This window comes from Gymnodraco acuticeps, unplaced genomic scaffold (genome assembly GCF_902827175.1).
Source record: "Gymnodraco acuticeps unplaced genomic scaffold, fGymAcu1.1, whole genome shotgun sequence".
Lineage (NCBI taxonomy): Eukaryota > Metazoa > Chordata > Actinopteri > Perciformes > Bathydraconidae > Gymnodraco > Gymnodraco acuticeps.
The window spans coordinates 151,616-282,228 of record NW_022989916.1 but is presented as its reverse complement, the minus strand read 5'-3'; the positions used below and the strand labels follow the sequence as shown (position 1 = coordinate 282,228).

Here is a 130,613-nt window from a genome sequence, read left to right as displayed (position 1 = left end):
AGCGTCTTTGAGCACCTGTAAAAACGCAAACAAATTAAATCTATTATTATTATTATTATTATTTATTAACAGTGATTGACAGCTGATAGGAATAATATGATTGTTAATAGTATCATATTCATCAGACAACACGATGAGACAGTTAATAATGTACTTATTGCAGCAGTGCATATATTTGGTACCCCTGCTGGTCTAAGAGTGAAACAAACTCATTCAGTTATTGTTCAGTTACAATTCATTAAATTACGTCTGCCACCTTATATGTAAGGCTTTACTGATGTGCCACAATAATGTCACCTAATGTTATTGAGTTAAAATATTAATATTGTGGCTTTCCAAGTTAACATTGATTGTAGGGGTGTAACGGTTCACAAACATTTCGGTTCGGTACGTACCTCGGTTTTTAGGTCACGGTTCGGTTCAGTACGTTTTCGGTACAGCAGAAAAAATTATCACAAAACATTAAAACATTTTTTTAAATTATTATTAAACTGTGAATAATGTATTCAAATAAATACAAAATATAGTAAAATAAACATTAAGGTGCAGCATTTCGATGAACTGAAATAATCTGTGTTTGTACTGTACTGTACCTAAGCAGCCAGTTTGACATAATGACTTGCTTCTCATTGTATTTTCATGTTTTTTTAAAGAAAGATTAACTTGTCCACATTGTTTGCTGAAAGGGCAGATCTGCTGGCACTAACAATGTCTCCTGCTGTGGAGAACACCCTCTCTAGGGACAGAGGTAGCAGATACAGCCAGGTAGCGCTTTGCTAACATGGCAACATAAGGATACTTGGCTTTTGTAATAGCTTTGGCTCGGTCTGAACTTTCTGCGAGTGGTGGAGGCTTACATGCTAGCGGGAGTTGGGTTTGCACTTCAGTCTTTTTTCTTTTGGTACCGGTGATATTCACGTTCGGTTGATGCCTTTTCAAATGAGTGTGCAAGTTTGATGAATTGCCAGCCGCGTAAACAATGTTAGTTGAACAATGCAGACTAACAGCTTTGGTTCGGTCCACCTGTCTTTGTCCGTCATCCTTGTACGTAACTGCGAAACCAAATGTTCCTAAACCGGGAGACTTCAATGATGCTGGAGGATTTTCAGCTCAACTTTATCTGCGTTCGCTATTTCCTCAAATTACTGACTACATTTGAACACATCCCTGTGACCAGCTCTCATAGTATTACATTACATTACATTGCATTTAGCTGACGCTTTTATCCAAAGCGACTTACAATAAGTGCGTTCGACCAACAAAATACAACTTGAAGAAAACAGAATCATATAAGTACATCAGGTTTCATAGAGCAAAAACATTTCAAGTGCTACTCAACTGGCTTTAGAAAAGCCAGTCCTTTATTAGTATAAAAGTTATTAGTATGCTTCTCGTCCAATGAAATGACTTGGTCGCTCTATGATATATACCTGAGATTACTTCCAGAAAATTGTTCATGTTCTCAATTTTTTTACGTTTAACGCATATTCGTTCGGTACACACGTGTACCGAACCGAAGGGCCCGTACCGAATAATTTCAGTACTGTTACACCCTAATTGATTGATATGATTGCGATTTAAATCAGCATATACTTCTGCCAGGGGATGCCACCCCTCAAAATCTCCTGCCACCCTCTTGCCACCCCATGAATATTTGTCTAGATCCGCCCCTGGGCAGTTTCTCTTTCCTTTTAAAAGTCTCTGAAAGTGTCGGTTGTTTCAGTGCCGTTACCTGAGTGGCCGCTGTGTACCCGTCGTGTTGTTGTTGGTGTTTGTTTCTCAGGTAGCGTATTAGATTGGTCGTGTTGAACGTAGCTCTGTTCTTTCCACCACGTGGAACCTCCGCCTTGCAAACATTGCATCTGGCTGTTACACTGCCTTCGCTTTCAATTTTATAATACTTCCAACTCCTGACATTTTCCTCTGTCCCGACTCCCAAGTCACCAGCTGAACGTAGCCTCTCGTTAGCTTACTGCTACTATTAGACACTGCGCCCACTCTGTTGCCAGATTTGAGAGAAATAAGCAACCAGGTCTATGAAAACAAGCCCAAAGAAAGCAACACAAACATGATGTTGTGTAATTTTTAAACCAAAACTAAGTCCTCAGGATTACTTTAAGACGTGAACATGGTCATTTTGTTTTGTTAACATTAAATAAAATAATAAAAATATTTTATACAAAAAAATAAAAATAAATTCCCAATCCCAGATTTTTTTCTCCCGATTCCGATCTTTTGAAAATCACGTGATCGGCTCCGATCCCCGATCACGTGATCGGATCGGGACATCTCTAACAGCAGGTAAAGATGTGCCTTTTTACCATAGACTGTATATATAAAGGCTTTTTACGCACCGCCTTCGCTGTGTTTACCTTCATCAGAAACAGGGGAGTGACTGCAGGCCTGCTACGTGTTAACCACACATACCTCTACACACATCGACTGCCCGATTAGGGAGAGTGGGGTAATTTGTGCCAAGGGGCAAGTATTGCCACCCCTGTTATCTAGAAAACCATAGAAGAAGTTGGTCATGTGACCACATATTTTTGAAGAGGCATCCATTTCAATCATCCTGCAAAGAAGGGAGACACATGGCTTGAGAGGTAAGCACATTTAAGTTAAAAAAACAATTTTTTGCCCTCCAAAGTAACATTTCTATGATCAAGGTTTTTTGATTGCTGTGTTTGAACAATTTAGACAACTTTGAAAACAGTTCACACATGTTTTAGTGCTTTAGTAAGCTACACCATGAGTCTATACAGTTAGCATGATGCTAGCTCAGCTGGGGGATGCATTTTTTCAAAATGGTGGGCTTGGGGTGATTTGTGCCAAAGGGCCTGGGTTAAGTTGTGCCAGTGGCACAACTTACCTCAACTTATGATTATTTACTATATATTACTTTATTTTATTTTATTGTTATTGTACATTGTATTCTTACATTTGATCACTAAAACTATGTGACATTCTTAATTTTAGACCAAAATCCATCATGCCACGCAAATACAAAAGGAAGACAGACAGGGTTTCAACTCCTCTTGAGGAGTTGGAAAGAGCAGTGAAAGAGGTGCAACAGGGGAAGACCATACGTCAGGTTGGAAAGGAGATGAAGATCTGCAGGATGACCATAAAAAGATATATGGATAATGTTGTGGAATATTTTCCAAGGCCCATAACTTTGACCCAGTGTATCAGTTCAAACTGTCCTGACTGAGCACAGGCACCTGTAACCTTGGCTGCTGTGCTCTCAGTGTTTTGTCTCCCTGTTCCTGCCTGTTGCGTCAGCTGATAGAGGTGTTATCATTCTATCTTGTTATGCAGCATGTTGATGATGCTCTCTGAACTAGCTAAATACATGGGTCTGGGGTAGAGTTCTTCAGAATTTACGTGGCAACTCTACCGTGAAGTCAGAACCTCTGACTCTTGGACTTGTGATGTGAATCCTCCGGCCGTTAACTCCAAATAAACCACCAGTGTTTGACATCAAAGCTACTGCTCCTACCGTGTCTCCTTCCTGAGTCGGTGACTCCCATTGCATAGCTACACAGAAGTTTCCTCTACAGATAAGAAAAAAATAGGAGAAGTAACAAAAGCCAGGCTATGAAGAACAGCAGTCGCCAAACGAGTCTTCAATGAGAACATGGAGAAAGAGCTGGCTGACCATATTAAGACACTAGCAGCAATGTTTTCATGGCATAGAACTGGCTTTTGAGTTCGCACAAAGAAATAGCATTGACATGCCTGCCAGCTGGACCAGAGACGAAAAAGCAGGTTAGATCAAGTATAGGCTATTGGATAGTTATTTGGAGCGGATAGCTTCAACTTATCTGAATGTAAACTGCAATGTGCGGATACATTTTTAACCTTTTTCTAGGACCTGATTGGTTCAACGCCTTTAAAGCACGCTACCATTTGGCATGCCGCGTTCCTGAAGCAACCTCTCTTGGAAGAGCTACTGCCTTTAATAAGCACAACGTGGGGGAGTTCTTTGATAACCTCTCTAAAGTGATGGACAGGTAACTTAATAATCATCTGGCTTTGACATGCTGATATGAACACATGAACACTCCGAGCCCCCCCTCTCTCTCTCTCTCTCTCTCTCTCTCTCTCTCTCTCTCTCTCTCTCTCTCTCACTCACTCACTCACTCACTCACTCCTCACTCACTCACTCACTCACTCACTCACTCACTCACTCACTCACTCACTCACTCACTCACTCACCCACACCCTGACTAGGTAGCCTGGCGAGAGGGCACAGCATCTCTAGAGGGTCTTCTGTCCTCGGCAGCAGAGTTGACATTTACACACACAACCACATCCAAGTATGTTAAAACTGCTTTAAACGTCTCTGATCATCAGCACTACCTTTTATTTCATTTCAGGTACAGCTTCCCTCCACACATGATGTACAACATGGATGAAACTGGTGTGACGACAGTGCAGATACCCAAGAAGGTTGTCACAGAGAAAGGGAAGAAACAAGTGGGTTCAGTAACATCTGCTGAAAGAGGAGAGCTCGTCACTGTGGCCTGTGCAGTAAACGCCACTGGAAATGCAGTCCCACCCATGTTCATTTTCCCGCGTGTCCGTTTCAAGGACAGCCTCCTCAATGGATCACCAGCAGGTTCCATTGGTCATTGTACAAAGTCTGGATGGATGAATGAAGACGCCTTCCTCATCTTCCTGAAGCACTTCATCCGCCACACCAACTGCTCCACCGATCACCCAGTCCTGCTCATTCTGGACAACCATGAGTCTCACATCTCACTCAAGCAGCCTGTCCTCCTACAAAAAACGACCATATAGGTCGATTGTTCAGCAGCTAAATACGACCCGGAGTCATGTTTTAAAGTGTAGCACCTCTAGTGGTCGTGTAAGAAACAACATGCTCCTGTCGATTGCAAACGCTCCGGAGGGTCGTTTATTCACAAATTACCCTCTGGAAAATCCTAAATTGTGGAATAGTTTGGCCATTAAAATGCTTTTTTATTAGATTTCTAGCGAGAAGTGTATATTGTACTTTTATAATCTACGTCCAGTGGATGTGTAGGATCTACAGTTTGATAGATATACGAAGATAATTTGAGGTCTCGCCAGGAGAACGTGTACTGTATATGGGGCAGCTTCCATGTAAAGTTAGCATGGGTGAAAACAGTATTTCCGGTCTCGAAGTTTTCATAATAAAACCGGAAGTATTCCCCACACTGTCAAATGATCTCCATTACTCATCCACTTAAAAACATCAGTTTATCCTTGTTAATTACACAATATTGATTGGTTTAAATTGTGTACAATGCTTTTGTGTTTTTAACCTTCGATTCGGAGAAACAAATAGTTTTTTCGGAGTTTAGACACTACAGAGTTTCCGAAGACACTACACTACCCAGAATCCCCAGCTATCGTTTGGGACTACAACATCTGCCTTGCTTTACAAACCCCGTGATTAGCCCTCAAGCTCTGTGATTGGATGTTGGAGTGGCAGTGCGACAAGGTTACGCCGAATGTCAAACAGCTCTTTGAAATGGAATGGAACCACGCCAGACTATCCAAAACTGGACTTGGACGGGTCCAGCCCAGCCCTCCCCCACAGAATTACACATGCTGGCTATTGTGTGTTTCGCAATATGTTCTATGGCACGTCTCTACTGGGAATTGTAGTTTTATAAGACGTTTTCGAATTTCCCACAATTAGAAGTTGCCAGTATTAAACTGTATACATCCCTGGAGGTTTAGGGGATACGAAACACATTGGTGTTATCAAATTTAAAACATATAATTAATACATGGGTGAAAATTGCTTGTGCCCATAATGGGCAGCATTAATATACCCACATGACAGCTAAGGTCAGAAGAGCTTTATTTAACAGCTGGTCTTATGTCTGTGACCCCTCCTGTTGATAAGCCTGAAACATGCACTTGTCAAGGTTCAGATGCACATTTAGCAAATATGGCAGTAGCCATCGATCATCTTAAGATAAGATACTTTATTGATCCCAATTTGGGAAATGTTTGTGTTACAGCAGCATGTACTACTTTGTTCTACTCCACTACAATTCAGAGGTCAACCTGGTATTTTTACTCTACTACATTTATTTGTGTTACTTTGCAGATTCTGATTAATGATGTGAAATATAAACAACCCTTAAATCAGACTTTCGTTACACCTGAGTAAAATTCAGCCTTATCAGTTTGTCTGTTTTGCACATCCTCCTGTTAATATCTTTGGACGTCCTGCACTAAACTGTTTTATTGTAGAGATCACTACAGTATCTTCTTGATATTTTATATTCTATATTTCTATCATTGACCCCTATTTTGTATGTAGGCTACTCTTAATATTTAAATGTTTTCATAAAAATTAAACTTATTCAACAACTAAATTCAATAACGTGCTTTAACCACTAGGAGGTACGGTTTAGACCAGTGGTCTAGTTAATAAAACATAATAATATCAAACATAATATGACTATTCACTTTATTGTGAAATTAAAACAGAACGGTAAAGGAAAATACAGTTTCAGTCTCTCGATGTGAAGCTTATGCATTGTACCATGAACTATAGACCTGTAACAGTCAACTGCATGAGGAGTTGGAAAGGTAGTTCAGAAAATCAGTAATATCTTTAAAAACTACAAAAAAATCCCTTTCTATCAGCTGTGCACCGTTATGGTGTAAATACAGACTATCTACTTATTGGATCAAATATAAAAGTCAGCCGAATTAGTGTTGATACTGCAAGGAGACATATTGTGTGAAAAGAAATGGAAGATGTTGTTTAATTGTTGATATTGTATGGTCCACGTCACGTATTCAGTTTTGGCGGCATCTCTTCCAGTTTGTCAAAAGGTCTTCTGATCAGGACTCTATAAATACATATCTACGGCAGATATGTAATATTTAATGCAGCCGAACCGTGTATTACAATGCCGTTATGTGATGACTTTCAAAGAGAAAAGCAAGAACACTCGGAATAAAGTATTATTATTATTTTTTTAAATGTTTTTCGATTTCATATCACATAAACACCATATCCCGACGTGCATTGCGGCGTGATTTTAGCCTATCAAAACCTCTGAAAAAAGAAATGTGTCTCTCAGAATCGAAAGAGAAAACCCTATGGGAAAAACACAAAAGCATTGTACACAATTTAAACCAATTAATGTCGTATAATTAACTAGGATAAACTGATGTTTTTTAGTGGATGAGTACTGCAGATATCACTGTTAAATCATTTGATCATTGGTTTTATTATGAAAACGTCGAGACCGGAAATACTGTTTTCAACCCGTAACTTTACATGGAAGCTTGCCGCATATACACGTTCTCCTGACGAAACCTCAAATCATCTTCGTAATATCTATCAAACTATAGATCCTACATAACGACTGGACGTGGATTCTAAAAGTACAATATATACTTCTCGCTAGAAATCTAATCATAAAGCGTTTTAATGGCCAAACTATCCTACAATTTAGGATTTTACAGAGAGGGTTATTTGTGAATAAACGACCATCTGTAACGTTTGCATTCAACGGGAGCACTAGAGGCCGACAACTTTAAAACGTAATTATAGGTCGTATTAAGCGCTTGAACAAACGACATATTTGGTCGTAATAAGGGCTTAAACAATCGACCCATTTGGTCGTATGAGTTGGAGGACTTGTTGCACTCAAGTCAGTGACAATTGCTAAAGAGAATGGGGTCATTATGCTCACCCTGCCACCTCACACCTCACACTGCTTGCAACCATTAGACAAAACTGTCTATGGACCACTCAAAACCTACTATAACCGAGCGATGGATGGGTGGATGCGATCACATCCTGGGCGAACCGTATCGATCTATGAGGTCTCGGAAGTTGTGAAGCAAGCGTTCCTCTCTGCAATGTCACCAACAAACATAACCTCAGGTTTCAGAGCAACAGGCATATACCCTTTCAACAGGGACATCTTCCCGGAAGAAGACTATGCACCATCAATGGTGACAGACAGGGCAAATCCAGAAGATGAACCCAGTGCCACTGCTGACCTGCCTGGAGAAGAGCCCTCCACCAGTGCAGCTGCACACCTGCCTGGACCATCTCATGAGCCAATACATGTCACAGGTATTTAAAAAAAAAAGTCTAGTAGGCCAATAGTGGCGGTGCGCATAGTGGCATGGCTCAGGCTTACCCTCCACCTGACCACGTAATCTTGTTGTTCCCTGTGTTCAATGACAATAAAGTTCCTTTCCTTTCCTTTCCTTGAAGCAGATCCAGACCCAGGAGAGCCACCTGCCACTCTGACAAATCCCGAGCACTTATCAAGTGACAAATCTGGTTCTTCTGCTCACTTGGGTTATGTGTCTCCAGAAGTCATTCTTCCCTTGCCAAAAGACACAGAAAGAAAAAAAAAAAATTGTAAGAAAGAAAGTGAAAACTAGAATCGTGACCGACACACCTGAGAAGATGGAGTTGGAGAAGGCTCACAAAGAAAAAGAAGATAAAAAGGCTGAAAAGAAAAAAAATGAAAGAGAGAAGAAAAGGGCTCTGAAAGCTGCAAATCAAACCAAAACCAAGAAGAAAACAGCTGTGTACAGTAGCTCAGAAGAAAGCTCCACCACCAATGATGAGGCAGAAGATGGCCTGGAGAAGACACACAGCAGAGAAAAGGAACGGGCTGAAAAGAAGAAAAGGAGTGGAAATAAGAAGGGGGCTCTGAAAGGGTCAAAACCAACCAAGCCCAAAAAGAAAGTGCTCTTAGCTGAGAAGAGAGTGACTTTCCGATTCCACTTAGCGATGCCACTCATTATGAGAGTTCAGATGTCCAGAGTGATGATGATGATGGTGACAAGGATCTGTCTGCTGGTGACTTTGTCATTGTGAAGTTTGCAGGTAAAAAATCCAAATCCTTTAACTATGTTGGACTGGTGGAGAATGTTGAAGGTGACGAGATCAGTGCAAAGTTTCTGAAGCAAAGTTGTAAGAGGTCTGTTGATGGAAAGCTCATCTTCACATTTAGAGAGAATGATGAAGGAGTCATCCCTAGAGGTGATGTGCTCAAGAAACTACCCACACCACAAAAACTTTGTGGTACAGCCAAAAGGGAGTATAAGTTCACATTCCCCTGCAGCATTGACAAGTGGGATGTTCAGTAGTAGGCCGAATCTGTGAAGAGATTCAGATGCAGATGATTTGCAGATGATTAGGTGCTCATTTTGGAATTTTAATTTTGTTCTGAGTATGTGTTCATGTGGCGCTAGGCCTTGTTTAAGCAAATTGGCCACACCACAAAACTTGGTGGTACAGCCAGAAGGGAACAGAAGTTCATATTTCCCTGCAGCATTGGACAAGTAGGATGTTAGGTGTTCATAGGCCTTGTTATAGAAAAGTGGCCTTTGATGTTGTTAAAACTTTAAATAAACATTAAATAAATAATTTTGTATTGAATTTGTCTTGCTTTTATATAGCATTATTGTTTGTGAGATTAAAATGATCTGTTTTACTTCAATTATCAATGGCACAATTTACCCCAGTGTATTGTCTCTAATGGCACAACTTACCCCGCACCGGGGGCAAGTTGTGCCACAAAACCACTTTTTTTTCTAAAGCTATATTTCTCAAACAGTTTATTTAAGATCCGAAGTGATTGTTCCCAGGGATGCACAACATCCTAAACTATATGTACATATTTTAGTTGGAGGCATTACTGTAATCCCCTTGCTTTAAAGGCACTTTAAGTAAAAATTGGCACTACTTACCCCACTCTCCCTACTCCCCCTTTTATTAGTTTTATGAAGGAGATGTCCAGTCACCAAGGCGCATGATGTGTGTGTGTATGTGCTCTGCTCAGCTCTGTATGTTCGGTGTGTTTGTGTCTGTCCGACACCGGCATTTGTTTTCAAATGACCATGAACAGTAATTTACACACATCTGGCTAACTCCATAGGTATATGCGGGTGTTCCCAAAAGAAGTTAGTTTAATCTTAATCTCGATGTAGAGCTAAATGCTGTCAGAGTGCACCGGAACGAACGTCACTATCATAATATCTTCTGAAAACAAATGCCAGTGTCACACACAGACACTGGGGCCGTTTCTCAATCTCGAGGATACTGGCTTCCAAGCCAATATTTCAAGGATGCTACGTCATCGAGTGCCCGCCGAAGGACTGTTCCAATCTCCAGCATACTTGGAATTCCACCGAGGCCGCGTCCTTGGTTTGGGGGAAATTTCGAGGCTGCACATGGGTAGACTTCGCATTCTTAAAATCCCCACAATGCTTTGCGCACGGACCAATTTCAAAAACCCTTGCGGAGAATGGCTGAACCGACGCAGCACACATTTAAATGTAAGTATAGTGGCGTAGAACATGTAAATATGTTACTTTGTTACATTTGTTATCACCAACAATGTGTTCCGTGAAAGTAAAGCAAGTTCATAATTAGATAGACATCATGAGTTATTTATTTTCGGTACAGTTTGTTGAAACCGTTAGAGAGAGTGGCACACTTGTTAGCCTGTTCCATTCTTCTTCGTTTTCCGAAGCCGTGGCTTGGAAGTATACTTGCTTCGTTTCTGAAGGAAGTGACTTGGAAGTACGCGACTACCAAGCCAGCATCCTCGCGATTGAGAAACACACACATACACACACACACACACCCTGGCGACCGGACATCTCCTTCATAATGCGCCTTCTCCTCGTTTTCCCAGCATACACTGGATTCAACCTGATCTCACCAGAATGCGTGACTCCACCACGACTCCTTAACACCGCATTGCGTGGTGGAGTCACGCATTCTGCTACATTTACGTGTCGGCACCACGCAAAAAACCCCAATGTAAAGTTTTCTTAGTTATGTTCTCTTTTATATGTGTGTGTTATGTGTTATGTGTAACGTTGCTGCCTTCTTGGCCAGGTCAGCATTAAAAATGAGATTGTATCTCAATGCTTTTATCTGGTTAAATAAAGGTTAAATACAAATAAAAAAAGATTCCAATAACTTGTATATAGACTCTTATTGCACTATTCACTATTTTTTTTCTGTGTATCTGTTTTATTGTGTTGCACTGTTGGAGGAGCCTGCGACCTAAGGGGGGGGGATAGGACACGTTCGATTCCTGTTTTGAATAGTGTGCCGTCGATGGGTTTCATTCCATTTCAAGGTGCTTTTTGACGCTCCGTGTAAACTCCAACATCCAATCACAGAGCTTGAGGACTGATCACGGGGTTTGTCAAGCTAAGCACATGGTGTAGTCCCAAAAAATAGCTGAGGATTCTGGGTAGTGTAGTGTCTTCTGCCATCCAAAAAAAAATTCGTTTCTCCGAATCGAAGGGGGAAAATACAAAAGCATTGTACACAATTTAAACCAATCAATGTTGTGAAATTAACAAGGATAATTTGGTGTTTTTGAGTTGATGAGTATAGATATCACTGTAAAATCAATCGACAGTAAGGAGAATACTTACTTCCGGGTGTAAAATTCTCCGTTATCCAATGGGAATGGACGCTCGTAATAAAGGGGACATGATCATTATCTTTTAAATAACGTTAACTAAAGGGAACAATATATTTGACACAGCTGAAGCTCTGGCCTTCCTTAAAAACTAACTAATTTAATAAAAATCAAAGTTGTATTACACACAATGCACTGTTTTTTGAGAACAAAAATTCGTAACTAATGTAATTTTTACATTCTGACCAAAAATAAAAATGATTATGAATACAAATAAAATAAAATAAGCCTCCCGTGAGTTACTACAAGCTATAGTAGATTTTAAAAACGTTTTATAGAATAAAAGCTCACTGCGGGACGTTGTAGAAATGCGTGTGTGCACCACGACAAAAGAGCCTCATTCACTTTACATGAGGCGCATTCACACCGCAGTACTTCTCCCACAAAGGTTCATGAGAACTCTTTTGTCGCGTTCACACCAAAAAGAGCCGGTACTACAATTAGTTCATGAGAACCTTTTTACCCCCTTTTCCGTCCCTGCTAGAGAGCAGGGACTTTCGTGGGAGAAAAATGTTCCTATGTCTGATTGGCTGGGCGGATTGCAAACCACGCCCCGTAAAACTCCCAAAAAGTTTTGTGAAGCCGCCATTTTATTATCCTCGCATTAGCATTATTAGCATTAGCCCAGCGCAGAAACGCAGAGAGACTAACTTATGGCAACACAAAATAAAACATGGGAGCGGTGGAGATGAGGAGGTGTCGGCGTTCTGGCGATTTATTCGGAAGGCTTCAGTAGAAGCTGCTGGGAGTCCCAGCAGCTTCTACTGAAGCCAGTCCACAACTCCGGGGACTTCCGGCCGGGGACTTTGGGCGGCAGCATACGCCGTGAAGTGGTTTGCGGCCTGCCAGTAAACCCAAAGCAGAAGAAGAAGTAGTGACGTCAGCGGCTTCATTTGCCTAATCCTCCCCCAGGGACTTATTCCGGTGTGAACGCGATCTGTACTTAGTTCATGAGAACTAAAGAGTTCTCATGAACTAAGTTCTCATGAACCTTTGTGGGAAAAATACTGCGGTGTGAATGCGCCTATTGGGGTTTTTTGCGTGGTGCCGACACGTAAATGTAGCAGAATGCATGGTTGCATTCCAATAGTCCATTTAGCTTAGGAACCTTCCTAACGGAGTGAAATGACCCGGAAGTACGTCACTGGCAGCCATGATAAGTGCCGTTCCAATTCTCCAAATGAAAGGAAAGGAGGTTTCAAACTTCCTTTATAACCTCCTTTAGCTTAGGAACCACTGGACCTCCCTAACCGAAAGGAGAGGAGAAAATGCTGCCCCACAATGCATTGCAGCCGCAGCATTTGCCGTCACTCAACAGTCGGCCGTTCACGGAAACAACCGATTATGAGCGAGAAATGATATCATGAAAGTTACGATGCTTATTAAGCATTTTAAAACGTATGTGGTAAGTGCTTTTTTCTGAACGTTCATCAGTATTATAATCCAAAAGAGAAATATGAAAGTTAGTTTTTACTGAAATGATCAAATAAAGTCAACATTTCACAGTCTTTACTGAGCTGTGTGGGGTTTGTTCAACTTTTAAAAGATGTTTGAATGGTGATATACACAGTGATAGATGTTAAGGACTAACGTTTATAATGAATACATTTGTATTGATTTTAAGATATTTTCATAGTTCATACAATCATACGTATTGGGATCATTTGTATTAATGTGGACCGGAGGGAGAGGGTGACGAGCATAAGTTTCACTTTCCTTTTTTATTTCAATTCCAACTTTGGTCATGAAGAATATGTTTCTCTGTTGTCCACGTTCATAAAGCATAACACAACAGCATCAGAGCACGGTGCAGAGTCTCTCGATGAGTTTACAGTAGTCCCTCGTTCTTATTAAACATCCATGTTGTAATCCGCTGTATAGAAAACTGTAGTTTCCATAGTTTCCCCACAGCAGCAGACGCACATTCATGACGTCCGCTGGCGCATCATAAACACGTCGGATAGTGAAAGTGCATTCGGATTCTCTACAGTACCGCAGTCTCTTCTCCTAAGTCCTTTTGAATTCTCCTATCCACTATCCCTTAACCCCGTGACGTTTCACTCAGAGGTCAAGGAATAGGAGATAGGGTTATAATTTAGGAGCTGATTTTTGGATTATCGGAACGCAACCCATGACTCTACCACGCAATGCGGTGTTAAGGAGTCGTGGTGGAGTCACGCATTCTGGTGAGATCAGGTTGACTGGATTATCCGTAAATCATACAAACAAAACCAAAACGTTGATTTATCTGTTTTCCCATTTTGGTTTAAAAACTGAATAATAATTTATTATAATAATTTTTTTGGTTTTCCGTTTTCCCGAAAAACCAAAAAACGACACCGGTTCTTTTTTAAACGTTGTTAACGTTTTGGATGCATATTGTTCTAGTATTTGTTCAGGCTGTTACATACAATTAGTCTCTGTTGCTGCTGGTGGTGAGTAAATATTAAAATCAGTTAAAATTGACAACCGGTCCACGATTTTTTTTTTTATGGATCTGCCGGTCCTTGGCACAATAAAGGTTGGGAACCCCTGATCTAGGGTTGCATTCCAATAGTCCATTTAGCTTAGGAACCTTCCTAACCAAGTGAAATGACCCGGAAGTACGTCAGTGGCAGCCATGTTAAGTGCCGTTCCAATTCTCCAAATGAAAGGAAAGGAGCTTTCAAACTTCCTTTATAACCTCCTTTAGCTTAGGAACCACTGGACCTCCCTTGACGAAAGGAGAGGAGAAAAGGCTGCCCCACAATGCATTGCAGCCGCAGCATTTGCCGTCACTCAACAGTCGGCCGTTCACGGAAACAACCGATTATGACCGAGAAATGATATCATGAACGTGCTTATCAAGCATTTTAAAAAGTATGTGGTAAGTTGCCAAAGTGCTTTGTTCTGAACGTTCATCAGTATTATAATCAAAAAGAGAAATATGAACGTTAGTTTTTACTGAAATTATCAAATAAAGTCAACATCTCACAGTCTTTACTGAGCTGTGGGGTTTGTTCAACTTTTAAAAGATGTTTGAATGGTGATATACACAGTGATAGATGTTAAGGACTAACGTTTATAATAAATACATTGTATTGATTTTAAGATATTTTCATAGTTCATACAATCATTCGTATTGGGATCATTTGTGTTAATGTGGAACGGAGGGAGAGGGTGATGAGCATAAGTTTTACTTTCCTTTTTTATTTCAATTCCAACTTTGGTCATGAAGAATATGTTTCTCTGTTGTCCACGTTCATAAAGCTTAAAGATCAAATGCAAAGCTTCCAAATATGCTACATTTTTATAGAAATGTTGTTTTTAAGACTGCCTGTATTTTTTATTTTATTTAAATCGAGATAATACACCCAAAAAAAAAGCTTTTTATTGATCCAAAACTCGACCCAAAGCCGTCTGAATTTCTGACATGTAATTCCCAGCAGCGTGACGTAATAGTGGCCAAACAGTCTCTGGACCAAATATCCCAATAGAGTCTGGCTGCAGACCGCAGCAAGGAGGCAGATCGTATAGGGGCGGATCGTATAGGGGCGTTTCCTAAAGGGTTATGAACCCCGCCCCCACGTATTTCTTAAAAGGTATATGACGCTCTCCGTTTCTCATTTATTTTAATGCTTTGAATGAATCATAAACGAACTTTGAAAAATAATAATTATAATTAATTTGCATAAAGAATGAAGAGTATACAACCCACAGAGAAGACAAATTCATAAATTGTAGGCATATCATTTTTCACTGTTTGTGCAGTGGTAGTAATTATTATTCAAATCAATCAACTACGTTTTATGGAAGATATTGCTGTATATCATTTAACAACATGAGTAGAGGTTTCTGTACACCTAAAATACTGAAGTTTAAGTTACTGTCCTGATGTGTATCATTCATTTGTTCATGTTGTGTCTGGTGGTAAGATTAATAAAATAAAATAAATATATATACAGTACATACAAAGAGGAAAGTCTTTATTAAACAAACATTTTATTCTTGGAAGGTGCCTCCAGCATCATAGAAACAGTCAATGCTGCAGAATCCTGCCAGCTCATCTTTTCTGATGATGCCATAACTAATGTTACATAATTATAGAAGACACATCCGAAGTGTTATTTTTACATATTGATTAGCAGCCGACATTTACTGAAAGGATGCGTCCGTCTCTGGTCTGGTTCATTACAACTAGTAGTTACAAACTGTTACAGTTACAACCTTAATCAGTACCGCACATCTTATTACTCAATTCAACCAACCAAGCTAGCCATGTTGTCTATCCGAATCCATACCATATTATTTGATTAAGTTACAGTATGTAGGGCAGGCCTACTTATATTTCCAAGATAATACAACAGTACACTAGCATCATGGTTAGCATCACAGCATATACGATAACCTTAGGTCAATTAGATGATCAGCTTTGGTAACACAAATCAGTATTGTTACCGAGCCTGATAATCTATTGACCTATCTAAGCTTAACGTTATTACAACAGTAGAGTAGGCCTGGTTGCAAACGGGACTATAGGACAACGTGTTTATAGCATCATGCTAAGTTAGCATCTAATACCACAAACATTTTTACCACATACAACTATTATTTACTTTATTAACGCTTAACGAGGTTGGACAGTCGATGTTGTACTTTGATAACGAGACAATTGTGTGTTAAGAAAAATGACATTACAATAAATATAAACATGCATCTCTGGAAAATACTATTACCGCTGTTTCAACTTGTTGTTCGGCCATCGTGAAAGAACGAATGACTTATTCTGCGAGGATTTATAAAAGCAGCTGGAATCCCTTAAGTTGCATTACTGCCACCTACAGTATGTATTTCTGCTGAGTGTCATTATTCTATTGGATAAAAAAAAGTTAGGAAACGCCCCTATACGATCCGCCCCTATACGATCCGCCTCCTTGCTGCGGTCTACAGCCAGACCCATCTCAAATATCCCGACTCGGCAGTCTCGGTCACATGTTTTTCGAAAAGAAAACTGAATTAACATGGGTTATTGTTGTGCTTTTTGTTGTACGAACGGTGCGGGATCTGGGAGAGTTTTACATGCATTTCCCAAAGACCAAATCATCCGCAAAAAATTGATTTTTTTAGTGAATCGTGTTGGATGGCCAGGGTCGGCGTCATGGGGGGTCATTCGCGGGCCATGCCCCCCCAAATGAGTCACTGTGCCCCCCCAACGCAGGGTGGGCAAGCCTAGCCACTTTGCCGTTTAAAAAAAAAAATCATATAAGTGAAAACGTTTCCACTAAAGGTTTTTTGTGTGAAATACGTCAGAAATAAAGAATACAAATATAAAACACGGCCTGAGCTGTGCTCACTGCTGCTCTCTGATTGGTGTGTTGCTTGACCAATGACCCCCGATCTTTGTTTTGTTATCATTACGTGGCTGTGTGTTTAGATGAAAGCCCGGTGGCGATCTGTTCATCTGTTACACTGATTAGTGATTATACAGTAAAGCCATCGAAAATAATATGATATACAGTACAGTACAAGTAGCCTACTTCTGGGTCTCTGTGTTTCATTCAAGCTCGGCTCTGTGTGTGTGTGGCACGAGCGCATTTTGTGAGTGCGCGAGCGGTAACGTGGAATGTTGATGTTAGCATCTGGTTAGCTAGCTATGCTAACGGATATAAAGAGCTGTTTCTAAACCAAGGTGTTAGGACAGTCCTCTCCTGTCAGACTGAGAGGATCGTATAACCTCAGCTCAGTGAGGTAAGGATTCTCTCAGTGTTTAGATAGTTCACTTTGGTGTAAGTTATCTCTGGGTCTCAAACGGTTTGGTCACCATTTATGTAAACAAGTATTTGCGAGGAATACCTTTATACGATCATTATAGTCATTAAAGAATAAGAGAATAAATAAAAAACGGGAATGAAATACTATAGGACAGTAACACAAGAATACAGTTGAAAAGTGGAGTGATTAGTAAAATATCCATAAAGAAAAAGTAAATCTGTGTACAGTTCTGTTTCATATGGATGCTGAGAGATGTAGGCTATCCATAGATCTCTTCATGTTGCTCTCAAAGTGCACCAGATTGATGCATTGAACTTCAATATTTTTAAAATAATCTTCCCGGGGGAGCATGCCCCCGGACCCTCCTAGAGAAGGTTAGGTCCACACCCACCTAAAACATGTTCACATGGATAGGATACTAAATACATTTGCACCCTTTTTATATGGTGGCCTATGTCCTTATATGTTTCTGTTTTGGTGGTCGTGCCACAACCGTGCATGTATGCACAAGTCATAGGTGCGCTATAAAATAGCACTACACCCTGCAATGTGTGTGAAAGACAATAGACTTTACAGCATGTTTTTTGAAGTTGCGTTGGTGTTTGTGTGTTGGTTGTTGACGGCAGTGTGTGCCCCCCCCTTTGTAAATGATTGCCCCCCCATTCGATTTGTTCTAGAGCCGACCCTGTGGATGGCAACTGACAAAATGGAGCAAGTTGTGTTCTGACCACTGTATGTGATGCATACGACGTTGATCCTGCTATCATGAAGTCTGTTGGTGGAGAAGCATTAATAGCACGTCGGAGGCTGAAACCCGGAGCCGTCCCCTCCATATTTCAGCACAATAAACCACTGAAAGAACGAAAGAGCCGGGCGATGCAGAAACGCCAAAGAATTGAGGTAAACAACTTTTGATTAGATTTCAAAGCGCACGGAGCACAGCAGATAACGCAGATAACGGAATTGCAGTTTTATTGCTTATAGAGGTGGGCACCGTTAGATTCTGTGTCTTTACTATCATAAACAATGTGTTGGATGTGGAGCTAGGATAAGTAATAAGGGAGCTAGGAGTGATTTCGGTGCAGTAATAGGTTAGCATTTTTCGCTCGGGGCTAATTCAGAGTCTCACTGTTAGCATTGTGTTTGGTTGTGATGGTTCCCAAATTACCCAGTGGTGACTTTATTTTTCTAAACCTCTCTAAAAAGGTCCAATTTCACTTGTTTTGCATCAATCTTGATACAGGGTACTTATTATATGTTATAGTTTGGATTCCTAAAGCTTTTAGTCTATAGTCTACTCAGAATCAGACATGATAACGAAACTAAGTTGTACTATCGTCGGAAGCAGCTGTGAGCGATAAGCCAAGGTTTGTTTGTTTGGCCACTGTGACGTCACGCGACGCCATCTTGCGGAGGAGCGGCTGAGAAAATAAATCGTCGGACTTGGTGTTGGGGGTTGAACAAAATAAATATTGCGCATTGCCAGACGCATATTATCTCCGATTTTAATACTGCAATATCTTAGATAGTGTTGTAGCTATATGATTTCGATTTTACTGGCATTTGATCTTTAAAGCAACAGCATCAGAGCACGGTGCAGAGTCTCAAGATGAGTTTACAGTAGTCCCTCGTTCTTATTAAACATCCATGTTGTAGTCCGCTATAGAAAACTGTAGTTTCCATAGTTTCCGGCCACAGCAGCAGACGCACAATCATGACGTCCGCTGACGCATCATAAACATGTCGGATAGTGAAAGTGCATTCGGATTCTCTAAAGTACCGCAGTCTCTTCTCCTAAGTCCTTTTGAATTCTCCTATCCACTATCCCTTAATCCCGTGATGGTTCACTCAGAGGTCAAGGAATAGGAGATAGGGTTAGAATTTAGGAGCTGATTTTTGGATTATCGGAACGCAACCCAGGGCTTTACAGAGTATAGATGAGAGTAACAAATGCGTCACTTCCGGGCAAAAATAACGGCTCCGCCCACTTTTTGGGGAAAACAACGCTGTCAGTTGAACGGCGGTCAATACAAATTCTGAAGTTTTGAGCTAACCAATCAGAGCAGACTGGGCTCTGGTTTCAGACATAGGGTGAAAAGAGGTGCTGCAGCACAGGCAGTATGAGAAAAATAAAGAGCTTTTTGAACATTAAAGCATTGAGACATGTCACAGGGGCCTAATAGGGGCCCTTTAAAGAATATGGTATGGTATACATTTTGTTGGTTTTATCAGGTCACAGTAAGTTACTCCTTTTCTGTTCCTGTTTGCTATTTCAGTAGTTAATTTCCAGTTTTTTTCCTCATGTGTCCAGATCTCAGCTAACATGGTAAGTACATGGTTATTATTAAATGACGATGCACAGAACAATGAATATAATCCCAAGTTATATTTATCTAGTTTTCAGATCCTTCACCAAAATATGCATAAACTATGTAGTACTCTTATCTTACTGTTGGAAGCTGAATAGAGGGTAGTAAAAACCCAATTTATTGTAGAAAACAACAACACAGGTTATATATACATCTCCCACCTGTCGAGTGCGGCTGTACTGAGGTGTTTATCCTCTGGAGACGTCGCAAAGAGACGGAGCGGCTCCACCTGTTGCTGTCTGCGTTCTGCGATCTACGATCTACGATCTACGATCTACGGACGCCTGCTCGTCGCGAAGGGACGGAGTGTCAAGGAGAGACTCTGAGGCATGAACTCAATTGCACGACTCAGATAGTGTTCTCAAAAAATAAAGACTTTACTGGAATTTAGCACAGTAATCAAAACAAGGAAAACAAATATACTCTTTCGAGGAAAACTAGCAAGTGATCAATGAGGTAGATCCGTGGGAAGTCCGTGAGGTAATCAGGAACGTGGGTCATAGTAAGACAACGAACTGACAATGAACAGGAGGAAGCTACCACAATATATACACAGGTAAAGGGGACACAGGTGGAAACAATCAGGGCGGGGAAAACAATCAAGGACGCAGGAGACAGAAGGGGGCGGGGAGCGTGGAGGCCTGAAATGAGAGGGATGATTAATTAAGGGAATAAACATAAAGCACAGGGCAAAGGGACATGACAAAACTAACATAAAGAATACACTTTAACTATTAGTTTCCTAGACATGACAGTACCCCCCCTTCTAGGGACGGCTCCTGACGGCCCAGGCTCCTCTGAGTTGAGGCGGTCAAAATCCTCAATGAGGCTTTTATCTATGACGAAGCGGGAAGGAATCCATATCCGCTCCTCAGGACCATAACCCTTCCAGTCAACCAGTAGCTATCGCCCTCTACCCCTTTTCCGACTAGCCAATATCTTCTTGACGGTGTAAACCGGACCTCCATCAATCATCCGGGGGGGCGGGGGGGGTTTGGCGGTGGGAACCATAGCGCTCTCCTTCAAGGGTTTTAGTTTCCCTACATGGAAGGTGGGATGTACCTTCATGGACCTGGGAAGCCGTAGTCTCACTGAAACCGGGTTGATGACCTTGGTGACGGGAAAAGGACCCACAAACCGGGGAGCCAATTTACGGGAGAGTACGTGGAGGGGAAGGTCTCGTGTAGAAAGCCAGACTTTTTGGCCTGGCTGGTATACAGGAGCTGGTTGGCGTTTTCGGTCTGCTGCTCTTTTCACCAGTTGTGAATTCCTGCAGAGGATCTTCCTAGCCGCAGCCCACACTCGCCGACAACGCCTGACCAGCGCGTGGGCAGACGGGACCGTGACCTCCCTCTCCGTGGCTGGGAACAGTGGCGGCTGGTAGCCATAAACACAGTGAAATGGGGACAGGCCCGTGGCAGAAGTAGGGAGGATGTTGTGCGCATACTCAACCCAGGTGAGGTGCTCGCTCCAGGAGGATGGATTCTGGGACACCAAGCAGCGCAAACAGGTCTCCAGTTCTTGATTTAGGCGCTCTGTCTGGCCGTTAGACTCCGGATGGTATCCTGACGAGAGACTGACCGTGGCACCGATGAGGCGGCAGAACTCCTTCCAGAAGCGTGACACAAACTGGGGGCCCCGGTCGGAGACAATATCCTTTGGGAAACTATGAAGCCGAAACACATTATGCTTCATGACCTCAGCCGTTTCCTTCGCTGAGGGCATCTTGGGCAAAGCAATGAAATGTGTCATTTTAGAAAAACGGTCCACTACCGTAAGAACTATGGTTTTACCTCTAGAGAGGGGCAGGCCAGTGACGAAGTCCATGGAGATCTCTGACCAGGGTCTGTTGGGAATAGGGAGTGGTTGTAATAGTCCTATTCGCGCCCTGGAAGAGGTCTTGTTTCGAGCTCAGACAGGGCACGCCTCCACATACTCCTTCACCTCCTTCTCCATGGATGTCCACCAGAAACGTTGTTTTATGATGAACATAGTTCTCTTGACTCCAGGGTGACAGGTGAGCAGCGAAGTGTGAGCCCAGTGGATCACCTGTGGTCGCTCGGCCTCCTGAACGAAAAGCCGGTTATGGCGGGCAACCCCTTGGTGCAGGAGCTCCAGCATTGGCTCGTATTACCTCCTTCTCTACTGACCAAGTCAGCGCTCCTACCACCCGGTTTAATGGGATGATGGGTTCCGGCTCCTTGACTGCAGGCACAGGGTCAAACAGACGGGACAGAGCGTCAGGCTTGACATTCTGAGACCCCGGCCTGAAGGAAAGAACAAAGTCAAAACGGTTGAAAAACAAGGTCCACCTAGCCTGGCGGGAGTTCAGTCTTTTGGCCTTTCTTATATATTCCAAGTTTTTGTGATCGGTCCAAACCACGAAAGGATGCTCGGCTCCCTCCAACCAATGCCTCCACTCTTCCAGTGCCAGCTTCACGGCCAGCAACTCACGGTTTCCCACGTCGTAATTTCTCTCTGCTGGGGAGAGCTTCCTGGACAGGAAAGCGCAGGGGTGAAGTTTGTTGTCCTTCTGTAGTCGTTGGGAGAGGACCGCTCCCACCCCTTCGTTGGAGGCATCCACCTCTACCACAAACTGACGAGTGGTGTCCGGCAAGGTGAGTATGGGAGCAGAGGTGAACATTCCTTTAAGCCGAGAAAAAGCCTCCTCAGCCTGAGGACACCACAAAAAAGGCACTTGAGGGGACGTGAGGACATGAAGAGGGGCTGCAATAGCACTGAACCTCCGCACAAAACGTCTGTAAAAATTTGCAAAGCCTAAAAACTGCTGCACTTTCTTACGAGAGTCAGGGGTAGGCCAACAAGCTACTGCGCTAACCTTCTCTGGGTCCATCCTAACCTGACCTGGCGAAATGATGAAGCCCAAGAAAGTGACTGTCTCTGCATGGAATTCGCATTTTTCTGCTTTGACAAACAACCTATTCTTGAGCAGCTCTTGTAGAACCTGGCGGACATGTTGTTTATGGGTGTCAAGGTCAGGGGAGTAGATCAGAATGTCGTCCAGATATACAAAAACGAAACGGTTCAGAAACTCCCTCAACACGTCGTTGATCATAGCCTGGAACACAGCAGGAGCGTTTGATAATCCAAATGGCATTACACGGTATTCATAGTGGCCTGAAGGGGTGTTGAAACCCGTCTTCCATTCATCACCCTCCCTGATCCTGACTAAATGATAAGCATTACGCAGGTCTAACTTGGTGAAAACCTTGGCTCCCTGAAGCTGCTCGAAGGCTGACGAGATGAGAGGAAGGGGGTACCGGTTTTTAACCGTAATGTCATTGAGATGCGAGTAGTCAATACAGGGCCTAAGAGACCCATCCTTTTTCCCAAAAAAAAAAATCCCGCTCCTGCTGGTGATGAGGAAGGGCGAATAAGGCCTGTTTTGAGGGAGGCATCAATATAGTCCTTCATGGCCTCTTTCTCAGGTCCTGAAATAGCATATAGTCGACCCTTAGGAATTGTAGACCCAGCAATCAGGTCGATAGCACAGTCATAGGGTCGGTGAGGCGGAAGAGTCAGAGCCTTGGATTTACTGAATACTTCACTTAAATCGTGGTAGCAGGAAGGGACTGAAAGAACATCAGGAAAATATATTTCTGGGATAGTTCCCTGCCTAACCCTCCCAGTGTTACCTCTTCTGTCAATCTCCGCTACCTGCTTAACACAGTGATCTCTGCAATTCTTTCCCCACCCCTCCACCCTCCCAGATTGCCAATCAATGTGAGGGTTATGAAGTTTCAACCAGGGAAACCTCAAAATGAGTGGATGTTGGGCTGAATTAAACAAGTGAAATGACATTGTCTCGTGATGGTTATCATCACATCTTATTTCTAAAGGCTCTGTTTGGTGAGTCACTTTAAACAACAGCCGCCCATCGAGAGCACTCGCTTCAAGAGGCTGGGGTAGAGGTTTAGTTTTTATGTCCAATTTTTTAACTAAACCCCAATCCATCAGACTTTCGTCTGCCCCTGAGTCAATGAGTGCACCATGAGTAACCACATTGTCTCTGATTTTTACTTGGATGCGGGTCAGGGTGCGAGGAGGAAAGTCAGAAGAAGAGATCCGGCTCACCAAAGTACTCCTCTTTATTGGTGAGCCTCCTCTTTTACCGGAGAAGCCGCTTGTGGATGTCCGCGCTGCCCGCAGTAGAAGCACAGACCCTCCTTTAATCGACGCTGACGTTCTGCCATCGAAAGCTTGGCGCGGCCCAACTGCATTGGCTCCTCCACGGAGCCAGGGGGCGCTGTTGTCCGGAACGCCGGTGAGGGGTGACGGGGCCTCCAAGAAGAAGTAGTATCCAGCGGCGAGCGTCTCCTCTGGGGAGGCGGATCAACCGCATCCTTGGATTTATTCCTTCTCCTCTCCGTCAAATGATTGTCTATCCGTATTGCCATGGATATGACAGAGTCCAAGTCAGCGGGCAGATCGAGAGGCGCCAGCTGGTCTTGTAGGGAATCCGAGAGACCGCTGACGAAAGCGTCAAACAATGCAGCGGAGTTCCAGCCGCTATCGGCTGCCATAGTCCGGAACTCGATGGCGTAGTCAGCCACACTCCGCTGATGTTGTTTCAGCTTAATCAGAGCCCGAGCTGCTTCCCTGCCCGGCGTGGTTTGATTGAAGATCTTTCTCATAGTGTCTATGAAGTTTTCCAGAGACCCGCAGATGGGGGAGCCTCTGGACCACTCTGCCGTAGCCCACGCTGCTGCTCGGCCGGAGAGATGGGAGATCATGAAAGCCACTTTGGAATTGTCCGTGGGAAAAGCAGCCGGTTGGTGGTGATAGTGTAACTCACACTGCACAATGAACGTCCGGCAGCCCTCCAAGTCTCCGGAATATTTTTCGGGTGGAGCCAGACGCATGGAAGTACTGTGCGGCTCAGTAGGCCGGTTGGGAACGGAACCGGTCGCCGCCGGAACCGGGGGAGTCGTGGGAGGAGAAGCAGCCTGCAGGTGAGTGAGCACACGCTGGACCTCAGCTGCCAGCAGATTCACCTGGGTTGTCACCGATGATTGTAGTTCCCCGTGGCTGTTGGATAGGTGCTGCACTCCGTGCTGTATGGCGACCATCTGCTCTTCTTGTTGCCCAAGACGTTGGCCCTGAAAGCGGATGGCGTTCTTTAGCTGGTCTGAGTCGGCTGAGTTCATTTTAATGGTCAGTTCGTACTGTCAAGGAGAGACTCTGAGGCATGAACTCAATTGCACGACTCAGATAGTGTTCTCAAAAAATAAAGACTTTACTGGAATTTAGCACAGTAATCAAAACAAGGAAAACAAATATACTCTTTCGAGGAAAACTAGCAAGTGATCAATGAGGTAGATCCGTGGGAAGTCCGTGAGGTAATCAGGAACGTGGGTCATAGTAAGACAACGAACTGACAATGAACAGGAGGAAGCTACCACAATATATACACAGGTAAAGGGGACACAGGTGGAAACAATCAGGGCGGGGAAAACAATCAAGGACGCAGGAGACAGAAGGGGGCGGGGAGCGTGGAGGCCTGAAATGAGAGGGATGATTAATTAAGGGAATAAACATAAAGCACAGGGCAAAGGGACATGACAAAACTAACATAAAGAATACACTTTCACTATTAGTTTCCTAGACATGACACGGAGCGGCTCCACCTGTTTGCTGCCTGCGATCTGCGATCTACGGAGGTCTGCTCCCACCTGTAGAGTATGGCTGCACTGGAGTGGTTTTTACCCCGGAGTCGTCGCGGAGAGACGGAGTGGATCCACGCTTCGGGCTTGGCCTGCTTCCACCGGGCGTGTGTTGCTGTACGGAGGAGGTTTTTACCACGGCTGGGGCCTGCTTTCCACCTGTCCTGGTTCTGCTGTTGCAGAGGCCTGCTTTCACCCCGGGGATACCACGCTGCTGCTTTCGTCTGTCCTTTGCTGCTGTGCTGATTTTGCTCCAGGAACATCGCGGATTCTGTGTGCTGGTCTGGGAAAATGGCCCATATCGGGATTCTGCTGTGCCTGTTAACTATTTTGGACTATGAGAAGATCTCTAGTCATTCTGAGGAGTCTTCTGGATTCAGGTCTGTTCTGCCACCCGCAGTGGGCATCCCCTGCAAAGGTTCGGATGTGTTACACAAACAATTACCGGTTGCCTTGTCACAGTCAATCTGCTCGACAAAATATGTTTGTCTTTTATGTTTTCCTGCGATGATGGTTCTTCAGGACTGCTTCTTAAGCTCAAATCACACTCTCGCAGACTTTTCCGGTGATTCTAAAGTAGATGACAATGTATGTGTGTCGTTTAAGAGGAAAAGATGCCTGGTTTTTTTGTTGTTATTACTGTCAGGAAATGTACAACCTAACCCTGGTCCGCCCAGTAGTAGTAGTCAGATCGCTACTCCTGCTGATTTTAAAGCTAGGTCTGGGTTGGGTTTCATCCACTTGAATGTGCGCAGTCTGTTAGGTAAACTAGATTTTGTCCGTATCTGGGCGAGCTCGACTGACGCTGACGTCATTGTTTTATCAGAAACATGGCTAAATAAATCTATTTTGGCCTCTGACATTGCCTTAAATGGTTATAATGTGTATCGTACCGACCGGCCTAATAAAGGTGGTGGCGTTGCCATTTATGTTAAGAATAAGTTCAGTGTAACCACATTAGTTTCCAAATCTATCAGTAAGCAATTTGAATTTTTAGCCTTAAATATAGAAGTGGCAAAGGGTCAACAGGTCATGGTCGTGGGCTGTTACAGACCCCCCTCAGCTGTCAAATACTCCTTGTCTTCGCTAGCAAATCTTTTATCGCAACTAGACTACAAGGAAATAGTGCTACTTGGAGATTTTAACTGGGACTGGTTAACTACAGTGTCAGAGGATTTTAAAAACCTTTGTATCTCTTTAAATGTTACACAGATTGTTGACAGTCCTACTCACCCTAATATTAAGTCTCCAAATAAATCCTCCCTAATTGATCTCATTTTAACTAATGTTCCCTATAAATACTCAGCTGTGGGAGTATTTGCGAATTATCTGAGTGACCACTGTGTTGTAGCCACAATTAGGGACACAAAAGTCCAAAAGGTTAAACCTCGTATTATCATCAAGAGAGACATAAAACATTTTGTGGAGCAGGGTTTTGTACATGTTCTGTTTGGGTTTGATTGGGGAAAAATCGATTTGTGTGCTGATGTTGAAACTGCCTGGTCTTATTTTTATCTTGGTTTTATGGAAATTATAGATAGACAGGCACCCCTGCGTACATTTAGAGTGAAAGGACGAGACAATCCTTGGTTTTCTGCTGAATTATCTAGTCTCCTACATGAGAGAAACAAGGCCTGGGCAAAGGCTAGGAAATCAGGCTCAGAGGTAGAATGGCTGCGTTTTAGGCAGCTAAGAAATAGCTTCACTTCACATAGTCAAAAGTGCTAAATCTAAGTATTATCTGTCAGTTACCACAAAGAACCTGAACAACCCTAGACAATTCTGGAAAGCCATAAAATCGATATCCACCGGTGATATCCGTAATGAGCTACCTCCGTGCCTTACCACAGCATCTGGCTCTATATCGGACAGGGCTACCATGTTAAATTGTTTTAATGAGCATTTTGTGTCCTGTGGCTCTCTGTTTCATTCTGTTTCTAATTCTGCTTCTGTGAACACCACAGTCGGTGACTCAGAACAATGTGGTCTGGAAAACCCTTTCAGTTTTACTCCTTTTACTGTTGATGTTGTTCGTGAAGTCTTAACCAAGCTAGATCCTAAAAAGCCGGCTGGTCCGGACAACGTAGAACCTTTCTTTTTAAAGATAGCTGCAGATTTTATTGCTCCACCTCTTACTACTCTTTTTAACCTCTCTCTCAGCACGAACAAAATCCCAAAAGTATGGAAGTCAGCTTATGTCCTGCCTTTGCTAAAAGGAGGGGAGGCCACCTTATTAAACAATTATAGACCCATCTCTAAATTGTCAGTTCTGGCTAAGGTTTTTGAACGCCTAGTGAGTGAACAGGTAAAGGTGTTTTTATGTACAAATGACATCCTGTCTAAACATCAGTCAGGCTTCAGAAAGCAACATAGCACCATCACTACCACAATGAAAGTAGTGAATGACATTACGAGTATTTTAGATAATAAGCAGAGTTGTGCAGCTCTATTTGTTGACCTATCCAAAGCTTTTGACACCGTCGATCATCGCATTTTGAAGCAGAGGCTGGTCAGTATTGGCATATCCAGCCATGCAGTAGGTTTGTGAACTACCTCCCCGAAAGGTCCCAATGTGTTCAGTTTGATGGGCTGTCTTCTGAGTGGTTAAACATCACTGATGGTGTACCACAAGGTTCAGTTTTAGGTCCGCTATTATTCTCTATCTATATTAATAGTTTAGGTGGAAATGTCGAAGGAGCAACCTTACATTTTTATGCGGACGATACCGTTATGTACTGTGCAGGTCCCTCGATTAACGAGGCTGGTGTTAAATTACAGGCTGTTTTTAACATTATTCAGGCTTAGCTCTCTGAGCTTAAGCTTCTTTTAAATGTGGATAAAACCAAGGTAATGCTCTTTTCTAAAGCTAAAGCTAAAAATACACCGGAGACTGCTTTGGATATTGTAACTACGCACGGAATACAACTTGAAGTGGTTATCTGTTACAAATACCTTGGTATCTGGCTTGATGATTGTCTCACTTTTAAATTTCATGTAAATAACCTGCTTAAAAAGCTGAGGGTTAGGCTAGGTTTCTTTTACAGAAATAAGTCCTGTTTCTCGCTTGAGGCCAGGAAAAGGCTAGTCACTGTGACCTTTTTACCTGTGCTGGACTATGGTGATTTGTTATATATGAATGCACCTGCCAATTACTTGAGCAAGTTAGATGCTGCGTATCACAGTGCACTGAGATTTTTGACAAATTGTAAAGCACTTACGCATCACTGTACCCTGTATACCAAGGCGGTTTTGCCATCACTTACTGTACGGAGGCTCAGTCACTGGTACTTTTTCATTTACAAAGCCATGTTGGATAAACTACCATCTTATATCTGCTCCCTGATCTCTCTGCGAATTGAAAGTACTTATTGCCTGAGATCGCATGCTGTGGTTTTATTAAATGTGCCAAGTGCTAGGACTGTCTTAGGGAAGAAAGCTTTTAGATGTGCAGCTCCACTAACTTGGAACAGTCTGCAAAAAGAATGGAAAATTACCAAGCTAGTACCACTACATGTTTTTAAAGCTCGGTTGGATGCTACACAATCAGATGCTGTTGGTACCTGTACTTGTGGTTAAATATGTAAATTGTAATCCCTGTACATTTTGCTGTATGATGTCCTTTTGTTGTTCTGTTGTTTATGTTTTTATGTCTTCTTGTGGAACCTACTGCTGCAGGTCTCCCTTGAAAAAGAGATCATTGATCTCAATGGGATTTTACCTGGATAAATAAAGGTTTTTAATTGAATCCTGCTGACTAACAGAATGATCGTTAAGGGCAAAGTGGGCACCTTTAAGAAAATATTATGTATCAGAAGAACGTTGACACAAATAATAAATTATGTCTGATTGGAATCTGACAGCATTACTTTTGATATTGTGTCCAGTGAGATATAATAAGAATAATCTCTACCACCTAAAATTGTCACGTAAGAGCCTTGTTGAAATTCACTGGTCAGGTGGTTGCCTAAATAAAACACGACAAAACAAAGTCTAGAAAGAAATGTAAGGTTCTCGTAACACTTTACATCATTTTATTACATTTGCAATAAATAAAAAAGCACTTTAAAGGTCCCATGTCATGGCCATTTCTACTGATCATAATTCCATTGTTGAGGTCTACTAGAATAGATTTACATTGTTCAATGTTCCAAAATCACATTGGTTTCTCACACAGCATCTCTGTAAAGTATGTGTATTCACTCTCTGTCCTACACGCCTTGTTGGAGCTCCTGCCCCCCCCATCTGCGAGGCTCCACTAGCCCCCCCCCCCCCCCAGAGTGTCACATTTTTGCTGCTAAAAGAGTGTGTGTGTGTGAGGAGCTCCACGGATTGGTCCATTTGGGTATGGGCAAGTCACCATACCCAGGAAGAAAACAATGGAAAAAGAGAAATCTCCAACGAGGCGTTCTGGGGCAGCACAGACAGGTCTTTTCTGTGTTAGAGTTTTACTCGCTACAGGGTGTACTTTGAGGGTTTGTGACTCTGCAGACCGTTTACATGCAGAAACACCTTCATAACACGCAAGGGGACGGGTAATAACCGGAGAAGCATGTCATGGGACCTTTAAGCCCACAAAACACAGAAGCATAGGGTAACAAAGCTCCTTGCCAGCAAGAAGCCGAAGAAACAAAAAAAAATGATTTCATGATTTTTAATAAACATTGAGCTCCACACCTGTTTGTTAGTCTCATTCATGGAAAGTGCATTAAAAACTACATTTTAAAATACAGTCTTTACATAAAATGTTACTAAATCAATTCAGTTAGTGAGAAAATGTGTTTGTTTTATTCGTTGAGAAAAAAACACGAGTGGTGTTTTATCTTCAGAGCAGCCTTCGTGCTTTAAACCTTCCAAATGAGGTAGAACTGATGGACCCGATTTAAATAATTAAATATTTCTTAATTTTGTGAAACTGGTGAGCTGTTTGTGCGGAACTATGCCTAGTGGAAACGCAACCAAAAACGGGCCGGGCACGGCACGCTTAAACCGCGCTGTAGTGGAAATGCGCCATTAATGTTCTAATAGAGACCAATGCTACCGCTTTACTCAGGCTCTACTTTTTGGTTTTAAATAGATATTTTTTTCGTAGCACCACATACAAGGTTCCAGGCGATCAGAGCCGATATTTAAAGGTGACGTTTCAGAAAGGACAGCTGGCTAAAACTTCAGCGTGCAGTACTACTCACATTGGAGGAAGTGCAGACATTCCTCTGTTTGGGTGCTGACAAAAGATCAGCTGGTTTCCCATTTGATGGGGAGTTTCGCAACTCAAAACAGAAAATCCAGTCTATTTGTCCACCTGTTTTTAAGTAAACACAGGAAACACTTGGGATCAGACCAGGTTATGAATCAAACTGAGAAAAAACATCACCACAATTGTTTTTCTCTCATCTTCCAGGCCTTACTAATACATTCAACAATTAAGGACAACTGTCGGATTCACTCTGATGCACTTTAGTGTAGTAAACTCGTTTGTGGCACATCCAGTTTCAAAGTGATGGACGAGCTCCTGATTCTGTTAAAGGTTCTCCATGACGACCGGTTCAAACACTGTAGAGTCTCTTCTTTATCCTGACTCAGGAACACACACGGAGGAGGGGTGAAAGGTCACATGCGGTGCGTTGACGAGGGTGGCAGCTGCTCTTTGTCATGGCGCTTCAGGAGAGGATTCAGATCAGTCTCCAGCTCCCTCTGCTTCTGTAATAAACCCTGAAAACACACACACACACACACACATACACACCAGAGTTTCCGTTAGAATTTTGCCGGTCAACATTTCCGTTAAAGTTTAAATCTTCCGGACAAAATTAGAAAAGTGCTGGTCAAAGTTCTTCTTTGTTATTTATTGAGCTTTAAAACAAATTCATAACGACTCTATATTAAACAAACTAATTATAGTAGATTAACTACATTATTCAAAAGTGTACAGTAACTTTGGATAATAACACAGGAATAATAAATAATAATATTTCCCTCCCTCCATACTGTGGTAGAAACCAACTACAACAAAATGAACATAGTTTACCGTGATTTAATTGTAATACACGTTTCTAAATGATGCAGAAGTAACAACATACTGATAACGGTTATTAAAAACCATGAATTAATGCTTTGACAAGTGTGCAGACAGACGGCAGGCGAAAAACTTTTTAAAATGCGTGTTTTTTGAATGGAGATCGGATAAGCTAACGTTGTATCTGCTCCGTCCACACTCACAACAACATGATACAGACACAGATACAACAGCGACTGTATTCGCCATGTTCCAGAGGTAGATAAACTAGCTAAGTGTGTTAGGTTGAATGTTATGGCTGCCGCCTTCCTGGTCGTCTTAACTGTGTTAACCTGTGTTCTTATGCAAACGAACTGTGCGGTTCCCCTGATGTCATTGGCTGCCATCTCCTGGTCCGCCTCTGAGGACTGTGATTGGAGCTTGTCGGGCCAGACGCGCTCCAATCGCAGCGCACATCTGGCGCACACCTTCTGGAGATGACTACAAAGCCTGTGACTAACGATCACTCTGGAGGTTCTGACATGTGAACTGACGCCTCCTTGCTCCTTAGATAATTCTGTTAACAGTGGTTAAACTCGTGTGCCCATATTTAGTTTGGTATTGTGTATTAGTAGTGTCTAGAGTAGCTTAGGATTTTGTGACTGTTGCCTTTAGTTTAGCTGTGTTTTTGTACAGACTCCTTTTGTTAGTTGTACCACTTTTAAAGTGATGTTTTGTTTCGTTTCTTATTTTAGTGTATTAGTATTTATTTCCCTGTATGCAATTAGACTCCTTTTTAGAGTCCTCCTTTTGTTTGGTTATTTATCAACCTGTGCCCTTTTGGCCTTTTTGTTTGGTCCAGGCTGCATGCCTGCCATTTTTGTTACCCTGCTATTTAAAATAAACCCTATACCAATTCCATACTGGTGTATGTCATTTTCCTCTACCCTAGAGGGGGACGTAACATCTAACTTGAAGAGTGTGGCCCAATCCCAAACCACGCCCTACACCTACACCCTACCCCTCCGTGACGGAGTGAACTCCGTGGAGTGACACTCGCAGCTCAACGAGGCTCCCTCCTGTCAGATGGAGGGAGTAAATACAGCGGCAAGCGTTGGGACAAACTCCCCTCTCTCCAGCAGAAACAGGAAATGCCGTAACTGTAACAACGGTTTCAAATCAGCATCTCTTAGACAAAAAATGTAAATTAATAACTAAAATAAAACTCCAAACATCTTTAATTGTTATTTTTATAAGCTTCTTAGTTTTTGCAACAGTCTGTAAATATACACAACTTTATAATAAAATGCACACATTTACCTTTTTCTAGACTAAACACAGATATGATCCTAAGTTAAAACAATATGAGGTTATCATGAGGTTGTTAACATCGCAGTTTATCAGTGGATGTTTGCTGGAACTGTTTGTAAACAGCGTGTTTCCTGACGGACACACACAGCGTGACTCCGGTCAGGTAGAGACCGGTCTCAAGTCAGCACCGATGCAGACTCGCTGTTTGAGGGCTTGATAGCCCTCTCCCCCTCCACACCGCTCTACACTCGTTGGCTTGGAACAGCACTTAATGTGGCAGACTCTCCGCGCGAACGCACAAACGGAGGGGTAGTGTGTAGAGGGGTAGTGTGTAGGGGGGTAGTGTGTAGGGGGCGGTTTGGGATTGGGCCTGTGTTTTGCTCCGCTCACCGGTCCGTCACAGCGGGCGGAGCTGTGATCATGAGGGCTGTGTGTCTCTACACACTGCTGTCAGGGTTGTCATATTTTCATGAAAGAGAGCGGTGTACATCTGAATAACCGTGTTTATACAAACTGTAGCTTATACTTTCTTTATTAATGAGATTTGTTATGGCATACATTTATATATATCGTGATTCATATATTTTGATATGGCATACTTCCCTTTGAATTTTTTCATTCATTATTAAATGACATTTTAATAAATATTTTGTAAAGAGAGATGAAAGGGGTGAAATTGCTGGACTTTGGAACCTAAGTCCTCCGCTCGGGGACACAGCCCCAGTGTGTGGGCCACCAGCTCCACCAAGTGAGCTATACAGCAGCGCATAACAATTACAAATAAATAACTGAATTGATTCAGTATTGCCTAATATAATAATAATAACTTATGCCCTGATCAAATATCACTTCAGTTTCAGAAATGAAAAGTGAATGTCTTGCCAGGTTTAGAAAGAACAGTTTAAATGTAACCTGGGCTGACACACTTGGTTTTTGTGTCAGTGTGTGTGTGTGTATTACCTGCCGTAGCTGGGCCAGGCCTCGGAGGATCTCCTGCTGTCGGTGTGTGTGTGTGTTGCGCAGCAGTTCAGGGTGGAGGAGTCGATGTGAGGGAGGAGACGCTGAGATCGAAGGAGCTTCTGATGAGGAGAAGAATAGTTTACTGACAGTCTGTTAAACAGTCTGTTTCTTTATTTAGTTATTTCATATTTTTTTAAGTGTGGCTCCTCTGTACAAACAACAACTGTAACAAGCCTCTGTCCTGAAAGAGGAGTCGAGTACTATCAGTTAAGTGTTATGGTTACTTTTAATGTCTTGTCTTGGGTAAGGGGAAATGGCGGCAAAAAGAGCTGACATCACAATAAAAAAACACATTAAATGAAGACAAATGCACAGGTCGAGGTGTGTGTGTGTCCAACCTGTGTGTGTTTGAGGCGGGGGGGTGTCAGCAGGCTCCAGTGGGTCCAGGTTGAAGACTTCATCAGTGCGGACGTAAGGAATGAACTCCAGAGGAGGAGGAGAGGAGGAGGAAGGAGGCACCGGCTGACCCTGGACTCTGAGTCTGACAGCGGGGAGGGGGGGAGAGCGCCCACTGCAGGAGACATCACAGAGGAGTCAACGCACTGAACATAAAACATCTTCTCTGGCAGATTAAAGAGCTGAACTGGGTTGCGGTCGAATAGTCCATTTAGCTTAGGAACCTTCCTAACGGAGTGAAATGACCCGGAAGTACCTCAGTGGCAGCCATGATAAGTGCCGTTCGAATTCTCTAGATCAGGGCTTCTCAAACTCCGGACCAAGGTCCAGATCCGGACCAAGGTCCGGATCTGGACCGAACTGCAAATCAATCCGGACCAAACCCTGTGTCGCCATATAAAAAAAAAAATATTAAAAAAAAATCTGACTCTGATGTAAATTAAAGTGGACGTATTATGCTATATTGGAAAAATATATTGTAGGGCCATACCTATACAAAACATGTCTGTGAAGTTTTTTACCAAACAGTTCACCCATTGCAGCCATGCCTCATACTGCTCATACCCCTCTTTTGCAGCCCTGTTAGAGAAATGCGGATTTTGGGTCCTTAGCTTGAAAAAAAAAAGAGAGGAGGCGGAGCTAATGCCTGATCAGAATTCTACCGGAGATAAAGTTACATTCTGCTGTGATAAAATGCCATCCTGTTCTAAACCACATCAAGGATTATTTCTGAAACAGTATGGAGCTCAAATGCTTTTTCTCTTGCGGGTTTATCACAAAGTGAGTTCCTTTTTTTACTTCCTGCTTTTTAAACACATGTGCTCTACAGTACAGGTTAGCTCTGAGTGTTAGCGAGGCTTACTAATGTAAACAAAAACGAGATTACGTCCAAAACACAGCAATTTTCTGTGGGTCCGCTGCCGATTTGACGTCAGATCGGCAGCAAATCTGTATCCGCTCGTTGTACTCCTGTTTTTAAAAGATTTGGGTACGGAGGAAAAGAGAGAGGGTTTTATTTTCTGATGCTGCGTGAGTTCCCCGACGCACCGGGGACACATATTTATGTAGGGAAGACATCACAAAGTGCATTTTGCATGATAGGTCCCCTTTAATGTATATTTTCTTGTGTCTGACGCGTTGTTAGAATGAACGTGCATATATATTTACTTGTGTGCGTGACACACATTGCAGACCGCAAGTTAACCGCAAGTTTACCTTGACTTTCTAATGCTTCTAATGCCATTTTTGACATTGGCTACAGACAAACAGTGCCATTTCTCCCACTAGTTCAAGCCATCATACTGTATGTATGTATTGAATGTGTGTGTGTATACAGGGGTGCCATTTACCGACAGGCAAGTGCTTGGACCAGAAGGGGGCCCCCAAATAAAGTAGATGAATCCAATCCAACTTTATTTATATAGCACTTTAAAACCTCCAGACCAAAGTGCTGTACAGAGAGATACTTCAAATATAAAATCACACAGCTCAGCTCACAAAACATAAAATAAATAAATAAGTTTAAAATAAAAGATACAAACACAAAACAAACCAGAATAAACGTAACAATTTCAAAATAAGATTAAGAAAAGACACAGCAAAGACAACATGAAACACCCTTTAATTTACTGCAACGACATGTCGGGAAACCCCCTCAAGGGGGCCTCATGCATAGCGCGCCGAAACTTCTGGCATTGATCCGGACCATTGACCTTGTATAAAATTCACAAGTGGACCTTTAACAAAAATGTTTTAGTACCCCTGCTCTAGATGATAGGAAAGTAGGTTTCAAACCTCCTTTATAACCTCCTTTAGCTTAGGAACCACTGGACCTCCCTTTACGAAAGGAGAGGAGAAAAAATGCTGCCCCCACAATGCCTTGCAGCCGCCACACAACAGTCGGCCGTTCACGGAAACAACCGATTATGACCGAGAAATTATATCATGAAAGTTACGGTGCTTATTAAGCATTTTAAAAACGTATGTGGTAACTTGCCAAAGTGCTTTGTTTTTAACGTTCATCAGTATTATAATCAAAAAGAGAAATATGAACGTTAGTTTTTACTGAAATGATCAAATAAAGTCAACATCTCACAGTCTTTACTGAGCTGTGTGGGGTTTGTTCAGCTTTTAAAATATGTTTGAATGGTGATATACACAGTGATAGATGGTAAGGACTAACGTTTATAATAAATACATTTGTATTGATTTTAAGATATTTTCATACAATCATACGTATTGGGATCATTTGTATTAATGTGGACCGGAGGGAGAGGGTGACGAGCATAAGTTTCACTTTCCTTTTTTATTTCAATTCCAACTTTGGTCATGAAGAATATGTTTCTCTGTTGTCCACATTCATAAAGCAAAAAGCAACAGCATCAGAGCACGGTGCAGAGTCTCTAGATGAGTTTACAGTAGTCCCTCCTTCTTATTATACATCCATGTTGTAGTCCGCTGTATAGAAAACTGTAGTTTCCATAGTTTCCCCACAGCAGCAGACGCACATTCATGACGTCCGCTGGCGCATCATAAACACGTCGGATAGTGAAAGTGCATTCGGATTCTCTAAAGTACCGCAGTCTCTTCTCCTAAGTCCTTTTGAATTCTCCTATCCACTATCCCTTAACCCCGTGACGTTTCACTCAGAGGTCAAGGAATAGGAGATAGGGATAGGCGTTAGGAGCTGATTTTTGGACTATTGGACCCTAGTGTTTAGTAATCACACTGTGGAACTTCTTCATGACTGCACAGATAACTTCCTGCATTTCCAGGAGTTCCAACTGCTCGTTTGTGCATTTCGTAGCAGTACAATTACTAATAGTAAAGGATGTTTTAATTTCATTTTTATTTATTTTTTATAAATGTAAAATGTTGCTGTGAAATAAAGTCCAAAAGTGTGTTACAGGACTTATACAAACGCATATTAACATTTGATTAGGCAGAAACTGTGAATTTTGACTTACTTTAAATGTAAAATGTATATATTTTCTATCAAACAACTCATCTTATACTGTCTGTGTGGTTTACTCCTGGCCTGTCTTTACTAGAGACATTTTTCGGTTCTGTATGTCACTATTGTAGAATTGTCTCCTTTTTCAGGGGAAGGGTTGAACAGTAAGACATCTGCTCAGAGCTGCTCACCTCTCAGGGCTGACGGCTGCAGCAATGCTGAGTCCTCTGGAAACACTCTCCACCTGCAACAAACACTCATTAACACATATCCAACCACAGATAATATCATCATCCTGCAGGGAAAAACTGAACTCCTTTGGAGAAGGGAAGTAACAAAAGGTGATCAACCTCAACAGTTATATTAAATGAAATTAAAACAAAAGCAGCTTTTCAGAATTCACTGTGAAGGTTTACAGCATCAGGGGGTTCCCTACCTTCCTGGTGGGACTGGTTCTGGTTTGTGTGGGGTTGGAGGGGACAGAAAGCTCCCGCTGCTGAGGAGGAGGAGGAAGAGGAGGAGGGGGGTCGGCCCTGGACAGGCAGGTCCTCTCCTGCAGAGCGAGGAGCTCAGCCTGCCTCCTCTGCCGGCTCTCCTGCCTGTTCCTCTGCAGAGCCGCTGGGTAGCGCTCCGACGCGGGGACAAACTGCCGGCTGGGCCTAAGGACCAGGAACAGGTAAAGAGGGGGGGTCTGAGCAAATAAATACTGACAGGGTGTGAGGTATATTATTTATTAAGACAATATGGAGGTTGTGGGATTGATTTTGGATCTCTACATTCCTGATTTTTAACATTGAAGGGTTGATTAAAGAAGATCAAATGGGGGTACACGGACCCCTGGGGGTAAGTTAGGGTACTGCATGGGGTACGTGAGATAAAAAAAAAAAAGGTTAATTAAAAAAATACCATGCATGATTACAAAAATAATCATGTGTTAAATAGAAAACACAATTTTATATAAAATATTCCTAGAACCACCAAGGGTTCAAGATCCGTTCTTGTGCTTTTCTGGTGCTTAACTGGTTGTTCTCAAGTGTGTGGTCACGTTCTAGTCACTTTGTTCTGCGCTACTGCTTGTTACAACTTGCCGTACTCGCTATTAGCTGGTATTGCTCAGGTTAATTTCGCCCCCTCTGACGTAAGCGTGAAGTATTGGTTATTGCCGGGCAGCCGAGTGGGGCCAGCTAAGAACCGGGTTTCGGTACTGAGAGCCGGCTCCGCTGCGGTGGAAACAGGAATAACCAGAGCTAAATCAGGCTCTAGCCCGGAACCCTGCAGAGCGGGAAGCCAGTTGCAATATTAGATTATAACAAATAGACATTGAAATGGAATCGTGGTTAAAAACGTAGCAGCACTACAGCAGGGAACGTGGACAACGGAGAAAAAAAGAGAGCCAAAATTGAGCCGTCAATATCAGGAGGCGTATGCTTGGATGGGATTCACGTCAACAAACGGTAACCCGCCCCAGGCATTGTGTTTTTTCTGTGGGGAGAAACTAGCCAACAGCTCGATGAAACTAGCGCACCTCCAGAGACATCTCAGCACCAAACACCTGTGTCATGTTGGTAAGCCACCGGAGTTTTTCAAGAGAAAACTCGCTGAGTACAGATCCTCGCAAGAGATGATGCGGAAAGCCTCCACAGCATCAGCCAAAGCACTGGAGGCATCGTATGCGGTGTCACTGCTCATCGCTAAGAGAGAGGAGACAGTTTCTTCCCTCTTCCCTCACAGCAGTACACAGGGAGGGGGGCTCCTGACTAGTTGGAGAAATATTCTGAGGCCCCAAAAAGGCGGTTATGTCATGGCCGAGAATAATATTTTCCAGTCCTGCACACTAGAGGTCATGAACTTTTTACACAAGCATGGGAAGGTGTGTCTTAGGTTTTCTGTCCTGTTTTCAGCATAAAAACACTGGGTGAGAGAGGGAAAGCTTCAGAGCTGTGTTTTCGCCTCGGTAAGGTTCTCTCAAACTTGGTAAATATTGCTTACATTTCTGTTTATTGAATGCTGAGTGAATTGTTGGATGAAAGTTTAAAACTGTTCATTCTTACTGACCATTTTTGAGGAGCTGCCTCTGAATGTTGTCAGGCTATAGGTGTGAATGTTAGCCCCGGCAATCCGTGAGGAGATTCCTTTGGATTATGTCGGAAGACTTTAATGTCTAAACTATGAATTAAAGTTTCAGATTAGAAAATGACCACAGCATGATATGTTTAGTATGATTGTAATGTTGTAACGAGAGAAGGTAAAAACCCTGTACAAGTGTGGAACATTTTTCTTCAAATAAACTGATCCCACCTTTTGGATTGGGACAACTTAAAAGACATAGCACATTGTTGTGTCCATTTCCATATTTTTGTTGTTTGTTTTGAGCACTAGATGGCGCAATGGGGCACAAGGTTTTTAAGTGATTTGACCGTGCTGCGCACACACTGTTTTTCTTTGGAAATAAAATGGTATTGATAGACTCTTAAATCAATATATCCATAGAAAAAATTAAATGTACAATGTGTGAACAGCACAGCATTTGACTTTTAATTCAGATATATTGTACGTGTTTTTTCACAGTAATTTGTCACATTTTATTGTATTTTCACTATTGCATATTTATGTTAAAGATGAGGTAGGTCATTTTGGAGAAACCAGCTTGAGTGCGCTAGAATTTGAAAACACACAACCGGAAAAATCTGCCACTTCCTTACAGAGCCCCTCCTCCAACACACAGGAATGCGCACATGACCAATGAGGGCACGAGATAAGTTTGTGCACGAGATGGAAGGCTGACAGGCAGGTAGGCCAATTATCTGAGCTGCATGCTTTTTACAGCGCCACGGCTTCCACAGATGACATTTTTGTATGTATTTATTGTCAAAGCATTTAATATATTCATTGCTATCGGGATGTTAAAAGCATTCCATGGAATATAACAAAAAGTGTTTCTGAAATAAATTACATACCCCACCTTTAAGCTATTCATATAAAACATTTAGAATACTTTTTAATAATATTTCTTTTTTAAAAAAAATCTTGATTTGATGTCATGTTTATGTATTATACACAAAAGCTAATTCCTTGTATGTAAAAATCTACTCGCCAATACATGTATTCTGATCCTTGTATTTCAACACTTATGAAACAGTACTATTCTCACTGTTTGCACCTCTGTGTGTTCCACTCCGGCCTCCTCTTGTCCCTCCTGCTCCTGTCTGTTCTGGCAAACGCCTCATACGGGTCTCCACCTCCTCCTCCTCCCTCAGGTAGACAGATGTTCTCCTTGCCGGTTGTCATTGCTCGGGTCCTGCTGTTTGGAGGAGCCACAGGTGAAGGGGGGGGGGAGGGCTGGTACTGTGCAGCGACGTCAGGAGTCTGAACTGTGGCAGCTGCTTCTACACACAGAACATAAGAGGGGGGAGGATTTTAGGATTTTATGGAAATATGTTTGTGAGCTGTGATCAAATCCCTATTTGATGTTTTCTGACAAAATAATGAGCATTAAAATATGTGAAGAATTCAACAGCAAGTTTGGCTGTAACAAAGTACATTAATATTAGTAATATTTGTAATTTATTATAAAGTAATATTGTCGTAATATCTAATGGTGAATAAAGACTACTATTCCCACATATAAACAGATATGCGCAACCTGTGTGGAAGACAGTTATAATAAAACAGGAAGACGATCTAAGTTTGGTTATAATTTAATCTGGCTGCTTTAAAAAAAAAGTTTGGACTATTGTAAAGGCCTTTTTTCTTTGTTGAATGAGTGTGGAAACATCAATCTATTGTCCATTGCTTATCCAAAGTCAGGTCGGAGGTAGCAGTTCCAGCAGAGGGCCCCAAACTTCCCCTTCCCTTGCCATATAAACCAGCTCTGACTGGGGGATTCCATGGTTCTCCCAGGCCAGCGTGGAGATAAAATCTCTCCACCTGGTGCTCGGTCTAGAACACCTCCCTAGGAACCAAGATGGACTGGTAGATTGAGAGCTTTGCCTTCTGGCTCAGCTCTCTCTTCATCACACTGGTGCAGTAGAGCAACTGCTGTATTACTCCCGTTGCTCCGATTCTCCAGAAGTACTACCAATAGTTGTTTTAGTAGCGGTTACAGCACAAGCCGTAATAATAACAGTAATAGTCGTAGGAGTTAAGTTGAGTTACCTGTCTGTACAGCAGTGTCTCTGTATGGGGAGGCTGAACTGCTGACCTCTTCCCTCTCGAAACACTCGCTCTGCCTATTTACTGCTGAAACACACAAACAAGTACTAATTACACACACAGATTGTTTCACACCAGTTAATTGGGCCATACCAAAGAACAGTTACAGCATCAATAATGTACATTATTACATTGCTTAATTGAATGCTGGATTCTGATTAGTCAATTTGGAAATCCAAAAGATTGTAAATTCTCGCTAACAGACTGCCGGACTATTTCGCATCAATCAGCAAAAAGTAGTGAAGTAAATGTAACATCGGCTGTTGACAACAAACATTAGTTTTCTCCATCGGAAAACAGCATGGAGTACTATTTGAATATTCATTTTCATATTTGTGGAGAGCACAAAACTTTGGATTCATGATGTCCCCAGTAAAGGAAAGAAAAACAGAACAAGAGAACGAAAGAGGTTAAGAGACAGAGCACTGGAGGTCAGTGAAATCACAAAAAGTAAACACTAACAGGAACACGGGATGGGCTCTCACAGTGTTTAAAGCAGTGGCATTGCACACAAGCGCATTTTGTGTGAGTGAGTGAGTGACAGAGAGAGAGAGAGAGAGAGAGAGAGAGAGAGAGAGAGAGAGAGAGAGAGAGAGAGAGAGAGAGAGAGAGAGAGAGAGAGAGAGAGAGAGGAGAGCGAGAGAGCACTGGTTAAGGGGATTGTTGTTAGCATCTGGTGCTGCTAGCTAGCTGCGCTAACAGATATAAGAAGCCCTTTCTACAGGAAGGTGGAGATAGAGCTCTCTCCTGTCAGACTGAGAGACTCTGATAACTACAGCTCAGTGAGGTAAAGGACTGAGTGTTCAGATAGTTCACTTTAGTCTAAGTTATCTCAAACCTTTTGGTCACCATTAAAGTAAACAAGTATTTCAAAGGGACACCTTTATCTATTTAATATAGCTGTAAATAATAATAATAACTGAATAAATAATAACAGACATGAAATCATTCCAATTTATACTAATGAGACAGTTAAAAAAAATACAGTTTTAAAAGGGGAGTGATTAGTAAAATATGCATGAATAAGAAGAAAGAATGATGACGTATATATTATATACGTAAGATAAGATATACTTTAAAACGTATTTACTGCTGCTTCACAGAGGAGCAGGGGAGAGGGATATATACACTGAACAAAAATATAAACGCAACACTTTTGTTTTTGCTCCCATTTTTCATGAGATGAACTCAAAGATCTAAAACATTTTCTATATACACAAAATAACCATTTCTCTCAAATATTGTTCACAAATCTGAAAAAATCTGTGATAGTGAGCACTTCTCCTTTGCCGAGATAATCCATCCCACCTCACAGGTGTGGCATATCAAGATGCTGATTAGACAGCATGATTATTGCACAGGTGTGCCTTAGGCTGGCCACAACAAAAGGCCACTCTGAAACGCGCAGTTTTGCTTTATTGGGGGGGTCTGGTGGGGTCCGAAAACCAGTCAGTATCTGGTGTGAGGGGTAGGATTAGGGTTAGGGGTAGGGTTAGGGTTAGGGTAATGTTGTGAATTGAGTGGCCCATGGTGGTGGTGGGGTTATGGTATGGGCAGGCGTATGTTATGGACGACGAACACAGGTCACTCGATTCACAACATTACCCTAACCCTAATCCTACCCCTCACACCAGATACTGACTGGTTTTCGGACCCCCCCAGACCCCCCCAATAAAGCAAAAATGCACGTTTCAGAGTGGCCTTTTATTGTGGCCAGCCTAAGGCACACCTGTGCAATAATCATGCTGTCTAATCAGCATCTTGATATGCCACACCTGTGAGGTGGGATGGATTATCTCGGCAAAGGAGGAGTGCTCACTATCACAGATTTTCTCCGATTTGTGAACAATATTTGAGAGAAATGGTTATTTTGTGTATATAGAAAATGTTTTAGATCTTTGAGTTCATCTCATGAAAAATGGGAGCAAAAACAAAAGTGTTGCGTTTATATTTTTGTTCAGTGTACATACATATATATATATATTTTTTTTTAAATGTATTCTAATGTACAATTGTCGGGCTGGGCTAAGCTTTACATCAGGGGTTCTCAAAGTTTTGATGAGTGAGGGCCAATTTAGGTACCCAATATTGGATTGAGGGCCGCCCACGAAAAAACGGAACACAAGCTGGTGTTGGAGTGAGCGATATGCTGTGGATTTCCTGTCTTATCAGCAGGGCCCTGATTCAGAACCAATTCCAGCTACTCAAGCACCACAGGATAACTTGCAGAGCAAGACAAATACAGAGAGACAGAGAGGGGGGAGGGAGAGAAAGATACTTTTAAAATAGAAGCTTACCAAAGACCACAATAACACAGTATTCATCATCATCATTGTTATTATTATTGTTTTTGTATTTGTAACACAAATCGGCTATTATTGCCTGTCATCAACATACCTTTTCCTACTTTGAATGGGATTTATGGTGCTGTCTTCTGTTGGCTACTATTCCTTTGATGTCCGGTTCCATCTCCGTTGTTGCTATACGAAGGACAGCATGTAGATGGGCATCCGTCAGCCTGGATCTCAGCTTGGATTTGTTGATGGCCATGGTGGAGAAGGTTTTCTCACAAATGTATGTGCTTCCGAACAGAGAGGCCATTCTGATGGCATGTTGGCGAAGTGCAGGGTATGTAGATGGGGAAAGTCCTTTGTAGAACTCGATGAGATTCTTGTCTCGATATGCTGCTCTGGCCTCAGAGCTCTCCTGCAGGTCGATGAGCTCGAACTGCATTTCTGCAGGCTCTTCTTTGGGTGCACATGTGAAGGGATCTTGGAATAGGTAGAATGACTTCTCGTGGTTACTGAAGTCCGAGAAGCGGTGGTGGAATTCCTCTTGGAGTTTTTCCATGAGGTTGTGGTTCTTGTCTGAACACAGGTGATGTAAAACGTCACATTCACCGCCGAGCACCTTGCAGGCGGGGAAATGGGTTAGATCCCCCTCTCTGAGCTGTCCCTGCAGTAGTAGAAGTTTTCGCTGGAAAGCTTTGACGCTGTCAAACAATGTGGAAATGAGCTTCCCATGGCCCTGCAGCTTCACATTGAGATCGCTGAGAAAGGTGTTCAGGTCAACAAGGAACGCTAGGTCACAAAGCCATTCAGTGTCACTTAACTGTGGCAGATCTTGTCCTTTTGATTGCATGAACTCAGCGATTTCTTTCCTCAAATAAAAAAAACGCTTCAGTGTGGCACCTCTGCTCAGCCACCAAATTCAGCCTCTGATTGCACCAAAAAAGTTTTGAATTGACGGTGATTCAGACCTCTGGACTTTAGGAAATTCACTGTCTTGACAACAATGTCCATGACATGTTTCATTTCAAGCGTATGAGCAGCAAGGGCTTCTTGGTGAATTATGCAGTGATATTTGATTAGGTTCTCACCTCCGTTATTGGCCACTTTGTCGCTGAGCAAAGAGACAGCACCCTCCTTTCTCCCGACCATGGCTAGCGCTCCATCTGTTGTGACATCGACCATGGATGTCAGCTCCACATTGTATGCATCGAGACTACGACACACAGCATCACAAATGTCGATTCCCCTTGTTCTGTCTTTGATACTCTCCATGCTTAGCAGTTCCTCGCCTATTTCAAAGTCCTCCGTGACCGTTCGAAAGAAAATCAGCAGTTGTGCAGTATCAGAAATGTCTGTACTCTCATCCAGTGCTATAGAAAAGGACCCCTTGCCTAGGCCTTCCACACGTAGTCCCAATTGCTCTTTGAGATCATTGGTCAGATCTTCGATTCGTCGTGTCACCGTGTCATTCGATAAACTTATGTCACGGAACTTTGACTTTTGTTCAGGGCATACAATGTCAGCCACTTTCAAAATGCAGTCTCGCACAAATTCTCCATCACTGAACGGCTTGCTCCGCCTGGCAATTTCGTGAGCTACCACATAGCTAGCCTGTGTTACAGCTTCACCGGATTTTGCAAGATTTGTTAAAACTGACTGCTGGGCAGTTAAACCTCTTTGATGTTGTTCAAGTTTAGTTCTGCGCTCCTTGCCCATGAACTTGTCATACATTTTATGATTGGTATCATAATGGCGTTTGATGTTATACTCCTTGAGCATTGCATTCACCTGCTTGCAGATGAGGCATATCACTTTATCTGACCCCTGAGGTAAAACGAAGTAAGCGTTGCTCCATTTCTCCTGGAACTTCCTTTTCTCCTCACTGACACAACGTTTTTACGCGACGGCCCTGGCTCCTCCATCTCGCTTACACAACGAAAACTTCCAACAACTTTTGTTGCGAAGGACTGATGGTTTGGGCATAGCCGCGGGAAGTAGGGGTGCTGGGGGTGCTGCAGCACCCCCTGTTGGCGAGTGGTATACATTTGAAAAACCACCTAACCACCTAAATAAAAATGATTAAACTACATAAAATAGTTATGATTTTACTTAAAATAAAATTAGCTGTATACAGTAGCATATAATAGTCATAGTATATATTTGTATATCAGGTGGCTTGAATTTATTTTCCAAATAAATAAAATCAGAGTCATCTAGGTCGTAGGTCCTGGGAGAGTGACGTAATTGACGCGACACACACACACTGCAGAGTGACAACTTTATAGAATGGCACAAAAAAGGATTTTGGATTTTTTTCTCCAACAAACAACCCAATAAAAAGAGTGGACCACCAGCTACTCCTCAGCCCACCACCTCTACGACTAGAGTAATATGACGCAGAAGAGACTGACACATCTGACTTTAATGCATGTCCATAGTAACATTTTGGACAATGTGGATGTATCTGCTCTAATGAGGGTCTTCATTAGTGCCACCCCGGGCTACATTTGGAGTTTTGTGAAGCCCCAACACAAGGTAAGACGATATTTTTCCTTTAATGCTGCTGCCGCTGTGCAGTGTTTTGCCTTGTCAATCAGTTAAAATTGAATTCATAGTTTTATTAATATTGTAAATAATATTTTCTGACTATTTGTAATGTTATGTAGGTTTGTAAGACCCATAGTTAGCATGTGGGCATGTGCAGCTGTTGCTAAGTGATGTAGGTATATAATGGTTTATTAAGCCTAGTTAAGGCGAGACACCCCAGGTGAATAGGGTAATTTATCCAGTTAATTACCTACAATAAGGCAATTGTTTCTTATATTACAAGTTTTCTGAATATGCAAATGATCCATTATCTCATTAAATGTGCGCATATTTTAACACATTTCAGGAACCGAAATCTGAACTTTGGATAAAGCCAGGTTCAAAATTCTTGTTTCATTTTGTAGTCATATTAGCATCTAAGGCTTTTACAGAAGGGATTTTGGATATCTCTTTTTATCACTCCATAAATCAGAAAATACTGTCAACAGCCCTAAAATATCAATTTTCGCCATGTTTCTAGGTATAAAATCTTATATAATTCAGGCTATGAATGATATATGAACAAACCCTTCTGTAAAAGCCTTCATAATATTGATAGGAATATAACTGGAAGGTTTGGTGTATGTAAGTGCTACTGAAGTTGACATTTCTGACTCAGAGTAGGAGAAAAAACTCATTTTGAGAAAATGACCTTTAAAGATTGCAGTGAGGCGTAAGCTAACCCCTCCTGTTCTTTGGACGACAGCTTGCGCCTCGACGCACTCCGTGAAGGTATTTCATGTTCGGGGTAATTTGGTTTTTGTATAATTTTGTTTCGTGCAAGTGACAATTGTTGTTGTCTTCTCTGTGAACGTTTTTTCGCCGTTCTTTTGCCATTTTGAGATTTAAATTTATAGCGGAAAGCTAACCAGGAAGTGTTTTAGCACATCACGTGACGCATCTGAACGAATCACGTTGTCAGAAGTTGACACCAGCCAATGAGATTTCGTTTCTTGGTTTAAGACCCTTTTGTACTTTCACGATTGGTTTCTGTGATACAAAGGAAATGACCATATTTGGATCCGATGAGATTGTGCAGGAGAGACGGAGCTTTTCCAACGATGACATTGTGCAAACAGCGGTCGCGGTACTTTATGTTACGTTAGAATGCTAACTTTTGGTGAATTTAGGAGAAATATACAGATGCAAATAGACAAACTATAGTAAAATGAACACTTAAATGTGTATTTTGTACGTTTTCCTTCCAAAAGCCTGAAAGAAAACATGTTATGGAATCAAAATAGCACAACATCTCAAAATTGACCAGTGCATGAAAAACGATGTTTTTGCCTGCCGTGTCTCGCCTTTAACAAACAATTTATGCGGCTTGTATCGCTTAAGCGGCTCCCTCCTCACTTTTGGCAGCACCCCCTGAGCAAAATGACTTCCCGCGGCTATGGGTTTGGGCCACGGGCTGTTCACGTGAACACTTTGCCGCCTTTGGGACATGCTTCCAGTGCATGCACCCCTCATAGCTCCTCTCGTACATCCAATCAGGGAGTGAGTTTGGGGATGCTCGCGCTGGGGGTAGTCAGTGGAAATAACAGTGTGCCTGAGTGTGGACGTTGGGAGAGACAGCTTGTTGTTTTTTTGTGACTTTTGTGTGCGTTCATATACTGAACCACACACGCAAAACACACACACGCAAACACGCACACGCAAATAACCACAATCACACACACGCCTTTTTACATACCTATATATACAAACAAACACACATACATTTTGTGCATTCACCTCCTATTTACAATAAACATCATTTGGAGTATACATCTTCTCTGGCATTTTAATCAGATGCACCACAGCGGCTTCTCATATAATTTCTTACCAGTCAACTAGTGACTCATCCAAAACAACTTTCGACTTTTGATCTAGCAAAAATGACAGTGTAGCATTTCCCTCCGAATAATGGTCGTAGGCTTTACTTTACTGATGAATCAGAATTTATTTGTAACTCCAGACCCAACGTAAGAGCTCGTGGCCTCTTCGGGGTGTGCTAAACATTTAAAACATACAGTCCGTTGTTCTCTTTCTCTGCCGTTACATAAAATACACTACATGAGGCGCTTTCACACTGCGGTACTTTTCCCACAAAGGTTCATGTGAACTCTTTAGTTCGCATGAACTAAGTACAGATCGCGTTCACACTGGAAAAAGTCCCTGGGGGAGGATTAGGCAAATGAAGCCGCTGACGTCAATCAATCAATCAATCAATCAATGTTTATTTATATAGCCCAATATCACAAATGTTACATTTGTCTCAGTGGACTTTACAGTTTGTACAAAATATCAGTATGACAATACGACACCCTCTGTCCTTAGACCCTCACATCGTACAAGGAAAAACTTCCGAAGAAAACCCACAGTTTAAAGGGAAAAATGGGAGAAAACTCAGGGAGAGCAACAGAGGAGGGATCCCTCTCCCAGGACGGACAGACGTGCAATAGATGCCGTGTGTAAATTGAAAAGATAATACATTTGCAACATAGGTAGTCCAAATGTTTGGAAATGCATGTGTGTATAATAGGAAGATGAATCCACGAGGATATCCATCCAGGACCTATGATCCAGGACCACAGCCACGACTCAAGATCCAGGGCTCGCGATCCAGGACAGAGGAGCGCAGGATCATCCATGACTCCGGATCTCGGCGTATATAGACACCAAAAAGAAAGACATTTGGGGAAGCTGGTCACTTGTCACTTGTTCTTCTTCTGCTTTGGGCTTACTGGCAGGCCGCAAACCACTTCACGGCGTATACTGCCACCCGGAGTCCCCGGCCGGAAGTCCCCGGAGTTAGGGACTGGCTTCAGTAGAAGCTGCTGGGACTCCCAGCAGCTTCTACTGAAGCCTTCCGAGTAAATCGCCAGAACGCCGACACCTCCTCATCTCCACCGCTCCCATGTTTTATTTTGTGTTGCCATAAGTTAGTCTCTCTGCGTTTCTGCGCTGGGCTAATGCTAATGCTAATAATGCTAATGCGAGGATAATAAAATGGCGGCTTCACCAAACTTTTTGGGAGTTTTGCGGGGCGTGGTTTGCAATCCTTCCAGCCAATCAGAAATATAGCTCTTTTCTCACAAAAGAGCCGCTCGAAAGTCCCTGCTCTCTCGCAGGGACTTTCGAGGGGGTAAAAAGGTTCACATGAACTAATTTTAGTACCGGCTCTTTTTGGTGTGAACGCGATAAAAGAGTTCACATGAACTAAGTTCACATGAACCTTTGTGGGAAAAGTACCGCAGTGTGAAAGCGCCTATGATCCGTCAAGTTGTCTCCAATGCCACCACAACTTCCTGTCAAACACGTTATCTCGCCTTCAAAATAAAAGCATGCAAACGAAACAGGAAGTTAACCTAAATTACTAGATACGAACCATGGAGGATTCAAATATAACGCATGCATTTCAGCGTGTCACATTAACTATCGCGGGCCGCCAGAAACATTTCCCAGGGCCGCCATTGGCCCGCGGGCCGCACTTTGAGAACCCCTGCTCTACATGATACTAGATCCAGGCAGCGCCCCCTGGTTTTTACAGACTTTGACAGTTACAGAAACCTCCATCCGTGCTGCTTCGCATCGGGAGCCTTTTTTCATTAATGACTGCTGCATATTATCGCTTTCATAATGTACCGGTACTTTTTAAAGTAAATGATCCATGTACCAAACAGGTCAGGTGTGAAATCAGTCTCTCAAAGTGCAAAACACTTTTTAATATTGCACAAGCTCTACTCACCGCTGGGCACCTGCATGTCTTGCTGGCTCTTCTTGTCATCGTCATCTTTCTCTAGCTGCTCTGCCAGGTTGGTCGACTGCACACACACACACACATGCACATACACACACACACACACACACACTATAATTATAATTACAACATAGAAATAATACAGTGTGGGGAAAATGTGTGCATTGTTTGTGTCCCAACCTTCTGCTTCTCCCTCTGTGTGTCGATCTCGTACTGTCTCTCCAGCATCTCCCTCTCTAGCGCCACCCTCCTCTCGTCCTCTTTCTCTTCCTCTCTTCTCCTCGCCTCCTCTTGTTCCTTCTGCCGCCGTCGCTCCTCCACCTGGGCCTCAATCGCTCGCTGTGGGAGGAGACGTGTGACACTGTTCACAATGGCAGCAAAAAAAGACCTTGCTGTACTCCATCCTGTCTCCTCCTCCTCCTCCTACCTGCTGATCCAGCTGTTTGAGCCTCCTCTTCTCTCTCTCTTCTATCTGGGTGGGATCCAGCAGGGCGGTCATGGTCCTCAGATGGCTGGACAAAATAGGAGAGAACATTGACTCATTTATATACCTGGATATAAATCTGCAATTTGTTTAGAAACTCAAATACAGTCATTGTATGATGAGACTTGCGAGAACAACTGAGCCATTTAGAGATTTAAGGCTTGTGTCGTGAATGGGAACATTCATTCAAAGCCTGAAAAACCACGAGGGGACAAATGAATCTTACATTTAGCCAATAGTAAATCTAAAGTGTTGGCTATGAAACCCAAAGTCAAGTCCAGACTCAAAAAGTACCCAAATTAAATAAAAGTTTAAACTTTGGCAAAAAGTTGTGTTTTAAAGAAGAGTCACATAAGACGACTAAGGAAATAGGTTACAAAGTGTCCAGTTAAAAATGTGCAGAAATTGAAAATCAGTTTTTTTGCTGAATGGCTCTTTAAATGCATTTGGGAAGGGGTATATACTGTATGTGTGCATTTATGTGTTTTGTTGTTTTTTTGTTTGTTTTTTCACCAGTCAGATATTGTCGAGACGAAAGTCAATATGTAATAATATCTGTGAAAAACGGACTAATAAATAATTATGTGTATTCATTTAGAGTATCATTATTATTATTATTATTATAGTATTGTTCAATACCAGGAGAGGGTATTTGTTTTATTTTGGATAGCGTAGGCTACTTTTCATAAGCGAGCTGTAGAAAAAATATGAATGCCGCTTCCGGCAACACGGCTACAAAAGGGGTGTAGTTTGTGATGGCCGGTCTCTTGTTCTCAAAGCCACGGAGAGAGAACCAGGCGACAGTGTGTGTGAGGCTCCGGAGACGTCGTTGGTATGTTTATTGTGTTTATGTACTTGATCTGTTGCAGGAAGAGCCAATGGGAGAAACCTAGAGCCGATCAGACTCCTACCAGAAATCTCACAGGAAAGACAGTGAAGGATCCTGTGGAGGTGAAAAGATTCTGCAGCCTTCAAAAACGTGTCGGTGTCATAGCCTGGGTGTGGAGAGCTGCAAGGAAGTGGCTGGAGATTAAGGACCAGCCTAGGGCAGAATCAAAGTTGGAAGTAATATGGCACACAAGGAATCGAGATGTAGCAGTGGGAGATGTGATGTGGCTGGCTGACCAAAATGCCCTGAGAGGACATTACAAACTGGTGAGAGTGGTCAGTGTAAATACTGATGGAAAAGGCATCGTAAGGGATGTAAATGTGAGAACCTCTCCCAGCTACCCAGTCTCAGTTATGAAGAATAAAGTCTGTGGAGGGTACAAGGGACATCCAAGCAGGATCCCTGCCACTATTCTTCATAGAGATGTCAGGCGCCTTGTCATCTTACTTCCTGTGGAAGAACAGGTGTGATTTGAAGGTGAATAACTGGTGTGAGCTCCTTGGGTTAGAAACCAGGAGCTCAAGTGGGAGGTGTCAAGACGAAAGTCAATATGTAATAATATCTGTGAAAAACGGACTAATAAATAATTATGTGTTTTCATTTAGAGTATTATTATTATTATAGTATTGTTCAATACCAGGAGAGGGTATTTGTTTTATTTTGGATAGCGTAGGCTACTTTTCATAAGCGAGCTGTAGAAAAAATATGAATGCCGCTTCCGGCAACACGGCTACAAAAGGGGTGTAGTTTGTGATGGCTGGTCTCTTGTTCTCAAAGCCACGGAGAGAGAACCAGACGACAGTAGAGGCTTCTCAATACTCAAATTTCCCCTCCTCGACTCCTCGGTCCTCCAGTAGTGACCCGGAAATGAATTTCAGCGCGCCATTTTGAAGGACGTCTCATTTCTCTAAATGCACACCGAGGACCGAGGATCGAGCGTCGAGGAGGCTCTCTGGAGGAGCTATAACCGAGGATACACTGATGGTTCCTCCACGGCTCCTCCGCGGATGCATTTCCGGGAACGGTGGAGGCGTGACGCACGGCCGGACTTATCTCAGCCAATGACAGCTCTTCATGCATCCTCTGGATATTATTTTAGAAACTGCTTTCATTGTGTTGCGATGTTTACAGTGAGAACAGCTGTGAGGTCCGTGCAGAAAGCAGAGCAGTGTACAATATCACTCAGTATAACAGGCCTAGATTACTCTCTTTATTTGCTGTAGTACAAAAGAGGCTTCTCAATACTCAAATTTCCCCTCCTCGACTCCTCGGTCCTCCGGTAGTGACCCGGAAATGAATTTCAGCGCGCCATTTTGAAGGACATCTCATTGCTCTAAATGCACACCGAGGACCGAGGATCGAGCATCGAGGAGGCTCTCTGGAGGAGCTCTAACCGAGGATACACTGATGGTTCCTCCACGGCTCCTCCACGGATGCATTTCCGGGAACGGTGGAGGCGTGACGCACGGCCGGACTTATCTCAGCCAATGACAGCTATGCATGCATCCCCTGGATATTCTTTTAGAAACTGCTTTCATCGCATCGCGATGTTTCCAGAGAGAACAGCTGTGAGGTCTGTGCAGAAAGCAGAGCAGTGTGTATAATATATATCACTCAGTATAACAGGCCTACTCTCTTTATTTGCTTTAGTTTAGTAAATATCTACAAACAAAGAGTCGATATTTTTCTAAGACCATTGCTTCACAGAATAAAATACACAACGGCTTATGCTTTAGGAGCTGTAGGTGTGTGTGGTACAGTGTGTAGGTGTGTGTGTGGTACAGTGTGTAGGTGTGTGTGTGGTACAGTGTGTAGGTGTGTGTTGTACAGTGCGTAAATGCGGCGGACAGACGGGTCTCAGTTGGTTTGGTGTCCTCTGCTTACTTTTAATAGGCCTACTTGTAAATACAACTTTTGGCCCGTAATTTCAATTCCCCATTTCAGCGACCAGAGAGAGGGGGGGATATATCCAGTCTCTGATTGTGTTACGTTATTATGAGAGTGCTCTCATACTTTAAATTGTATATATTTATATAAATATATTTGTGTGTGTGTGTCCGCATCTGTAGTCTGTTATTGTCTCATTATACCGCACTCTCAATGAATTCAAAGTAAATATGTAGAGGAACAATGTTCAGCTGATCTAACAGAGATACAGTGCTATGACAAAACACTCGACAGCTGATGCAGCTGTTGCCACGTAATAATGAACGGACGTCTCTTTAATATGACCGCTCAGAGGAGAGGAGTTCTCATTTCTTTAAACGTCTGCTGCTTCCCCTCCTCTCTTCTCGGTTCCCCTCCTCGGTCCTCCGCTCGCATCTCCTGTGGGCGGGTCTAAGTCTCGAGGAGGGGAACCGAGGAGGGGAGTCGAGGAGGGGAAATTTGAGTATTGAGAAGCCTCTAAAGAGTCGATATTTTTCTAAGACCATTTAGTGCGTCACATAATAAAATACACAACGGCTGTAGCCTGATTATGCTTTAGGAGCTGTAAGTGTGTGTTGTAGGCAGTGTGTATGTGTGTGTGTGGTACAGTATGTAGGTGTGTGTTGTACAGTGCGTAGATGCGGCGGACAGACGGGTCTCAGTTGGTTTGGTGTCATCTGCTTACTTTTAATTTAATTTAATTTCAAATCTTTATTTATACAGATAAATCCCATTGAGATCATTGATCTCTTTTTCAAGGGAGACCTGCTCAAGTAGTTCCACATGAAACATAAAAACATAAATAGAACAACAAAAGGACATCATACAGCATCATTTACATAATTATCCACATAAACAGGTACCAATAGCTTCCGATTGAGTAGCATCCAACCAAGCTTTAAAAACATTTAGTGGCACCAGATTGTTCAGTTTCCATTTAATTTGCAGACTATTCCAAGACAGAGGAGCTGCGCATCTAAAAGCTGTCTTCCCTAAGACAGTCCTAGCAGTTGGCACATTTAATAAAACCACAGCATGCGATCTCAGGCAGTAGCCACTTACAATTCTCCGTGAGATCAGGGAGCAGATATAAGATGGAAGTTTCCCTAACATGGCTTTGTATGTTAGGGAAACTTCCATCTTATATCTGCTCCCTGATCTCACGGAAAATTGTAAGTGGCTTATTATTATTACAAGTTAATACTTGTAAATACAACTTTTGGCCCGTAACTTCAATTCCCCATTTCAGCGACCAAAGAGAGGGGGGGGATATATCCAGTCTCTGATTGTGTTACGTTATTATGAGAGTGCTGAGCTCTCATACTTTAAATTGTATATATTTATATAAATATATTTGTGTGTGTGTGTCCGCATCTGTGCCTGTTATTGTCTCATTATACGGTATACCGCACTCTCAATTAATTCAAAGTAAATATGTGGGGGAACAATGTTCAGCTGATCTAACAGAGATTATAAAATACAGCGCTATGACAAAACACTCGACAGCTGATGCAGCTGTTGCCACGTAATAATGAACGGACGTCGCTTTAATATGACCGCTCAGAGGAGAGCGGAGTTCTCATTTCTTTAAACGTCTGCTGCTTCCCCTCCTCTCTCCTCGGTTCCCCTCCTCGGTCCTCCGCTCGCATCTCCTGTGGGCGGGTCTAAGTCTCGAGGAGGGGAACCGAGGAGGGGAGTCGAGGAGGGGAAATTTGAGTATTGAGAAGCCTCTAGTGTGTGTGAGGCTCCGGAGACGTCGTTGGTATGTTTATTGTGTTTATGTACTTGATCTGTTGCCGCACTTTGCGAGAGTGCTGTTGCGCAATCAACTATTTTTTTTACGCAGCGCGGTCTGCCTGTGCTCCGTTTGTTTTCTGTGCAATTTAGACAGCGCAGGCGTTCAGATGAGGTTTTCTCTGGTGCTTGTTTCCAAGTGGAGATAAACACTCTTATTAATTAATAATGTGTTAATGATGTGGTTTTAAAGGAACAATTTATTCTTTTTAATTAAAACATAGTTTGTGGTGCTATTATTATTATTATTATTGAGAATGCAGTGAGACCTGCAAAATGTTTGTAATTTGTGTAGCATGTGAGCTAACTTTTGTTTGTCCTTTGTGTTTTGAAGGTTTTCAACCTGATCAATTCTTGGAGCTGTCTTGAATAAATAAAGACAAAAAGAATAAATTTGAGTTGTCCAAAGCGTCCTCTGTTGCCCTCTAGCCTATAAAGTCAGGCTAAATCACTGGTACAGGCCAAAAACCTGAAGGACTTGACAGTTGAAAACCACGCGGAGCAGCCTGGGCCAGAGGATAAAAGGCTTCAGACGTCCAGAGAAAGCTGTTGACGCAGAGAAGGGAAACTGTGGATTTCCATTAGCTCAAAATGGCGGAAGAAATCCTGGGGAAGACGGTTAAAGAGCTCAAGAAAGCAAGAACAAGTGCAAAAAGCAACTTCACCAGGCAGGCCAACTACCTCAACAGAGAAGCAGGTAGAATGGTCGAAGCAGAGCTAAGGGAGGAATTCACCAAGCTGAAAGAGGGATTAAAAAAGGTTCTTGAAGCAAATGAGGACTGCATGGCTGGGTTGCAGGCAGACGCTCAAAAGGCCGAAGGAAAGGAAGAAGAAGCTCTTGCAAAGCGGGAAGAGGCCAACGTTGGAAGGACTGCAGAGGAGGCTGAAGCCAGACTGGAAGAGGTGAGAGGCCTTATTCAAGACAACCTGATATGGCCGATATGAGCTCATCACTGCAATTGAGGAAGCAGAACAAGCTAGTGAACAAGCTGGGAATGTGCCTGTGGAAGGAACCAACCTGGAAGGCTACGGGGTGCTCCTGACCATTCTAGAGAGGCGGATGAAGGAGGCCACCAGAGTGATGGCAGCTTGGGAGTGCTGGATACCCATAATGGCGAAATCAGATCTAGTTGGCAGAGTCAAGGACCTCAAAGCAACCAAGAAGAGACTTGAGATGAGGCATGTTGAATTTGTTACCGCACGCAGGATTGCAGCGAAGAAACTGCAGAAGTTCTTCCCAGAGGTCAAGCCCGACAAATTAAAGAGGCCAGAAGAAGTCAAGACTCCTAAAGGGACAGAGAAGGCACATGGAATTGTCTGCTATGGCCTAGAGGAGATCGCCAAAGTGCATAAAGTCATCAGTCCTGAAAAACTGCAGAAGTTCTTCCCAGAGGTCAAGCCCGAAGAATTAAAGAGGCCAGAAGAAGTTGAGCTCCTCATAAGCCACAGGGAAGGAAGACTTGCTCCACAAAGAGTGAAGGTGGCAGGTGGCTCATCAACACTTCTCTAACTTCTGGTCACTTTCCAAACAGTCTCAAGGAGGCAAGAGTAAACCCTCTCCTAAAGAAACCCACTCTCAACCCGTCTGATGTTATAAACTACAGGCCTGTCTCTCTCTTCCCGTTCCTGTCTAAAACACTTGAACGCGCTGTCTTTAAACAACTCTCCTGTTATCTCCAAGGAACAACCTTCTGGATCCGCACCAGTCTGGTTTCAAGGCAGGTCACTCCACATAAACTGCCCTCCTTGCTGTCACTGAGGAACTGCACACGGCTAAAGCAGCCTCCTTCTCCTCTGTCATCATCCTTTTGGACCTGTCTGCTGCATTCGACACGGTGAATCATCAGATCCTCCTTCGCACTCTCCAAGAACTTGGAGTTTCAGGCTCTGCACTTTCCCTCATCACCTCATACCTCAAAGACCGCACCTACAGGGTTACTTGGAGAGGGTCCAAGTCTGACCCTTGTCAATTAACTACAGGGGTCCCTCAGGGCTCTGTTCTTGGTCCCCTCCTCTTCTCCTTTTACACAAACTCGCTCGGATCAGTCATTAGCCCGCATGGTTTTTCATACCACTGCTATGCTGACGACACCCAATTAATTCTGTCCTTTCCCCGTTCAGAGACCCAGGTCGTCGCACGCATCTCTGCTTGTCTAGCTGACATCTCTCAGTGGATGTCTGCTCACCACCTCAAGCTCAACCTTGACAAAACTGAACTGCTTTTCCTTCCGGGAAAAGATTGTCCCACACTTGACCTGACAATCAACATCGGCACCTCAATTGTTTCCCCGACTCAGACTGCAAGGAATCTGGGTGTGACCCTAGATAACAACCTGTCCTTCACTGCAAACATAGCTGCTACAACCCGCTGCTGCAGATACACGCTTTACAACATCAGGAGGATACGTCCCCAGCTGACCCAGAAAGCGACGCAGGTTCTGGTCCAGGCTCTCGTCATCTCACGCCTAGACTACTGCAACTCCCTCCTGGCTGGTCTACCTGCATGTGCCATCCGACCTCTGCAGCTCATCCAGAATGCAGCTGCTCGTCTGGTCTTCAACCTTCCTAAATTCTCCCACACCACGCCGCACCTCCGCTCCCTTCACTGGCTTCCGGTAACTGCTAGAATCCACTTCAAGACAATGGTACTTGCGTACCATGCTGCGAATGGATCTGGCCCTTCCTACATCCAGGACATGGTTAAACTGTACACCCCAGCACGTGCACTCCGCTCTGCATCAGCCAAACAGCTCGCTGCACCCTCACTGCGAGGGGGACCCAAGTTCCCATCAGCAAAAACACGTGGGTTTGCTATCCTGGCTCCAAAATGGTGGAATGAGCTCCCCAGGACAGCAGAAAGCTTACACACCTTCCGGCGCAGACTGAAAACTCATCTCTTTCGACTCCACTTCGAGAGATAGAACTATTAACAAAGCACTTATATACTAATAAAGCACTGGCTTATCTAAAGCCAGTTGAGTAGCACTTGAAATGTTTTTGCTCTATGAAACCTGATGTACTTATATAATTCTGTTTTCTTCAAGTTTGTATTTTGTTGGTCGAACGCACTTATTGTAAGTTGCTTTGGATAAAAGCATCAGCTAAATGCAATGTAATGTAAATGTAATGTTTGGAGGATATGAGAAAACAAAAACGGACTTATCTGACACAACGCATATCTCAACTGGATAATATGTATGCTACGTCCTGATCCCCAGAGGTATATCCGTTCAGGCAAAGTTTGATTTCCTTATGACAGATCATACTACCGAACTTCTGCTCCAAACGAGATCCAGGTATTACGAACATGGTGACAAGGCTAGCAAATTGCTAGCACACCAGTTACGCCAGGCATCATCATCTCATCAAATCCAAACAGATTCTGGTGTAACTACTGAACCTCTGGAAATAAACAAGGAATTTAAGGAATTGTATATGTCCCTGTACTCGTCAGATCATGGTCCTACTTCTCCCAATTTTGATAATTTTTTTGATGAGTTGGTCATTCTCCCTATTGAACAGTCTGTTGCAAAAGAACTAGAAAAGCCAATTACTATTGCAGAACTCAAAGTAGCTGTGTTTTCTCTTCAAGGCAAGGCAAGGCAAGTTTATTTATATAGCACCTTTCAACACAAGGCAATTCAAGGTGCTTTACAAAAATGAAAGACATTCATACAAAGGCATTTAATAAAAAAGATAATAAAAGAAACATTAAAAGAAAAAATACATGAATAAAAAGTACATGAATAAAAATTACATGAAAAAAAAGTTACAGTGCAGTTTAAGATATGAATAGTTCACACAGAAGTTCCACTTTACTGATGAACACAACGGCTCAGTTTCAATTAAAAGCAGCGACAAAAAGAAAAGTCTTCAGCCTGGATTTAAAAGTAGTAAGAGTTGCAGCGGACCTGCAGGTTTCTGGGAGTTTGTTCCAGATATTTGGAGCATAATAACTGAACGCTGCTTCTCCGTGTTTAGTTCTGACTCTGGGGACAGAAAGCTGACCAGTCCCTGAAGACCTGAGAGATCTGGATGGTTCATAATTTAGCAGGAGATCAGAAATGTATTTTGGGCCTAAACCATTCAAAGCTTTATAAACCAGCAGCAGTATTTTTGAAATATATTCTTTGACACACAGGAAGCCAGTGTAAAGACTTCAGAACAGGAGTGATGTGATCCACTTTCTTATTGTCAGTGAGGACTCGAGCAGCAGCGTTCTGAATCAGCTGCAGCTTTCTAATAGATTTTTTAGCGAGACCTGTAAAGACACCATTGCAGTAGTCCAGTCTACTGAAGATAAAAGCATGGACAAGTTTTTCCAAATCCTGCTGTGACATTAGTCTTTTAATCCCAGATATATTCTTTAGGTGATAGTAGGCTGATTTAGTAATTGTTTTAATGTGACTGTTGAAATTCAGGTCAGAGTCCATGACTACACCTAGATTTCTGGCTTTATCTGTTGTTTTGAACATTGCAGGCTGAAGCTCAGCGCTAACTTTTATACGTTTTGCCTTGACTCCAAAAACCATTACCTCAGTTTTGTCTTTGTTTAATTGAAGAAAGTCCTAACACATCCAGTCATTGATTTGTTCAATGCACTTACTCAGTGTTTTAACTGGAGAATAGTCTCCTGGTGAAATGTTTAAGTAAATTTGTGTGTCATCCGCATAGCTATGGTAACATATTTTGTTGTTTTTCTATTATCTGAGCCAGTGGTAGCATGTAGATGTTAAAGAGAAGAGGTCCCAAGATGGAGCCTTGAGGAAGCCCACATGTAATATTTGTCAACTCAGATGTGTATTTACCTATAGAAACAAAGTTGTTTCTGTCCTTTAAGTAGGATTCAAACCAATTTAGAACTGTTGCCGAAAGTCCCACCCAGTTTTCAAGTCGGTCTAGTAATATGTTGTGGTCAACAGTGTCAAACGCAGCACTGAGATCTAATAATACTAACACTGAAGTTCTGCCACTGTCTGTGTTTAAGTGGATGTCATTGAAGACCTTTACAAGAGCAGTCTCAGTGCTGTGGTTTGGACGAAATCCTGACTGGAACACATCCAAACAGTTATTTAAATGCAAGAAATTACTCAGCTGTTGAAAAACTACTTTTTCAATGATTTTACCTAGAGATGGGAGGTTTGAGAAGGGCCTGTAATTGTTCATTACTGAAGCATCTAGATTATGCTTTTTTAAGAGCGGTTTAATGACTGCAGTTTTCAGGGCCTGTGGAAAAACACCTGAGTGAAGAGACTTGTTTACTATATGAAGTAGATCTGAGGCAATGCAAGGAATTCTTTTTTGAAAAACCCTGTTGGAATAATATCAGCAGTTCAGAGTATACAGCCTTCTTGGAGACCCTGGAAAGAGTCCTATATGGGGCTCCTGAAGGGGACTCTTTAATCTTGCTGGGAGACTTCAACGCACATGTGGGCAATGATGGAGACACTTGGAGGGGCGTGATTGGGAGGAACGGCCCCCCTGATCTGAACCGGAGTGGTGGTTTGTTACTGGACTTCTGTGCTAGTCATGGATTGGCCATAACAAACACCATGTTCGAACATAAGGATGCTCATAAGTGTACGTGGTACCAGAGCACCCTAGGCAGAAGGTCCATGATCGATTTCGTTATCGTATCATCGGACCTGAGGCCGTATGTTTTGGACACTCGGGTAAAGAGAGGGGCGGAGTTGTCAACTGATCACCATCTGGTGGTGAGTTGGGTCGAGTGGCGGGGGAAGCCTCTGGATAGACCTGGTAAGACCAAACGTGTAGTTCGGGTGAACTGGGAACGTCTGGAGGAGGCCCGAGTTCAGGAGGCCTTCAACTCATACCTCCGGCGGAGCTTTTCGGGCATTCCTGTGGAGGTTGGGGACATTGAACCAGAGTGGTCGGTGTTCAAAGCCTCTATTGCCGAAGCCGCGGCGGGGAGCTGTGGTCTCAAGGTCCTAGGTGCTTCAAGGGGCGGTAACCCTCGAACCTCCTGGTGGACACCGGTGGTCAGGGAAGCCGTCCGACTGAAGAAGGAGGCCTTCAGGGATTTGTTATCCCGGGGGACTCCCGAGGCAGTTGCAAGGTACCGACAGGCCTGAAGGGCAGCAGCCTCATCCGTGGCCGAGGCAAAGCAGCGGGTGTGCAGAGAAGTTCGGAGAAGACATGGAGAAGGACTTTTGGGCGGCACCAAAGTTGTTCTGGAAAACTGTCTGACACCTCAGGAGGGGGAAGCAGGGAACCATCCAAGCTGTGTACAGTAAGGATGGGAGGTTGTTGACCTCAACTGATGGAGTGTTAGGGCGTTGGAAGGAACACTTTGAGGAACTCCTGAACCCGACAACTCCGCCCTCTATGTTAGAGGCAGAGCTGGAGTATGACGGGGGATCAACACCAATCTCCCGGGGGGAGGTCACTGAGGTCGTCAAACAGCTCCACAGTGGCAAAGCCCCGGGGGTGGATGAGATCCGCCCAGAAATGCTGAAGGCTCTGGGTGTTGAGGGACTGTCATGGTTGACACGTCTCATCAACATTGCGTGGAAGTCGGAAACAGTACCGAAGGAGTGGCAGGGGGTGGTAGTTCCCCATTTTAAAAAGGGGGATCAGAGGGTGTGTGCCAATTACAGAGGCATCACACTACTCAGCCTCCCCGGGAAAGTTTACTCTAAGGTACTCGAAAGGAGGGTCAGGGCGATTGTCGAACCTCAGATTGAGGAGTAACAATGCGGATTCCGTCCTGGTCGTGGAACGACGGATCAGCTTTTTACTCTCGCAAGGATCCTTGAGGGGGCCTGGGAGTACGCTTATCCGGTCTACATGTGTTTTGTAGACTTGGAGAAGGCGTATGACCGAGTTCCCAGGGAGTTACTGTGGGAGGTGCTGCGGGAGTATGGGGTGACGGGGTCTCTACTCAGGGCCATCCAATCTCTGTACTCCCAAAGCGAGAGCTGTGTCCGGGTCCTCGGCAGTAAGTCGGACCCATTTCCGGTGAGGGTTGGCCTCCGCCAGGGCTGCGCTTTGTGACCAATCCTGTTTGTAATATACATGGATCGGATTTCGAGGCGTAGCCATGGGGGAGGGGGTCTGCAGTTCGGTGGACTAAGGATTGCACCACTGCTTTTTGCAGATGATGTGGTTCTCATGGCTTCATCGGTCTGCGACCTTCAGCACTCACTGGATCGGTTCGCAACCGAGTGTGAAGCGGCTGGGATGAGGATCAGCACCTCCAAATCTGAGGCCATGGTTCTCAGCAGGAAACCGATGGACTGTCCACTCCAAGTAGGGAATGAGTCCTTACCCCAAGTGAAGGAGTTCAAGTATCTCGGGGTCTTGTTCTCGAGTGAGGGAACAATGGAGCGTGAGATGGGCCGGAGAATCGGAGCAGCGGGAGCGGTACTGCAGTCGCTTTACCGCACCGTTGTGACGAAAAGGGAGCTGAGCCAGAAGGCAAAGCTCTCTGTCTACCGGGCCATTTTTGTTCCTACCCTCACCTATGGTCATGAAGGATGGGTCATGAACGAGTTCGCGGATACAAGCGGCCGAGATGGGTTTTCTCCGCAGGGTGGCTGGTGTCTCCCTTAGGGATAAGGTGAGAAGTTCGGTAATCCGGGAGGGACTCGGAGTTGAGCCGCTCCTCCTTCACGTCGAAAGGAGCCAGTTGAGGTGGTTCGGGCACCTAGTAAGGATGCCACATGGGCGCCTCCCTAGGGAGGTGTTCCAGGCACGTCCAGCTGGGAAGAGACCAAGGGGTAGACCTAGGACCAGGTGGAGGGATTATATCTCTTCGCTGGCCTGGGAGCGCCTTGGGATCCCCCAGTCAGAGCTGGTTGATGTCGCCAGGGAAAATAAAGTTTGGGGCTCTCTGCTGGAACTGCTACCCCTGCGACCCGACCACGGATAAGCGGGAGAAGATGGATGGATGGATGAAATAATATCAAGGCAGCAGGAGGAGGATTTCAGAAGTTGTATAATGTCCTCTAGGTTTTTATCATTAATCTGATGGAATTGTGTCATGGTGTTTGAATTGATTTTAAGTGGACACAGAGACAAAACGTTTGCTGTACCTGATGCAGAGGCACTGACTGCTTGTCTGATTTTCTGAATTTTGTCAATGAAGAAGGAGGCAAATTTATTGCACGCCCTGGTGGATAGAAATTCAGAGGCTACTGACACTGGGGGGTTAGATAGTCTGTCGACGGTAGCAAACAAGGCACGTGCGTTGTTTTTGTTTTTGGCAATGATATCAGAGAAGAAAGACTGTCGGGCAAATTTCAATTCCAAATTATAAAGGCCAAGTCTCTCTTTATGGATTTCAAAGTGAACCTGGAGATTTGTTTTTCGCCTCCTGCGTTCAGCTTTTCGACACTCTTTTTTCTATGTTCTCACGGTCATGGCCTTTCTCCATGGAGATATTTTCTTCCCAGTCACTTCCTTTACCTTAGTTGGAGCAATGGCATCTATAACATTTTACATTTTTGAATTAAAATGATCTACTAGCTCATTTACTGAGATGTTAGCAGGGGCAAGTGTGGAAGAAAAATTCTGAGTAAACATTTCCCTAGTATTTTCAGTTAAATATCGCTTTGTGGTTACCTCTTTTTGAACATTTTTGTGAACAGAAATAGAGCTCTCAAAGAAAACACAGGAATGATCAGAGAGTGCAACATCAGTCACCACAACCTTAGAGATATTCAGACCCTTTGAGATAATTAAGTCCAGAGTGTGCCCCTTATTGTGCGTGGGCTCCGTCACATGCTGAGTCAGTCCATAGTTATCAAGAACACAAAACAGTTCTTTAGCCCCTCTGTCCTGGGGGTTGTCAACATGGATGTTAAAATCCCCAACAATGACTAGACGGTCAAAGTCAATACACACTATAGACAGCAGTTCAGTAAAGTCATCAAAAAAGCTTGCACAGTATTTGGGTGGTCTATAGATATTTAGGAACAAAGCTCGAGAGGAGCATTTCAGCTGAAGGGCCACATATTCAAAAGAATATTCAAGGTGGAAAATGTCCAGGACGAGATGGTTATCTTTCGAAGTTCTATAAAACATTTTGGCGTAAATTAGCCCTCTTATTATTGGACATGTTTAACGAATCATTTCTCTCTGGTTGCCTCCCTCAGACTCTTACTCAAGCCTCTATCTCTCTCCCCTTGAAAAAAGGCAAGGATCCTGTAGCTTGCTCTTCCTACCGCCCAATAAGTTTGCTGAATGTTGACTTTAATTTGTTATCGAAGCTATTGATGTTACGCCTGGAATCCATTCTCCCATCTATAATTTCTCCAGACCAGACAGGGTTTATTCGTAACAGGCACAGCTTTTCGAACCTTAGACGTCTGTTCAATACAATCTATAATGTCTCCACCTCTAATTTTCAGGAGGCTTTAATATCTTTAGATGCGGAGAAGGCGTTTGATAGAGTGGAGTGGTATAAAAATATACCTTTTATATACTTTAGAGAAGTTTGGCTTCGGGAAAAATCTTATTTCTTGGGTTAAGCTGTTGTACTCCTCTCCACGAGCCTCTGTCAGGACAAATAGTCCTCAATCCGAATACTTTCGTCTTTATCGCTCTACTAGACAGGGTTGTCCTTTGAGTCCATTGTTATTTGCGATCACTATTGAGCCCCTTTCAATAGCACTTCTTCCATCCAACCCCCATATTACAGGTATACTTAGAAGTGGTATAGAGTTGAGGGTTTCCCTTTATGCCGACGACCTACTGTTGTATGTTTCCAACTTGCCCGTTTCTGTCCCTGCTGCCCTTACCACTCTTCAATCATTTGGTCAAATCTCTGGGTACAAATTGAATTTGAACAAAAGTGAGATATTTCCTATTAATACAACTGCTAAGAAGGATCCTTTGCACAACTTTCCCTTAGAGTGGCCCAACATAGCTTTACGTACCTACCAACATTACACATGTGCTTGAGGATCTTTACAAGGCTCCCTTGTTGACCAGAATACGAGAGGATTGGGAACGCTGGTCGGTACTCAATTTATCTTTAGTTGCAAGAGTCAATTCCATTAAAATTAACATTCTTCCCCGGCTCTCATACTTATTCCAATACATACCACTTTTTCTCCCTCAGACCTTCTATCATAAAGTGGATAGCTTGGTTTTGGAGTTTTTCTGGAATAAGAAGGTTCCTAGGATGCGCAAACAATATCTGCAGAGGCCTAGCTCACTTGGAGGGTTGTCTTTACCAAACATCAGGTTTTATTATTGGGCTGCCAATATTAGGATTCTTAAATATTGGCTTCAATATGAGGCCCTCGATCCTCCTTTGACGTGGCTGGTTATAGAGGCAAACTCTACCAAACCTGTTTCTTTGAAGGCTCTAGTACACTCTCCTATTCATTCTTCCACTTCTCCGTATACTAAGAATGTGATTGTTAAAACCTCGTTCAGTATTTGGGTCCAATTTAAGCAGTTTTTACAATCACTTTTTGCTTCTGCCCCATTGGCTGCAAATCATGTCTTTCCTCCTTCCCTGGCAGATAGTGTTTTCTTAAGATGGTCCAATCTTGGTATCAATACTTTTAAGGATTTGTATATTGATATGGTTTCTGCATCCTTTCAGCAATTTGCAGACAAGTTTTCTCTTCCCAAACAACATTTGTTCAGATACTTGCAGGTTCGTAGCTTTGCTCATAGCACGTTTCCTATGTTTCCCAATCTACCTAATGATTCCACTTTGGATGTCTTCTTGACACCATTTCCAACTTTGAAAGGCTCAATTTCCAATATATACAACCAAATGTATCTGTTGCAGCCAGAGTCATTAAACTCTATAAAAACCGCTTGGGAGGAGGATTTGGGTGAACCAATACCGGATGAGGTGTGGGAGGAGATTCTAGGACGTGTACACAAATCTTCAATTTGTGCAAGACATGGTCTTATTCAATGTAAACTACTACACTGTATTTATTATACTAAGGCCCGTTTGGCTAGGATCTATGACAGTGTATCACCAGCCTATGATAGATGTCGACAATCGGGCTAATTGGGGCCCCAGTGGCACCGAAGGCTTTTACTGCATTGTTTGGGGTCTCCCCCTCTCCACCCTCCCTAAGTCCCTAAGTCCCTAACCCCTAAGTCCAAGAGGGACGTGATAGCTTTCACCACCCTAATGGCTAGAAGGTTGATATTGATTAAATGGAAAGATAGTATACTGTACCTCCATTTCCTACTCACTGGATAAGAGACATCCTTTTTTTCCTGAAGATGGAAAGGATTAGATTTTCTCTGGGTGGCTCCTCAAATACATATGGGAACATATGGGGCCCTTTTTTCAAATGTGTTAAGAGGATAAAGTTCCCAATCATTCCTGAATAAACTTTTGCATTTTGGAGAGGTCCCAACACTGGAAGGGTTGTCGCGGGGAGGAGGTGCTGCCGTACTGACATTTATTGTTTATTATTGACATTTTTGTTTTAGCTGACTAGTTTTTTTATTTGTTTATTTTTTGTTTGTCTGTTTCTCTATCTGTTTGTCTTTTGTCTGTGTGGGATTTAGTTTGCCCTGGTGTTAAGCAGTATTTACATTGTTACTCTACCTATTTTTCTATATGAAGATTTGTTTACCTACTTTTGATACATGCTCTGATAGAATAACTGTATGCTGTTGAAGAAACCCAATAAACAAAGTAAAAAAAAACAAAAAAACAACTGTATACTTTTGCAGGAGGAACCCTTACCAACTGGCAATCATCATTCAGAAAATCAGAAATCAGATATACCCTTAAATATAAATGTTTCCATAGCTGTTACACTAATCGGCCCATATCATCTGTCCCCCCCCTCCTACCTGGCTCTGCCCGGGTACCCGCTGGTTGTATCTATGCTGGCCCCTACAACACTTTCCGCTCCACAGCTGCTGGCAGCCTCCCAGACCAGAGACAGGCTAGAGGAGGGGTCCCACTCCCCCTGCTCAGAGAGACGGGACGGGGTTGCAGGTGGAGCTGAAGGAGCAGCCGTCTGCACAGGAGGCCGTCTCTGCAGAGAGTCAAAGTGTGCGGCCCAGAGCTCGTGATCCTCCGTCTGCAGAGTCACAAATAAAGTAAGGAACATGAAACAAAGGGAAACATTTACTCTACTGTAGAAAGCCTGGTGTCTGCTGTGTCTTTATCCAACTCTAGCTTTGAATGTGTCTCTACTGCTTGTAAGCCACATGTTAATATGTTTTCTTTTACTATATTTAATTTAATATTCTGTTGAATTGCAGGACAAAGTCCAAAACCAATTTTCTCATCAAGAGATTAAGAATATCATATTGTATTCAGGTGCACCTGATTTCTAGTGTGTCTCTTCTATACCTGATGAGGACATGTTTTTGGTTTGTTTTGGTTTTTTCTCTGCAGGATAATGGAAATATATTGGCTCATTTCCATGAAACTTGGTGGAGGGGTGTAGCATGGGCCAAGAAATAACGCAAAAAAAGTGTGTTGATGATTTGAACCACAGAGCAGACACAGGCAGTATTTTATTACATGCATTGTCCGCGTTTCTACCGTCTCTCCTGTACCTGGCTCTGCAGCAGTTTCTCTCGTCTCCTGCGTTCACTCGTCTCCTCCCTCTGTCGGTCCAGCTCCTCCAACCAGCGCCTCCTCTGCTCCTCCCTCCTCTCCACACACAGCACCTCCTCCATCGGGGTGACCTCCTACAGAGACAAGTCAGGAGAAAAAAAGATAATTGTACTTTATTTAAGTTTAATGAAAAACACACTAATACTCAATATATTGTAAAATTATTTGTATACGTAAGCATATGCAGTTGTACCCCGAGCCTAAGGCTGGATCTGATGGCTGCAGGCTGATCTCTGTGGCTGATGGAGCTCTGAACTGAATACACACTCTCTGTGTCGTCCTCTGCCTGAAACACACACAAAATTAAGTTTCATAGGAAAAAAAAAAAGATTACTAAAGTCTTAAAACTTCAATAACTTAGCTTTGTTTTCTTTTTTGTCTTTCTAAGTAAGACATTTGGTATTTAATAGGGGATATCAGTCCTGGACAGTGTCCACAATTCTTTTTTATTCTTAAGGTCATTTTTAGATATATATTTTTTAGCGTTCAACTTATGTTACTGTGACAACCCCGGCTTTACTCTTCCCTGTTGTGTGTGGCCCTTTAACGATCTCCCTTCGTCCCTATCAGCACTGATTGAGGGCACCTGGCCGCCAGTAGCTGAGGAGTGAAAGGCCCGAGCCAGAGTCTTGCCCGCTCTCTCTGTTGGAGGATTTGTTTGGAGAGCAGCTACCTTATTTATGCTTTGGTTTACCTTCATCTTAGTTTGGCATTCAACACCTTGCACCACACCATGTTCACACACCCACACCTACACTACTGATCTTACTGACTAACAATTCCCATTGTGGTAGCTCTTTTGTTAAGTTGAGTTTGTTATAATAAATATCTTTCCTTATATTGTGTCCTTTCCACGTTCTTTGTTATGGCCAAGTGCCAGGCCATGAAAATAACTTGTACTTTGTACTTCATTTTGTCTGAATAATTAAATGGACGAAACGTATTAGCTTATTCACTTTTTCCACAATAACGAAAAATAACCAATAAAGTTTAACTCAAAAGATAAAAACATTTTCATGCCGTACCTGAAGTCTGCCAGGAGCTGAACTCTGCTGCTGCTTTAGAGCCACTTGCTCATCTAATACACAAATACGACACACAAGTATATGTTAAAAAATCAAACAAGTTTCAAATTCAGTATATTCAAATTCACTCTTTTAAATAAACTGTCAAATGTAGCTAGATTTTGCACAAAAAGCCAAAAACGGTTTAACTTGAAAAAAAAGAAGTAACTTTAGCTACTAAGTGTTCAAATTCTTCCATCAGATAATCTCTACCTCTTTCTGTTTTTGGGAGCAACTGGAAAAACTAATGTTTCATAAAACCAAAACTAGGATGCAAAAAAACTTAAACAATTGGTAAAGTTGGTGATACTTCTCTGTAGGGTTGACAGTATAATTCATATATATGCATTACACGGTGTGTGTTTGTGTGTGTGTGTGTGTGTGTGTGTGTGTGTGTGTGTGTGTGTGTGTGTGTGTGTGTGTGTGTGTGTGTGTGTGTGTACCTAGTTCTCTCCTCCACTGAGCCTTCTTGGCGTCGTTGGTTGCTCTGCTGAGGGTCTGTCGCTCTTCCAGCCAGCTGAACGGACATCCAGATAACCTGAACAGCAGTTCTGTTTATAACCACTACTTTACAAACACAGATTTCTACACATTCATTGGAGAATACTGAGGCTGACATGCACTTCTAGAGTTTGGATCTACACCTACAAATATGTAAATGACTGTACATTTTCTAAATAGCAAACTATTAAATTATAAATATATTCAAATAATCCTTTTTTTTTTTATACTTATGTTTTTATTGAGTTTTCACAACAATAATAACAGAACAACAAAACATAATACACACAAATCAGTTGTAAAATAAAGCACAATAAATACTAGTTGTCTGAAGACCTTCAATATTCACACATACCGTACAAGATTGAATTAGTCATTCACTTACTCATTGGTGTCAACCATGTAAATATTCCACTTTTCCCATTTCCTATTGAATGCATTCTCTTGGATTCTCAAAACATATGTCAACTTTTCTATGACAGAAATATCTTGAACAATTTCCAGCCACTGCTCCTGAGTTGGAGCGTTCACATTTAGCCAATTTCTGGTTATAGCTTTCTTACTCGCTGCAAGTAAAACCTTAATCAAATATAGATCGCCTCCCATCACAACATCCTTAATGTTCCCAAGATACATCACCGGGCAGGTATTTAGGATTCCATAACCCAAAATAATTTTGACATCTGCATTAACCTTCTCCCAATATGACCTTATCTTTGTACAGTTCCAGAAAATGTGCGAGTGGTCAGCCAGCCTCCATGTTCCCACAACCTCCAACACTGTTGCTGTACACCAAGTTGCCTGCTCTTTATTTTGGGTGTTATGAAAAAGCGAGTCAGGTTCTTCCAGCAGAATTCCCTCCATACTAATGAGTTTGTGGATGTAAATTGCGTCTCGAACATTTGAAACCATTCTTCCTCTGAAATTTTTATTTGTAACTCTGCTTCCCATTTTGCTTTTATGTAGATAGTCGATTCCCCCCTGTTTCCCCCCAAAGCCTGGTAGAAAGCAGAGATGATCCGAGACCCCTTCTGCTGATACGCATCCACAATCACCCCAGTTACAGTATCTAAAGATTCATCTGCATTTAGCCTTATCTCTTTTACAAAATAGTGTCTTAACTGCATGTATCTTTAAATAATCCTTTTAATGTTTGTACGCTCAAGAGAAATCAAAAATCGTTTCATGTCAAATCTTGTTGATGTCGGCTGCTCACCTGTTGTCTTTATCCTGAGATGTTGCAGTATTATCTGTTCCTCCTCCTCTGTCTTCCTCCTTCATCTCTCCACTTCCCCGTCCTCCATTTATTAAGGATCCAGTTTTGGAGTCTGTTAAAGGGATAGTTCCCCCCCAAAAAATGTAAGGTTACATATGTGTACCTCTCAACTGAAGTGCTATACATAGATTGTTTTGGAGGGAAAACTATCGTGTAGATGTCTGCTTTCTCTTATAAATAAATGGAAAAGGTGGCACTTGGCTTGTGGTACACCAAGCACTACTTTTGAAACACTGAACAGCAATGTGATTTCCAGAAATAATTACCCGGTTTATCCAAAATGTTGCATTTACTCAAGGACAAGTGGTCGTTTGGTTGAAAGAAAGTAGTTCCTACTTGAAACGGCTACTCGTAAACAGGTCATGATTCCTGTTGAGTTTCTTTGGTGCTTTGACACCATAAGCTTGAGTGCCATCTAGTTCCATTATTTCCAACAGTCTGCAAATCCCAGCAAGACATCTAGATCAGTGTTTCTCAAACTTTTTCATACCAAGGACCACTTAACCAATAAAAAAACACTCGCGGACCACCTAACTCCACAAATATCAAAAAACACATCGTTTTTCTAGAACAGATTATAAATCGCCTAAAAATGGTACAAACAAGTGCCAACATGTGTGATGAAGGTGTTGCGCTGGGCTATATCATGCAATCGAAAGTGAAACTTAAGCTCGCTCCATTGCGAAGATATTCCCGCGAGAGTGCGGAAAACTGAAATGTATTTATTTATTTAAAATGTGACATTTTACCAATATACTCACGGACCACTAGGGGGCGCTCACGGACCACCAGTGGTCCGCGGACCACACTTTGAGAAGCACTGATCTAGATTGATAAATAGCTCAACAGATAAGAAGAATATTATCAGTAGTATTTTTGAAATTCAAGCATATTCCTTATATTGAAAACTGAAACAATTTGCAATTTCCAAACGTTCAAGATTTGTACCAACTCCAAACAGTATAACCAGAACTAGCTATTGGTTTTCTACTTTCTCCACTAGCTTTCTTTACAAAAACATGCCTGTTTGTTTTTTGGTGCTGCTGGAAACACTGAGACTGAAACAAACAGTAAAACCAAACTAGAGTTTAAAAGAGACTTAAAAACATTGTAAAACTGGTGAGGTTGTCAGGATAATACATATGAATATACATGAATGGAGTTGAAATGGTGAGGCCTAATTAAAACACTTTTAATTCTGATTTTGGGGTTAAACTTTGCTTTGATACTATCATTACTAATCTCTGCTATCACTTTAATTCTAGCATCACTACTCCTACCCTGGCGCGTGGGATCCTCTGGTGTGTGTTGGCTCTGGTTGGAGGTGTGGACGCTGTGGAGGATGTGCTGTAGCTGCTCGCTGGTCAGACACACCACACTGTCCTTCAGTCCTGCGTGTCCACCGGCCTGCGAGTCCTTCAGTCCTACCTTCCCACCGGCCTGTGTTCCACTGCTCTGAGGCTGAGCTGTTTTCCCATTGGTTCTCAGGGAGCCAACGGTCGTGCTGTGCTTATGTCTGTCTGACTTCACCTTCATACACACACACATGCGCGCACACACACACACACATGCGCACACACACACACACACACACACACACACACACACACACACACACACACACACACACACACACACACACACACACACACACACACACACACACACACACACACACACACACACACACACACACACACACACACACACACACACACACAACACACACACACACACACACACACACACACACACACACACACACACACACACACACACACACACACACACACACACACACACACACACACCACACACACCACACACACACACACACACACACACACACACAGACACTAAAATGTAACTAAAACAGACCCAAGGGACGTGATCATATCACTTCTTTTATAAGCGTTTGGTTTACTGTCTCCCAATAGAATAGATTTTGACTTGACTAAGGCTCTGAAAGGGCGATATGGAGAGAATCAATTTGTTTTCCAATATGTTGGACCAAATACCTCAATATTGGTATACCAACAATATTGTAATGTTGACTATTGGTGCTTATTATAAAATCTTTACACATGATATATGATTTGTTTTTGCTAAATAAATATCTTAAACGTGGATATATAGTCTTCGGGTCTCAATAATAAAAGTAGGAAAATGGCATCACTTTAATGTAATGCAGCCTATAAAGCCAGGAAATAATTATGTCATACGATACTCAAAATCTAAGACCATATCTAATCTCACATCACAATATTGATATAATATTCGCTTTATCTCTTAAATAAATTGTTTTACTATTCTTGCCTTTTTCAACACTACATTGTTTTTCATCTATTGTCTTCCAAACCTGATGATTTCAGACTTGTTTGTCTTATTTTCCTGTCTTTGTGAAGCACTTTGTTGCAAGGATTTTGAAAAAGTGCTCTTTAAATAAAATAAGTACTATTTTATTGTTATTACCTTGGCAACAACCTTGACGTTGCCCCCTTTGAGATATTCATGTGTCTTGGATGAGGAAAGTGTGGAGCTCCTCCCTCCGGTGGTGGTGTTGGAGGTGAAGGAGGCGGCTGCTCCTCCTGCTTTGCTCTTGGTTTCTCTACGCCTCCCCAGCTGCTGCCGGGCTGGACGCTCCCCCCCCTGCGCCTCCTCAACACAGGACGGCTGCCTGGAGTTCAGGATGTTAGCCGCTCTGGGTTTGAAAGACAGCTGCTGGAATACAGGTAAATAAAATCATATTAGACAAAACTATAAAAGATAAGTTTACATTTCCTATAAGCATACCAATAGATATCAATTGTTACATATTTTATTCTACCAGCTGTTCCTATTAACTTTGATTTTATGTTTTGATCCTGATCATTTGATGCTTAGTTTGCTCCTGTCAGGTGTGAGGCGGCAGGAGACGGCAAATAAACAAGACGATTTAATGTTTCATGTCAAATATTAAAGAGGCCGTATTATGCTTTTTGGGGTTTTCCCTTTCCTGTAGTTCTCCTGCCTGAAACGCCTCGATTGGAATCCTGTGTTTACTTCCGTAACATAGTGACATTACTTTGTAACACTCGTGCTTCTATTGGCTAGCGCTCCAATACATTGTATGTGAGTTGCCGAGGGGCGGCCAGCTAACCACTCAGAGCAGACTCAAGGTGCACATTGGTAAAGGAGGATTCACTACCTTTGCTGGATTCTTCTCAGCGCCTGCAACGGAAGAAAGACGTGACAGTGAGCAGCTGTGGATATTACACAACATACTGTACACATGTGCAAACGTGCTAATCCTATCAAAGGACAATTTCACAAATTAATGCCTTTTGTTACATGTATTACATTTCTGCAAAATTGCACTAAAAGAAAGAGAAGAAAGAAAGCAAGCTCTCACCATGACTGAGTAAAATCAACTTGGGTTTTCCATTTTCAAGTTCAAACAGCAGGCCGTCTCTGTTCACACAAAAAGAGAAATACTATTACATAGAATTATTTAGCACACAAAGAATTTGACAATATGTGAAGGCCCAATTAAATTAACTCTGTTTCATTCTGTAACATGATGACATCACTATGTAACATTGGCTAACGCTCCCAACATTGTACGTGAAATGCTATGGACATTTCTGATAACATCCCTAAGTGTTTGACCAATCACAACAAAGCAAGCCAACTAACCAATCAGAGCAGACTGGGCTCTGGTTTCAGACAGAGGGTGAAAAGAGGTGCTGCAGCACAGGCAGTATGAGAAGAATAAAGAGCTTTTTGAACATTAAAGCATGGAGACATGTCACAGTAGAGACACTACATACAAATATGAACCTGAAAATAAGTATAATATGTCCTCATGTTTTCAAGTGGCTAGTGTTGTTAAGGTCTTGTGTTTTAATGCTCTCTCACTGCAAACATCATTTCCTCTTTTGGAAACTCATGTCTAAACTGAACAGGCATCTCCGTAAATGAGTGCTGAGTTAGTGCTGAACCCAGCAGTAACTACATCGTCACATACTTTTATTTATTTAAGTTGTTCCGTCTAAATGACCTACATCAGATATACCAAAACATTGTGTATAACTGGACTTCCCCCTTTATTAATGAATGTATTAATTAATCAATAAACTATTCCGTTTTTTTTGTATTTTTAGTCCTACAAAGAGTATTTATTATTAACACCTGGATTAATGTTATATTTACACCTGCACTGCCCAGCGTAACTTCTGTACATGTCCATACTGTATATCATATCATAGCATAGCATATTCATTTAATACTGTTTATAATGTACATGCGTAGCAGGCTCACATTTATCATAATGTTGAATATTTTATTTATCATTCTAGTCTTCATATACTGTGTAGTGTGTACATCACTCTGCTCTGCTCTGCTATTTAAATGATGGCAAGATGCTAAACTGCATTTCGTGGTATTCACTAACTGTACATTGCTTTGCTTGGAAACATGCTGCTTTATTCACACAGGAACTCCAAATCACACTTGTTACTCATTAATGACATATCCTATGCCTGCATTATGTGTTTGTATTTATCTTGTTTTTCTTTAACCTTTACCCTGAGTCAATGCAATGCTAAAAAGTGTGCCTTGTCATTTTCTATCTTCTTTGCATGGACAGAAGCACATTATTGTTTGAGAGATTATTGCCATCACCTTTATTGACTAATAACATCAAACAGCTAATGCTGTGTGGGTTAAAGTCTTAACCACAGCTCCTTTATATTATCTGCAATGTGCACGTAGAACTAATATTGCGTGTGTTACTACAAGAGCTTTCTTTCTTCACAGTTTGGTCGCAAGCTATAAAATAATCCAAGTGCATTTCACTGCGACACACACGGCCAGTGTGTTAGCATTGCTAGCTAGTAGCTCCCACTAACGTGAGGAAAGGGTACTCACCCGAGATTCATGCCGGCAGAAATGTGTTTTTACCGAAACCGTTATGACATAAGGAACAGTCGGTTAACACATATTTGATTATTAATGTAATAATAGGGCTTATGTCCAGCTCTGGACTGTCCACCCTGTCAGTCCAGTCACACCACAGTTCCAGGTTGTTAAATTGTGTACGTTGGTTACAGACAACGACCAATAACGGCTTCACTGATTGGCTAAATCAATTTAACTGTAAAATTGACGGCCAATCAAACGTCTCATTTGGATGTTTACGTTGGACGTAGTTGCGTTTAGTGTGACTGGGAATTTATTTTGAAACGATATAATCAAGAACGAAAATAAAGCGATTACTAACGTTTACTAAGGCTTACAATTACTATGTTTATGACACGGCAGTTAATATACCTAAATAATTCTGTCTGACATAATAGGGACTATGAATTGACATTACACACAGTATCCCACTGCACTGTATGTGCCTTTTCAAAAAGGCCAGTGAAGGCAACCTTTACTTGCATTCAGAGGCCACTTTATCAGATACACACGTTTATCAATGAGGGAAAACATAATATGAAATGTTTTTACCCATATGATATTCCTCCCCCTTTTTTTTACATTAAAAACACCAATCAATGTGAGTGCATATATAGAAGAGGTATAATACAGTAGTGTTGCAGTAAGAATTAAGTATGATCCATCAGCCAGAAGCAATAGTGCTTATAATACTAATTTGAATAATGATACAAAAATAATGATGATCTATGTGTTTATGTCAATTGATTATAGTTAAGCATTGAATATAGTATGAATTATGCATACAATATGCCACTTACAGGAGTCAGAGGTCGTCAGTTTAACTTAGGTTAGAAAAGGGGTTCCTCAAAAGTTTGGGAACCACTGCCCTAATCTACAAGACAATATTTCCAGTGGTGGACAATACTTAAGTAAAAGAGTCCGCCACATCAATAAATCCAATCAAACAAGTAGAAGAGGAGGAGGCAGTTCCAGTGACAGGCGGTAGGGGGCGCCAACCCGTCGCAGTCGTGGAAATGAACTGTAAAAGCCAAACAGGCTGCGTTAGCTTCACTGTAATGACGTTAGCCTGCTGGATGGTTTTTTCTGCCGTTAATGATTTAGGATACTGGGGACCGACATCCGTGAGCCTCTCCGGTCTTTTGAAGCACAGCCACCGTGACCTCCTTGAATTCAGCCCCAGTACCGGGCAACCCTGAAGGTATGTTGTTATTGTGACAGCTCGCTGCCTCTATCCGGAGACACTGCGTAACGTCAAACCGTTATGCTAACTCTTTAGCTAGCGTTAGCATGCAAGGATACTTAAACGGCAAAACTAACGTCAGTGTTTTCCATCAGTGACCGGGACACCGAGCGGCGGTTGAAGGAGAATTTTAGATCGAGATGTCACGAAGCGGTGTTAAGTTTTATTCGCAATGTAAACTGTTTAAAGCTATTTTTGCTGACTTAGCCTAGCTAGCGTGTTGTCAGGCTAAGGTCAAGAAGCTGCTGGCCAGTCTGACAGCTAACGCTAACTAATATGGTACCCAGGGGTCTATAAACGTGTAATATGTGGCAGATAGCCACGCTGCTAATAGTTAACGCTGGCTATTATCAGGTTTAAACTGGGAGCTGGGCTGGTGTTGTATTCAAGAAGAAAAGGTAGGTATCTAAAAGTTTAATTAGCTTAAAGCTAGCTTGGTGGAAATATAATTAATGGAGGAGGTTTCTAGATGGACTGTCTGCTGTAATGTATTGTGACAAACATATTTGCAGTAGTAACTAGGTTGTTGTTACTGTATGTCGTGGTGTAGTGAAGGTTTCATTTGTACTAGGTTTATTTGTTTCTGTTGCACTGTGTTGCGATGATGCACACGCTGCTATATGTTATCATACAACTGATACAGAACTGTTTTATCATTCTGCTCTACAAACGACCATAGTGTTAGTAAATAAATAGACCGACATCCACCATTTAGGTACCTCCTGTCATATCAACCATAGTGACTCGAGGATGTGATGCTTTTTTACCTATGTCTAATGCTGAATATCATGCTGAAAAAAACAACCAGTCTTTTCTATGTAATACTGGCTTCACATGTGATTGATGAAGACTGTTTCAATGTATTAATGTCAACATTTGAGGGGACACTTCCTTGCCTGGTTATTGTCAACTAAGTGGATTTCAAGGGCATGTGTCCAGATCTCCATACCTAAAAGTTTGGAATTTTAATAAAGGGAAATGTCTATAAAATATAGTTTTCTTAGTTACAAATAGTATGGAATATTTCTTTAGATATTTATAATGCTTAAATTGAGTTATTCTTTGAAGATCCAAAAGGAAAAACTATATTAAAGACCTGACTAACGTATCGTCTTCCTTTCCTCTTCTTAAAATGAATAGTTGAACATCTAAGCTCCCTGTAGTGTATACATGTTTTTTTATTGAGTTGGGGATGGGCTAATGTAAGAAAGTCATACACAAAATGTATTTGAATGTAAAACATTTGAAAAGATTGTCTATGTGGCACAATATGTTTTCCCCCCAAATCTATTTGGTTGCTACAGATTTATTACATGAAAAACATAAGCCCCATTTTGTGCTTATTCTCTTTTTTTATATATATTCAAACCAATTATATCAATTTGGAGGAATGTTTATTAAATGTCTAAATGGAGTACCTGTACTGTACCTGAAAGATATGTGTGTACTGTGCTGTCAGTTTGATGAAGTATAATTTAGATTTGAGATTATAATCTGATCATTTAGCCATATTTAGGCAATCAACCAAACTCTGGCGTACTTCTACCCAAGACCTTGAGTGCTCCATTTAGTCTAATCTTTTCTTTGCCTTTTGTTTCTAATGGAGAAAGACAGATACAGGAGCGTGCAGACTTTGGGCTTCAGCCTGCCTTTTTGGTCCCAAAGATGTGATAAATGGTATTTGAGCAAATGATGTTTATAAAAAACACACGTATGTAATTTCAGATGAGTGAATTACTTAAAGGGCAAATATTTTCCAATTGAAGTAACGACTGCAGTGAGTTTTTAAATTGTTTAAAAGAAGACTGTGTGAATGATCAACAATTACCAATGAATTCACACATCAGACACACAGACCTTTCTTTACATCATCAGGAGAAATTCTGCAAAATGGTCCTGCCTTAAGGTTACACTTGGCCTTACAGATTACAGAAGTGATTGTGGTGTAACTCTTGATATGTCATACCACTGTTTAGTCTATTTTATTTATTTTGTGTTTATTTAGAGATATTCATAATTAGTTCATAATCTGAGCACGGCAGGCAAATAGCAGTTTGCACGGGAAATGTATCTGAATGGACTTGTGTTCGTTTAATGTAACTACACGTTTATTATTCAGGTATGTTACGCTGGACTGCATTTTATGGAGATGTTCCGTTATTTACATTTTTTTGCAAATTACAAAATGAGTTGTAATCACATACCAATACCACAGTTTGTCCACGAAACACAAAACTTAACTTGAGTGTGTGTTGCTGACATGAAAGTCTTAGTTGTTGCGGTAACGCCGCAGTCGGTGGTTAGCGGTGTGGTCTTAGTCGTTGTTCTGACTGATGTTCACGTTGTCTCTCTCAGACGATTGTTGATAGGACAGTTTGTTCTTCTAGAACGGTGTGTGTGTGCATGTGTATCTGTGTGTAACTCAGCAGCTGTTGATTTGTGTCAGGGGACATAAGCCGCAGCTGTGCGTGTGCGTTTTTGTGTTTTTCCCAGTTGTAGTTTGTGATTTCTGTAGAAAGACAGATGTGTTTGGGGTGTCTCTCCCACAGCGCTGCATGATACGGAAAATGAGCCGGATCCCTTTCCCTGCACTACTTTCTCCGCTCCTTCCCTGCCTCCTTGTGTTGATCAGTATCTCATACTTTGTTTAATTGCTTCCTCTGTACTTCATTGGTCCTCATTTCCTTCATAACTCCTTTCTCACTTGTACTCCCTGCAGCACATCCTCCATCATCATGATTTCCATTCATTCACTTCCTTTCATCTCGCCACGATTAGTCGCTCTACAAAAAAAATGCCAACTATTTTGATGATCGATTTATTGTTTAAGAAGTTTTTCCTGCAAAGATGGCAGAACATGCTGCCTCTCAAATGTTGAGATGTCTTGCTTTGTTATGCTGTAAACAGAAGAATACAATACATGAACACTATTTTCTTACATTTTTAGACCAAACATTTCTATCGCAAAATAGTCCATAATGAAAATAACCTTTCTATCACAGCCTGGTTTTGGAGCATCCCTGTTCTTTAATGTTCCTCTTATTTGCTTCCTCACGTCTTTCCTTCCTTCACAGCTTCCTACTTTCCTTTTACGACTTCCTGACTGTCCTTCATACATTCCTTTTTTCCTATTTCTCCACCACCTAATTTATCATCCATCACACTTAAACCAACATCTCTATTTCTTCCCTTCCTCTTTTCTTTGGGTTTGTGAGTTTCCATCATAGTGTGTGTTTGTGAGTGTGTGTCAGCCGTACCTACCTCCATCCCATATTTAGCATCATTTACTGGTTATGCTACGCTTCACTAATGCATCCACTCAGCAATAACACATGCTCAAAGATGCTGAGTTAAGACATTATGATGGGAACGATGATGATCTCTTGGCTCTTGCACCTGACCTTCAAATCATTCTGCGATATATCTGGAACATTGAATTGGTCAAATTGGGACATTGCAATGCTTTGATTTTACATTGCAGACCAGACAGTTTTTCAGTTGCATTATTATATGTATTATCTGTTGAAATGCATAGCTGGGTTGACAGTCATTTCTTGCAGTAGGTGTATGATTTACGTAGGGCTGCAATCAAGGGTTATATTATATTTGTTCTATTAATGTATTACTTTACTAAAACCTTTGCTTTAAGAAGTTAAAACAATAACATTTTGGTCTGTTCTGCTTTCAAAAATAATAGTTTTTACCTCATTATTCAGTCTGAAATAGTGTTTATTTGTTCCTTTTCTTTGCTAAGAGCAGTTAAGGATAATAGAAACATGTTGATTCAAGAGTTGTCATAACTGTTAATTGATTTAACAACAACCTTTACAGCTACGTCCATTATAACAACTTGTCACCAGGTCTGTGGCTGTTCTCATTTCACAATAAGGTAACCGCTGTACGTATAATATATTCACTTTGCCTCCTAACTTAATCTCTTATTAAATATTCCCAGTATTAGGACAATTATTTTCCAGCTGTGTTGATATATATGATTTAGGCTAATTTGTTGCTTTACCATTGTTTAAGATGTTTGTAACTGTATATGAGTGTGGTTGACCTCTGACCGATAATGACCTGCTGAGCAAACACGCAGGTGGACCAGGTGTCTGTTGATTGTAAGCACATTTGGTCAGCTGTGTAAAATAAGTGTTTTGTTGGTGAGAGACACATTTTGCAATCCACTTTGCTGCGATTGATGGAGCCGAGTAGTGCTGAGCAGTTTTATTATTGATTTGATATATTACATTACATTTCACTTGTTAGACGCTTTTATCCAAAGCGACTTACATACTCAATACTGTGGGCGATCCCCACAGGAGCACTTTGGGGCGAAGGGTCTCAGGGACACAACGACATGCTGACTGCAGTGGGGTTTGAACCTGTGACCCCCTGATTCAAAGTCAAGAAGTACAAATTGGAAAACATGACATGTAGCCAGAAGAGTCACTGGCAAGTGTGGAGGGTAAACATTTCTTATCATTTGAAGGCAGCTTAAAATAGTCAGATCAAGGCCAAAAACATTCCTAGATAAAGCATTTTAAATGTGGGTTTGACATAATTAAGATAAGTGAAGAAATGGCCCACTTTCGGACTCGGATGTTATTATTAACCTTAGAGAATATTCATATCCTCAACACCAAAAGACAGCCAGGGTTTGTGACTGATTATTGCAAAGTGTTACCAAGATAAAGTAAGTTCATGTGGTGTATTGAATCCAATGAAATATATAAAAAAGCTTCTCTGCTAAATGCGTTGTTTGGTCAAATTGGTCGTAGTAGAATTTATTTTTGCAAAAAGAATATATTTATGTATTCTAAAAGCGTAAATACAAAAAATGTTTTAACAATCCTGTAGTGGTCTTAAAATGTTCTGAAATACCAGACAGTGATTTGCAATTCAGTAATGACCTCACCTTTTTATTTTAAACTAAACTATCAGGATGTCAACATCTCCTAGAAATCAGAATGTTGTGTCATTCATCAGTACCCTTTCAACTTGACACAGATGCAACTCGCTGCCAAACTACGCATTCTACTATTTAGAGATCCCTGGAAGTCCTTAATTGGCTCTACTTACTAAGGAACATGCACACACACACACACTCAGACTCACACACACACACACTCAGACTCACACACACACACACTCAGACTCACACACACATGGTCCATCAGTCAAAAATAGCAGCTTAATCAGTCTGCCGGTGTCGTAGAGCCCAAGTGAGCCTCAGCTTTGTCCCAGTGATGGCTGATGATGTAAGATACTCTCACTCAGATCCTCTAATGTGATTGGCTGGCTGCTCAGATGATTCACCACACCTGGCTGAACATAGTGTGACGATTAGAGATGTTGTTGTTAGTTTGTTTGGAGCACGTACTCCTGAGCTGCCTCCTACAGGCATACGACAGGTCTGATAGACTAACGGTGGCAGACGTACAGTAGCTTTGATGCGAGAGAGGCCGCTATACTCAAATTATTTTTAAAGTGAGGTCATTTGGCAAGTCGGCTGGCAGCAGGTGGCAGAAGGGGAAAGTGTGCAGGAGATTGCTGTTGTTTTCCGACGGTACCTTTGTGACCGGGCAGCCAACACTGCATGGATCACTGAGCTATCTGACACTGAATCCAAACACATTCATTTGACATAGCACACAAAACAGCATGATATGAAAGCAGCCCACAGCTATAACACAGGCTGAGGCTACAAAACAACCTGCATTTGTAATGGTTTTCATGTGTTGTTGACATACAAAAACAAATAGTAGAATATAAGATAAAACTGAATATTATTTTCTGAGATATTCAGCCCAAAGAGAAATAAGGAGATAAAAAGCCAGAGAGGGAGTTGAGCGGATTTGGGCAGAGGGATGAGGGAAATGGGGAGGAGGAGAGTGTGTTTAGGAGACATCAGTTAGGAGGCAAGTCGTCCTTGACTCTGCCCTCCACCAGCCTATTCCCAGCCCTCTGCATCACACTGCATACAGGACTCTGCCTGCTGGAAACACACACCTGTTGTCTGTGTGCCAGGAATTCAAGACCACCGTATAGAGGGGTAACCACACACCAGCTGTTCACTTAACACCCCGATACCTACCTCTGTGTGACCAGATACCTTTTGATCTCAGACAACAGCCACGCTCGAGGCTCACAGGCTCTACTGTACTGGAGCACAGAGATGCTTTCAGCTAAATGCTAAGAGCAGCATGCTAACATGATGTTTATCAAGTATAATGTTTGATCTATTGTTGGCTAATAGAGTGGTGCAGTGATGACAGATGTTGGTAGGCTAAACCAGAAGTGAGCACCATAAGGTCTCCCTCTAAATATACTTCGCTAGCCAATACAAACACGAGTGTTACATAGTGATGTCACGCTGTTACAGGAGTAAACAAAGGAGTCCAATGAAGGCGTTTGAAAAAGCACAACACAAGTTGATGATACTTGCACGCTATGTTCAGCAGGATCATCTCCACACATTAACACCACAATTGTAAGAGATGAAGTGTTAATGCATTCTTCAGCATTAAAAAACATTTTGGCGAGTCAAAGTTATTGCAAGTCAATATATAATCTTGATTTAATAACCACTGTGGATTCTCCTACTGTTTACAGCATTATTTGATATACAATAACAGTGATTGAAATTCAGTGATGAACTAATGCTTCTTTGCTTTGGACTTTTTTCTGCCATGAAATATCTAAAGTGTATTAATTAATAATGTCTTGGCACATGCTGAATATGTGAGTATGCAGCTGGACCTCAGAAATCTTTGATGCATGTGTGCTCATATATGTTTGTGTTGGATAGATGCTTCTGTGTGTGTTGCCGAGTGCGGCGGAACGTTAGACGTCATGGATCATCGGGGTGATTCCACTGATCCCAGAAAACAGAACAGATGTGACCTGATGTTCTGTTTGCTGCTAACTTTAGAATGCATTCCTCATGGGAAACACTGTTCACAGTGTCTGTATGTGTGTCCGTGTGTGTATCTGAGGCTCGTGCTCAGTCAAGCTCGGATCGTGACTTGAGATCAGAAGTTAGATGTTGACATTTCCATCGTGGCTCGATGCGTGCAGGGTGCTTTGAGCAGTCTTGTGATGTGGGCCCAGTGCGAGTGTGTGTCTGTGTAACAGGAACAGGGTGGTGAAAAGCATTTCTTACCTTGAAGACATGATGGTGGTTTGAGGTTTTCAAGGTTGCCAGCGAAGTCTGGGGCCTGCAGCTTCTCACATCAACAGCTCACTTGTAGCACACATAGATGTCATTAAATCAAAGGTTTCTATTAAACAATCCATCAGTTACTAAGTATCAGTGATGAAAATGACAATGAAAGCTCTCCAATGGTTTGCAGGTGTAATTGCCTATTTATTTATTTAGTTAGATACACGGGGTGTTTCTCAATGTCGAGTAAAGCTGCTCCAGAGCCACTATTTCAAGCATATTACGCCATCGAGTGCCGCCGAAGGACTGTTCCAATGTCCAGCATACTTGGAAATCTACCGAGCCCGGCGTACTTCGTTTGGAGAAATTTCGAGGCTGCACATGTGTAGACTCCGCGGTCTTAAAATCCCCACAATGCTTTGCGCACGGACCAATTTCCCCAAATCTGTGGCGGAAAATGTAAGGCGGGGCCTCTCATATGACGCACACCTGCACACTTGCTCGCCTGTTCCACTCTTCGTTTTCCCAATGCCAGGAAGTATTCTTGCCTCGCTTCTGAAGCAAGTGACTCGGAAGACATGTGCTACCAAGCAAGCATACTCGACATTGAGAAACACCCATGGTCTAGTTTTGGGTGTGTCTTTGTAAGTCAATCAATTCCCTTTCTTGTGAACTATAGTCATTCAATGTACACTATAATACACTAGTTTTCATTGTTTCTGGCAATTGCATGTCCACACTAGGGCTGACACCAATAAGGACTTTCTTTATCAATTCATCTAATGGATTCTTTTTTTGTGTGTGTATATATATATATATATATATATATATATATATATATATATATATATATATATATATATATATATGAAAGTGCCATCACAATTTGTGTCAAAAGTGACAGATTCAAATGTATTGTTTTTGTCAATGGTCAAACAAACACATACAATGAAAAACCGCAAATCAGCACATTTGTGAAGCTGGAAGAAGATAAAAATGGCAAACTGATTATATACAGAGTTGCAGAGTAATCAATTGAATGAATTGCCTGAAATCACATGTGCCGTTGCTTATGCTAGAACAAATCTAATAATAGACTTATTAACCTTTAGGGAAAAACAAGCAAAGGACACATATGAACTAGAACTAGAACTAAGAGATGTTTTAAAGGTCGTGTAGTAAAAGAAAATAGCGATCTTTCTGATTCAACTCAGCAGGAGTTTGCTTCATCAATGTACGTTTGCTTCTTGGTAATTAATCAGAGAAGCCTTCAATTTGTGAAAACAAGTAGAGACGTACACAATCAAGTGGAGACTGCATTGAGTTGAAGTTAGTCTCAAGTCAGCATTGATTGGCTAGGCTTGATAATTGAAACATTGCGTTGGGGAAACAGAGTGTGGGACAGAAACACAGGGATTTTAGTCTCAGCAGACCATTTACATGCACACAGATATAACACACTACAAGAAAGGGAAAACCCTAAAAGCATAATAGGGGCCCTTTAACGGAACACATACATTTGTGGAGAAACTTCTAACGTTACATTTGGAATGTTATTAAAAAAGGTACGTGGTGTCCGTCTTGCTAAAGAAGAGTTATTTAAAAAATAATAATAATGTTTTGCCGTGCCTGAACTGTTGCATATGGAGACTGTGTTTGGTGTTACTCCTTTATGTTGAGCCCTCATCGGGATATTGTCAATGAGCGTCGTGCCTTGCCGTGGCCTTGACACTAACCAGATGATGCCCTTCAAAAACACACACAATGATGATGATAGCCTGTTTGTTCTCTTATGTCCTCCTCTTCCTTTCTTCTCATGTCTTCAGGCAGGCGAGGATGACTCATATTGGCGGAGCTTTGAGGTGCATCATGGGATATATGGGGATTGGATAGGAGGAGGTAGAGGGGGATTTGAGAAAAGGCATGCAGGGAGGAGAGGAGGGAAAATCTTGAAAATATGGCCCAGATATTTGGACACCTGAACATGTATGTGAGAGCTGAACTCGATCCTCTATTCTCCACTACCTGGAACATCAATTCAAAATGTCGTCTCCTTCTTGAATGAATTCACATTTGGAAACCAGCTCTATTATATTTGTGGCGCGTCTTTAGATGTTTGATGTCATAATAAAACCAAAATGGTTTTGTACTCGCATTGTTTACGTATCCTGTGTCATGGTTTCAAATGCTCATCATTTATTGTGGTTTTTGTTTTGGATGATACTCAGCAACACACGGGCTTTGATTTCATTCTGCTGCTCGTTGTATTCAGTAAATCCTGAATATCAAATAATCCTTTTAGGTTATTGACAATGATTTAGTATTAATATTTAATTATTTGAGTTTTAAATCAACAGAGAGCTGGGTTGACATGCGGTTGTTAAACAAAACCATGAACTGCATCTTTCAACATGTGTCGGGGAGTGAAGTGTGTTTCAGGAAGTATTCCTAATGATATAGTAGGTTTTTTTATTTACCCATACTTGAATTGATTGACACATGATTAGGATTGGATTTATAAACCAAATGAGTTACGACATCTTTTCTGACCCTGACAGACAGTGCTGCTGCATGTCCTCCTAATTTAACTACAGAATACAAATGTGTGTGTGTCTGCATTTGAAGATGATCTGTGTGTGCGTGCGGACACACGTATTTTCCTCTGTGGGACAGTGTCTCGATGCTGACGTGCTGAAACAGTTGATGTCAACTGTTTGTGGCAACATGCCCAGAAAACTGAGTTTGTGTTTTGAAACATCATGTGTCAGGGAGTTTGTCCTCAAATGTGTTTGTGTCAGGCTGTTGTTATTCTGAACATGCTCCACCAGTTCAAATCACACTCAACCCATTGTTTGAAAAATAACCCGGAGATAACTTCACCCATCTTAAGAAATAATCATTTGTATTTATTATTATAAATATATATTTTAGTTTTTTTAATATTGAATGTGTATGTATGTATATACTTATACACTTATTTAAATTGTACTTATTACTTTATAATCATAATTGTATTTGTAGGATGTGTGTAGGGCCAGGGTATTTTTTTTTTATTGTACCTGTCAAACACATTTATCCCAAAAATATAACCGCTCATTAATATTTGTTCTATTACCAATGGATCTGATGACTGTTTGTAATGATCTTTAGTTTAGTTTTAGTTGCAGCAGATTCACAAATATACATAATATAAACTCAACTGGTATTTTGTATTTCCTCTCTCTACAGGAAGTGGTGACCCTGCCCTCCTGACACCCTGATTCCCCCTGCTTCCCTCCCCAAAGTCGTTGCCCCGCTTCCCACCATCCTGACTGGGTGCCCGTGCTGCCGGCGGTGGATTAGAGTACTCTGATTGGAGGCTTTGCGAGGTGGTTTTTCGGTCTGGCGCCGCCTCCCCCAGGGGCCGGCGTGCGCTCCCAGCAGCCCGTGGTGCCCTGCGCCCCCCCCTCCCCATCACTGCACACCAGAGCCAATGCCCAAGGTGAGACCAGGACTGCCCTGATATGTAGTGTGATACTCAGAGGACATAGAATACATTGTTGGTTACGTTTTCAGTATTCTCATGTTAAATGAAAGATTTCACTATTTTCTGACATTGTATAGACTAGAATAGAATCTCTATCAATAAAGGAAACTAATGAAAGGGTAAAGCACCACTGGAAATCAAATGTGTTGGCGACGGGTATTTTCAAACGAATCGGCCATCGTAAGAGCATACTTCATCTAAAGAGTGCTTAACTGTGACACAAATCCACATCAGTTTTCTCTGACACCTTAAATCCTTCTCTCCTCGGCAGGAGGAGGCGCGGTCCGTCCGCCAGGAGCCATGTGCCTCCCTCACACCAACAACATGGAGAACAAGTTACAGGGGGTGGCGCAGGGGGGAGGGGCTACACTACGATCACGGCCAGGAGGCGTCCCACTGGAGCCCTTCATACACCAGGTGGGTGGCGATGACGTGGGTGACGGAAAAGCTGACGTTATGTTCCAGCTCAATGCTGATGATACGGTTCTTTCTATGAGAAAGAAAACCTTCACGTCCAGGTTTTTTCCAAAGAAATGCGCTGACGGTGTGCTTGGAGAGCCTTATTCTGGTGTTTCATCCAAAAAACAACATAATGACCTCTAACTGCCGTGATTTGACAGATCTGCATCGCCCCTTTACTTTTTATTATCGATTGGTGTTACCCTCTCTTTGTTGACATTGTTTTTTACCATAAGCAACAACGGGAAGATTTTGTATGAATACAGTTCATGTCTACATGATGTCCCCAGCGATTTTCTGAGAGTTGAGATATTTTCTACTAACAGCACCCGAAGCAGCTGCACATAAACGACAGAGCACTATATGGACAACCATAGAGTTTCTGTCATTTTTGCTATCCTCTGTCTGTTTTTCGTTTGTGTGTGCAGGTGGGGGGTCACACCAGTATGATGCGTTATGATGACCACACGGTGTGTAAGCCTCTGATCAGCAGAGAGCAGCGCTTCTACGAGTCTCTGCCTCCAGACATGAAGGAGTTCACCCCGGAGTATAAAGGTCAGTCACAACTCACTGATTTGAAGTATTACTGTAGCCATGGCTGCCAGCTGGATTTGTGTTGTATATCCTGACCTATACAAATCCTATTTGAACAGCCCTGTTATTATATGATGAGCAGTTCAAATAGCTACACAAAAGAATACAAAAGATATATATAAAATGTAAAACAAAACAATTTGTCATATTCATTTAAGGATGAGAAATGCTTTGAGTGAAAGTAAAAACATGTGCACACCGTCTTGCTTACTGCTGGACTAAATGATTTGATTGAAATGTATCAAAATCAGATTAAGGTAAAATAAGATAGGATAAAATGAGGAGTTCAAACAAGGGTAATTAGAATAACATATAAGAGACAGTATATACAGCAACATCTACAAAATGTCAACATATTTACAGATAAGAATGATTATGAATATGTTAAATATATATCCAAGTAAGTTGATATGATGTGCCTGTGTCACTCTTAAGATATCTCTTTTTCAGTGTTTGCATGACAGCAAGCTTTTATGTTTTAATTTAATGGTTGATTATTATGAGGTGTTTTGCAACACCCCAAGATATGTTGCTTCCAGAGAAATCCAAGTCCCTTTTTTTACAAACAAATATTTGTGGGCCTTATTTCCTTAGTAATAGTAGTACAGTTGAAGATAGACAGGAAATTAGGAAATAAAGGGCATGACTTACAGCAAAGGGCAACAGGTCAGAGGCCGCTGTACTTAAATCAAATGGGCTTCCAGGTCAGCCCCTCCTGCTACCCCGTATTTCACACACTGCTCTAAACTGCCTTTACTGCTCTGGGTTCAGTGTCTGGTGCAGAACCAGAGAGAGACGGAAGTACGGATGTTTACTCGCAGTGAAGTGTTCTGGCTGCTCTGCTCTCCATCACCAGCCACATCATGTAGCTGCTCTCACTCGCGTTTGCTATAGTAACAGACCCAAACACACTCTGACAGACAGCACACACACACACACACACACACACACACACACACACACACACACACACACACACACACACACACACACCTCACCCCTCTCCTACAACATGTGACCTTATTATCATTTAAGCAAGCAATGTAAAAGAGGAAAACATTTCACAAGAAATGTGTCGGGTCACAAGATAGCATCAACAAACAAACAAACATTTAGTTATGAATGGAATGCAGTCTTTATTATGATATGTAAAACAAAACAGGAGCTGTTCAACATTGTGAACATTCATTGAGTACATAGCAGTTTCACAGGAAACTAAACATAATGGTTGCTTACTTCCAAAAACAACCTATTTTAAAATCTTCTATAGTTATTTTAAGGCAAATTATAATTCCTAAAGATTTTATGGTTAAATATCATTTCTCTTAGTTCCAGCTTTTTTCTTCGTTGCTGCTTAACGCCACTTGCCATCAATCGTCATTATGTTAACCAACAGTTCATTATTTAATCCATTTGGCAGTCTCAAGAAACACAATGCATTCTGGGGCGTTTGAGTATGTCCAATAATCCGACATCTTCTACTCAAAAATTCTTGGAAAATGGGTTTACATCAAGGCATTTCTCACATTCTCAAAATACCAGATACTATACAGTTGAAGCCAAGTCAGTAATGCGAAAAACACTAAACGACTTTTGTTCATAATTGTACATTTAATATCTAGATTGTAATTTAGACACATTGTTTTAGACATTAAAAACATACTAATTAAAGAAAATAATATTCTTTGACATTGTATAGACTAACAATATTATTAATATAAAATGTGGTAGTTTATTTATTTGAAGGGTTAGGGCCCTTAAGGGGTTCCCAAGATGGTTGCGGATGGAAAAAAAATCATGCAAAAAATATATATGACTGATTACAGTATGTATATATATTTTAATTCATTTTATTTATTTCTGGCAGTTTTCAAAATTATAATTATTTATTTATGAAGGCTACATACATACAGGCAGGCAGAGAGAGAGAGAGACAGACAGACAGACAGACAGGCAGAGAGAGAGACAGACAGGGAGAGAGACAGGGAGACAGACAGACAGGGAGAGAGACAGACAGACAGGGAGAGAGACAGACAGACATAGACAGACAGACAGACAGACAGACAGACAGGCAGAGAGAGAGGGAGAGACAGGCAGACAGAGAGACAGACAGACATAGACAGACAGACAGACAGGCAGAGAGAGAGGGAGAGACAGACAGACATAGAGACAGACATAGACAGACAGACAGACAGACAGACAGACAGAGAGACAGGGAGACAGAGAGACAGACAGACAGACAGACAGACAGACAGGCAGAGAGAGAGGGAGAGACAGACAGGGAGAGAGACAGGCAGACAGAGAGACAGACAGATATATAGAGAGAGAGACAGACAGGGAGAGAGACAGGGAGAGAGAGAGACAGGGAGAGAGACAGACAGGGAGGGAGGGAGACAGGGAGAGAGACAGACAGACAGGGAGAGAGACAGGGAGAGAGACAGACAGACAGACAGACAGGCAGGCAGACAGACAGGCAGAGGGAGAGACAGACAGGGAGAGAGACAGGCAGACAGAGACAGACAGACAGGGAGAGAGACAGACAGAGAGACAGGGAGAGAGACAGACAGACAGGGAGAGAGACAGGGAGACAGACAGACAGGCAGAGAGAGAGAGAGAGAGGGAGAGACAGACAGGGAGAGAGACAGGCAGACAGAAACAGACAGACAGGGAGAGAGACAGGGAGAGAGACAGGGAGAGAGACAGGGAGAGAGACAGACAGACAGGGAGAGAGACAGGGAGACAGACAGGGAGAGAGACAGGCAGAGAGAGAGGGAGAGACAGACAGGGAGAGAGACAGGCAGACAGAAACAGACAGACAGGGAGAGAGACAGGGAGAGAGACAGGGAGAGAGACAGACAGACAGGGAGAGAGACAGGGAGACAGACAGGGAGAGAGACAGGCAGACAGAGACAGACAGACAGGGAGAGAGACAGACAGAGAGACAGACAGAGAGACAGGGAGAGAGACAGGGAGACAGACAGGCAGAGAGAGAGGGAGAGACAGACAGGGAGAGAGACAGGCAGACAGAGACAGACAGACAGGGAGAGAGACAGACAGACAGACAGAGAGAGAGGGAGAGAGACAGACAGACAGACAGAGAGAGAGGGAGAGAGACAGACAGACAGACAGACAGACAGGGAGAGAGACAGGGAGAGAGACAGACAGACAGACAGAGAGAGAGGGAGAGAGACAGACAGACAGGGAGAGAGACAGACAGACAGACAGAGAGAGAGGGAGAGAGACAGACAGACAGGGAGAGAGACAGACAGACAGACAGACAGACAGGGAGAGAGACAGACAGACAGACAGAGAGAGAGGGAGAGAGACAGACAGACAGACAGACAGACAGACAGGGAGAGAGACAGGGAGAGAGACAGGGAGAGAGACAGACAGACAGACAGAGAGAGAGGGAGAGAGACAGACAGACAGACAGACAGACAGACAGACAGACAGACAGACAGACAGACAGACAGACAGGGAGAGAGACAGGGAGAGAGACAGGGAGAGAGACAGACAGACAGACAGACAGGGAGAGAGACAGACAGACAGACAGGCAGACAGACAGACAGACAGACAGGGAGACAGACAGGGAGACAGACAGGGAGAGAGACAGACAGACAGACAGACAGAGAGACAGGGAGAGAGACAGCTGCCAAGGGATGACTCTGAGTCTGTCAAGGTTGTTTTATCCACAAATTGTTTGGCATTATCAGATCAAATGTCTCCTTGTGTCGTCGTCGTGGAGGTCAAGTCATGTTTGGTGTTTTCAGAGCACACGCTTTAGTTTGGACCAGGTCTTTGGAGTTGATTTCCCACTATGGAGCTAACTGAGTGTAAAATGTCACTTAGTGGAGATGAGATGCTCTACTCTGCTCTAAAAATAACAGCTTAATGTTTACATAACAAATCTATCTAGGTTTTTCATCTATAAACTGCTCCTCAATTGGATTTACAGAACATTGACTACATCTTGATACACAGAAGCGTGACAAAACCCAACATTGACTGTGTTAGTATGGTGTTCCTGCAACACAAGCCTTCATTGATTAAATATTCAGGTATTATTATACATTCATCTCTTTGTGTCTGCCTTGCAATTCAATTTAATTTGGCAATTCTTGATTTGTATAGACAATTTTTTCTTTCGTTTTTCACATCTGTAATTCTGAGTGTACTACAGTATTTCAAGACTACATGGTAAGAGTATTTGTCCACCAGTTTAAAGTCAAAACTGCTGCACCTAATGAAAAGATTGTTTGAGAAACTCTTTGAACAGCCTACCAAAATGACAGACTGAGGTTTGCCAACGATAATGTCTCTGACCCTAGCCATGTGTTTGACAGTATATGTGTTATTGTAAAATGTATTTTCCATTGTTTCTCGTCTTACATTTTTTTGGAACTGCCATGAAGTATCATCAGATCGTATCTGACCTTCCTGTCTTTATTTTCTCCCTCCTGTCAGGTGTGGTGCTGGTTTGTTTCGAGGGCGACTCTGACGGCTACATCAACCTGGTGGCTTACCCGTACGTGGAGAGCAACATGGAGGGAGGGCCCGGCGAGCACGAAGAGCGTGACCCCCCCGAGAGGGAGCAGCCGCGGAGGAAACACTCTCGGCGCAGCCTCCACCGCTCTTCCTCTGAACACAAGGAGGATCGGCCCGACAGGAGGGAGTCACATGACCCAGAGGCCTCTGATAAGTAAGATCATATTACTGGAAGAAATTGTTTTAGAGTTGGAAACATTTTCAACTGGTTAATTTATACTTATTTATTATTTAAATGTCAAATTCGTTCCACAACCTTTGTTCGAGCTTGAGGATTGTATTATTTGTTCTGTTTTATATGATAGTGAATTACATATCTCTGGAGTTTGGTCTGTTGGCTGAAAGACGTCACATTTGGCTCAGAGAAATTGTGACAGGCGCCATTTTCTGACATGTCAAAGACATGTATTGACCCCTCGAACAAATAATAGAATTTAGAACGATTTAAAAGAAATAACATTGCATCTGTGGCCACGAAGCTTAATAGGAAATGCAGTCGTTCAGGACTCTACTGGAGTCTTGATCCAGTCCATAATGCCAAGCTCACTCTTTCAACGAGAGGCAGCCAGAACGCAGCTTTAATATGAACATTTGAGGGAATGTGTTTTATTTCTATGGCGTACATAGCCAAACACGCGTAGGGTCTTTACAAATGTTTGCCAGTGCACTTAAGGATGAATTATAATGAAATGGCGATCTTCAAACTTTTCCTCCTTCTTCAGGTCAACATTTGAATTTGTCTAATACTTTGTTTTGTGACCATATACTCTACATTTTCTACAGACTAATGACTTCCTCATCTGCTGTACTTTGTTTTCAGTGCTGATGTAGTGCTGTCGAGGACAAATGTTAGCATGCTAACACTTGAAAATGAGATAGTAAGCATGTTAAACATTGTACCTGCTAAAAATCAGCATTTTATAAAGCAGACGTTCGCGTTTAGCTCAGGAAAGTGCTGCCTCTCAAAGCTGCTGGTATGGCATTTTTGGTCAGGGCATTTGATTAATACATGTTTGTAGGCATGTAAGGAGAATTTCAGCAAATGTAACAAAATGAATTTTAGACTCAACTAGATGAAAAGACGTGAGTGTGCGCAAACTGAGACAAATTGCTGTTGGTAGTGCAAAATGTAGGTGAACATGTGCTGTAATCACACAATAGACTGTATTTGAATATCTAGACTTTCATTTAGACATGTTGTTTGGACTTTTAGAAATGACCAATCAAATAATAATCCTCTCTCCTCCTCTGCAGTCTTGCAGAGCTGAAGAGTCCGCGACTCGACCCGAAGCTCTACTCGGACGTTCCCTTCCAGATGTTGGACTGGAACAGCGGTTTGAGTTCAGAGAAGATCAGCCACAACCCCTGGAGCCTGCGCTGCCACAAGCAGCAGCTCAGCCGCATGAGGTCCGAGTCCAAGGACCGCAAACTCTTTAGTATCCTTTCTCAACCAACCACATCCTCCCATTCTCACTGTGTGCTTTGCATTTCAATCAAGGGGTACAGTAGTTACTAGCTTTCCCACGGCTATCAAAACTTCAAGTTTATACGTTATAATCATTTTAGAGAGTCAATTCAATGAACCTGAAATTAGTCATTTAATCCAATGAATCACCTTATTTAATGTAAGGAGTTTGTTCTTATTTAAAACCTGTAGCTCTGGAAAATAAATGATACCTTAGATTTGTTTTCGTCAGACTACCTTTTCCAACATCAAAAATAAACTTGACCTTGTAAATGATGATAAATAATGCAAAAATATGCGTGAAGGCCTGCCGTGTCACAGCACCTGAGGGAATGTGGCTGTAGAAATTATATAAATATGTTAATACCATACTGTAGGTTAATACAAGCACTGAGTAACTCATGTGAATCTAGTTGGCTGAAAAATATCATCCAGGAGAAATCCACATATCACTGCCCAGTTCTTGGAGTTGAAGTTTAGAGCTGCAAAACATTTGAAGTAGTCAATTGGGCTTGGGAAACATTGAAAGTGTTTCATACTAATAACTTATTTATTCATTCAGTAAATAACCGACGGATTATTAGACGATAAAAATAGTGGTCAGTTGCAGCCCAGGTGGAGTGTACCAATGCAATGAGAGGCAATGAATGTAAATGTCAGTGAGACTAAGGAGGAGGTGAGGTTATCAGGCCAAAGGTCATGTTTTGATCTTGAGCTTCAAAGAGAGCAGCTGTTTGGAAAGCACATCAACACACACACTGTCCTCAGCGGGGTCCATCTGTGTCCAGGCAGAGCAGCTCCAACAGCCTGCTGTGGACGGGTCAGCTTTTCACTTCGTCTGTCCTGTGCCTAATCATATTCATCCACTTCTTCTTCTTCTTCTAACGTTTTGATTTGACTAAATCATTTCAACTTACATTAGTTCCCACAAACACGTTTCAGTCTCTTTAATTTACCATTTTAAATAGTTGCTAAGATCAAACTCAACATTTGCTGCAGAGGTTAATGTGGAAGAAAAAATGGTCAAAGAATGGAATTATAATTCATTATTGGACCTTTGTACACTTTTCTTTGTGCTTCTAGAATTGTTACCATATTTTATTTTGGGTTTTTTTCTGAATGAAATGCAAAACATAATAATCTGTTGTGTGATCTTCTCCACGCCCATATAACAAGATGGTGGAGAAGATCAGGAATGACTTGTTTTAGAAAGAAAAGTTTGCTCCTTGACCGCATCGTTTGAACCAGAGTTTCTGCTGTTGGAGAACGTGGTTCATCACTTCTCCTACCCCTGCATCCTGGACCTGAAGATGGGCACCAGGCAGCACGGAGACGACGCCTCCGAGGAGAAGGCGGCCCGGCAGATGAAGAAATGTGAACAGAGCACTTCAGCCACGCTGGGAGTCAGAGTGTGTGGCATGCAGGTACAGCAACGCCTTTACAATGATCAGCTGAGGGTGAAGGGCGAAGTAATACAGGCTCCTTCCTCTCTAGGGCACATGTCAATTTGAAGTCCTTAGGTTTGTACATTTGTCTTTGAAAATACTTAAATGTACATACACAGACATGGGTCATTGAATGTTGAATGTATATATTTTCTGCAAGAAAACAAATATAAATTATTCTTTATAACAAAAAAAACGAGTAAATAGGCTAACTTTAGTTGAAGTTGCAACATTTGTAACGCCCCGCCTGCCTGATGGACGCTTGTCCAAATAAAAACATTGTTGTTACATACATACCTGACATGCAACTCTGCTGTGTGAGGTTGTGCCTGAAATGAACTCTTAAAGTCTGTGACTTTGATATCATGGAAAGTTTTGGAACACCGACTGCAAAATGACATGCATTAAAAACGGTGCTTGGAGAGTAAGGGTTCACATGTAACAGGATAACCTAATCAGGATACAAGTATTCCATAACATAAAAGAAAGATATCAGATTTCTATAAGCTGTACTGTTCTGTAGGTTAACACTTTAAGTGTCTATACGCCTACTGCCTGAATCTGCTTAGTGAAAAACCTATACATGAGTTTGTGTGAGCTTCATTGTACGTATTAAACTAGAGAATTTTCTGTCAGCTCAGACTTTCTGCTTTTTTAAACTGTAGTATGTGCTCATGTGTTTCATTGTTGGTGTATAGACTACTGCCTGAATAGGTTACTGATACAAAATATGTTACAGGTAACTAGTATTTGTAATAGAATACATTTTTAAAGTAACCCCTTCGAACCCTGATTGAACAACTGAAGGCATCAAATGTCTAATCTTAAATATGAACATTTGTACCGATGCCGTCAGCAGCAGGTGTTTGACTGTTCCCACTCTGTCCCTGCAGGTGTACCAGCTGAGCACCGGTCACTACCTCTGCAGGAACAAGTACTACGGCCGCGGCCTGTCAATCGAAGGCTTCCGCGAGGCGCTCTTCCAGTACATGCACAACGGGAAGGGTCTGAGGCAGGACCTCTTTGAGCCGATCCTGAAAAAGCTGCGCAGCCTAAAGGAGGTGCTGGAGAGGCAGGCGTCCTACCGCTTCTACTCCTCTTCACTGCTCATCATCTATGAGGGAAAGGTGAGCTCAAGTTTTAGAGACGATATTTCATGCTCATTTTCAGGTTCATATTTGTATGTAGTGTCTCTACTGTGACATGTCTCCATGCTTTAATGTTCAGAAAGCTCTTTATTCTTCTCATACGGCCTGTGCCGCAGCACCTCTTTTCACCCTGTTAAGGAAGTAAATCCTCCATTGGAGGCATTTCAGGCAGAGGGGGGAGTGTGTGGGAGAAATCTCCCTCTGGAGGGAACACAGGGATTCTAGCCTTTGCAGACCATTTACATGCACACAAACCTATAGAACACTTCAGGAAAGGGAAACCCCACATGTTTTCATCCTGCTGATTCTTCCTGATTCTGTCTGTAGGAACCTGAGCATGCAGCGTCCCACCAGAAGACTCCCGCGGCCCCCGCAGAGCCCCACTGTGCCCCCGGCCCCCACGCAGCCCCAGGCGCTCCCTGTGAAACGGTCATGAGCAAGAACCCAGACCCGGGGCCTCAATCCTCTCAGGGGCCTGCTTCCGCTCAGGGACCTGGACTGATGGCCTCCCCCTCCCCTCGTCCCCCCCCACAGGCCCCACCCTCCAAGTCAGACTGCCACTCTTTCCTTCCCCCTCTCCCTTCGCCTCACCCCATACAAAAATCTTCCTCCCAAGCTCCCAACTTAAGCTCCTGCCCTCCACCTCCTCCTCCACCAGCCCCCCGGCAGCCACCCCCCCTGGTGGACGTTCGTATGATCGACTTCGCCCACTCCACCTTTAAGGGTTTCCGCGGCGACACGGCGGTGCACGACGGGACGGACCGGGGCTACGTGTTCGGACTGGAGAGCCTGGTCAAGATCCTGGAGAGCCTGCAGGACGACAACCTGCCGTAGCTCCCAACACACATACACACACACACATACACACACACACACACATTTGTTGTGAGTTAGTTCAGGTCGTGCGGTCGTGTTTTCTAGAGAACTGAATTGGTTTCGCTGTAAATATGGACTGAGGTTCTTGAGGGTGTCACCATGGCAACGCGGCATTCTACAGTTGAGTAGTTACTATAGCAACAGCCAGGAGGCGGGACAGTGGAGCCAAAATGGCTGCAACCTAAAGCTCATATGAAGAAACCTTTGCAAAACACACACCTTTGTACTTCTACACTTGTGAGGACCTACATTGGCATAATGCATTTAGTTTTACATAACCTACAGTTCACCCGAAAATCTACCAATTTTTCCTTCTCAGCCACACTGCTTTTTTTCAATCTTGATTGTTTTGGTTTAAGTAGCCGAGTTATGGAGATATCGTTGGGAAGATGTCTGCCTTATCTCCAATGTAATGGAACTACATGGCCTGTGGTGCTAAAAGTGCCGAGATCTGCAATGTCTCTTTTCACTAATCATATTGTTTCATCTAGGTACTTTTTCTTTCTACCAAAGTACTCCTGCCAACCCTCATCCTTTATTAGATACATGCCTCAACTATACGATGAGAGGCGTGTGTGCGATGATACAGTTGGCCGATGTAGTTTGGTAAAAACAAATTAGTTCCTACATTAAACTGCTATCAACATGGTCTTTGGATTATCTTGAGTATCATGAGTTTTCAAATATATGTTTGGCACTTTTAATGCCATCTAGTTTCATTCCACTGGAGAGTAGGCAGACATCTCTCACGCTCCAAAACCAAAACAATCTGCATTGATTTATAGCACCACAGCTGAGACTTGTTAGAGTCCCCTTGCACTCGCAAATGTGTTTCTCTTCTTCACCGTGAAGTTCTTGCTTCACTGTGAGGATTATATATGTGTTTGACACCAGAGGGATATTTTAACATATATCTGCAACAGAAGGAAGGTTGCTCTGTGCTTTCCTTAAATCTGAGTTTTAAAATGTGTACATGTGAGTTTCTCAACTGGTTCGGAGCCAGTCCTGATTCAATAAAAGGGGCAAGTAGTAGATGTAGGTCACTGAATTTTAATGAGGCCTTTTTTGTAGAAAAAACACACAGAAATTACTCTTCAAAGCGGATCACTTCTATGTCTTAAGATCTGTTGTAGGGGGTCTTTAAACTACAGAAAGGAACAAAGCAGATGAAAGTGAAAAACATGCTTCCTGTGTCAAACTCACGTAGGTTATTCTGCTGCACAGTGAGGATGAAACATCGAGTGAAATAAAAACACTGAAACACACACACAAGTCAAGGGGGTTTCATAATACCACTTCACACTTTGAAGGATGAGAGGACCATCCAAAAAACATCCTTATTCCCAAGGTTGAACATTTCAATTGGTCCTGATTAAGATATACAAACAACCGCACTCTATATACACACACACACACACATACACACACACACACATACACATACAGACATCCTGGGAAAAGTTGTCTGTGGACAGAGCGTCCTCTGCACGACCAATCAGCTGCATCCCAGGGGCCGCCCACTGAACACTCACTTTATGTCCCCCCCCTTGCTCCTCCCCCTCACTCCCCTGACTCCTCCCCTCTTCTCACCCCTCCACTCTTCTCCGCTCCTCTTTCTCGACAGAAACCAAACCCGGACAGATGAACAGACTCTTTCAGCGTTACCCTGAAAACGCACTCCAAGCATCTGTTAAAGCAATAGATGGATGTGATAGACTGCAATGTTTTTGTTTGTTTCAGCAGTGCAGAGGGCAGCATTGCCCCACAGGGAGAACGGGGATAAAGTATAAACATAGAAGTAGGCTTAAGGAAAGGGTATAGATCATTTCTTTAAAAAAAACCGCTGTGTGTCCGTTTTTGGGGCTTACGTCAAAAACGTTAGTAGTCGGTGTCCGTAAATCATCCTCTGGGTTTATTGTGTAATACTGAAAGCATAAGTGTCACTTCCCTAAATCTGGTCTGCTGATATTTTTCTTATTCTCAACAAATCCCATTTAAAAGAAAGACTCAAACCAACAATTAAATGATCCACTTACACCAATTGTGTGTATCAAAATCCTGATGTATCTTCTTCCTCTCATCCATGGAGCTCCACTTTTGTCCAAAAATGATTAAAAACACACCAATAAGCCACACTATTCGTCCTTCATTAAATACTCATTAGAGCACCAATTGTGGGTAAATCTGCTGCGGAAAATAGTGCCCAAGAAATGCACTGTCCTCATGTTTGAGTAAGGTTTGCTAACAACTACAATGACCAGCTGATTTAGGAAATGACTGAGTCTTTCAAATGTGAGATTTAATCTCCTTTTTTGTATCAAATTATTTTTGGTGGTGTTTTGGTTTGATTGCCAAAGCAAGAGAGACTATGGGGACGTTGTGTTTTATCATCGGCCCCTCGGGCTCAAGTGTCCCTTTCTTGACATAACAGCATATGGCCAAAAATATTCCCAAAATGTCCCATTAATAGTTTTAAGGCTCTGTTGTGTGGATTGTTTGTTTAAATGTCCTTTATAAGCTCTAGCGCTACAGATAAATATTCACCAAGTTTTAAGAGATGGACTAACACATTGTTGGTTTGGGTCTTTGAATGGGATATATTGACAATAAGAAAAATATAGAATAACACCAGCCTTATTCTTTAAGTTAGGCCTGTGTGATATGGTTGAATAACAAAAATATTTATTAAAAATTAATATTTTTCTTATATTATATACATATATATATATATATGTATATATGTGATAAAATCACAATATTGAACAGCTGCGCAAAACCATACGAAATAATTCAATCCATTGAATTGAATTGTTTTCCATAAAGAACAAAACCTCCATCTTCTTTTCCCAGATTTTTTTATTTGTACCACATTATTGTGTTAACATGATGTGTTTGAATCATCATGAGGAGTTTTAAGTTTTTGAATCATAATGTTGCCCAGTGTACGGAAGCCCTGAGAGGCAAGTGAAAACTTTGTCCCCAAGTTGATGTAAAGAAAAATTATCCTGGACAAACCTTTTTTTTTATATCTGTTTTTAAGTATTTATTTTAAGCCTGAAGTTAAACTATTTAGAGTCATCATTTTACTCACTGCTTCTCAAGGCTTCAGTAAAAGTGTCAGCCACAAAAACAAAAAAAAAACAGTAATCTTTAAGTAATTGTCATCAGAATTGGGTATAGTTCATTTAAAGATATCACCATCCTCTTATCTGATTGGTCCTGATAAGACGGTGTTAGCCAATCACATTTGTCCATTTATGCTTCTGTCATCGCGTTCCAGAGGCCGGCTGTGACGCAGCGCCGCCCCCTGCTGGACAGCACCGGGAGCTGGAATAAGAGAGAGCAAATATGAATATTTTATTTTTGGTTTATCGAGGTGATAATTTATTTTTTTATTGTACCTTTTACCCATGTGTTTGGGTAAATGTTCTGTCTTTTACATGTATCCCCCTTGCCACCCCACAAATGTATAAAATGTAAAGAAATTCAGAGACACAGTGTGTGAAATGTCAGAAATTCGCAGTATTATTTGAGTCCGTTTTATTTGCCGCTGCAGCTTCAGACAAAAAGCGGATTGTGTTTCATGAAGAAAAGTCGCAGTAAATCCAGACTTCAGCTCGCTCAGTGACCCCAACACTTCTGCCTGCTTGTTGCTCTGGTGTGTGTTTGTGTGTGTGTTAGAACAGGTTGACGCCATCTTTAGTCTTTGGTTTGTTTCACTTCACATTTGAAGGAGCTGCATGCACATTAACGTCCTTCTGTTTGGGTCCGTTTCGAGCACAGCGTCAAACTATTTTGAGTCTAAAGCGGTGAAGGCCCTCGTGTCCTCAGATAATCATGATGTCTCGTCATGGATATTATTGCCTCAATGCTCGATCAGTTATTAGTAGCAGTTTCTGCATCTGACATCATCCTGACTGTTTGTTAGAACAGTGAAAGTAAAGTGAGATTAAATCTTTCCAGAAGCTTTTTGGGCTTGTGTTGTAATTTACTCACAGACACATCAAGTGGAGAAGGCTCCGGGTCAATGAGGCAAATGTTATCAGGCCAGTGTCCTCTTAATCCAACAGATTTACAAAACCTTCCATTGGCTTTATATAGTCACAAAGCTTCCAAATCAAGCGTACATAAAGGAGCTCATTTCAGAATCTTCTCCAGTCTACTGTGCGCTAAAGGAGATGCGCAGAGCTATGGAATGTAAGCAGAGTCAAGTGTGTATAAGATTATGAAGTATTTATATTTTGAATAGATATATAAACTGCTTGTTAACACACAAAGGGAAACTAAAGACACATGGTTACATTTATTCACAAATAAACACTTTTAACCCATTGTTCTTATTCATTCTCAGTGACTTGAGGAAGTTCAAGCTATACCAAACACAAATGCTTCCTTTTACATGAAACAAATTGGTAGACCAAGGCTAGCTCCTTTTTATTTATTTAGAAATTCGACAGTTTAGTAAAAATAAATGAAGTAAGTGAAGTGATAAGAGAATCAATTTTAAAACATCGAAAATCTGACCACAACCCTTTTTGTATTCCCTGGGTCAAATGTTAAATGTATGTTTCTCTGGGCTAAATCAATCACCTACAGCTAATATATGTAACCCTCAAATTTGGAGGAAAGAAAATTATTATCCTTTTTTTTGGTGCCTTTTCTTAAAAAATTGGTGCAGAATTCAAACTGCAATTCAAACATCCATTTCCCTTAGTTCTTCTGCAAATTTAAATTAAATTACAGAGTTGTTATCAGGAACACCTAGTAACAGAGGGACGATTCACTAATCATATCAAATTAACATTAGCAGCTGCTTGAGAGATGAGTCAAATAATTCAACATCACACATTCAAATTATAAATAAATACATAATAATATAAGGCCTATTTGGCCAAGAAGAATAAGGAACTAAATCAGGACTCTAAACCTCTAGAAACTGATTTTAACCAGTTTTGGGAAGACTTGTCATGATCATATGAACAACATACATTTAACTGTTTCACAGATTAAATATTTTTAAAGAAATTAGAGACATCATCCAGGACCATTTTGGTACCTGTTCTGAAGTATTTCTTTTACGCCTGTCCTTAAAGAGAGATTTCACATAAAAGGGATTTGCTTTGATGTGAAATAGTACATACATTTAGAAAACAAGTTATACAAGCATTACAAATATAAATTGATTTTTTTTGTATAAAATATATCAACTGCCGAAATATTTGTTTTACCTGTTTTTAAAGAAAAAATGAGGGCTGAGCACACATCCTTGAGGGGCCCCGGTGTTGAAGATCAGGGTGGAGGATGTGATGTTTCCCACCCGCACTGCCTGGGATCTGCCCGTCAGGAAGTTCAAGGTCCAATCACAGAAGGCGCTGTTGAGCCCGAGGTCTCTGAGCTTGATGGCCAGCTTGGAGGGCACAATGGTATTGAAAGCTGAACCGTATCCTGGCAAAATCATTTTTCCCAAGTTACTTCATTTTTCAAGGAAATTAAAAATGTCGTTTTTTTTTTCCCTTTTCTTGAATCTTTTTTTTAAGCCTGTCCTTAAGCACATGATATAAAACTATATTTAGTCTTAGAAAATGTATCAGAGGGACTTACGGAGACGAGGAATGGAGTAGACGCGTGTTTCTAGCTCCCACTTTTAAGATACAACTAACATTTAAACCTCTTCCCTATATACAACTCGGGGATTTTGGTTTATTTTTCTTTCTTTCCGTTAAATGGCTTCGAAAACAAGCAAAAAGGAGAAGAGTATGGTGGCTGAGAGGTGCAATCGACAATTACAAAGTGTGAAACACTTTAACAAAGCTTGAGACAAATTTAAATTTAATAAAACAAATGTACATTAGCAAAACACTTTTACCAAAGAAAAAACTATTTAACATGAACAAATTAACTAGATGCAAAACTGTATTATCTGCGAGACATCGCCTCAACGCAACGAGTCAAAATTCTCCGCTATGTCCACTGCAAACAGCACTCTGCATGTCCGACTGTTCCACTGTCTGTGTGTGTGTGTCTATCAACGCATTGGTCCAATCACATTCAGCATCCCGTCAGCGTTTTCCCCCCCACCAACAATCTGCGAATCAAGGCACAGTAGGGCGGGTTTTCGTGGAATGCGGGTGGGAAAAATACGTGTGTCGTCTCTTTCAACCTGTCTGAGTCAGAGCGAGAGTTAACAGCTCATCTAGTTGCATCGTACTGTAGCTAGTAGCCTAGTTTCACCTACCGGGGTGGCATGGGGTGGCAACTGACACCCTAAAAATAGGCCTTGCCACCCCAGTTGGCAGCTTTGTTTTGAAAGAAAAGTTGTGGCTCATCGGACATTTATGAGAGAAAGTCTCTAATGTCAGAGTGCAAGTGAATGCAGCACAATACGCACGTCTTGTAACCCCTTCCCCGGTCCTGGCGCGAGCGTGGACATATGATTGGCGGCGATTTTTTTCATTTGAACGGGACGGCGCAAAACGAGAAACATTCGGACCCAAGTACTGAAGAAATTAGGTATTTTCGGTCTACAATGACAGAGAAGAGACTGTCAAGTGTGACTGTACTCAGCATTGAATCAAAACGCACTAAAGCTTTGGATCTTATTCATTTTGTGAGGCGTTTTGCTGAACAAAATGGTAATCGCCGCATTCAGCTGTAATAGACATGTCAACTTGATGCTCTGCTCACGGATGAGCAAACAAAACTGTTAAGATGATGACCTTACGTGTGTAAATATATGTTCTTCTTTGTGGAGGTCTGCCCCCAAAAAACAGTTTTCAGTCCTGAGAAAGTAAAAAAAGACGGTGTGTAAAACTACACTGCCCAGCCAAAAAGTAACCACTTTGATTTAACTGGATAATGAAGTATACAAGAATGCATGACTGAAGTGATGGAGACCATGTTTGAAGGCAAACAAAAAGAGGAAATAACAGGTCAAATCAAGCAAATCCCCCTCTCAGATTCCACAGCAACCAGAAGAACATAAATACTGGCTGGTGATTTGATTAATCAGCTTTGTGATGGAATACAAAATGCACAGTGCATTTCCTTAGCTGTGGGTGAGTCCACTGACACCACTGACAATGCTCAGTTGCTGGTGTTTGTGAGTTTTTATGATGAGGCAAAGGGGGAGTTTGTTGAAGATGTGTTGGGCCTGACGAACCTCAGTGGACACACAAGGGGGCAAGACATTTATAAAGCAATAATGGGAATGCTGAATGAAAGAGGGTGCAGCTTCTTTTATTCATAACTGTGCAGCTCTTACACTGCGACTCTGAGGGGTCAAGCACAGACACAATAACAATGAAAACGGCTGCATACAGATTATTTTTGCAACCTCGTGTTAAGAATCTTGTTGCAATTGTTTAAAAGTTTGAATGACCGTAATAAACGGACCTTTGTCTTATTGAAAAAAAATGTTTGGACCTTTTAAGATTTGTATTTGAGTACCCCTGAACCAGCCCTGAACTAGAGAATCAAACCGGAAAGGGAATGCCCATCATACCAGACGTGACGTGCAAGTGATTGACACAAACTTAAGTTTGTTTTGGCGATAGACCGCCGGTACCTATGGACCTTTATGGTCGTTAAACATGTTTTGTCCGTTCTGTGGAAACCACCTGAGCCAAGTGACATGGTTTTGCTCATCACGATTTCTCTTGCACAAGAGATACGTTCTCGTGTACACGAGAAAGTTACAGGTTCGCCAAGTAGGAAGCGGAGCTGTGCCTTTTACACACAGCCTTCGCTGTGTTTACCTTCATTAGACAGCTAAAGAGCGACTGCAGGCTGCTTTGTTATAGCCACACACACCTCTACACACACACACACACACACACACACACACACACACACACACACACACACACACACACACACACACACACACACACACACAACACACACACACACACACACACACACACACACACACCTCTACACACATCGAACTGCCCGATTGTTACGCCTTATTATTCTATTTATGAAGGAGATGTCTGGTCACCAGGGTGTGTGTGTTTGTGTGTGTGTGACTCTGGCATTTGTTTTCAGAAGATATAAGATACTGTCGTCCGTTTCGGTTCTGCGGTCAACTCAGCCGTCTCTCGCGTTTGCTTGGTCAAATCAGCAGCTCTTCATTTTTGAGTGCGCAATTTATTGGGCCGTTACGGTAATCACCGAGAAGCGGCACTGTACGAGTAAAATAATGCATGTTTTTTCTGCTTTATTTGCGATACAAATAATTTGTACCATAAGTTCTTAATAAAACGGACACTGTTTGACTCAGTCCTAGTTTGACTGCTATGATTTTTAGCCATAAGTTCTTAATAAAATTGGTACTGTTGGACTTAGTAGCCTACTTGTTAGACTACTACCACAAATACAATGAGGTACTTTTACTGTACTTTTTGAGTAATACTCTGTCAAACTCCCATCCTGAGTACAATAATTCATGTATTCTGTTATATTTGATAGGGATACAATTATTTTTTGCAAAAAGTTCCACATGAAATTGATACTCTTGGACTCAGTCAGTAGCCTACTAAGTACTACTTGGACTACTATCACAAGTACAATCAACTACTTTTACTGTGTACTTTTTTATTAATACTCGGTCAAACTCCCGTCCTCAGTACAATCATTCCTGTATTGTATATGAACTATGAATTATTGTACTCTGGACAGGAGTTTAACCAAGTATTACTCAAAAAGCACAGAGTAAAAATACTTGATTGTACTTGTGGTAGTAGTCCAAGTAGTACTGAGTCCAACAGTATCAATTCCATGTAGAACTTATGGTAACAAATATTTGTATCCCTCAACAAATATAGCAGAATACATGAATGATTGTACTCAGGAGGGGAGTTTGAGTATTACTCAAAAAGTACACAGTAAAAGTTAGGGATGTAACGATACCAAAAGTCCACGGTACGATATTTATCGCGATATTGAAAAATAAAGGAAAAAAATGTTTTTTTTATTTTTGTATTTATTAAATAATACATCTGATTTGTACAGCATTTTAATAGGATGGTAGTATTTTAAAGTGTCAACAATATAATAATCAGACCCTGCAATAGAATAAATCAAGTTTCACTTTAGTTTTTCAAGTAACTCAACTCTAACTCACTCACTCAGCATCATCAAGGTTATCTTTTAGGAATATGAGCATGTCCACATTTCCAGGTAGAAGCTGGGATGTTTGGGCGTTTACAATATCCCCTGCTGTGGAAAAAACTCTCTTGCTTGGTACTGATGTTGCTGGGACAGAGAGATATGCTTTGGCCATGGGTGACAGCAGTGGGTAAAACTGTGCATTGTCTCTCCACCACTTCAAAAACAATAGTTTTTGCCTTTGCCTAGAAGGTGAGGCTTATTGACAGGGCGAGATATAAATATACTGTTGGTACTTGCCAATGTCTCTAGGTATGTACATGTAGCCCTGTAAATACGATGTCCTTTTGTGTTATCTGTTGTTTTATGTTCATGTTGTAACCTACTTGCTGCCATGTTGGACAGGTCTCCTTGAAAAAGAGATCGATGATCTCACCATCTGGTTAAATAAAGTTAAAAAAAAAAAAAAAAAGATAGATTTTGTCAGACTCACGACGGTATTGAGACATTTATTTACCGCGATATCGTGATATTCAATATATCATTACATCCCTAGTAAAAGTACTTCATTGTATTTGTATTTGTAGTCTAATAAGTACTGAGTCCAACAGTACCCATTTTATTAAGAACTTATGGCTAAAAATCATTTTATCCCTCATCAATCAGCAGAAGTTGCTTGAATTTGTTCTCAGGAGGGGACTTTGACAGAGAATAACTGAAAAAGTACACTGTAAAAGTAGTTGATTTTATTGTTGGTAGCAGTAAAAATAGTACTGAGTCCAACAGTGTCAGTTTTATTAAGAACTTATGCTAAAACATATTTTTATCGCAAATATAGTACAAAAACATGCATTATTTTACTCTTGTACTAGCGTCAGACTTAAGTTTGTGTCAATCACTTGCACGTCACTTCTGGTATGATGGGCATTCCCTTTCCGGTTTGATTCTCTAGTTGTGTTTCGGGAAATGTTAAAGTGTTTCGGGAAATGTTTAAGTGTTTCGGCAAATGTTAAAGTGTTTCGGGAAATGTTAAAGTGTTTCGACAAATGTTAAAGTGTTTCGACACTTGTAAATGTGTCTCTAGCTTTGTAAAAGTGTTTCGCATCTTGTTAATTTGTTTTTGTTCATGTTAAATCGTTTTTTCTTTGGTAAAAGTGTTTTGCTAATGTACATTTGTTTTATGAAATGTACATTTGTTTTTATAAAATGGAAATTTGTTTTATAAAATGTAAATTTGTCTCAAGCTTTGTTAAAGTGTTTCACACTTTGTAATTGTCGATTGCACCTCTCAGCCAAAAGAGACGTGGCACTAGCATGCCGTCCCTGGTTAAGCTACTGGCGGAGCACAGATACGCCCTTTCCAATGAATGTAAGTCGGCTATAACTTCTCTGGAAGCGATATTAGACTTTGTCCAGGCAACAGTCACAGACCATGGTCACCTCCTGACCTCCCTCGAGTGCGAATCAGCGAGAAAATTGAAGAGTTGGAGGACGCCTGGATTCCACCGGGTCCGTCTGCGCGGCACTTCGCAAAAAATACGCGGCTGGTCTATTTTTGACGGAGACACGAGGCGTTGCGTAGCGCCGGGCAGGAAGTGGAACGGTCAGAGCATCCGGTCCAACCCCAAAATAAACTAATTTTGCAGAACCCCCCATCCCCCCGTAGTCTTTTAAGTAGGAGAAGAAATGTCATTGTTCTCCTCCGGTTTACAGGCACTGTGTGTAAATTATATATAGAATAATTATGATGATGAATGCATTTTTTTACTGGATAAACGTATGTAATAAGCACTTCAATCCTTGGACTTGTGGACTCTCATGTGTGTCTTCAGATTTCTCGTATACAAATGTTTTCTCACAAACATCACAACCAAATGGTTTCCCTCCTGTGTGGCCCTTCATGTGTACAGTAGGCCTACATTTACCCAGTAGCTACAGAACTTTAAGTGACAGTTCGGAGAGTTGTGAGTGGGGTTGTAAGAGGAACGTATCTATAGTGAGTGTATTACAGACAGCATGTATACGTTTAAGTAAGGATGAGCAAGTACATCTTTATCTGTTATCTGCTTCTATTCAACTCACTAAATTACATGTATTGTATAACTCCCCGAAATGGGTGTGGCTTAACTTAATATTTGAAGACTGAAAATGTCAGGTAGAAATTGCTATTATTATTTATTAAAAACTCTTTGTTATAAACAGCATACAATGAAAGAGAGAAATAAAGACACAGAGTTTGTGCAAATCCTAGTATATATGTATATATGCATATACATATATACTCAGTAAAATTGGTCTAGAACCGCGACTGCACCAAATATGATCACATCACCCCCATCCTTAAATCACTACACTGGCTCCCCATGGAACTGAGGATCGAATTCAAGGTCTCCATCCTCACCCACCAGTGTATCCATGGAACTGCCCCTCCCTACCTCAAGGAACTCCTCACCACCCTTACCTCCTTGCGGACCACCCGCTCCAGCAACTCCAACTTCCTCAAACCCCCCAGGACTAAGCTCCGTACTGCAGTGCTGGAATTGGGCCGGTACTCACCGGTACGCAGTACCGGCACTTCTGGTTCTGACCCATGGAGTACCGGCACTTCTTGCTCAGTACCGGCATGCTGGCGGTACTCCGGTACTCATGCACCGTGCGTACATCCATATATATATATACAGCCGCCCGGTACTCAGTAGATGCGTCATGAGGTGCCGAACGGACATTCTCATCGCTCTAACCGCTGGAGTTTCACAGCGGCTGTCAGCTGTTTACTCCTGTCATTCAAACAGAACGTGCTGGAGAGGGGGCGGGGCTTATCTTCTCCATGTAAATACTGTGGTGGAAACGACTATGTCAAAATTAACCTATTTGACCGTGATTTAATAGTAATACACGTTTCAAAATAATAATAATAATAATGCCGAAGTAACAACATACTGAAAACTGTTAGTAAAACCATGTTTTAATGCTTTACAATTTACATACCTAGATGCACGTGTGTTGTGTTTATGCAGTGCAACTCCCACCCAGTGGGTGGCTATGTAGAGTGATAGAACAGAGCAGGCACGCCCCAGAAAGAAGGAAAGCAAGTCACGTCACAAATTAGCATTTCTAAAATGTTAGCGTGGATTAATAAAAGTGCAAAAAGACAGCGGTTGTCGCCGGAAGAAACTTCAAATACAGAGAATGCTGTGCCTGTGTTGGAAATTGTGTCTGATGGGGAGCTTTCTTTGGTTGATCCTCCTGCTCCAAGTTCTAGTGCATTAGCATTAGCACTAGCTCCGCCGCCTCCTCCAGAGCCTCTAACGTTAGCTGCTGCTGGCGCAACTGCCACCACCAACACCGGGCAAAGCGATGCACCTGATTGCTGGACAACGGACCAGGTGCAATATGTTTGCAAGACCAATGCATGGCTCCTTCTTAAAGATAAGAAGCTAGGATGTCGGATATGCAGAGATGTCAAATCTTTGGGAATACACACTGGACTCAATCATTTCCAGATCTTTTTTGACAAACTCTATTCCTTGTTCCATGCCTCCCCCAAAAATCAGAGGCCGTTAGCGCAGTGTGCGCAAGCAGTCGGACAGCGTCTCCTGGTGATAGGGCGTGTTTTGTCCATCCGCTGGGTGGCTTCAAGTGAAAGGAGCGTCAGAGCAGTCTGGGAAAACTACCGAGTGCTTCATGATCACTTCACAAATGCTGCAAACGACACGAGCAGGGATTCCAGAGACAGAGCAAAGTACAAGGGCCTGGATGATGTGCTCACATCTGCAACGTTTGTCAGCAATCTGGGACTGATGTACGATGCGCTCACAGAGCTCAGCGACCTCTCTCGGCAACTCCAAAAAAGAGAGATGACACTGCCTACAGCAGATAGGCTCTTAACTCGAGAAATACGAGTTTTTGAATCCATGGTCACCATGCCTGGCCCACACATGACTACAGTTCATACAGCTCTAGCTGAGAAGTCCTTCAAGGGTGTTGCCCTGCGTGAGAATGGCAGGCTTGTACAGATTCATGCAGGTCAGTTTTTCCGCAGTATGGTAGAGAATCTGAGACACAGAATGACTTCCACAACATCCTCTCATGTCAGCACAAGAGAAATCCCATTACATGGCCGGGAGGCCCGGGACAATCAGCTAATCCAGGACATGAAAGTTATCCATCCTGGAAGTTGGCCTGAAGAGGAGTTAGACGTACAGTATGGGGACGTAGAGGTGCTACGTTTGTGCGAAGTGCTGAAAGTGGACAGAAGAGAGACTGTTCAGGGCTTTCGCGAATACAAGGAAACCAGGGCATCCCGTACACCTGCTGCCATGGAGCCTCTACTGAAAGCAGTCCGAACCATCGCTGTCTCCACTAGTGAGTGTGAGCGGGCATTCAGCTGCATGAACGATATCCTTACTGCAAAAAGGAATGCTCTCTCTGTCAGCCGACTGTCCAGCCTGGTTTTCATTAAATGTAATGGACCATCACTAGGACAGTTCAATCCGGAACAGTATGTGAGGTCCTGGCTGGCAAAGGGAAGGAGAAGTGCTGATGAAAGAGCCTGTCCAGCTCCAGCCCCTGATACTGATGTCCCCAAGGCCTTCTGGAGCCTTTTCTAACAATGTGAAGTATATTGCAAAGCAGCTCACCCAGTGAGAAGACTTTTGGCATAATGTGCCGATTTGTACAGATCCTGGAGATAGAAGGACTTCAGACCAACCAGGGAGTTATCTGATCAGCTTGGTGTTCAATGTAACTCTTTACCATGGCTCAGACTTTGTTACTTGCAGTTACAGTTTCTCATTTTAGATTGTGCAAATGTTGCATTTGTTTTTACATGTTCTTTGTTCATGCTCTTTATCATTTTTCTGAGTTGGAAAGTTAGATTGCATCATAGTTTACTTTATACATATTTGTATTCTTCAGTGGTGAAGTATATTGCAAAGCAGCTCAGCCATGTGAGAAGACTTTTGGCACTTTTTCGTTTTTCGTTTTCTGAGTTGGAAAGTTAGATTGCATTCAAAATGTACAGAAATACTTAATTTTGTTAAAGCTTTTTATAAAAAATGCTTCTGACCAGAGCTTTGTTTCCTTGTCATTAATGTTGAACACCACCAGAGGGGCTCTCACCTGAAAGGTCTCTGCTTCATGTGTCTTCAGCAGAAGATCTAGACTTTGATTGCTATATTTTCAGTTAATATTGACCTTACTGAGCTTTAGCCATATCCGCTGCCTATCATAAAAAATGTTAAGTACAGTGAACCTTTCTAAAATATACAGTAGTAAAGAGACAAACCCACCAGCATTATAGTAGCCAAATTCTTGTTTGTGGGCTGTATATATAAAATTGACTTGAAAAAGTTGCTGATTTTAGAGTACTGGCACCTTTTTCATTCCAATTCAAGCACTGACTATGGGAGACCGGGCCTTCTGCTCGGCTGCTCCCAGACTGTGGAACGCTCTCCCTGACCCATAGCCCTGACCACATGAGAGCGCCACAGACCGTGGAGGCTTTTAAAAAAGGCCTCAAAACCCATCTATTCATTAGAGCCTTTGCCTAGACCTTTTATTTATTACCACCCTTTTATTTTATTTTTATTGTTTTGTTTTTTATTGCTTTTTATTAATTCTACCGTGTTGTGTAATGTTTGTATACTGTTCATGCTCACTGCTTGTAGCACTTTGGGATTTGAAGTCAATATGAAGTGCTTTATAAATGAAACCCATTATTATTATTATTATTATTATTATTATTATTATTATTATTATTAACGGCTGGAACTGCAACAGCAACGTAATTTAAAATGACCAAACCACTGATCAATGTTTACTGTAAGTCTGGTCACAGTTTATTTTCCATAAACCAGTCTTTAAACACTGAGAGCCCATGCCATGTGTCTGTTAGTGTTTACTTGTTTACTTCCTGTCTGTCTTCTTCTGTGGATTTCTCTCACGTCCAACGCTCTGTCTTTTAAACTCTTTCCTTCTCTCGCTTGATCTTCCTTAGCAACGGTCTTTATTTTGCTTAGCCGCGGTGTATTATGGAGTATTATTAACATCCTCTGAAATGTCCAAATTGACCAATCAGAATCGAGTATTCAAGTTAGCCGTGTAATAAAAACCTATATATTGAGAACCTTTAGATGTTTTACTGTTATTTATTTCCTGCCAATTGTTTTATGAGATAAAAAAGTGTATTCGCTGGTCAGCCGGGCATGCTGCTCTGTTTGCCGTACAGGTCGTACTCCCGGTACAGGATGTAGTCCTTCAGGTGCTCCGGCACCGGCAGGAAGCTCATGAAGACCAGCGACCCTGGAGGCGAAGGCGCCCGAGACAACTACGCACCTGCAGCCGGCAGAGGTGCTGCAGACAGCGGGCGCTTTCTGGAGAGGAAGAGGAGTAGAAGGAGAGCATTGAGAAATATTAATGAAGATTGTTTTATTCTTGTTTGCAGGGAGTAATGACGTTTTAGTCAGTCAAATATGGTGTTTGCCAAACAGGTTTTCACATACAAGGACTGCTTTTGTGTAATACATATAAATATGAAATATATATTGAAAATAAATATTACTACAATTATTCTAAAATGAAATAATAGAAAATATAAATGGAAAAGGAAATAAATATTGATAAAGCAGAAACAAAGCAAGTTGTGTACAGGAAATAAATAAATATTGAAAAAATGAACACAAAAAAAGAGCAATTATTGAAAAAAATTATAAATATTATTTATTTTTATAAAAATGATTATAAAATAAAAATAATCTGTACAGGTAACAAACATTGGGTGTATTGGTGCGTATACATAGACAGTTAACCTGTTAAGCCCTGAACCTGTTTTTCAGGTCTCAGGCTCGAAAATGACATTCCCAGAACAAATGACTATATCTTCACTTCTAAAAGGGGTTAATTAATAATCTTTTTTCTCAAAGCAAGGTTACACCTGTGAGTTGGATGTAGAAAAGTCAGAATCAATATAGATGTTTTTATTTTTAAAGTAAATTCAGATTGAACATAGTAAGAACATGTAAATTAGTGTCTGTCCAAAAAAAAAACATTACTTATAGTGAAAACCACCCTTGAATGATGGGATAGTACTAAAAGTTTTAGGAATCCAAACTATAACATATAATAAGTACCCTGTATCAAGATTGATGCAAAACAAGTGATATTTGACCTTTTTAGAGAGAGGGGTCATTTGGGTGTATTTGCCATATCTCTGGCCCCCCTCGGTCGATTTTGATGATTGACACCTCTTTTTAACCGTTAGAGCCAAAATCCTAAATCCATCTAAACATTACCATTGAGGAGTGAGAGTGATGCACACGCAGTTTGCCCAAACTGAAAGCTACGTTACACTCTGAAAACTGAAAACTAGGGTTATTGCCATAAATGTTATGATGGATTATCAGTAATCATTTCAAAGTGACACAGAGACATTGGATTAACCTTCAGCAGCGTTTTTATCGTTTTAATGCCATTGAACACAACTCAAGACGTATTTGCCATTTTGGCCCTGTAAAGCTAAGTTATGTGTTGTCTGGTTTCACCTTCGCTGCCCTGAGTTTCGGTCGCACAGTGATGATACTTACAGAATCAGTGGAATCCCAGCTTTAATCTGATATCTTGTTTGTGCAGATCTGATAAGTAATAAAATATTTCTACCGTGAGTTCTGTGCTAATTCAGAGGCTTGGTATTACCCTTGTGTTTCGTAAATGGTTCATATCGTTAGTTAGCTGAGATTCTTCCCGTTAAGTGGGTATGACACATTAATAGATTGTTAAATGTTAAGAAGCCCTGAGACACAGCTTTGTGAATAAAAAGCCTGTAGCCGCTTAACAGGTTAAAGAGCTGTGTTTAGGTGCCTAACAAGCACCAGGGGAGCTATGTGAGGATGCTCTTTGTTGATTACAGCTCTGCCTTTAATACAGTCATCCCGGGAAGATTGGTTTCCAAGCTATCTGACCTAGGATTCTCCCCAAACATCTGCCAATGGATTAAGGACTTCCTAACTAACCGCCCCCATACAGTGAGAATAGGCCCTCACCTCTCCTCCACCCTCACACTCAGCACCGGTTCACCACAAGGCTGTGTGCTGAGCCCCATGCTCTACTCCCTGTACACCTATGACTGTGCCCCCACTCACCCCACCAACACCATCGTCAAGTTCGCGGACGACACAACCGTGGTTGGACTGATCACAAGAGGAGATGAGTCAGCCCACAGGGATGAAATCCAGAGACTGGCAGTGTGGTGTTCAGATAATAACCTTGTTCTGAACTCCATAAAAACAAAATAACTCATTATAGACTTCAGGAAAAACAGCACAACACCAGATCCACTGTACATCAATGGCAACTGTGTGGAAAGGGTTCCTGCCTTCAGGTTCCTCGGCACACACATTTCTGAAGATCTATCCTGGTCTATCAACACCACAACATCTGTGAAAAAGGTCCAGCAGCGACTCCACTTCCTGAGGATCCTCAGGAAAAACAACCTGGAGGAGAAGCTCCTGGTGTCTTTCTACCGCTGCTCCATAGAGAGTGTGCTGGCATATTGCCTAACCACGTGGTGTGCCAGCTGCTCAGAAAAGGACAGGAAAGCCCTTCAGAGGGTCATCAACACAGCCCAGAAGGCTGCTCACTGCCTTCTCTGGAGGAACTCTTCAGCCAACGTTGCCTCAACAGAGCAGGCAAAATAATTGCAGACTCTTCACACCCTGGACACTTCCTGTTTGCTCTTCTGCCCTCCGGTAGACGCTACAGGTCAATTCAATCAAGGACAAACCGACTGAAAAACAGTTTCTACCCCAGAGCCATACGAGAACTGAACACTGTCAAACACTGAACTAGCACACACACAGTTACAACTTGCAACTGCACTACTTTTTAATAGTTTTATTAATTTATTAACTGATCGACATCAGAGATGCCAAATATCATCCCTGTATTTTTATATTGTAAACTGTATTTAAATAATGTGCGGGCATGTATGCATGTTGGTATGGATGTGTGAGCATATGTTTATGTGTGTATATGTTTATATAGATATATTTATTCGTTTTATGTGGAAATGCACTGCGAGGATTGCTTTTTTAAATTTCGTTGTACCTGGTGCGATGACAATAAAGGAATTCTATTCTATTCTATTCTATTATTATTATTCAGCCTCTTTGTAAACGTGCACCTGATTTACCTTTGTGCACCTATTTATTTCCCAAATGGTGTTTTGTGGATGATATTTTGAAGTTATTTTAAGCAATGTGCTGTAATAAATGGGTGTTGATTTTGTTGTTGATATTCCTTTGTGCTCTGTGCGAAGCAAATTCACTTAGGGACAGTATTTGAATTTACCTTGCAGCCTGCAGATGTCCGGCCACTGCTGCTGCTCCATCACTGCTGCCTTCAGCTTGGAGCACAAGGTCACATGATCCAGGTAATCCAACAGGACGAGCACCACCTGACCTGAGAGGTGCTTCAGCCAGGAGACGGTGATCACCTCGCAGAACTGAAACAAGAAGAGTTTTACACGTCGGTTTACGCCTGAATGATCTTCAGCCACTTTAGACGATCCTTTACACTTTAGAAAGGAAATCAGATTGAAAGAGTAGACAGACAGATCCAGTATGCAACTTAAAGTTGGTGTAGGCAGGATATTTTTCTCTTATGGTTTTCTTTTTAAAGTTTTCATCTTTCTAAACTCTCGATGGTCAAGATTAGATTGGCATCCCAATCTGTATTTAATCTGTATCTATTCTCTGTACTAGGGAATTTTGGGTTGATTTTAAAGATTTAGGGGCCTCTCGATCATTTTGGTTGGAAAGTTTGCCTATTTATTTTAGACAAAAATTGTTCACAGTAGAGATAATAATGTTCATCCTGTGCTCTCTGTATCCAATGGTTGCAACACTAATCATAGTAGTCACAATCAGCCCACGGAGAATACCTTCTGGTTAATATTGCCATTTTTTATCCTGAAAATGTCCTAAATAGATTAAGCATTCTCAATAGCCCTCAAAATCACTCCTAAATTGTCCAAATCAGCCAAGTAATTTTTCAACTATTGTTTACTTGGCTATAATGCCATTCATTTGAATTAACACAATTATGCTAATTGTGCAAATTGCCACATTTATGTAAATTAGAATCCGGAAGCAGAAGCCCTGGTAAAATGGCAAGGTCCATGACAAGCTGAAAGCACAGAGGTGGAGATGTGGAAGAGTTTAGGAAGTCAATGTAAGTGCTCCGGAGAGCTTTTAACGGTGCAAAGAGACACTACAAAGAGAAAGAAGAGTCTGACTTCAGAGGCTCTGACGCCCAGAACATGTTGGCGGGACTAATGACAATAACCAGAGATTGATGCTTTTAACTTCAATATTTAAAAACAAATCTTCCCGGAGGAGCATCCCCCCGGACCCCCGAAGAGGAGGTGAGGTCCGCCCCCCACTCATAAAAAATAGCACTTTACCCCTGCCTATATGCCGTGAGCTGATTATCGAGCCTTCATTGTAACAGTTGTGGGTGTACTGTGTGTGCGTGTGGGGAGTGTTGCAGTAGAAAATTCCACTGTAGCGCTGCGGCCGCCGCCACTGTGGGCTAAGCCCCGAATGTTTTCAGGTCCAGGCGACGCCCCTGGTTCCTAGTAATGTCGATGCTGCGTATGACAGACAGTCATTATATTACATTACATGACATGTTAGACGCTTTTATCCAAAGCGACTTACATACTCAATACTGTGGACAATCCCCACAGGAGCAATTTGGGGTGAACGACATGCTGACTGCAGTGGGGTTTGAACCTGTGACCCCCTGAACCGAACACCTACGGACAACCCACTACCCCACACGCCTCCGGTAATGATGAAGTCCGTCACCATGGTATCTTTGATAACAGTGTCAGTCCATCCCTCGTAGTCATCAGGGATGTGGGAGCTGTTACCATAGGGACAGTCAAAGCAGCGGGCTACATCATAACCGTAGTTACACGGCATCCTGAGCACCACCTGACACACAAAACAGCAACATGTGTGAACTTACATTTTATAAAATATTTGACTAAAAATCAACACTGACAAAACTGAATTGTGACTTTAATTAAATGTATTATGTCAATAATGTCTTCATAACTGTATCAGGTGAGTCGAAAGCAATACTTTTAAGTTGAAATACTAAATATTAGATTCAACGTTATAGTATTGCTTTCAACTTACCTAATACAGTTATGTGAAATGTATTGATATAATACATTTAATTAAAGTCAATATTTAAGTTTTTTAAATGTAGGAGTGACAGATTACCTCGTCTTTGAGGGCATACTGCAGCGCTGAGGGGAAGTGAGTTGTGTTTACTTTGCAGTAACAGTTGACGTTGGCTCCATACCTCAGCAACAGGTTGATCAACTCATAGTTGCCCACGCGCAACGAAACCGTAAAGACAAAACAATCAACCAACATTGGCATCACTGGTGGGACAACCTTTTGACGAACAACATTATATTAATCCCCAATACTGTGCATCGAATCCGGTTGTAGCTTTGGGTGCCAGATATGATCATTACAATGGCACCAAACCTGGCAACCTCACTGTGAATACAAGACTTACAAAAGTTTCAGTATGTAAAAAATCCATTAAAGCTGTTCTGTTAGTGTGCATATTAAACTATCTTGATATGATTCAGTGCTGCGAGAATGAGTCCTAAAATCAGGAAGAAATTAGTTAGCATTTTAGCACTTCTGGTTTCATCAAATTTCATGTTATTTTGGTTAGATGCCTGAAAAACGATCTCTAGGAAGCTTCGTAGATGTCTTTAAAAAGGGAGGTTGCTTGCAAGTTGCTAAATGCGACTTCGGAGGTTATTTAAACGTCATTATGTGGAACACGGAAAATCATTTACTCTCTATTTTACCTTCACAGGTAACGTTTCTTTTGTTAAAGTTGTAAACAAGCAACAATTAAATGATATGTTGGAATTTTAGTGGAGTAGACGTGAAGTGTAGTTTAATTATAGCCTCACATTAACGTTTAACTTCTGGCAATTGCATTTATACTTTAACAATCAATAAACAGGTTGATATGTTGAGATTTTCCTACTGGGCAAAAAAAAAAAAAGTCCTGCAGCTCTCAGATGATCAGACAGACAGACATACAGACAGACAGACAGACAGACACACACACACACACACACACACACACACACACACACACACACACACACACACACACACACACACAACCTGCAGACATTTGATTGGGTCTTGGTTGGCCATGGCGCCGGCCTCCAGCAGCAGTTTGGCTGACGGCACGTCATTATTCAAGACCGTGAAGAAAAGTGCCGACTTCCTCCCGTCGTCATAGCTACGCTGAGCCCAGGGATGGAGCATGTCGTTGGGGTCAAACCCCGCATCCAGCAAGGCCTGATGGGAGTTTGCGAAGAACAGCAATACAGGTGTATGTAAAACACTACAGTTTACTAGTAAGCCATTTTATTTAAGTCATATTTCAACACCATGCCCATGAGAACACACACACACACACACACACACACACACACACACACACACACACACACACACACACACACACACACACACACACACACACACACACACACACACACACACACACACACACACACACACACACACACACACACACACACACACACACACACACACACACACACACACACAAACCTTGATGCAGTGTGCATGTCCTCCTGCAGCAGCAGAGTGTAAAGGATTTAGCCCGCTGTCGTCGACTTCCCCCTTAGAAGTGACTGGAATCAGCAGATTTAAAACCCTGACACACAAACAATTTCAATCAGGAGAGACGTGATGTATGAAATACATGTTTATTACCGGGACACATGATATGAGAGAATGGTGATTGACAGATTACAACAAATGAATGAACTGATGTTTGGCGATTAGGCCCCGGTTTGCAGGATGATCATTCGGGAGGGGAAAACCGCTCCGATGAACCCCCCGGGGTCTAGACACTGGTGGTGGTGATAAGTAGTTCGGTCCGGTTCTGAAGGGAGAAGGTTTTAGCTTGGCCCTGTATTAGGAGACGGAGGCGAAGGGGTGGAGGAGGGTTGTGCGTTGACACCTGAAATGACAACTGACAGAGAGAGAAGAGCAGATTTAAAGGGGTTAGCGGGTGCGATGATTGGCTAGCTGGGGAGTAACGTCCCTGATCACTTATTGGGAGAGGAGAGGGTATTGAAATGACGTGTAACACCAGGGGGTATTGGTCTTCCTAATTGAACTTGCGCTAAGCTTCATTTAATTGATCTGATGTTAGAGGTTTTACATACTTGCAGAAAAACCGGACAACATGTCCTCTTGTAATATGATGGAGTAACATTTACTGCAGGTGTCCTCTGTGTGCGGTACGGTGGATCGGCATGTGTCCCATGTTTTCGGCCACGTTGGCGTCAGCGCCGTACTCCAGCAGCAGACTGATGACTGCCGGGTCTCCAGAAGCAGACGCCTCATACAGGATGGAGGCCTCGTCCTGCGCCTGGGACAGGACATCCGCCCCTGCAGGACAGAAATCAAAAGGGAATTAAGCACAAAAAATGAAAGATAATTTGTAAAATACCTACTTCATCTATGTCCACCTCAAAATCAAATCAACTGCATTTACACATACAATACAATATACGATATTGTATTGTATGTGTATTGTATTGTAATATAAGATACGATACAATACTGTATCGAAGAAGAAGTCTCTATATGAAAACTAAATATGATTTCAAATAGCATTAGAATATTAAATATATATAATTAATACAATTACACAACATTTGTGTCATACTGATATTTTACATTTCGGATTTCAGGACTGTTTAATTTGTTATGTTGGTGCTTTGTTGTGTTTTCTTTGACTTTTATCCTTTAAACATGTGGGAAATAAGTGTTTAGTGTAGCATGTTATACTTTGGACACTTATGTTTCTTTTCCTGATAATCCATAAATAAAATCAATGAATAAATCAATCAATCAAAATTGCTCAAACTCTAATCTGGATATTGGAAGTTTGGATATGAATATAGAGTGATGCTGCTCCCTCACCTCTCCTCAGCAGATTCTCCATCACCTCCAGGTGTGCGTTCTGAGCGGCCAGAGCCAGTGGAGTGAGCCCGTAGTGGCTGCGGGGGTCCGGCCGCGCCCCCGCCTCCAGGAGCAGGGTCACCAGCTCCACGTTACCCAGCCGAGAGGCCTCGTGGAGCGGGCAGCGGCCGTGCAGACCCTCCTTGTCCACGCTGGAGCCCTGAAGGAGCAGCAGCTGCACCAGGTCAGCACGGCCCGAGCGGATCGCTGCACAAAGACACGGCTGATTTATGTGTGTTTTATTTTTTCAATGAGCTTAAATAACGTGTTTTGTATCCTCCTTATGAAAGTAATTAAGTACATTTACAACAATACTGTACAATTGCACACATTTCAGGTACTGTTAGCTTTATTTCAGTATTTTGTCTTCATGCTACTTTCTACTCCACTACAATTCAAAGTCAAAGTCAGCTTTATTGTCAAAATGACTACATGTGTTATACATCCAGAAATCTCGAGATACCGTTTCCCGCAGTCCCACAGTGTGACATATATGCATAAAACAAACCAAAAAGGGCCTAGATAAACGGGGTATACAATTTAAAATGTTAATAATATATTTAAAATGTTCAAAGTACAGTTTCAGTGCAGTAGCAGCGGAGATGGGCAGAAAAGTGACTGGTGTTGGATGAGGGAAGGTTGTGTGTGTGTGTGTGTGTGTGTGTGGGTGTGGGTGTGTGTGTGTGTGTGTGTGTGTGTGTGGTGTCTAGCATTACTATACTTGTGGGGACCTAAATCTGTTTACATAGTCACGTGTGGGGACTGGCTTCCCTTATGGGGACAAATTGGAGGTCCCCATGAGGGGAATCATTCATTTTAGGGTGAAGACTTGGTTAGGTTTAGGATTAGGGTTAGGTTTAGGGTAAGGTTAAGGGTAAGGGTTAGGGTTAGGCATGTGTTGGTTATGGTTAAGGTTAGGATACGTCTCCAGGAAATGCATGTAAGTCAATGTAATGTCCCCTGAAGTGATGTATACATGGTATGTGTGTGTGTGTGTGTGTGTGTGTGTGTGTGTGTGTGTGTGTTTGTGTGTGTGTGTGTGTGTGTGTTTGTGTGTGTGTTTGTGTGTGTGTGGGGGTTAAAGTCCAGGACCATTTGGGGCAGGGGGGAAAGGTGGGAGGCAGGGTGGAGAGTTCAGGGGAGAGATGTCAGAGAGGGGGAGAGAGGGAGGGAGGGAAAAGATTTCAGCATCCTGACCGCCTGGTAGAGGAAGCTGTTCCTCAGCCTGGTGGAGCTCGAGCGGAGGCTGCGTAACCTTCTCTCTGAAGGCAGCAGGCTGAAGAGGCTGTTGGAGGGGTGGGTGGAGTCACCCGCAATGCTGAGTGTTATATATGTCCTGTGATGGGAGCGAGGCAGCGAGGATCCTCTGGGCAGAGTTCACTATGCGCTGCAGGCTCTTGCGGTTGGAGGCGGTGCAGCTTCCAAACCACAGCGTGATACAGCTGCTGAGGATGCTCTCAGTGGCGCCTCGGTAAAAAGACAGCATGATGGGGGGTGATGCTCCGGCTCGCTTGAGCTTCCGGATGAAGTACAGGCGATGCTGGGCTTTCCAATTTTAATTTTCAATTAAGATGAAAGTATCTAACTTTTTTTATTTACATTATATTTATTGGACAGTAATAGTTACTTCATGAGGTTTAGTGACATGAAACAAAAACAAATAATTATTCAACCATTTTGACTGATAAATAATTGAGAACTATTTGGATCTATTCAGTCTATTTTCATTCCAGTTTCTCTTTGAATTATTTTAACTTTTTATTTATGATTTTAAGTTAACGAATCACTAGCAATTATTTATTTCATTATATTTAAACTCTGTGGATTTTGGATATTTACAATATTTGGCTACACAGTTGGCGAATGTGAAGTTTCTTTCAATTTAAAATTAACAAAAGTATTGAGAAATACTGTAGCATATACACATCATTTAAAACAAAAAACATTTCGTTCAAATGTTAAAGATGTGTTTCTGTTGCACAATTTGAATTATCTTTATATCTTAATATGATTATTGTTGGAGGAGCCTGGGATTTTACATTTTCATTGTGTAGAAGTTCTAACAGTAAAGCCTTTGAATGTTTAAGAGTTTTTGCGGTCAGCCTACCTACGAGCAGCGGGGAGTCCAGGTCACAGTCCTGAATGTCCGGCTTGGCTCCGTGCTGGAGGAGGAAGGAGGCGTTTTCTATCAGGCCTCCCTCTGCTGCCAGGAGCAGAGGAGTCTGTCCCCGCAGAGAGCGACTGTCCACAGAGCCTGAAACTGCAGGACAGGGTGCTCCGATTAACCTTTGTTTCATTATCAGGGTTTTCTGTTATTGTGAACCAAATATAAAAACCTTTGAATGTGAGCTCCAGGATGTTTTGGTTCCTCTGAGCGGCAGCTTCGTGGAGAGGAGTCCATCCTCGGCTGTCTGTCTGTGAAAACCTGTCTCTCTGCCGGACACTGAGACCCTTCAAGAGCTTCTCGTTACCTGAAGGTATAGTGATAGGAAATAGATAGTCGTCTGTCCCTTTTTCATATATGGGCTTTAAACTGTGGGGGAAACTTCTGAAGCAATTGATTAACAACTCAGAACATATCAAGGCTGCTTTTTATGAGATTCTGCAACAAACAACACAGTTAATTAAATCTACATTTATGATATTATTGTTAAATACTGCTGATTGACATTCATTGTTGCAATATATACTATATTTGGACATAGAGGCTGCAGTGTGCAAGCTATGTATTCACTTGTTATTGTCTGCTCACCTTTAGACCAACACCTGCCATTAGTACATGGAATAACAATTCCTATTGTTCACTCTTATTCAAGCCTCACCTTGTCTTATAGCAGTGAGGATCAGGCTCAGGATCGCACTCAGGCTCAGAGCTGCAAAAAGAAAATCGCTGACAAATTTCAATAATCAAAGTTTTGTGAAACTGTACAGGAAAAGTCTTCTGATCTGATTTTACTGAAAAAATAGGTTCAAATAAGTCAGGGACACTCAGTTTAAAGTATCAAATCTGATGAGCCCCAAGGCTGCAAGTCAAAAACAAAAATGAATGCATCAATACAAATAATACTGTTGTTAAATTAATAAAATGTGATCAAAACTAATGCTTTTCTATACGAATGCCTTCCAGTAGGACTTGAAAGGGGCCTATTGTGTTTTCGGGGGGTTCTCCCTCTCCTGTAGTGTTCTATAGGTTTGTGTGCATGTAAATGGTCTGCAAAGGCTAAAACCCCTGTGTTCCCCCCAGAGGGAGTTTCTCTCCCACACACTCCCCCCTGCCTGAAACTTACCAGGTAACACTTGCGCTTCTAGCGCTCCAACACATTGTACATGATAGGCTAAGGGGCGGGACATATAGCGTTTGACCAATCTCAACAGAGTCAGACAGCTAACCAATCAGAGCAGACTGGGCTCTGGTTTCAGACAGAGGGTGAAAAGAGGTGCTGCAGCACAGGCAATATGCGACAAATAAAGAGCTTTTTGAACATTAAAGCATGGAGACATGTCCCAGTAGAGACTCTACATACAAATATGAACTTGAAGATGAGCATAAGGGCATCTTTAAGGAATTCTTAAATACCTCAATTTAAATTTTTTCCCATGTTTCATGTTTGATAAAAACAACTACTTTTCCTAGCTCCGGCCTCTTTTCTTTTACACCTTTAAATACATTTGATTGAGTGAAAACCGTATATTTACTCACACTAGTTGATACAGTATATAGTGTTGGAGGGCTGGACAGTAACAGAGGACTGAGCAGAATTTCTATCACGCAGGAGGAATTTCACAAAATAAAACCAAGCCTCAGAGAAACATTTGTGAGCTTTATTTGTTTTGAACTGACCTTTAGCTGTCTGCTGTTGTGGAACCTCGCTGTGTTTCCTTCTGTTTGTTGCTCTCCAGCAGACTTTGTTCAATCATGTACGGAGTCGCTGCATCTTCATCATCTTCATCATCCTCATAACTTACATACTCCATAACGACCACAAACAGGCTCCTTGCTCTTTTAAAAAAAGGAGCATCTTGTTAATATTTCACTGATCATACTTTGCCAATTGATTCTGATTCTGAGATTTAAGTGCCAGGTTGGATGAAAACTACTATTTAAATGTGTTATTTGAAAATGTTTAAACTAGTCCCTGGAAAGCCAAATCAGCGCACAACTTAAAAAGCATGTTAAATGTGGTGTGTTCAGGTATGCTTATGGTCTAAATGCGATATCCCTTGTTTAACTCCAACTGTGTAACTTTAATGGATGTTTTCCATCTTCAATGTTGTGAATGTACTGTATATTCTGCATACCTCATCTCAATGTTTATATTGTCCACTCTGTCTAGTGTACTTTTGGTATGTCTGTAATTATATAATGTAGCACTAACCGTACCAAATTCTAAGCAAACTGTAGTTGCAATTCACAAATACTGTACAGATTAGTAACCAGATGGAGTACTGGGATGTCTGTTTGTCTACATGAGTCCCTTAAGCACTGACCATAGCCTGTATATACTGTATATTTAAGACACTGAGGATCGTCTCTGGATGTCTTTACCTTTTGGTTTGCTGTTGGGTCGTTGTTTTGGTTCCCTCTAATCGTCTGTGGACTTCCAGCAGTTTTTTCAAAAATAATGTGATGTTGTTGAGGACGGAGGAGGAGTGAGTGAAATAAGAGCTGAGTGTCTGCACACGACCTGTTAATGAATCCAAGTTCAACACTGAGATTAAAGAATGGAGAGCTGCCTGCAAATACATGGTTCAAACACAGATGAATGCACTTGTATCAAAAGATATATACAGTGGGGCAAAAAAGTATTTAGTCAGCCACCAATTGTGCAAGTTCTCCCACTTAAAAAGATGAGAGGCCTGTAATTTTCATCCTAGGTACACTTCAACTATGAGAGACAGAATGGGGGGAAAGAATCCAGGAAATCACATTGTAGGATTTTTAATGAATTAATTGGTAAATTCCTCTGTAAAATAAGTATTTGATCACCTACAAACAAACAAGATGTCTGGCTCTCACAGACCTGTAACTTCTTCTTTAAGAGCCTCCTCTGTCCTCCACTCGTTAACTGTATTAATGGCACTTGTTTGAACTCGTTATCAGTATAAAAGACACCTGTCCACAACCTCAAACAGTCACACTCCAAACTCCACTATGGCCAAGACCAAAGAGCTGTCAAAGGACACCAGAAACAAAATTGTAGACCTGCACCAGGCTGGGAAGACTGAATCTGCAATAGGTAAGCAGCTTGGTGTGAAGAAATCAACTGTGGGAGTAATTATTAGAAAATGGAAGACATACAAGACCACTGATAATCTCCCTCGATCTGGGGCTCCACGCAAGATCTCACCCCGTGGGGTCAAAATGATCACAAGAACGGTGAGCAAAAATCCCAGAACCACACGGGGGGACCTAGTCAATGACCTGCAGAGAGCTGGGACCAAAGTAACAAAGGCTACCATCAGTAACACACTACGCCGCCAGGGACTCAAATCCTGCAGTGCCAGACGTGTCCCCCTGCTTAAGCCAGTACATGTCCAGGCCCGTCTGAAGTTTGCTAGAGAGCATTTAGATGATCCAGAAGAGGATTGGGAGAATGTCATATGGTCAGATGAAACCAAAATAGAACTTTTTGGTAAAAACTCAACTAGACGTATTTGGAGGAGAAAGAATGCGGAGTTGCATCCAAAGAACACCATACCTACTGTGAAACATGGGGGTGGAAACATCATGCTTTGGGGCTGTTTTTCTGCAAAGGGACCAGGACGACTGATCTGTGTAAAGAAAAGAATGAATGGGGCCATGTATCGTGAGATTTTGAGTGACAGCCTCCTTCCATCAGCAAGGGCATTGAAGATGAAACGTGGCTGGGTCTTTCAGCATGACAATGATCCCAAACACACCGCCCGGGCAACGAAGGAGTGGCTTCGTAAGAAGCATTTCAAGGTCCTGGAGTGGCCTAGCCAGTCTCCAGATCTCAACCCCATAGAAAATCTTTGGAGGGAGTTGAAAGTCCGTGTTGCCCAGCAACAGCCCCAAAACATCACTGCTCTAGAGGAGATCTGCATGGAGGAATGGGCCAAAATACCAGCAACAGTGTGTGAAAACCTTGTGAAGACTTACAGAAAACGTTTGACCTCTGTCATTGTCAACAAAGAGTATATAACAAAGTATTGAGATGAACTTTTGTTATTGACCAAATACTTATTTTCCACCATAATTTGCAAATCAATTCGTTAAAAATCAGACAATGTGATTTTCTGGATTATTTTTTCTCATTCTGTCTCTCATAGTTGAGGTATACCTAGGAAGAAAATTACAGGCCTCTCTCATCTTTTTAAGTGGGAGAACTTGCACAATTGGTGGCTGACTAAATACTTTTTTGCCCCACTGTATATAAAATATAACAATTATTCTGCAGGGAAATAAATAAATTCATTACCTTTAGATCTCTTTGTTTCAGCTAGCTGCAGCACTCTGCCTGAGGGGGTCAGAGAGATCTGATACCTCAGGCTCTTACTATATTTACCTCCTGCAGATAGTTTTGTGCAGTGAGCACACACTCAGCACACACTCAGTGACACGCTATGGCTGCCTTTAACTGTGCAGTGAATTCATCTTTCATATGCCTTTAAGAAAAACAGCACAGGCAAAAGGATTTTCATGCACTGGTCTTTTTTGTTATTTAGCTTCCATGACATGTCTTCTTGCAGACTTGAGGAAATACCTTCACCTATACATTTTAGTTCTTTCTCTTTCACTTAAATCCTAAAAACTTAGATCTTATATTTAAAACTTTATCCAAAACCTTTCCCCTCTCTGGCCTCTCGAGGTTCTAAGAGGGTAACAGGTTGCAGAGAGGCCTATCCCAGCCGGGGAGTGTGGAACGTAGCCACAGACCTACTCCTACCTCTCACCAATTCCAATTCAGGTTCCAGTGGGGACCTTTCTCCCTGCGTGTGCCTCTCCACCTCTGTTTCTTACTTGCTACTCTTTTCCCTCAACCTATCCTAAGGGAGTGCATGTACGTAGACACGTTAGTTTTGCTGTTATAGGCTCAGACTGTCGGGGGGACACCTTACTTCTTCCTTCCGTCTTTCTGTACTCTCATGTTCCGATTAACCCAGTTTCCCCCAAATCTCTTTTTTGTGTCTATATCTACGCCGGGATCCTGAGTCGAGGCTAATCCTGTTGCTGTGGTCGTGTGTCCTGGATCCTCTATCCTGAGCACTGGATCTGAGTCCTGGACTTCGAGTCGTGGCTGAACCTGTCTCTGCGGTCCTGCCTGACTCATCACACTACTTCCCTGATGGCTCCCACAGGATTGTTGACATCCTCGTGGATTCATCTTCTTACTATAGACACATGCATTTCCTAACATTCGGTCTATATGCTGTAAAATGTATTATCTTTTCAATTTACACACGGCATCTATTGCACGTCTGTCCGTCCTGGGAGAGGGATCCCTCCTCTGTTGCTCTCCCTGAGGTTTCTCCCATGTTTCCCTTTAAACTGTGGGTTTTCTCTGGAAGTTTTTCCTTGTACGATGTGAGGGTCTAAGGACAGAGGGTGTCGTATTGTCATACTGATATTCTGTACAAACTGTGAAGACCACTGAGACAAATGTAACATTTGTGATATTGGGCTATATAAATAAACATTGATTGATTGATGAAATAAAGCCTTCAAAAAACATTAGGCAATTAATTATTTGATAATGTCTCATTTAGATATTCAAACATGACATTTGAGAAATGTGTAATGCTTAATATAATGTATTGTCTAAATGCAAATACTAACAGGGGATGTTTCATGGTGATATCAGAACAAAAAGATGACAATTCCACTGCAGTGTCCTATTAACAGAACACATCAGTAGGGCTGCAAATACAGACTGACACAAGTCATCTGCCAACCACCTTTCAGATGATTGGATTCGCCGTTAAAATGCCCCAACTTTTAGGAAAAATCTATTCTATACTGCCTTTGTGGTCATTATCAAATGTATTCTCTTCGCTAAAGGTTGGACCAAATAAAATGTTGTTTGAAAACATACAAATTCATTGCAGATGATACATGTGTAGCAAATGTAAGTGTATTAAATGTTTCAAACTACATTTTTGCACAGAGCTCCTACAAAGAAAGACGTGGTGTCAGTGGTTTGACCAGCAGCCCTTCTCCCACACTCCTATTTGTATTAGTGTATAAATGCTTGGAAGAAAACTGCATCTTTTCAATCCATACAAAAACAGATCCTCTTTCAGGAGGCCATTATTTTCCCCCAACATGTATTGAACATTCAATACTTTATACCAGAAGTCTAATGCAATTTTAAAAACATTTGTGTACGAGCAAAACCCACAAAAAAAAAAGTTCTTCGACATTGTACTAATGTTTAGTAGGAACGGCAGTAAAATGGAGACTGTTTTGTTTAGTGTACAGTAAGCTATTTTAATGCAAATATAAAATGTACATATTCAATGTTATTAAATTCACCTTTGCTTTCCTACTGTAACATGTTGAAATGACTGCAATGCAAAGGGTCCGTTTTGCAAAAATGTTAGGTTCAGGTTCAAACCCCACTGCAGTCAGCATGTCGTTGTGTCCCTGAGACCCTGCACCCCAAAGTGCACCTGTGGGGATTGCCCACAGTACTGAGTATGTAAGTCACTTTGGATAAAAGCATCCAACATGTAATGAAGACAAATGTCTGCATGACATTAAAACTAATTTAACCACTAATGCCTATAAATCAGATTATCTTTTAATAATTGCTTTCTCAAAACGCAACAACCCATTTGGGCCGTTTCAGTTCAATCTGTGAGCATTTGGAATAATTGTCATGCATGTGACATATCATTAACCAGTTAATGCCCGAGCCTGTTTTCCAGGCCTCAGGCTCGAAAATGACATTCCCAGAACAAATGACTATTTCTTCACTTCTAAAAGGCGTAAGTTAATAATCTTTTTTCTCAAAGCAATGATAAACCTGTGAGTTGGCTGTAGAAAAGTCAGAATCAATATAGAATTTTTTATTTTTAAAGTAAATTCAGATTGAACATAGTGAAAAAAAACATTACTTATAGTGAGAACCACCCTTGAATGATGGGATAATACTAAAAGCTTTAGGGATCCAAACTATAACATATAACAAGTACAATAAGTACCCTGTATCAAGATTGATGCAAAACAAGTGAAATTTGAGCTTTTTAAGAGAGGTTTAGAAAGAAGAAGAAAAACACCTTTGGGGTCATTTGGGTATATTTGCCGTTTCTCTGCAAATTGGTCGATTTTGATGATTGACACCTCTTTTGAACCGTTAGAGCCAATAGAATTGAAGGGGAAGTTCCACATACACACGCGTTACCTTTGAGGAGTGAGAGCTATGCCCACGCAGTCGAAAGCTATGTTACGCTCTGAAAACTGAAACCTAGGCTCAAACTAGTAAATATGAAAATGGATCATCAGTAATCGTTTCAAAGCGACAGACACATTGGATTAACCTTCAGCAGCGTTTTTATCGTGTTGATGCCATTGAATACTACTTTTGATAAGAACAACAGCTAAGGTAAGAATGTGTTTGTTTCCCTGTGGAATCTCAGCTTGCTAATCGATATCTTGTTTGTGCAGATACGATAAGTAATAAGGATATTTTAATGTGAGTTCTTTTCGCTTAGGGCTAATT

At 42.0% G+C, this 130,613-nt stretch overlaps 3 protein-coding genes and 1 long non-coding RNA gene across 11 annotated transcripts; 2 read left to right on the top strand and 2 right to left on the bottom strand.

Annotated features, from left to right (window-relative positions):
• The first annotated feature begins 2,499 nt into the window (after positions 1-2,499).
• On the top strand, positions 2,500-3,144 carry LOC117542231. The gene is made up of 2 exons (XR_004568397.1): positions 2,500-2,603; positions 2,977-3,144. It is a non-coding gene; the product is annotated as an uncharacterized LOC117542231 (long non-coding RNA).
• A 26,571-nt stretch (positions 3,145-29,715) lies between these two features.
• On the bottom strand, positions 29,716-75,398 carry ccdc66 (coiled-coil domain containing 66). Of its 7 annotated transcripts, none has more exons than XM_034209805.1 (21): positions 75,222-75,398; positions 73,705-73,763; positions 73,501-73,523; positions 72,786-73,034; positions 71,594-71,843; positions 70,254-70,365; positions 68,980-69,074; positions 68,498-68,550; positions 67,666-67,758; positions 67,412-67,546; positions 66,695-66,927; positions 50,227-50,311; positions 49,980-50,138; positions 49,788-49,863; positions 41,121-41,204; positions 40,117-40,351; positions 37,402-37,624; positions 37,157-37,209; positions 33,955-34,127; positions 33,557-33,675; positions 29,716-31,002 (listed from the first exon to the last, which is right to left on the bottom strand). In XM_034209805.1, exons 1-21 carry the CDS (start codon positions 75,230-75,232, stop codon positions 30,901-30,903), a joined length of 2,622 nt encoding a protein of 873 aa, XP_034065696.1. In that variant the 5' UTR covers positions 75,233-75,398; the 3' UTR covers positions 29,716-30,900. The 7 variants fall into 7 exon arrangements, with proteins under 7 accessions (XP_034065696.1, XP_034065697.1, XP_034065700.1 ...); XM_034209806.1 differs by having other exon boundaries at positions 41,121-41,201; XM_034209807.1 differs by having other exon boundaries at positions 29,717-31,002; positions 40,126-40,351.
• An 870-nt stretch (positions 75,399-76,268) lies between these two features.
• Positions 76,269-102,045, top strand: ip6k1 (inositol hexakisphosphate kinase 1). 2 transcript variants are annotated; one of them, XM_034209813.1, is made up of 9 exons: positions 76,269-76,452; positions 86,885-87,137; positions 87,454-87,599; positions 88,070-88,196; positions 92,700-92,934; positions 94,035-94,216; positions 95,494-95,669; positions 96,584-96,817; positions 97,166-102,045. In XM_034209813.1, exons 3-9 carry the CDS (start codon positions 87,483-87,485, stop codon positions 97,670-97,672), a joined length of 1,578 nt encoding a protein of 525 aa, XP_034065704.1. In that variant the 5' UTR covers positions 76,269-76,452; positions 86,885-87,137; positions 87,454-87,482; the 3' UTR covers positions 97,673-102,045. The 2 variants fall into 2 exon arrangements, with proteins under 2 accessions (XP_034065704.1, XP_034065703.1); XM_034209812.1 differs by having other exon boundaries at positions 95,488-95,669.
• Positions 102,046-113,018: 10,973 nt separating this feature from the next.
• Positions 113,019-125,600, bottom strand: LOC117542235 (dynein heavy chain 12, axonemal-like). Its single transcript, XM_034209800.1, is given in 14 exon segments — positions 113,019-113,123; positions 113,126-113,196; positions 116,168-116,321; positions 117,688-117,816; positions 118,111-118,235; positions 119,043-119,226; positions 119,506-119,611; positions 120,183-120,354; positions 120,892-121,137; positions 123,038-123,190; positions 123,267-123,401; positions 123,753-123,778; positions 124,772-124,930; positions 125,477-125,600. Coding segments are annotated over 13 exon segments (1,740 nt in total). The 5' UTR covers positions 124,906-124,930; positions 125,477-125,600.
• Between the last annotated feature and the right edge of the window lie 5,013 nt (positions 125,601-130,613).

Coding starts and splice junctions, on each gene's coding strand:
- ip6k1 (XM_034209812.1), top strand. CDS start 87,483: ATGTGCCTCCCTCACACCAACAACATGGAGAACAAGTTACAGGGGGTG. Junction 87,600..88,069: donor TGGAGCCCTTCATACACCAG/GTGGGTGGCGAT, acceptor TTGTGTGTGCAG/GTGGGGGGTCACACCAGTAT. Junction 88,197..92,699: donor GTTCACCCCGGAGTATAAAG/GTCAGTCACAAC, acceptor CCCTCCTGTCAG/GTGTGGTGCTGGTTTGTTTC.
- ccdc66 (XM_034209805.1), bottom strand. Junction 66,928..67,411: donor AGAAACTGCTGCAGAGCCAG/GTACAGGAGAGA, acceptor GTGACTCTGCAG/ACGGAGGATCACGAGCTCTG. Junction 50,139..50,226: donor TCAAACAGCTGGATCAGCAG/GTAGGAGGAGGA, acceptor CTCCTCCCACAG/CGAGCGATTGAGGCCCAGGT.